The sequence below is a fragment of the Pinus tabuliformis genome, chromosome 8, assembly GCF_031772625.1.
Source record: "Pinus tabuliformis cultivar Carrire ecotype Pingquan chromosome 8, CPIR1, whole genome shotgun sequence".
NCBI lineage: Eukaryota > Viridiplantae > Streptophyta > Pinopsida > Pinales > Pinaceae > Pinus > Pinus tabuliformis.
The window spans coordinates 941802291-941946469 of record NC_142294.1 but is presented as its reverse complement, the minus strand read 5'-3'; the positions used below and the strand labels follow the sequence as shown (position 1 = coordinate 941946469).

Sequence of the window (144179 nt, the reverse complement as noted above, 5' to 3'; positions counted from 1 at the left end):
CCCCTCCTTCAGAAAACTTTGTCCCGAAGTTAGAGTGAAAAAGATACAAGGAGTTCGAAAGAAGTTGGTCAATAAGGCATAACAAAAATAGAGAGAGAGTTATCGTAGTAAATTTAAGTAAGTCATACAATGATACCACTTCCCATCAAGAGTCTCCAACTAATCTATATCCACGTATCCTTCCTAACCTACTTCCACTCCCACTCGATCCATCCTTTGTTGCTCTATACTATTGCATCGGCTATCCCAATCTAACCACTGATAAAACCAATATGGAGGAAGTGTCGACTATATTGACCTAACTTCCCCAACATGCCACTGGAAATCATCATCACACGTCTAGGGGAGCGTGTCCATCACTACCCTCCCATGTTTCTAGGTTTGGAGGTTACACGGTGGGAAATACCTCCACCCCTCCTCACAACTAGGGTCAACACCCTAATATGGAACACACTACAACACTGGTTGGATACTTGTCATCGAATAATTCAGTCAGGTGGTCTTGTCACCTGCCATTTACATTTTACCCAGGTTATAAGAGTGCATATCAAGTAGATACAAAATGTAATAGAACAATGTACATCATACATTTCCTCATTAGATGTATCGACCTTCCCCAATGGAAGAGTATATCTTGGTTATCATATAGTTCTTTCCAATCTGCAGGTTAGTTCTCATTCATATATATATATATATAAGTGATATTAAACATCATGTTATTAAGTCTAATATCCACGTGTCAATTTTGTAGTTCATGCTGGAAATAAATCTTATATTAGATAAATCATAATTTCACTAAGTCATTCATTAGATAAATCATATCCACTTAAGCCATACATGAAACAACAATAACTCTCATAAGTCATGCACTAGATAAATCATAACCAAGTAAGTCATACATTAGGTCATACATTAAACATTCAATCATCAATACCTAATCCATCTAATGATTTATATAAGTTGATTCACCTGCCCAACTAAATGCATCAATATTACATAGCGTTCATAAATAAATAACATGGAACTGCAATAGAGCCTTAGCATAGGTAGCTATCTAAGTCAAAATGGGCATCACAGATGCTCAAAAAGTGAGGGATAGTCACGACGTATAGTCTCTGCATCCTCCCATGTAGAAGATCCTGGGCTATACTTGTCCCACTGGACCTTAACCTGGTCCACCATGTGACGTCTGAGCTGTCGAACCCTACGATCCAATATGCATAATGGTTCGACCATTATGGTTCCCATGTCTGAGACCTGCAATTCTCTCCAAACTAGTTTGTGAGATTCATTAGAAACATAATTTCATAAAATAGATACATGAAAAACATCATGAGTTTTATGCAAATGGGGTGGCAGTACAAGACGATAGGCAATTAGTCCAATCTTCCCCTTGATCCTAAAAGGTCCTATAAACCGAGGTGATAACTTCGTCCCTTTCCCAAACCGAATGGTGCTTTTGTTGGGTCAGATACGAATAAAAACTTGGTCTTCTACTTCATAACTTCGATAAGTCCGATGTGAATCAATATAACTCTTCTGTCTATCTTGTGCTTCCTTTAACCTTTATTGAATATACCTTACCTGTTCCTCCATTTCTTGAACTAATTCTGGCCTAACTATTACTCAGTCCTCCAACTTTTCCCAACTCAATGGCATCCTACATGGCCTCCCATATAAATCTTGATAAGGAGGCATCCCGATTAAGCTGTGGTAACTGTTAAACTCTACCAATGGTAAGTACCTTTCCCACTAAGTATGATTATCCATGACGTACATTTTAAGCATGTCTTCCATGACCTGATTTACTCTTTCAGTTTTCCCATCTGTTTCTAGATGATATGCAGTGCTCAGGTTTAACTGAGTCCCTAGTGTTGACTACAAACTTGTCCAAAACCTAGATGTAAATCGAGAGTCTCCATCAGAAATGATCTTTTTGGGTAACCCATGTAGTAGAATAACTTCACATATGAAAACTTGTGCCACATCAGTAACATCGTAAGTGTCTCTTATTGTGATGAAATGGGCACTTTTGGTCAATTTATCAACTATAACCAATATAGCATTGTGCCTCTATGACGTGAGTGGAAAACCCACAACAAAATCCATAGAAATTATCTCCCATTTAGACATAGGGATGTCATGTGGTTGTAGGAATTCTGCTGGATGGAGATGATCAGCCTTTACTCATTGACATTCAAGACATTTGGCGACAAACTAGACTATGTCGTGCTTAATGCCTGCCCAAAACAAGAGTATATTCGTGTCTGCATACTTCTTCTTCACTCCAAGATGTGCACAATAGAGTGCTCTATGTGACTCGTTGAGGATGGTCCTTCTTATACCCCCTTCCTTAGGTATGTACATTCTCCATTGAAATCTCAATAGTCCATATGGTTTAAGGACATATCCCTCAAACTTTGGTTCTATCTGCTTCCCACTCTAGAGTGCTGATATAACCTTTAGATACCAACTATGTTCAAAGAGTTTCTCCAGCACACGTTCCTTGAAATTGACCCTCAAGGCTATTAGGGAGAAGGTTTGTGGCCTCCTGCTTAGTGCAATGGCCACCACATTCTCATTTCCCTTAATGTGTGAGATCTCAAAATCATACTCTCATGAATTTACTCCACCACCTTTGTCTAGCATTCAAATCCTTTTGAGTGAAGAGGTGCTTCAGGATTTGATGATCTATTATTAACTCAAATCTTCTCCCAACGAGGTAGTGTCTCCACAATTTCAAAGCTAACATCACTGCTGCTAACTCTAAGTCATGGGTAGCATACAACTCTTCATGTTTCTTCAATTTTCTAGATGCGTAAGTTATTACTCCACCTTCTTGCATCAATATCACTCCCATTCCTTGCTTCGAAGCATCGGTGCAGGCAATGAAGTATTTTTCCATGTCCGATACTCGAAGGATCAGTGCACTAGCTAATAACCTCTTTAGTTCAGTGAATGTAGCATCACATTCACATGTCCATTCATATATGACCCCTTTTCACTGTAATGTGGTGATGGGTTTTGCAATCCTTGAAAACCCTTCCACAAACCTGTGATGATAACCTTATATCACCATAAAACTACGCACCTCATGAGAATTTTTCGGTATTGGCCAATCCATTATGGCCTTTACCTTTTCCAGGTCAACTGAAATCCCTTCTCCTGAAATGATGTGCCCAAGATAATGAACTTTCTTCTGAAAGAAGGAACATTTTGACAATTTTCCATATAATTGATTTTCCCTTAAGCAAGTCAATACAACCCTTAGGTGATTTTCATGCTCTTTTTCATTCTTGGAATACACAAGAATGTCGTCCATAAAGACTTACACAAATTGGTCCAAATACTTCTTGAACACACCATTCATGAGGCTCATGAATACTGCTGGTGCATTGGTCAAACCAAATGGAACAACTACGAACTCGTAGTGCCCAAACCGAGTTTGAAATGCAGTTTTTGAGATGTCACCTTCCTTAATCCTCAATTGGTGGTATTCAGATCGTAGATCGATCTTTGAGAAAACTGATGCTCCCTTCATTTGATCAAATAAGTCATCTATTCTAGGTATCGAGTACCTATTATTTATTTTGGCTCTATTCAAGTCCCTATAATCTATGCATAGCCTTAAGGAACCATCCTTCTTCTTGACAAAAATCACTCATGCACCCCAAGGTGAAATACTAGGTCTGATAAATCCCAAGTCTAAAAGCTCTTTTAACTGCATCTGCAACTCACAAAGTTTTGGAGTTGTCATCATATAGGGTATTTTAGATATTGGTTCTGCACCAAGTTTTAGGTCGATTGTGAAATCAATCTCCCTTACAGGAGGTAATCCAGGCAATTCCTTAGGAAAAACATCCTTGAATTATGACAAAATTGGGTGTTGATTTAGGGAGGGTCCTTTCTGGTCACCTACAACCTCGACCACATATAGTTTGCAATCTTGTCGGAGACAACGTTTTACCTTCATCATGGGTATGAATCCTAGTGACACTCCTCTCTTGATTCCACAAATCTCAATTGACCTACCTTCATAATCTAAACAAATCACCTTCTTCTTGAAACAATCTACCAAAGCTTGATGAGAATCTAGCCAGTCCATTCCAATAATTACATCGTATGTCTCCAATATTGTGACGTATGCCTTCAACTTAGTTATACACACCTCGAGGTTTACCTGACATTGGTCGACACTAGGTCCTACTACGTGTTTTATCCCAGAAGCCATCTCAACTTGCTTAAAGTCATCATGCTCATAGGCTGCCAACCCACATTTTCAATGCAACTGGTGAAATGAAACTATCTGTAGCACCTGAATCAAACAAAATTTTAATTTTTACTTTGTTTATCATACCTGAGGTTTCTACCACGACAGATTGGTGTTCAGCTTGTTGGTTATCAATTGCTGCATAGATTCGATGGTGGCTACTTGCTCCTCCCATTGGTGCTTTTCCTTCTCTACAGTTTTTACTAGTCTGTAACTCAGGACAGTCACGCTAGTAATGAGGTCCCCCGCATCCCCAACAAGTGCATGGTAGACTTTGAATAGAATTTTGTGGAGTTCTTTTGGAAGAGTTCCTTCCCTTTGGACCCTTGCCCCTACTTGCTATTCCTCGTGTATGACCTTGATTTGCATGAATCCTTGAAGCTACGGGTGAAGCTGCACTAGTAACCATTGAAATCTCCACTGTCGGTGCTCTGGGTACAACCTTGTTTCCATATGGTGGTGGCCTCAAACTCCCCCCTGGAGAAGGTATGAGGGACCTTCCCCATAAACCTTGGTTGTTGTGGAAAAATGGTTTTGTTTCCACCCTTTAAGTCTAAGTTCTCTTCAACATAACGAGCATGTTCCACAGCTTCTGCAACTGAGGATGGTTTCCACATCCGCACCATTGCCCTAATCTTAGGGTTCAATCCATAAATGAAATGATCTGCTTGGCACTGATCAATATCCATGTAGGAGACATACTTGACCAATTCCATGAATCTAATCTCATATTCTTCTATTGTACGATTTCCCTGTACCAAAGCATGGAAGGCTCCTACCTGTTGTTCTTCATAATATGCTGGTAGGTACTTTTTCCTGAATCTCTCCTCAAATAACTCCCAAGTTACTGTGTCTGGAGTGAGGCATAGTTGACGCTCTAAGTTACACCACAAATTCAAAGCACTATCTCTGAGTTGGAATATCGCTATTTTAGCTTTTGAATTGGAAGTATAATCTCTTAGTGCGAAGCACCTTCTCATTCCTTCTAACCAGGCTTCTGCATGTTCGCTGGCACGACCTCCAGCAAACTCTGGGAGCTTAATCTTTTGGAGCTCCCTAGTAATGTCCTCGATTGGAGGTCCTCTATCAAAGTCTCTTGATCCCTCAAGATTTCCCAACCTTGATGGAGGGTGCTCTACTTCCACTTCAATTTTTTGGTGCCCTCTTAAAGTCTCATTAATTGCTTCTAGGGAACGCAAGATGAGAGCCAACTCCAGTGAAGGTAATGGGTTATTTGTAGGAGGTCCTTGTGATGACCCTCCTTGACCTTGATTTCTTCGCATCCTCACCATTTTGAATTGTTCAAATATCTGTATGATACGCAAGACTTATTAGCACAACTTAGGGCCTTGTCAATTCTTACTTGGCTCACACATGTTTTGCATAATGATAGGTGTAAGTTTTCCTTTTGTTATGCTTGTAAATGAGTATTTCTAATATTGAGAAGATAACCGTGGATCTACCAAATCCTCTCCCATTGCTATCTAAGAAAGTGCTACGACACACTGCTAGTCACCCTCAAATATCTTTAGATATCCCTAAACAATCATCCTAAATCCATCTTATATATTTTGAGCATTCACATAAACATTAACTTACCATTTTTAATCACATTATTATAACTAGGTGTCCTCTTGAAATTCCATCAATAATGCTAGATTGTCATTTTTATTATATTTATATATATATATATATATATATATATATATATATATATATATATATTATCCTTGTGTTTTCAAAGTAGGTGTCTAATGGCCTCAATCAACTCAACACTGACATTATTGTTAGGTATTTACTATCCCAATGATATATATAGAATGGCTAGTGCTACATGTTTTAATATTTCAATATTATATATTGTCTTAAAGGAGGTTCTAATGTGCTAATCAATTGGTGTTCACCTTTGACACTTTGATCTGAATATGTTGGATTTCCATTTTGTAAACATATGCATATTAATACTATGACAATATCTAATATAACTCTATTGTGTCTCTAAAATTTTCAAGAAGTTGCATCAAAAAAAAGTTAAGAATTATGCATGGCATCAAGCATAATGTGAGCAACTTGCAAAAATTTCACTTAAGTTCATTTATATTATTGAATATTATTAATAAATAAACAACTTGTTTTAATGCAACTTAAAAGGTCAACATTCTCACTAAATCTTGTCATTATATGAATTAATATGGTTGTAAGAAAATATATTTTCTGCAAAATAATATTTCTTTGTATTAATGTTAATCTCAATTTTTAAGAAATAATCTTGATTTTATTAAAGGGACTTAACTCTATAGGAAATTACAACCTTCTTGTATACATAGATAGGTTATCCTTGTTTACTAAGTTTAATCATTGTAAAGCTATGAGAACAGTCTATGAGTATGAAGAGCCCTAAATTTATAATTTACATCAAACATTTCATATAAGACATAAAAGATACACAAATTTCCAATTGTGTATGGTCCCTTTTCTGAGCCTGCTCTCTCTCTTTTATGCATTATCTACAACATATCTCAAAGCGTAATACTTTTATGCCATGGATGCATATAAGTTAATAAGAAGGGTTCCGAGAGGTAGGACTTGGAGAGTCTTTAGATGAAATTGAATTACATAAAAAGTAGCCTTATGACAACAATGATGAAATTGAAAGGTATTCTCAAGAAAACTCTGAATTTCAAGAAGAAACTTAAGAAGATTTGTTTCCAATTGGTGATGATGATGCTACTGCTATTGGTAAAGAATGTAGTCGAAAAGTTGAGAAGGACAATTCCACTCATTTAAAGATTGCAAAATTTGGAGGAGTTTTTAAGGTAAAACCAGTTAATAGGTTGTGAAATTTAACCAGTTTTTAAAGGTAATAAATGCCGATTTGTTTTCAATAGTCAGTAAAATGGTTGGCTTTTGAACCTTCTTAGTGAAGATCGACTCTAAAAAGAAAGAAAAAAAAACAATTTTCCCTTTTTACAAAAGTCATTTATTGTTTTCTTTCAATATTTTCTTTGATAATGTTTCAAATAGACTAGTGTTGTGGACCAGCCATATTCCCTAAGTTATTAAGAATCCAAGACAAGGAAAGAAAATTGAGGCTATTCAGACTGATGATAAATCTATTCCTCTGAAAGAAGGCCTGCTATCAAAGTTTTAAACAGGACAACACTGATGACTAAATGAATGTAACCATCATTGAAATAAATCTAGAATTGGATAAAAGATTTGAAGGGCGTGAAAATATTCTACCACTGAATCCAAGGGCTTATATGATGTACTTCAAGGGCATTCCTATTGAAGATTATAAAATATTCATACACCTATGTTCTAGTAATGATATTATACATGAAAATTAGTCCAAGGAACATTTGTGTATAGAATTTGAGCAAGATGGTGTTGCCACCAAAAGTGAATATTCTAGTGAGAATGTTAGCTTGGAAAATGAGCAGTGTGTTCCAGAATCAGATCTTATTTATAGATTACATGTGAATAGATTATATGTAAAGCACAACTACATTTTGTGCCCTAAGAATGGTGTCACCAATATACAATATGGTGATAAATTTAAAATTTCCTTTATACCTGAAAATAAAAGTGAACAGAATGAAGTGGATGGCATTTCTTACCACCCAAATTTATGCACAGAATTTAAACAAGGTGTTAATATTGATCACTGGGATGAAATTTCACTAAAGAAAGAAAGTTACAAGAATTGGACACGTGGAGGATGATTTTCATCATGATTTGGTCAATCTCAGAGGAACAGGCCTAGTTAAGCAGGCAAATTTGCAACTTGTTGAAGGGACAACCTTAGAAACAAAATGTGCGACTCACAGCCCCACAAAATGGATGTATGGTAATACATGGTCTCATCAAATGACATCAAACTTGAATTGATGCATAGGTCAGAAGATGTTGGTTTTGAAAATTGTATATTAAATGTTAAAGCTGCAAAATCTGAAGACATATCTTTTTTTTTTAAGCATGTGATGAACAGATAGGAAAATTAAGACAGGGATGAGGGAACTTGTGATATTGACGGTTGTACAGTGCATATTTTAGTAGCAATAGGAAAACAAAATTTTCAAATCCTATAGGATATATATGAGTTGGAATCTAATACTCATTCCCATGATTTTCCTTTATTATAGGAAATTAATAACTGATATCTTTTGTGCACTAAATATATATACATTTTCTTTTGTAAGAAAATAAACATGGAATTTTATAAAAATAAAACGTAAGAAAATATGTGAAAATGGGTACCAGTCTGAATAGCCCTTGTAGTAATCCAAATTCTACTTCAGATCGTAACACATACTCTTTGATGAGTTTCCAGTGGAGTTCTACTACTTCCGAGAAACTTTTTCTGTTGTCTATTGGTGATCACTTTGTGCCCAGAAATTGTGCTCTGGATGAGGACCAAGTCCTAGATGTGAAGAGGAGAGGAGAGAAAACCAAAGCTTTATTCATTTAATTCTTATGCTCGGACCTGTAATTTCCACAGAGCTTTCACCTTCTAGGCCTACACTTGTAGTGACCTTTTGAGACTACACTTCGTTATTTCATGTAACGAAGTTTGTTGCCTAAAAAAGGATGCCCTAATGAAGTTTCGCACCGCAGGTCTTGTACACAGTAAACCTTAGACTTTAATGCTCAGATTTGGAGAAACGAAAACCAATTTTAATGGATCTTTTGGAACGGAAGTAAACCTCACCAGAACAATTCAATGTAAAAAGGTCTACTATTGATCCGAGCTTGTAGTAATTTGCTCAGCAAAGGTGTTCTATATTAAGATCGGGAGTCTACAATGAAGAGTCTGTACCTGTGATTAAAAATACCCAGACGAACCCCATAACTCAAAGAAAAGAAAGTAACCCTCGCTGCTTCAGAGGTAACGGTCTCAATGTGTGCTCAATCACAAATAACCCTCTCTTTCAAGATGCTTAACTCTTCTGTTTTCCTTGTAAGAGAGGCGCCGAGATACAAACTACATTCCCAGGAAACTGACAGTTTCAAGGGGAAAAAGAAGAAGAGGGGAAAAATCATATATTATGAATATTACGAAGAGAGGAAAGGGATAGATACATCCTTTTTAATTAATACGGTTTTTTTTAAATATATGTGGAAACTATTTACGAGATACTACTAGTTTTTAGGATAACTAGTATGATAATTTATATACGAAACAAAATATAAATCCGATGGCTCGAATTCCAATTCCACTTCCAACATAGAAAGGACACAGGTTCAATACGCTTGGTAAACCATAGGCAATTCTTCATAGTCTTAGTGTACAGTTGCTAGCACCAATTCGAAATGGTCGTTCTTTCTTTCTTTTTATTTATTTATTTATTTTTTTAATTTTTTTTTTTTTTTACCTTCTACATTCTTAATTATATTTATTTATTTATGTGTTTTTATTTATTTATTTATATATAATTTTTAGTTATTTATTTATTTAATTTTAAATTATAATTAATTTCTCGTTCTAATATATAGTTATTCTAACTAACTATTATCTTAAAATTACCTTATATATAATTATATAATAAAAGTAAGGTCTTCCATACAACTAAATCCCATTTAAATTACTATTTTTATTATTAAATGATACCTTTTTAACTAACTATTAACTTAAACACCAATTAAAATTATTTTATTTATATATTTATATATATTTTAAGGTATGGTCACCGATTGTAACTAACTTCCTTTAAATGATCAAAATGACTTTTTGACTCTGGTCTCTATGTCAAAATTAGTCGTTGGAGGCTCTGCTCAGACTATTTAACATGCAAAGCTGGATCTGTTTCTTCAACTTGTTCTGACGATGAACCACACTCGTTGGTTCGAAACGCGTCGACAAAGGTCTTTCTATATGTGATTTACGCCAAAGTTCTTCTTATAATTTTACTACTAATTATACATTTTCCTTGTTTTTCGCCAACGATTGCCCAAACTCGGGACATACATTGCAACATTTTCATAACTACCACAATCTCAAAGATCAACCGTAAATTTTGTGATGGGTCCAGCCCACGTGGTCACCACTCGTCCCTGCTTAGGTGGTCTAACGCTATTGGACTGGTTCGGATGTTATGTTGTTTGTAAAGCGATTTTGGAATTATTTTATTAATCAACTTGCTGTACCTTCATTGGTTCTCCTCTATACACCTGTCCTCCTCGATTCTTTCAAACCCTACTCCGCCTTTTGGTCACCCGGTTCGCGCCTCTTGGTTCATTCTTGCTCTTTGTGTTTAGTAGCTGCGGTCTCTGTGCGATTTTCGTTCTGCTCTGTCTCTGAGTTACTTTGGTCCGCAATGGAACCTCTGTGGTTCTCCGCCGGTTCTGTGGTGCTGTGAGGTCGTTCAGCGTTGTCTTGTTCCCTCTGTGTGGGTCTATTCGGCTTCTGGCTCTATGAATAAACTGGTAAGGTTACACTGTGCAGTCTTTTCATTCTCGGGCCTGTAGATATGTCTCTGTCATGTTTTATGGTTACTGTTGGTCTGGTTCTCCTGGCAAATTTGTGAATGATGACTGTGTTAAAAGGTGGCTCCGTTCGCCCAGTTCGTTGGTAGCACAGCTCAATGGAAACTCCAGCTTCCTTCTCCTCCGGCGCTCGCTCTCTGGACCAGGTATGCTGTTGTTCTTTGATATATGTTCTGTTCCTCTGTTTGCACCGTCGCTAATGGCTTGCAGCCCCTCTGTGGACAGGGGTCTTGGTTTCTGGGTTCGACTGTGTTGTTACTCCGGCTTCGCTACTCAGGTAAGCTCGTTTCTCTTTGTTTACACTTTCACAGGTTAATTGTTGCAAACTTCTGGTGCCAATTTCCCATGCGAGGGTTTGGTGGGTATGAAACCCTAACCTCTTGCTTCCTCTTTGCTGTATACAGGTGTGGCCGGTTCCTGTATTGGCACAAAGGATTCCGTCGCTCTCCTCCGGGTAGTCTTATTCACGCTTAGCTTCTTTGTAGTGGCTCTAGGTCTCGGTCTTGATAGCGGTCGTTTGCTGTGTGGTTTCTCTGTCTTTTTATTGAGTTTGGGCTTGTTGTGTTCGAAAAACCCTTGGCCGCAACTTGGAAGGGTTTTTGGGTCGATGTTAGTCCTGTTGCTTACTCGTCGCACAGTTCTTGTAATTTTTAAACAGAAACAAACATTGTAATATTCTACTAGAAGTTAGACTTGTCCGTTGGAAACTTTAATTGCTTACCCGGTTGTGTATGTCTGGTGCGTCCCTCTGAGGATGCTGGTCCTTTCCGCTGTTTGGTCACTTCTTTGACTGCTAACACGTAGCTGTTTGGATACTGTAAATACTTTTTGTTATGAAAGAATGACAACGTTTCTAATATACTGTATATGCAAGTTTTATAACTGAGGACTTTTATCAATGAACAATTTGTTTATTCGTGCACAGAATAAGATGAAGTAGAAACATGTATTTTATTATTCTCGTATGAATGCTCCGTCTCGTGAACCCCTCTGGGTTATGTCATTTGTCTTTTTATACAAAGTTGTTGTTTAGGCAGTTAGTTAACTGCTGACAGTTATACAATGACAGTTTGGATTACAGTTAACATAGACATTCTTTTCTTGGCTTCTAATTAAGTTACGTTGTCTGCCTCTTCATCATAGGGTTTCGCTGTCAAGCACCCACTGACCCTATCCTACCATAATCATCTTTAACTAGAATCTATTACAATATTTGAACATAATTAACAGAAATGCAAAATAACAGAAAGTTGATAGATAAGTTGACCATGGAAGAAAATAAAATAAAAACATAAAAGTTTGACAGACTTGCTGTCCGTTCAGATAACTGTGTCTCACTTGCAATCTTCTTCTGAAACTCTGTTCGCCCTCTCTCTCCTCACCCTGTCGACCAGATGCTCCTGCATCATTTTGGAACTCTATTCTAATTAACTTTATGTATATATATATATATAGATATATATAAAGTTAATTAGAATAGAGTTCCAATTATATATATATATATATATGTTTTGGTAACGTGATATTCAGTAAATTTAATTTTATCACACAACTGAGCTAACTGTAATTTCATAAGGTGAGTAAATTATATCTATATATCTATATATATAGATATTAGTTTTTTATTTTTTAATTCTTTTTATGCAGAAGTCATGGTTTGCACAGTACATGTTTTGAATCTAAGGTGACTTTTAGAAGAGAGATCTCGGAGGCAATACAAACGCAGAAATTTGTAGAGATAATTAGAAGTGGACCTTTGGTTCCTAGAGTTTGTAACCCTACTCTGATACCACGTGTGAGGATCCCTCCTACGGTCCTATAACTAAAAATACTAAATTTATTTATTCAATTTAAACACAATAAGAAGGGAAATAACTTATTTATAAATCAACATTTATTTGATGATAATATACAATTAAAATTTATTTACAACATATTAAACAAGTAAAAATTTCATTGCAACCATTTACATAAGTAATCAATAAACAGAAGAATACATGTTCCAATAGCTTGGTTAAGATGCTCCTGACTCTGTTGGGATGCTCCTCTCGACTACTCGACTGAATTTACCTCCCAGCCAACTAGGAATGATTTCCTAGCCCAAGGAACCTCCACAGGTTCCCTAGCCCTCTGAGCCCAAGTCCAACCAGGTGTAGTGTGTCCAAGTTAAACAAACACTCTCCAGATCCAAGTTTGTATTCTCTCATTTATCTCTCCATTCTCTCCCTTCTCTTTCTCCACATCCCTCCCCCAAAACAAAATCCTCCAAACCAAAACCAAGACCAAGGATCTCTCCCTCTCCTCTCATCATCCTTCCCCTTTAATGTCTTTTCCTCCCAACCACCTCAACCACCTATCATTAATGTCATGACTACCCCTTCATCCTTTCATTTAGTATCCTTGACTTTTCTTACCATATCTTATTCAAAGTAGATTTGAGAAGACATTTTGGGAATAAAATATGGATATTAAATTTAGAATTAAATTGGAGAAGACCATATCTTCTCCCAAGTAGATTTGAGAAGACACCTTGGGATATGGATATTTAATTTGGAATTTAATTGGAGAATACCATATCTTCTCAAAACTAGATTTGAAAAGACACCTTGGGATATGGATATTTAATTTGGAATAAATTGGAGGAGACCATATCCTATCCAAAATTAAAGCTGAGAAGACAAGTTGGGAATTAAATAATAACAATAATAAAATTTATATCAGTAAAATAAAATTACAGTTTCACAGTGTAGGTATATACCAATATTTCTTGATAATTATAAGTCAATATTTTCAAGTCAATTAAACACTAATAAAAATTAGCATGATAAGATTAAGTACGGCATTACAGATCTGTCTCGGAAAGAACCTGTTTTTTTTTGGCTTTAACTATATTTGTCATGATATTGTTGTCATTCTAAACTTTCTTTGAAAAAAATAATTGAAATGTCTTATTTATTAGTTATAATCTTGAAATACTGATTCCTAATTACTGCAAGAATCAAACTTCTCAAATTGTGGTTGTCATAAGATATGTTCATTGGCCATTGGTGTTTGACTATGATTTGTAAAATATGGACTTGCCAATTGACACCAAATCTGCTCTAGTTTTCCTAGATGACCCAATTTTTTTTAAAGATGTCATCTGCCAACTACAAGGTTTGTGAACATGGCTAATGACATGTATGATATTTGATCTTTGGTTTGACATTTATCATCAAGCAAGGTCATTGAATATCATGGACCAATATATTTATCAATAAATTCATGAATGAACTGATTTGATTTCTTATTCAATATTGTGTTCACACATGCCTGTGCATGCTTTTGCAATTGGCTTGCTTGGTTTCAACATATACAATTTGGTTTGATGTATGTATGGCTTGAACTTACGTGATTTTATTGGTATACATCTAGTTTTTGGTATGGTTTCATGTGGTACAAAACGTGTTTTAAAAATCCTTTTTATAAATTGGCCACTTACTCAACACCTAGAAGTGATATGATTTTTTTGAACTTTGTAAATTTATAAAATGTATATGGATCATATGGGCGATACTTTCTAAGTGGCAATGTAACTCCTACTTGCCAAAGTAGTTCCATAGACATGAGGGAAGGAATAAACCGTTGATGATTTGTTTGTATGTTTTTAAAAGCAAAGTTGTATTTGTAAATTAATATAAGATTTTTTTTTGAATTCAAGGCCAAAGATTAATTTGACAATAGCATAAGCTAACATTTTCACTTCCAATTTCCCATCATTTAGATATCTAAAATTTTTAATTCTTCATTTAAAACTTCACATGATAAAGGAAAGATAGAGATCCCAATTATAAAAGATTACCCTAGTGGAAACACCATTAAGATTTGTCTTTTGCTCAAATTAAGCTACATTTAGATCACATAAAATATCACATCACTCTTCATCTATGCTCTTTTTTGATATACTACTGACTTACGGCCCTTTGCAAAATTTGGTGCGATTGCTAGTTATAACATATCAAATATATAAAAAACTTGTTTACCTGCCAAATGTATTGTAGAGCAATTTGTTTATTAAGTTGAACTTTGAATTTCTTGTGTTTTGTATTACTTTACACGTCTACTATACTTATAATACTCAGTATCAATCTAATTGTTTCCTCTTGTTTAATTTACATTAGATTTCAATAAATAATATCTTCATAACTATCATATTTTAACATTTTAAATAAAATCGATTAAAATCACATCACTTATACATATGTATTCCATAAATTATAAAATTAAATCAATTACTACCTTGATAGGTGTGTCTATTTTGGAATAGGGTTTCCAAATTTTACTTTAATTATAAATAAGTAATATATGGATGGTGGGTATTTAACGATATTTAACATTTACAAAATATCCACAAAATATTTATGTCGATATCCATGTGTATTTTAGAATGGGGCTTCTAGAATTTTTATTTAATTGTCAATAATTATTAATTGGAAGGTAGGGATTTAATCTCCATAAAATATTCTAGAATATTATTAATAGTATACACAAATAAAAAATTAAGATTTATTTCTAAAACACTTATGCATTTTTTCCCTTTTAATGACATTAATTAGTTAAAATGGTGTCATTTAAAAAAGTATCATATGAAATGAGTTATGGTTTTTTAGATATATAATATTGACAAATCATGGTGTTGGCCATGATATTATAACAAATCCTATTTACAGATTAAGAATATTTATGATAAAGTGGGGTGAATCCCCATGGTTAAGAAACTTGTTACATGTTTTTAAAACATGTATAAATGTGTTTAAGTTATATATTAGTACTATTAATATTATTATTTTAAGCAAAGTTATAATTTAGTCTTTTTTATGATTTTCTTAATTTTAGCAACTTGAGATGTATGATGAAGTAAGCTTTTTATGCTTATTATATATTGATGCATATCTTCATATACCAACCATTTATTTATAAATTAGTTATGTCATTTTTTCTTTTCAGTCCCACGATCAGATCCAAATTATGTCCTCATTAAGCATCCTGATCTCCTTTGAGTTTGACCTTGTACTTCCTCATCTGATGTCCTTAGACCCATGCCCTAAGGTTTGCCTGTCCATACATTTGTGTCAACAACCAGTCCCCATGTTGCTGTTATTTCTGCAATGCCAGATTTGTTGAGAGCCTAAAGACTCCACAATTGCTTTTTATCTTTTTTGCATTTCCATTTTGTTTGAGTAATATCAGTGAAGCACCATTTGTTGAATCAATTTTGGTGGTATTTACAAACTCCATGTTTGTTAATTCCATCCATTTACTAACCGATCCTCTCAATCTTCTAGATTGTGAACTATGCCCATGTTCAAGGCTAAGATTACTATCCTCATTTTCTTAGTCTTTCATGTTAGAAGGATATCCATCATATAGAGACCCGATAATGTTTTATATCAAATTAAAAGTAGAAGATGAAGTGGAAGTTGCGTTGAAGGCTTCAAGTGAACCTAGAGAACCTCGGGAAAGTATATAAGGCTCATAAGGGGACTTCCCTAAACTAATGCATCCATAGATAGAGTTTATAGATGTTTTTACTATATTCACCTTGTCAAAATAATATGTTAAACTTTGACATATTTGATAATTACAGATATCATCACTTTGAATATGAAGGAACAAGGAACATACTTCACAAAAGATGTTTTACAAATAAGTGAGGCTATATGTACTTTTTGCAATAGAACACCAATATTTCTTTCAGTAATAGCCTAAGGGAAATTACCTACAAAAATGTCTTAAAAGAAATAATTAAATCACATTAGAAAAATGGTGCTTGTATATTTTCTTTTATGATAACAAGTTATTCAACCTAGAAGAAGACATTTCATAGAAAACAATGATAATAAGCTCGATAATGTTGATCTATTATGACATTGGAAAATTGTACTTTACCAAAAGAAAAGCCTCAAACATCTTTGGACCTTGACTAAACATAGCCCCCTTTTCAGAATATGATCTCCATTTTCTTTAAGGCAATGCATGTTCTTTGCTTTGAGGATATGATGTAGGAATAAAGAAGCTTTCTCTTGAATTGCTACGGGGAGCCTGAGTCTTGCAATAAAACAACAAAATTGTCTCTTTATACCCTTCTTCGATATTCTTTGAGCCCACTCATCTTTGATAATGCCAAGTGTTTTGATACATAGCTTTAAGAAAAAAATATGTTGTGATATGTTGAATGGGAGTGATATTTCTAAGTCTTATGTAAATCGCTGAAAATTCATTTCCGTTGTGGGAGTGCATCTTATGTACAATTGTTAAATGATCATTGAGATGTTGTTTCAAACTGTAGATCATGGATAACTATTCTATTCTCTTATGGAAATACATGCTTTTAGATGGGACATTTCTTGCATCCTATCCATTGATCTTGTTGCATGAATACCAGAGGCCCTATACACCACTTGATTTGCTTCCTGCACATGCCTTGCCATTTCTAGTTTGAGAAGAATCTTTAGCAGTGATGAAAGTGTCGAGCAAATCCCTTGCTGATTTTAGCTGCAAATTTGCCATACGCCCACTCCTAACTTCTTTGTAGTGCCTACCTTTGATAATCTCTAAGAGGTTAGTGGTGCATCGAAAATTAGGGAAATGGTATACAACAATACCAATTAGTCCATGAGTATCTCTCACCCTCGATGAGGGATGAAGTCATATGATGACCACCTTTATGGCAGCATGAAAAAAAAAAGAAAAAGGAAAATAAAGTATAAACACATCATGGAATCTCAAATTCAAGATAAAGATCGGGTCGTTAAAGTTTGTTCACACTGCCACCTTTTCAAACTCTACTCTATGGAGGGATTTTGGTCCTCGGGCGAAGGTCTATGTGCACATTGGTAGTGCCAATGGGAATAGTAGTCCATTTGTGACCCTAGAAGCCGAAAACCAAAGCAAACATGAAGCATATTCCTATATGCTTTGGAAAGATGATGAAAGTCCCTAAAGAAACTTCCCCTTAGAAACAATCTTTGGTGTAACTAACATACACCTATGCAAGGGAAGGGAATGCTAAAGAAATTAAATTTTAAACTTAGACGATTGTTAAATTTCCTAATCAATAACCGTTTTACATTTTTTTTATAAATTTTAAACACATGATTATATACAAATGTATTGAATGTATATTTTATTACGTTATTATACACTCATTTCAAAAAATTACATTTAAAATTTTTTAAGAGTAGAAAATAATAATTGGCCATGTTTTAGGGTATAATTAATGCTAAACAAATTTAGATTTGGATTTTCTTAGCTAACCCTCAACCATGCTCTAGGTTTATCGACTTACTATCAACCATACTCTTGATTCTCTTGCATCACACTCTCAAGGAACAATAACACTCTACATGAATCCTTGTTCATATCTTCCATGTCTGTCACAATCTTCATCACATCACACCAGGTGGTATCAAATTACCACAAACCTACACCTACAAAGTGGTTTTAAGATTACCATGACCTATATGAGGGTACACATGCCTCATCAAGCTTACATCATGATTGACTCAGGTACATACAATAACAAACTCCACTCATGTAGATATGAGGTACATACATTATGAAGGACCACTACATCAAACCAAACATGACACTATAGAATTGCTACAATGTGTCTCACATTACAATACAGTCATTAGTTTTTTATTATTTTACAAGCACACACTTTATTTTACTTTTGTTTGTCGAGCCTCATCTAACCTCTAATGTTTCTCCAACCATTATCCTTTGTTGTCTTTGTCACAAACATTGTCACATGCTCTCCAAAGATATTTTGGTTGTATTTAGGATCTTTGTGTCCTCCCTGCTACAAATTTTCATTCCTCTCTAAAAATTTAGCTTGCAACCAATCTTTGTTTCTCAAGCAAGAACTATGAAACTTGCTACTACCACAAAAAGTTCCCATGCTCCTCCCTTCGTATGATGACTTGTCATCACATATTAGATGGAAACCAAAGTACCATTGATACTTCAGATCAACATGGAACCTATTGTATTCCAAGGCCTAACATATATCTAACCATGAATATTGATTCATTAAATGTCCTATGGACCTAATTCCATATGTCGAGATACATGGGTTCCATTCGTTGTCCTCACCGGTTGTTTAGGTAAGTAGTATGGATATAGGATGTATTCATCTTGGCCTTACATTTTTTTACACCTATGAATAAGGGATTTATAGCGCACTAATAAAAAAATGGCTCAAAGAGAAAAAACTCATAGCTAGAACACCCTTCCAACTACAACACTTCTTACATATATAATAACTAATGATATTTACATCACAAAAAACAATGTAAACTTTGAAACGGGAACTGATATTGTTACCCGTTTCGTAGAGATAGCAAAAAAGTGACCTGATTTTGAAAATGGGTGATGCAGAACACACATGTTTTTTTTAGAGCATAGTTTTTGGCACTTTAATTTTTTTTATGTACATTACGTTTTAGAATGGTAGTGATTTTCATGTTGATTTTAAAAAGTGAGTATTCTGCATCACACCCTTTTTTTAAAAGACCTATTTTTTGACTTTAAATTTTTTAATGTATGAAATGTAAATAATTATTTTCTAAATTTGATAGTTTTTGAAGTGGTTGTTTTCTTCATATTTTCTTGTTTTTAATTTTTTTTTTTTTTTTTTTTGTAGTGAGGTTTTTATTGTTTTGCATTTTTAAATTAGAAAGTTGATATTTTGAATTTTCGATAATCTATATATTTATACATCCTTAATTAATTTTTCAATCCATATGAAATAATTGTTTCTAAAAAACAATATTTTTTAACAATGGACATAAAAATAACCATTTTTAACATAAATATAACAAAAAAACTACACGTTTTGATAATTTTTTACTAGAATTGACATGTCAAAATCACAATTTTTATACGAAAATTTTAACTAAAAATGGTTAAATAATAGTTTTTTGTATGAATTTCATGTCAAAAAAATAATAATAATCAATTTTTTTTCAAAAAATAATGATTAACTTAAAAATCAATATGAAAATCACATATTACAAATATTGAACGCATAACAACCTTAATTGATTGATTATTCTTCGCATAAAATGTCCAAGTCAAAACATTGCAAATCTTGATTTCCAAGCATAACTTAAATTTAATCAACAATGTCACGTAATCCAAACTATTCGTCCTCTAGAGTTTCATCATTGCCTTCTTCCACAATATTTTCTGCTTCCTTTTGCTCATTTTCCTCTTCTAATGGATCTTTGATGTCTGCGAATCTCCCAATGTATGTCTTTCCAAACATTCCATGTAATGGTGGTTGGGGTTCCTTTGCCTTTTTTTGCCACACATGATTCACTAAATTCCCTTTCTTCAACCCAATTTCTTGCATTGCATCTGGAAGAAATTGAAGAGCATTAATTCTTTGCTGAATGAAATTGCACTATAATGGATCTTTCTCAATTGTAATGCAATTTCTTTCTTTTCGAAGGTAGCATGCTAGTGTTGTACCTAATTATCAAGCACAAAAGAAATAATTAAGTAAATTAGTACAATGCCATATTAATTAAAAAAATAACATATTGAAATTCAATTCCATATAATAAAACTTAACTGAGCTAGAAAATAAATCCAGAACCCAATCTCCTTCATTTGAACATATGTCTATAAGATAGTTAATCAATAATTGTGGTTTTTGATAAATGTTAACTATCTCTCCTTTTGTTTCTTTGTCTTCATATGTTTGTTTTCTCACAACAACATCATAAGTCAGTATTTGGCTATGACTCTTTCCGTCCACCCGATTAAAAATCATAGACATATGGCTATCATCTTTTGCCCAACTATCAATATGAATGAACTCATAGTCATTTATAAATTGTTGATCTTCATTGTTAAGAAGATTTGAATTTTGTCTGTAACATGAAATAGTAAAAGCTCAATTAACTTGTACATAAATGAATTTTTCAACATTAATCAAATATACATTTTAAACGTCTTACCGTGTAAGCTGCATCCTTGAATTTGTTTTCCCCTTGAAGCTTGACAATATCATTGCCAATTGTGTGTCTGAATGAAATGCCACAAATCTCCATAATGGTGATGACGTCACTTCTACAAATCTCGCAACCACTTTATTAAAAGCTTGATAAGTATAAGGGTCACTATTATAGTAAATGTTTGGAATATTGAAACCATGGGGAATATCTGCAATAACTAGTGCATAATCCCCTTTTGGTATGAGTTTAGCAATGTCTTCACAGTCGCCTTGTATTACTTGATATTGAATAGTGTCTAGCCCATTCCAAATGAAATTATTAAGAGTTGGATCAAGTTCAACATTCTTAATACATTGCTTCCTCAGTCTTTTGATCTTTATTTTTTCAATAAAAGTCTTGAAACTGTCTGGTGCTCCATTATCTTCCTTCCTCATCTTTTATAAAATAAACAAATATATGTGTAAGTTATAAATTAAAAATAGTACACAGATGAATAAAAATGAATGTATAAATCAAGATACCTTTTTAAATGCAAGATAAAAATCTTTTAATGTTGATGTAAAACTTGAATCTGGATATTTGCGTACAACATCATCCCAACTATCTTCATTCAACAATCTAACCATTTGTTCTTGAATTTTCATGTAAACTTTGTGACTTCATAGATAAAGTAAGAAAAAGTTAATATAATGATATGTATAACAAATACTACCAAGAACAACATGTTTTATTTAAAAGATAACTATAATCTAGAAATAAATAAAAATAATTCAGCAAACTTACTTTTGGAATTCTTCAGACATTTCCTCCAATGATATTTCCCCTGACCTCACACAAGATAATATTGTTTTGACAATTTTTTCATCTTTCACTCCTTGCATCACCCTTCAAGGCGTGATAGTCATATTGTCTGGAAGTTGTTTCAGTTCAGGATCTGATTTACTGTTGCTACATATCAATGGCTTAGACTTTTTGACCCTCTGGTTCGCACATGCTAAAAATCTCATTAATCAACTTCCAAACATCTACAGTTCTAAATGCCAATTGGAAAACGTTATCAACACCTCTAAATAAATCACTATTTTTGTTGTCTTTTCCACCTTTTGAATTGGTTTTCTCTTCAATTTGATAGCCTATTTCCATACAACATTCCTTTCATAAATCTACAATAACATTTATCCTATCCCCACCACATTTTTCTTGAAATTCACTATGAATAAATCTAACCCTTTGGATGAAAGTCATAGACATCCTATATTCATTATTTAAATTATGATCCCATGCCACTAACTTTACTTCTGTTGCATTTAAACCAACATAAATGATACATTTCATTGTTTCAAAACGTGGGTTATTAGTATATTCCTCCATCAATTGTCTTTGAGCTTCTATAGAATGGCTCCCCCCAAGCACATAATAATTGTATTCAAAACATTTTGACTTATCAAATGCTTCTTTGTTGGGAACTTGAAGTGGATCAACAAGAAGCACATAACTAACCACATGAGCATATGGATTGTACCTCATCAATGTCTTCAAGTTGTGAACATGCAGATGATGTGGCTTTCTGACTTGATATTGACATTGTCCTTCACTTACCTTATAGGTTTGTCTGACATTAAGCTGAAATGTACAACCACCATCAATTAAGTTTCTCTTTGTCAAATTCTATCGAATGGCATTTTGTTTTGTTTTGATAATGCCATAATCTAAATCATCTCTTGGTGCAATGATTTCTCTGCTTTCTTTTGAAGTTTCACTAGGTTCTTGACTGCTGGTAATGACTACTTCAAAATCTTCAACTTTACTTTTCTTCGTCATAACATTCTCAACAAATTTATTCTTTGGCATTGTTACTTTTAGTCTTTTACGACTTTTCTCAGTTCCAATGTCATCTTCAGTAATAGCAACATATGCTTCACTGTCAGTTTCAACTTCATCATCCTCAAAAGTAACTTGTTTACCCTTGCTAGATTTATCCACTAGAGGCCTTTTTTTTTTTTTTTTTTTTTCTGATTCTTTGGATGTAGTTTTCTAGCATCATCAATTACTACATTTTGCTTGTTTTCCATATCTTCTTCTGACACTGAGTAAAAACTGCTGACAACTTTGATGATATCATGCTCTATGAAATGAATGCCTCCCAACCTAATTGAACAACTTTCAACAAAATTCTGCCAAACAAAATATCATATGTCAATAAAAACAAAGTTAAAAAAATATAGCGAGACACTTTAAAGAACGCAAAATACAAATATAAATAACAATACTTACGATGTTTTGTGTCATCTCATTTACGATTTGCTTACACAACTTTGTAGATACCTCTCTCATGTCATACAATGAATATGATAGTCGGTATTTAATCCTTTCATATGACTTGGGAGCTTTTGTAAGTATGTAAACAATTTCAGTGTTCGGTACCGAACACATATCTATGACTCTTCCCATCACCTCAAGATTTCCATTATCATTCGGTATATCAATATATAGATACATATTCATATTTGTGCTTTCTTTTTCTTTCACATACCAAACTCTTGATGGAAATTTCACTTCTTTTGAATTCTTCCAGTTTGAAATTATCTTCTTATCACTTGAGGCACTGAAAGATTTGTAGCCATAAGCTCAGGTGGAGTTCGTTCACCAATGTTTTATGAAGCTACACCTTTAAGAGTCTTTGGTCCAGAAAGATTCACAGAAATTTTCTTTGATGCCATTTTCCTAAAAAATAGAAACACATAAATCAGTAAATAACAAAAACATATTAACTTAAATTAACACTGAAAATATATCATAAATTTTTTATTTGTATAATTAGAATCGCCTAGCCACCCCTAACAGGCGGGCGGGCGGGTGGGAGGTCGGGTGAGGGACAGCGGGGCGGGGTGGACAGCTGGGCGGGTGAGGGCAGGTGGGGTCGGCGGGTGGGCCGGGTGGGTGTGGGTGAGAGGGGTGCGCGGGTGTGGGTGGGGGTGAGCATGTGGGGGCGCCGCACCCGGCCCCCTTCCACCCCCATGCGCCCACGCCGACCCTCTTCCCTCACACCCACCTGCCTCTCCCCCATCCCTCTCGCCCCCCCTCACTCGCACGCCCTCCTCGCCACCCTCTCCACCCACGTGCCCCCACCTCCCCCCAAACGTGCAGTCCCCTCACCCACCCCCTCGTGCCCTGCCCCTCCCTCTCACCCTCCGCCCCCCACCCACTCCCACCACTACGCCCTCCTCCCCCTCTCCACCGACACCCTCCCCCTACCCCCCCAAATAGTTCCCCCTCTCCCCCCCAACCAAACACTCTCGAGCCCCTCCCCCCCCCAACGACCCTTCCCCTCCCCCGACGCCACCCCACACACTCTCCACCCCGACGCCCCCCTCGCCCACGACCCTTCCCCTCCCCCCACGCCCCCCCCTCACACTCCCCACCCACACCCTACCCCCCCTACGACCACTCCCCACCTCCACCCCCACCCCCCCTCACACTCCCCACCCCGACCCCCCCTCTTACCCACGACCCTTACTCTTCCCCTACCCCCCACCCCCCTACCCCGAAACACTGCCCCATGCGCCCCCCCCCTTACACTCCCCACCCACACCCTATTCCCGCCCACGACCCCTGCCCACCCCTTACCCCCCCAAATAGTCCCCCCTCTCCCCCCCCAACCAAACACTCCCGGCCCCCTCTTCCCCCCCCCCACAACGACCCTTCCCCTCCCCCCACGCCACCCCTCACACTCCCCACCCGACCCTCCTCACCCACGACCCTTCCCCTCCCCCCACGCCCCCCCCTCACACTCCCCAACCACACCCTACCCCCCCGTCAACGACCACTCCCCGCCTCCACCCCCACCCCCCCTCACACTCCCCACCCCGATCCCCCCTCTTACCCACGACCCTTCCCTTTCCCCTACCCCCCTCCCCCCCCACCCAGAAACACTGCCCCACAGGCCCCCCCCGAAACACTGCCCACCCACACCCTATTCCTGCCCACGACCCCTGCCCACCCCTACCCCCCCCCTCACACCCCCCACCCCGACCCCCCCAAACACTCCCCCCTCCCTCTCCCTCCCCCCCCTCCCACAAAACATTCCCCCCTCCCGCCCACAACCCTTCCCCTCCCCCCACGTGCCCCTCGCCCCCACTCACATTCCCCACCTACACCCTACCCCCGCCCACGATCCCTTCCCCCCCCCCCCCCCCCCCCCCCCAACACTACCCACCCCAACCCCCCCCTCGCCCACGACCCTTCCCCTCCCCCTACCCCCCCCACACTCCCCACCCCCTCTCCCCCCTCCACCCACACCCTCCCCTCGTCCACAACCCCTCCCCACCCGCCGCACCACCCCCTCACCCCTCCCTCTCCCTCCCCCCCCTCCCACAAAACATTCCCCCCTCCTGCCCACAACCCTTCCCCTCCCCCCACGTGCCCCCCGCCCCCACTCACATTCCCCACCCACACCCTACCCCCGCCCACGATCCCTCCCGACCTGCTAACTCCCCCCCCCCCCCACTCACATTCCCCACCCACACCCTACCCCCGCCCACGATCCCTCCCGACCCGCTAAGCCACCCCCCCCCCCCCGCCCCCCCCCAACACTACCCACCCCAACCCCCCCCTCGCCCACGACCCTTCCCCTCCCCCTACCCCCCCCACACTCCCCACCCCTTCTCCCCCCTCCACCCACACCCTCCCCTCGTCCACGACCCCTCCCCACCCGCCGCACCACCCCCCCCCCCCCCCCCCCCCCTCACACTCCCCTCTCCCCTCTCCCCTCCCTGCCCTCCCTCACACTCCACACCCCCTACCCCCCCTCACTGCCCACCCTGACCCCCCCCTCGCCCATGACACTTCCCCTCCCCCCCCCACACTCCCCACACCCTCTCCCCCCTCCACCCACACTCTCCCCCCGCCCACGACCCCTTCCCACCCCCTACCCCCCTCTCCCTGCCCCCCTCACACTCCCCCTCCCTTGCCTCGCCCCACTCCCCACCCCTCTCCCCCCTCCGCTCCTCTCCCCTCCCTCCCCTCCCATGGCCTCCCCTACCCCTCCCCACCCCCTCTCCCTCCCACCCCCGGCTCCTCCCCCCCCTCCCCCCCTCCCCCGCTGCCCACGGCCCCTACCCTCCCCCTCTTCGCGCCCCCCCCCACGGCCTCCCCCGCCCTCGCCGGCAACCCGCCCCCCCTGACCGCTGGTGGCTGGGCGGGGTGCGGGCTGCCGACGAGGGCGAGGGAGGCCGTGGGAGGGGCAAGGGAGGCCGTGGGAGGGGAGGGGGGCGGAGAGGGAGTGGGGAGGGGTCGGGGAGGGGTGGAGAGGGGGTGGGAGGGGAGGGGAGGGGAGGGAGGGAAGGGAGGCGCTGTGGGTGGCGGGGGGAGTGAGGGGGGGGGGAGGCCGTGGGAGGGGAGAGGGTGGAGGGGAGGGGAGCGGTGGGGGAGAGGGGGTAGGGAGGGAGGCGAGGGAGGGGGAGGAGTGTGAGGGGAGCCCGGGGGGAAAGTGTGAGGGGGGGCGGGCGAGGGGGGAGGGAGTGTGACGGGGGTGTAGGGGGTAGGGGGAGGGAGTGTGTGGGCGGCGGGGGGGAGGGGTTTGGCGGGGTAGGCACAGGGGGGGTCATGGACGGGTGGGGGGGACAGTGGAGGGGGGAGAGGTGGTGGGCAGGGGAGGTAGTGTGGGGGGTTGTGGGCGGGGGGGGGGGGGAGGGTAGGGGGAGAGTGTGGGTGGAGAGGGGGAGGGTAGGGGTCGTGGGCGGGGGGTAGGGTAGGGGGAAGGTGTGGGTGGAGAGGGGAGGGAGGGGGGCCCAGCAGGGAGGGGTGTGGGGAGGCTGTGGGAGGGGGTAAGGAGCGGGCTGGGAGTGGTGGAGGGTAGGTGTGGGGGAAGGGGTGGGGTGAGGAGAGCGGGGAGGGGGGGGGGGTTGGGGGGGAGTGGGAGGGCGGGTGAGGTGGGTGGGAGGGCGAGTGTGAGGGGGTGGATGATGGGGAGGGCGTGTGGGTGAGGGGGCAGGTGCGGGTAGGGATGGGAGTGTTGACGAGTCATGTGGGGATGTGGAGGGGGGTAAGGAGGCAGGGGCACAGGGTGTGGTTGAAGGGGGTCAGAGTGTCGAGAGTGGGGGGTTGGTGATAGGGGGCGAGTCGGGTTGCGGCATCCACCCCGGCAGCTTGCCCGCCCACCACGGGGGTTGGGCGATTCTGAGAATCACCCAACCCCCGCGACAGGCGGGCGAGCCACCGAGGTGGGCACCGCAGCCCTCACACCCCACCCCCCCACTCCCTCACACCCTACCTGACCTCCCCGCCCACCGCGCGACACCACGGCGGCCCACCCACGGTTATTGGGTGATTGAGTTTGATCAAGCCCACCATGCTCACGACGGACGTAATTGTTATTTTGGTTCAGAAAAATTATTAATTTAAAATAAAAATAAAAATCTTCTTTATTAAATTAATTTAATATGAAAATTTTCAAGGAAAAAAGCTTAACTTACCTTTCAATTGCGAGAATTCTTCGTTGAATATATTGTTGATAACAATATAGTTGCTCCACAAATTCACGAGTCTTTCAATGAACTTCAGAAAACCTGGATGTGATGTGAGTAATAGTGATAATGAAATTTAATATATAAGTGAAATTACGGAGATGTTTTACTGTACGGTTAATGTGGGATAATTTGTTTTAAAATATTATAAAACGAATATTGTAGAATTGTTTTACAAAAGGTTGAATGTGGGATTAATTTGTTTTAGAATATATTATAAAAAAAAAAATTAGTTGTTTAGTAAATATTATATACTTTAACTATTAAAATAATTAATGTAGAAGTTGTAGTTTACAATTTTAATTTTAGTGATTTATTTCATAAAAAAAATTAGTTTACATTTTTCAATAAATTGTAGAATAAAATAATGAAGGTAAATAAATCTAACAAACTTTTTGGAGGGAAATATTTTCGCGAAAATTTTTGGAGGGAAATATTTTCGCAAAAATTTTTGGAGGGAAATATTTTCGCGAAACTTTTTGGAGGGAATAATTTTGGAGGAAAATTTTCATTCTTTAAGCTATATAATATCCTTAGGAGACTCTCCATTTGTATCATTAAACATCTTCTATTTGAAAGGGATGGATTGTTCTGGTAGTGAAGTTTCGATTTATACACCATCAACATCTTCATCGCGTAACAACTCTATTCATATTGATGAATATAGAGGGAGTTCTTCCACTATGAATAGAAAGTCAATTCTTCCACTTAGTCCTGATTCTAAGGACTATGAGAGCAGCACTGATGAAAGAGGGGATGGAGAATTTCAAATAAATAAAGAGTCACATATTCCACTTAGTCCTAATTCTAAGGACTATGAAAGCAGCGGTGATGAAGAGCTTGATGGTGAAGTTCAAAAGAATGGAGTGTCATGATGTCCACTTAGTCCTAATTCTGAGGACTATGAGAGTAGTAGTTTTGAAGAGCATGATGATGAAATTTAAAAGAATGGAGAGTCACAGTGTCCACTTAGTCCTAATTCTGAGGACTATGAGAGCAGCAGTTTTGAAGAACATGATGGCGAATTTCAAAAGAATGGAGTGTCATGGTGTCCACTTAGTCCTAATTCTAAGGACTATGAGAACAACAGTGATGAAGAGCGTGATAACGAATTTCAAAAGAATGGAGTGTCAAAGTGTCCACTTAGTCCTAATTCTAAGGACTATGAGAGTAGCAGTGATGAAGAGCATGATGATGAATTTCAAAAATATGGAGTGTCACGATGTCTAGTTAGTCCTAATTCTAAGGACTATGAGAGCAACAGTGATGAAGAGCAGGATGATGAATTTCAAAAGATTGGAGTGTCACGGTGTCCACTTAGTCCTAATTCTAAGGACTATGAGAGCAACAATTATGAAGAGCGTGATGATGAATTTCAAAAGAATGGAGTGTCACAGTGTCCTCTTAGTCCTAATTCTAAGGACTATGAGAGCAGCAGTGATGAAGGACAGGATGATGCACTTAGTTCTAATTCTAATGAGTATAAAGGTAGCAATGACAAAGGACAGGATGTAGCATCTTCAATAAGTAAACAGTGACATTTTCGACGTAGTCCTAATTCTATGGACTATGAGAGTAGCACTGACAATGCACATGAGGAAGAATATCCATTAAAAATCGAGTCAAATTTTCCATTCAGTCTAAATTCTAAGGACTATGATGATGAAAATCCTTATACAAATGATGATCCAATGATGGAGATGTTGCCAAGAAATATTGTATCGACGAGTAGGAGCAGACCTTTTCATATCAAGGCAAGCTGTCTAGTTATACAAGGGGTAGAGCAGAATATCTGACGAGAAGAAGTTCTATCAGCGCTCTCATTTCAAGTGAATGTTGCCAAAAAAATTGCTTGAAACATATGGATTTCACATTTGCATTAGAAAGCAGGAAGAGATATTTGTCAATGAATAAAAGCATGCAAAATTCATATTTAGTTGGGTGCATGCAATCTACATTGTCAGGTTATGATTATCATATTAGGAATTTATTTATGTGTAGAAAAGCTTTCAAAATGTTTCATTCGATTGGGAATTTTCGTCTCTTGAGAATTCAAGAAAATTTGGAAAAGGATCCCACATTTTATTCAGAAGTACATCATAAAAGACAGTTTGGGCCATTATCAAATACTGCAATGTCATGGATGAAAGATTTCTTTTCAAAGCATGGAGAGTGTATGCCAAATAGAGAGACAATACATATTCCAGATAATTTTTCAAGACGAGAAATCTACAACTTATACAAAGAATATGCAGAAGGTGTTGAGGGACATGGCCGGTATGTTACATATCAATATTTTGTGAAGGTATGGAAGAAAGAATTCAACAATGTCCATATTCCTAAGAAGACAAGGATGGGGATTTGCAGTACATGTGCTTCTCTTAAATAAAAAAGGGACAAATGTGAAGGCTCAGAAAGAGGTAAGCATTCATAAATTTAACTTTTAAAATTGTATAGTCATCAACTATGGAAACATATTTCTTAATGAATTTCTTTTATGTTGTGTAGATTTAATTGTCAAAGAACTTCAGGAGCATCGCGAACAACAAATAAATGAAAGGAAGAAGTTGTACAAGCATCGAAAGAAGTGTTATGATAATCTGAATAAATATTTGGGTTTGATAATTGATGGTATGGACTAGAAGAAAACACTTTTACCACATTTTGTTCGCACACCCAAAAATTTACAGGAGGAAAATTTTATTCAATTTCATTTGGTCAATTGTATGGTCTTCAATGGGAAAATGTTGCCAAGGGTGTACTTCACAGCTCCAAATATTCATAATGATGCAAATCTAACCATAACCATAATTCATGATGTGATTTCTCATTGGTTTGGTAATCTTCCTGAAGTTTTGTATCTACAATTGGACAACACTTGCCGTGAAAACAAAAATCAGGTTGTTTTTGGATATCTAAACATGCTTGTTGAATTGAGAATTTTTCAAAAGGTAAAGGTTGGTTTCCTTCTTGTTGGGCACACTCATGACCATATTGATCAGATGTTCAGTAGTTTTTCAGTCACGTTGAGGAGGAAGGAAGTCGGGAGCTTGCCATCACTAATTGAATGTATTAAGAAATCATACATGCCAGAGCCTACTTTTGATGTGTTGGAAGAAATTGTTGACATGCGAAAGTTTATTCTGGGATCATATGGTGAGGGGAAATGCATTTAACAACTTAATGACATTAGCTTCCAACATCAATTTCGTATCAAAAAAATTGATGGGAAAACACTAATATGGGGCAAGAAGTATTCAACTACTTCAGAATGGGCACCATCATCAGGTTTGCAATTTTTGAAGTTCATTCTAGATCATCCAATATTTGCATCGAAAATATTGTTATTACAATCAATTGGTGAAGTTTAGAATGCACGTAGACAGAATAGAGATATAAATTATTTTGATTGCCTGGAAGAAATTAAAAAATGTATTAGATATACATATGAGTACTTTGACATTGCTGATTCAGTTTGGTGGGAGTCATTTTTCAATAATCAAAGTGATATCATTTCAACAACAACAAATGAAGATATACCTTTGAAAAATCCATTTATTTGGCTACAAAATGTGTCGAATGAACATGAGGAAGTAAACATTGTTGAACATCAACAATCTCAAGGTATTATTAATTCTTCATAGGCAGCGGAAAGAGAGATGTATATTGGTTCCAAAAGATCTCGTGCACAATGTGAAGCCATGGAAAACCTTTATAGGGGTTCAGTACAGGATATTAAGGAGGGTTGCATGATTGCAGTGCTAGCAGATGGAGATCCCAATGGCTATCCATTTTGGGTTGCTAAAGTTATAAAGGTCTTTACAGAAAATGAGGATGTTACAAGTGTTGAAGTACATTGGTATGCCACAAATACACACCCATTCAATGGTGTGTATAAGCCAAAGATGGTAGTTGACAAAAAAATGGCGAAAAGAGAAAAATAAAGGGTACAAATATAAATCGCCGCCGCACAGACATATTAAAATTGGAGGATGTTGACATACTTGTTTATGAATTCAATTTAACAAAGAGAGGAACTCTTCGCTTCAAGATGATAGAGATTTTGAAAAGGTTGTTACCAGAAGGAACAATGTTGACATGGGAGTTTGCTGAAACCAGTCGTAGATCTAGAAGAATTTTGAAACCTGAAATGTTGGGCATGCATGTGGACTCAGATGGGGCACTAGCTGATGAAAGAGAAGAATATGGAACATCTTCATTAGCATCTAGTCACTCATCTAAAGATGTGAATTCTGATGGTGTGCAAGAAAATATGAGTGATTTTGAATAATTGTTTAAGACAATTTATATAACTAATGTATGCATCGTATCTTCAAATAAAATTAATGTTTTCCATATGGTGTTAAATGAGACGTTATGAGGCATTTTTATGTTGTTGGATTATATGTCTTAATTATGATAAATTTTATTGTTTAAAATATCTACAATGCAATATTAAATTATAGATATAATGTATGTTTTATTCAATATACAAATAATGACTTTTGAATTCATTTAGTGATGTAATTTGTTCATAATGTCATGGTTTTTTAATTTTATAGTTGAAAAAATTTCAATTTCTTTTGTATCTAGCATGTTATGGTTGAAAACATGTTGAATTCATACTTAGGAAAGAAAAATGATATTCTACCAAAAACATTAGTGTGTTTTTTCCCCATAAACAACTTTGTTTGACACATAAAAATTTGGTTTTACTAGTATTTTTTTAAAATTTTAAAAGTTGACCCTAAAAAAAAAATCATTGTTCCAGTATTATCACTTTTGTTTTGAAGCTATATTTTGCACGAAAATTTCATAGTAAATTTCGCAGTCACTGCCATTTTTAAAACATGTTCAAAATTGACGCCTAAAAAATAAAAACATCGTTCCAGTATACACACTTTTCGTTTTTAGCACTGTTTTTGATGTTTTTTTGGAGTTTTTTGGCCAGAGTTCCCGTTTCAAAGTTTACATTGTTAAAATATTACAACACTATGAAACACTGGAAAAAAATACATAAAAATCTTGATGAAACTTCCTAATTGGTCCATGATCCACTTATTCCTCACATCCTCTTTCAATGACCTACACTTCAATGTGATCATCTACCACAAAGCATCTTCTATCTTCTATTATTTTCATGGTTCAAGTTTTGTCTTGAATTTCCATACTTAAGTGTAATTTGTGAGAGTATCCAATTCTAAAAATCCACTACACTTTGTACTGAGTTGGATGGAATCAATAAAATGGTTAATTTTGTTAAGTTCCAAGGCTTTTTTCAATAAAAATATATTTTAAACCTTAATAATAGTCACCAGGACCCAGTCATATAATCAACCTAAGAATTTTATAAAATAACACAACATTACCTGTAACAACTTCCATTTTTTAAACAATCATAGCCTTTGTATATTGTCACATGGTGACCCATGCTCCAAGAGACCAACTAGTACAATATGCATTTTTTCAAGAGATGCTAGTTTCAATAACTATAATAACCTCGAATTAAGTTTCCATGTAAATAAAAGGACATTATAAAAGAAAAAATAAAACCAAGGTCATGGGACACCTATTCCAATTTGGATAGGGGGAAAAGATTACGTTGGGATCCACTTGTGGTTAATTATTTATTTTTGACTATGAAAATTGGTATTGGCATTGGCAAGAGGCAAAAGGAAATAAAAGGAAAATTATTTATTATAGGCTAGCAAGGAACATGTGGCAAGGATGCAAAAGAAATAAAGGAAAAAGAAATAAGTTCCATGTAAGGGAAAATGAGAAATATGCATGCAAGGGAAAATCAAGGAAAAAGGAAAAGAAAAGAAAAATAAATGGGACATACATTCATTGATTCACTTTTTGGGAAAAAGAATGAGAGAACACTATAGCAAGAAGAGATGAGAAGAGAACTTGGACACTAGCAAGAGACAATTAAGGAAAGAAAGGAGCATAAGAGGAATTTGATTTCATCTAGAAGAAGATTTGGACCACACCAAGAAAGGGAAGAAAAATAATTGAGGATTTGCAGGTAACAATATGCATGTTGATTATCTTAATAAGATTATGGTTTATGCATTGGTTTATTGGTAATTTTTGTTGGCATTGGTATGGGATTTTCCTGGATTTACAATCATGTATAACCTTTCCATTTTCCATTTCTTGGATATCCATGATGTAGCGGATTCCTTGATTGGTTGAGCTTCTGATTTCTGGTAGATTAATTTTGATCCTATTGAGTAGGTCTTAGGAAAATCCCAAGGTTTGAGGGTGGAGATGGTTTTCTTCGGGAAACTCTTGACAAGTGGGTGGAGACAGGAAAATTTCTCTGGGTATGGCAAAGAAATTCTGAGGCATCCAAGCTTGTATTAGTTTGGTGATTTCTAGATTGTTTTAGGTGAAATCATTGTGGGCTGAGGGTGGAGGTGGTTTTACTCCATATTCCTATTTGGTTATGTTTTGGTTTCTCCCATCTGATCACACATTCATGCTTAGAATATGGCATGGGGGTGATTGGCTGAAAGAAAGATTCGATTCATCCCAATCTATGGTCGGGTGGTACATGGAATTACATGACTTGGTTGAAACTATGCATATGTTATTGTGTTCTTCTTTAATGAGATTAATGAGCACAAATTTTGGCTTATTGTGTGATTATATGATTTGTTTGTTATTGGTTCATTTTGGATAAATGTTGCTTACATGCATGATATATCTCTTAAGATATGATGTGCTCTTATTATTAATATTTCTCATGGTTTTTATATGTATGTATGGGCTAACATGTGTTTATGCAGCTAGTATGAGAGGGTAGTGGACCTTCTTGATGATCTTTTGATGAAACTAATGAAACAATAAATGAACTAAGTATTCAAACCTACATGCACCTTGGTCTCAAAGTGTTTGAAAATATGATTCACATGTGATAGAAACGTTTGAGAAAGAAAAAATCTTGGAAACAAAGTATGAGGACGAAAGAAGCTCGTTGGGAAAGTTTTGGGAATTTGGCATGTTGGATAGCCCTAAAATTTCAGAGGAAAGTCTGTGATCGTACTATCTTAACAGGAAATTTTTGGCCACAACCACATGGAGGTTGTGTTCTGCGTGTGGCTGAAGCCCTCTGGCTAAACTGACTATCCTTCATGCATGCGGGTAGGTTGTGAGCTAGGTCATAATGTGGTTCTAGCTCAGGGAAAAGGTTAACAGTGGTAATGGTTTGATATTTGGGTGATCATGTGTCTCTGAGTGTTGCATTAAGTTTGGAAATGTGGATCACATTTCCATCACTGAATCTTGGAAGTTGGGTCATGCATAGTAACTCTCAGCTCATGTTTTCTTTGGTAAGCTTGTAAAAGTGGGTAAATGTGGGGTGGGGTGTTACAATGTGGTATCAGAGTAGGTTCATTATGCTAGACCTTGGGGTAAATGCAGATTGTTATGAATGCATGTCAGTTATCTATATGTATATCTGGCATGTAGGTTAGTTACTCTATTGTTATTGTTATGTACATGATGTGGTTATAGTTTTATTCATGTATGAACTGATATGCTTGTGATATTATTATTATTAGGTATCGTGCTAATATGGATTGACCTATGCAGATGTAATAGCCTCACTAGAAGTAAATTGAGGTAATTCTTTTGATTATGTCCTTTATTTTATCTAACAAGGGTAAGTTGTAGGAAATAGAAGGCCAAAGATGAAGAGAATAATGGTTGAGTATAGATCATATGGCTCCCCGTATAGGCCATAAGAGAAATTAATAGGATGGGAGAAATTAGTTGGGCAAAAGGGAGAGGGAGAATCTCTTGATCTGGTGGATACATTAAGAAGTATGAGGGAAGAGATCATAAGTTGTAAAGAATATAATGAGAATTTGATTGAAGCACATGAAATTCTTGTGAAAGCTCAAGAAAAGTAAGTTGAGGTTAATCCATTGATTCTTTAAAGTTTTCTAGATTTATAGAAGCAAAGAAAGCTGGGGGGCTGTCATGGAGACAGACATGAAGAAAGGACTAATGATGCAGATGGAAGCCACTCTTAGTAAAGGTACATGATGGACATGGACTATATAGTAAAGAGTGGAAAATCCTTGGATTTACCAAGAGGAGAGCTAGTACACATGGATTTTATTCTACCTCTACTTCTAGGAGACATTATCACAATCACTGCCAATATAATAGGAGGAGTGAGAAGGGGTATTTTCCAGAGGAATTCAAGAAAGCTGAGCCTCCTACTTTTGATGGTGATATTACCAAACCAGATGATGAATAAGTATGACTGCTTGGAATGAGGAAATTTTTCGGACTTCATGACTACTTAGAGAATATGAAGGCCAAGATAAATACCTTTAGCTTTAAAGAAAAGGCAAATATCTGGTTGGAAGATGTCAATCATGTCAAGGGCATCAAGGAAGAAAAGCTGACTTGGGAATAATTTGAAAGACTCTTTAGAAATAAGTACTTGTCTGCAAGGTATTATGATGGAAAGGCTAAGGAATTTTATGAGCCCAAGGTGGGTTCCATGTCAAATGAAGAATACATAACCAAATTTCTAGAGCTATTGAGATATGTCCTCTATCTCGAGGATGAGAAAGAAAAAATACAAAGGTTTATCAATGGATTTCAATTATCATTCAAAGTCTGGATTGAGTTTGATGACCCTTAGTCATTGAAGGAAGCCATTAGGGAAGCATTTCTATTAACAACTAAAGTCCAATCCTGAGTTCAAGCATGACTAGAAGGATATCAATAATATGAAATGAAAATGGCTCAATAAGTGAGGGGGATCTCAAGATATAGGTGAGAAGGAAAATATGGATCTTCATAAGAAGTCCAATGCAACAGAGAAAGGACATGGGTCTCAGCCTGTAGAGGTGCAGTATAAAGGCAATGGTAGAGAACCATTGAAGTGTTGGATTTGTGCATATATAATCACAAGAAGGTTTGTATATTGCATTTGGGAGGTAGACCTCAGATCTACAATGCTTAAGAGGCACAAAAAATTGGGAATGTAGGTTAGAGAATTCGTTAAATTTATGTAGCATTTGATAACATGCAGACATATGACCAGGCATCCATTATCGAGATGGAAGGTAATATTTGTGATCAAGTTGTTTCTATTTTTATTGATATAAGATCTAATTATAACTATATTAGTCCTAAATTGGTGGATCAATGCTATTTGGATAAGGAACTGCATGCAAAATATTGGTTGGTGCAGTTGGCTACAGGGACCAAGAGAAGAGTTCATCATTGGGTGAAATCTTGTGCATTTGAGCTTAATGGCATGCCTACATCAACAAACCTGAATTTTCTTCCTTTGGGTGCATATTGTATGCTTTTGAGAATCGATTAGTTGTTTATTCATAGGACCAAGGTAGATTTCTATGAGAAGGCCATTAAGTGCCTAGATGATGATGAAGAAAATAGATTCTTGCAACGAAAGAAGAAGCCTACATCAATGAGGATGGTTACAACCATGCAAGCTAAGCACATCCACAAGAAATGTTGTTTATTATTTGCAGTTCATATTTCCAGTGACAAAGGATTAGATGATGAGGATGTCAAAGTCCTGAGGATGTATCCTATCTTGCAGCAGTTTCAAGATGTGTTTCCTGTAGAGATTCCAGAGCGACTTCCTCAAAAAGAGGTGGACTTTTATATTCAATTGATGCAAGGAGAAACACCAACATCTAAGGAACCTTACAAGATAAGCACTCCCAAGTTGGTGGAATTGAAGTTACATCTTAAAAAGATGTTTGATAAGGGGTACATAAGGCTAAGTGAATATCCTTGGGGTGCACCATTTTTGTTTGTAAAGAAGAAGGATAGTACTTTTAGATTGTGGATTGATTATAGGAAGTGGAAAAAGGTGAATATCAAGATCAGGTACCCATTTCCCCAGATTGACGAATTGTTTGATAAGATGAAGGGATCTATAGTATTTTCAAATATTTATCCGAGATAAGGATATCATCAGGTGTGCATAAAAGAAGAAGACATCTGTAAGATTGCATTTCACATATGGTATGTGCACTATGAGTTTGTGGTGGTTCCTTTTGGTCCTACCAATGCTCTAGCCACCTTCATGTGTATGATGAAAAATGTGTTGCACCCTTACCTGGATAAGTTGTGATAGTCTTTATTGATGATATATTGGTTTATTCAAAGAACAAGGAAGAGCATGTAGTGGATTCAGAAAATATTAAGCCTATCTTGGAGTGGTTGGATCCAAAGAATGTGAATAATGCCAAATCATTCATGGGATTAGCAGGCTATTACCATAGGTTTACCCAAAATTTCTCTAATATTGGCTATTCTATCACATCTTTGCAGAGGAAAAGAAATATTTTTGAATTTACTATGGAGTGTGTAGCTAGCTTTGATCAGTTGAAGTAATTTCTTACCAAAGCTTATGTTTTGAGGATTGTGGATCCTAATAAGGACTTTATGGTTTGTACATATGCCTGCAAGGAATGCCTTGGTGGATTCCCAATGTAGAAAGGGCATGTGGTTTTCTATGAATCAAGGAAGTTGAATGAGCATGAGAAAAGTTATGTGACTCATGATCTTGAGTTGGAAGCTATCATTCATGCATTGAAGATGTGGGGACATTATCTCCTTAGCACGAAATTCATTTTGATGAGTGATTATAGTGGAATGAGATATTTGTTTGACCAACCAAATTTGAATGCAAGGCAATATAGATGGTTAACTACTTTCAGTGAGTTTGACTTTGAAATTTGGTACATCAAGGGAAAGGAGAATCGAGTTGTGAATGCTCTCTGTAGAAGAGTATATGTGAATCACATTTCAGCTATGAGCTCTTATGGGACAGATTTGCAAAAGAAAATATTACATGCAGGGAAGCATGATGAGAGGTATAAACAACTGAAGTAGAGATTGCAACAACAAGTTGAGGGTGATAAGGATGAGGAGTATCACCTCACAACATATGTCTTGGTCAATTTTAGGACTATGATCTATGTGCCTGATAATAATGAATTGAAGAAGCTTATTTTGAGAGAGTTTCATGTCAAGCCATATTCAAGACACCTATGATACTAGAAGACTTTGACAACTGTTATGAAGCTCTACTATTGGCCTAATTTGAATAATGAGGTGTTTGAGTTTGTTGCTAAGTGCTTGGATTATCAACAGGTGAAAGCTGAATGCAAGAATCTAGCTAGTCTACTACAACCTATTCTGATTCTAGAATGGAAATGGAAGGTCATTTCCATGTATTTAATTATAGGATTGCCAAGGAAATCAAGGTAGCATGATTCCATCATGGTTGTGGTTAATAGGTTGAGAAAGATACCTCATTTTGTTGTAGTAAAGTATACTAATTCAACTAGTGAAGTGGCTCAAATATTCATTAAGGATATAGTGAGGTTTCAAGGAGTTCCCAAGAGGATTATATGAGATAGAGATTCCAAGTTCACTTCAAGGTTTTGGAATAATTTTTTTACAGGCTTGGGGAAAGAGTTAGCATTCAATACAACTAATCATCCGTACACAGATGGGTAGAGAGAAAGAGTTAACAATATCCTTGAGGATATGTTGAGGATGTATGTCATGCATCAACAAAGGAAGTGGGAGGAGTATCTTCCACTAATGGAGTTTTCTTATAATAATGGGTATCAAGAATCCTTGAAGATGAGTCCATTTGAGGTTGTCTATGGGAGGAGTTGTAATACTCCTATTAGTTGGAGTGATCCAGTGAGAAAGGTGTTGATTGGAACAGATATGTTGAAAGAGATAGAGCAAGAGATACATGTTATCAAGAAGAATTTGAATTGATCACAGGACATGAAAAAGACTATGTGGATAAACATAGAGTATTTAAGGAGTTTTAGGTTGGAGAGCATGTGTACTTTTGTATCAAGCCCAAGAAGATCTCCTTGAAGATTGGGTCATGTGACAAGTTGGAACCTCGGTATTGTGGCCTTTTGAGATCCTTGAGAGGATTGGATCAATGGCCTACAAAATTTCTTTGCCTCCATAAATTAAAGTCAATGATGTTTTTCATGTTTATCTCGTTAAAATATATATACGAGATGTTGATCATGTGATTTATTGGTCTGTATTTCATGTGGAATGAGAAGGATATTTCCAGCTAGAACCTCAATGCATCCTACAGTGGAAGAAGCACATGTTCTCGAACCTAAAAATAGAGCAAGTTAAAGTGCAATGGAAGCACTTTGGGCTCGATGAAGCTAAATGGGAGATGGCTAATCAGATGCAGGAATCATATCCTTCTTTATTTTTTATTTGACACAATTGTTCTTATATATATATATATATATATATATATATAGATGTCATTGTAAATATTGATTCGAGCCGTGTTTATAAATCTCCAATAAAAAATATGTTTGTTATGTTTCCATCAATTTTATTTTGTCATAAGTGTCAAGAACATTGAGGATGGTGTCCCCCCAAGTGGGAGGTGTTTGTAACAACCCTGGGTTAAGTTTCCATGTAAATAAAAGGAAAATATAAAAGCCAAAATAAAACTAAGGTCATTAGGCACATATTCCAAGCTGAATGAAGGGGAAAACATTACATTGTGAACTGCTTGTGGTTAATTATTTATTATTGGCTATGGAAATTGTCATTGGCATTGGCAAGAGGAAAAAGGAAATAAAAGGAAAATTATTTATTACAGGCTAGCAAGGAACATGTGGCAAGGATGCAAAAGAAATAAAGGAAAATGAAATAAATTCCATGGAAGAGAAAATGAATAATATGAATGTAAGGGAAAATTATGGAAAAAGGAAAAGAAAAGAAAAAGAAATGAGAGAGACATTCATCCATTCCCTTTTTGGGAAAAAGAAAGAGAGAACACTACAACAAGAAGAGAGGATAAGAGCACTTGGACACAAGCAAGAGACAAGCAAGGAAAGTAAGGAGCGCAAGAGGAATTCAAAGGCAACCAGGAGAAGACTTGGATAGAAACAAGTAAGGGAAAAAAATAGTTGAGGATTTGCAGGAAAAAAATATGCATGTTGATTATCTTACTAGGATTATGATGCATGGTTTTTGCATTGTTTTATTGGTCATTTCTGATGTCCTTAACATGGGATTTTCCTGGGTTGACAATCATGTACAACCTTTCCATTTTCCATTTCATGGATATCCATGATGTAGTGGGTATTTTGTTTGGTTGAGATTTAGATTGCCGATAGATTTGATATCCTATTGAGGTGGTCTCAGGAAAATCCCAAGTGTTGAGGGTGGAGATGGTTTTCTCAGGGAAGCTCTTGATAGGTGGGTAGAGACAAGAAAATTCCTCTAGGTATGGTGAAGAAATTTTGAGGCATCCAATCTTGTATTGGTTTGTTGATTTATGGACAGGTGAAATCATTGTCACTTGAGGGTGGAGGTGGATTTCCTCCAAATTCCTTGTTTGGTTATGGTTTTCTTTCTCCCATGATATCCCACATTCATGCTTGGAATATGGAATGAGGGTGATTAGATGAAAGACAGATTTGGTTTAGCCTAATATATGGTCAGGTGGTACGTGGAAGTCCCTAACTTGGTTGGAACCATGCATACGTTATTATGTGTTATTCCTATTGAGAAATGGCAACAAGAAATTCCAGTTTATTTTTTCCTTGAATTAAACTGTGAATTAAAATATAATTTTTTTCTCATAGCAATTTGAAAATAATTAATTAAGTTTAATTAACTTAATTAATTTAGCAAATTCAAATTAGAAGTCTTTTAGAAGACATGTATATGTTCTCCCTAACTTATAGGAGTTAAAGATGAGTTATGAATGAGTTGTAATTAGTTAACTCAATTTATTGAGTTAAGTCCAGTTAAATTAGTTCCAATTAGTTTGAGGAACTAATAGTTAGTAAATAGTCAGTTGGGACACTAGTGACCTAATTAGTGCTACTCTAGTTAACTAAAGATTCCACCATGAGAAACTCATGCATGTTGATTCTAAGAAATACCAAGTTGATACTAGAGTGTAGGAACATTGTACTATTTGTTTTATATTTTTCTGAGTTGCATTTATAGCGCATGCATTCAGGAACTGATACTTGAGGGATTGTGCTATTTTTAGAGGCTTTATTTCCCTTTAAATACAAGCTATCCTTCATAGGAATTACACATTGGAATAGAGACTTGGAGAGCTTGTGAATTGGCTAAGATTTGGCCTTGATATTTCTTATGAGTTGGAGATTGAATTTGCTGAGTGCTGGGATTGTTCTAGAGAGAACAATCATTGTAATTTCATCTTGATTTTCTAGATTAATACAAAATAGTTAGTGGGGTTTTGAGTTGTGGCTTTCCCCAGATATTTATTGTGTTATGTGCTTTTGATTCTCTTCCTCTATTGATTATTGTTTTCTCGATGTTTATGGGCTTCCATTGTAAAGAGTAGAAGTAGATTCTTGTCTCTTGCTTTAGTAGATTACATGAGCTTGTGAATATACAGGTTTTTCTACATGGTATCAGAGCAAGATTATTTTTTGGGCTGAGAGTTTGCAGAGAAGTTCTGAGAATTTCTATGCAAAATTTTTAGAAACAAATTGCATATTTGGATTCCTTGGGAAAAGATACCCAAATTCAAAAAAATAATCGGCTGAATGGGAGTTCGGATGAGGGAGATATCGCTGATTTAAAATCATCTCTCTAGAGGAGATTTCGAAGTTTTCAGTTTTTGGGTTACAGGTGAAAGTCAAATTTACATACATACTTCAGGATCAGCAGATGACGTTCCATGGGTTGAGGCTTGAGTATGCCTTTGAAGGCAGCTTGAATTTTATAGCCTGGAGGGACATGATGGAGGTTGTGCTAGAAGATAATGGCTTGAAGGAATTCATTGATTAAGAAGTCCCCAAGCCAACAACTATAGATGCACAGAACTTGGCTGAATGGAAGAAGTGTGTGGCAAAGGCAAGGTGGATAATCCTCGAGGGAGTTCGAAACCACATTGTCTCGAGTCTCCATGAAAAGGAAACTTTGCATGCTATGTGGAAAAAATTGATGGACTTGTATTAGAATAGCAATGATTAAAGGAAGTTGGCACTGAAGGATAAACTTCGTAAAATCAAGATGGAGAAAGGTGAGACGATTCCAAAGTACTTGACCAAGTTCACTCAATGTTAGGATGAACTTGGAAGTGTTGGAATCACAATTTCCGTGGAGGATATAGTGAGCCTTTCTCTTCTTTGACTCCCAAAGAGTTGGCATAGTTATCAAGACTTTGTCAATGGTCGGGAGAAGCTGCCAGATTGGGAATGACTATGGTCAGATTTGATGCAAGATGAGATCAGGAGGAACACCAAGGATGGCTCTTAATCAAAGACTGGTGATAAAGAGAATTGTGCCTTAGCAATTAATTCAAGGAAGGGGAAAGGTAAAATTTCTCATTCCAAATCAGATTCTTATCATGGAGCTAAGAAGAAGGACATGATGAAAGTTAAATGTTTTCAATGTCACAAGATGGGTCACTTTGCTACAAATGGTCCATTGAAGAAGTCCAAGGAGAAATCCTTAGGAGGAGTGGAGGGTGAGGCTTTGGCATCCCAATTCGAATTATGCTTTTCCCTCATTGCATGCATGGTGTCTTCAATGATGTAAAGTGTCCGGTACTTAAACAGTGGAGCTTCCTTCCACATGACTGGCGACAAAGAGTTATTTAGTGAACTGCAGGAGAAACATCTCAAGATGCATATCAATATGGTTGATGATGGTAAGTATAGTGTTATTGTGGGCACTATTACTTTTCAGAGGGAGCATACAGCTCCACTCACCTCGAAGAATGTTATGAATGTACCCAGACTGATGAAGAACTTGGTATTTGTTGCCATGCTTGAGGATAGAGGCTATCATGTGATATTTTCAAAAGGAAAGGTGTTCCTTCGACACATAGGCACGGGTCAAGTAAAGAAGATAAGGATTCAAGTTCAAAATATCTATAAGATAGAGGTAGAGGATTGTGCTGCTTTGAGTTCAAAAGTGGAAAAGATGTTGAGCCGAGACGTTGGTGAGTTGTGGCACAGGTGATTGGGCCACTTACATCATGGGGCTTTGAAGATATTGCAACAAATATCTACCGGTATTCCCAAAGGTACGCTTGAGAAAGTTGATACATGCAAGGGTTGTATTTTAGGAAAATGCACCAAGTCTTCCTTTGGAGATAGAGACAGTCGAGCAGAGTCTATTCTGGAGAGAGTCCATTCAGATGTGTGTGGACCATTCTCGACAGTATCCACCACCAAACAAAGGTATTATGTTATATTTTTAGATGACTATTCTCGTAAATGTTGGATATTTTTCATGCTGAGAATGGATTAGACATTCACAAAGTTTTTTGAATTAAAAGAATTGGTCAAGAAAGAGTTAGGAAAGAAGGTTAAAGCTTTACAGAGAGATAACGGTGGAGAATATGTCTCCAATGAGTTTAAGAAATTCTGTGTAGCGGAAGGGATTAAACGAGAGTTGATGGCACCTCATAACCCTTAATAGAATGGGGTTGCCAAGAGGAAGAACAGGAGCATAGTAGGGGAAACAAGGGAGACGTTGCATGATCAGGGCCTACCACTACACTTGTGGGCTGAGGCATGCAACATAGCGTTTATTTCCAGAACCGTAGCCCACATCAGATACTTGAGAGTAAAACACTAGAGGAAGATTATTTCAGTAAGAGGCCAGATGTTGGTCACTTCAGGATTTTGGGTCAGCAGTTTATTTCCATGTGACCAAAGATGCACGAAAGAAGATTGAGCCAACAAAAAAGTTGGGGATCTTTGTGGGGTACATTGATACTCCCCACAATTATCGGGTGTACATGCAAACTAGTCGAATGACAGTGGTTCACAGGGATGTCAAGTTTGATGAGGAGAAGGCCATGCGAGTATCCCTTGAGAGGGAGCTTGAGCTACATGCGGAGGAGGAACTTTTAGTTCCTAAGGTTGAGGAGCCTCAGATTGATGTGGAGCAGCCACATGTAGAGGTTTCGGGAGTGGAGACATCCACTCAAGTAGAGTCTTCCAGAGAGGGAAGAAAGTGCACTAGAGAGGCTGACAGATTGTTGGATGATGCATGGGAGAATGTGGGAGCACCCTCTTCTCAGCGCAGACAGAGGAGGTCACCAGAGAGGTACACTGGATACATGGCACTTATGGGTGCATGTGTTGTGACAGAGCCATCTTCCTTTCAGGAAGTAGTGCAACAACCAGTTTGGGTTGATGTGATGGTGGAGTATGAATCCATAGTTCGAAATAATGTTTGGGATGTGGTCCCGAGACTAGAGGACAAGTTAGTTGTGAGCTCCTGTTGGCTTTACAAGGTAAAGAAAGTTGCAGATGGTAGTGTGGAGAAGCATAAGGCTAGATTTGTGGCCCATGGCTTTTCATAGGTAGAGGGGATTGATTATGATGAGACCTTTACTTCTGTTGCAAGGTACTCATCTATCAGACCTATTTTGGCACTATTTGCACAGATGGGTTGGAGTACCCATTAGATGGATGTGAAGACTACGTTCCTCAATGGCATGATTGAGGAAGAGGTGTACATAGATCAGCCAAAAGGTTTTGAAACCTTGGACCGTGAGTTGCATGTGTGCCGACTCAAGAGAGCGTTGTATGGGTTGAAGCAAGAACCCTGTGCTTGGTACACCAAGATAGATAGATACTTCATTGTGTTGGGCTTCACAAAGAGTGAAGGAGATGCGAACCTATATTAGATAGTGGTGGAAGGTAAGATTTTGATCATTGTACTTTAAGTAGATGATCTCATACTTACAGGTGATGAGAAGCTCATCAAATCTTGTAAGGAGGACCTTGCAAGAGAGTTTGAGATGAAGGCCATGGGGCTTATGCATTACTTTCTTGGCATGGAGGTATGGCAGGGAGATGGGGAGTTGTTTGTTTCTCCAGGAAAGTATGCCAATGAGATACTCAGAAGATTCTGCATGGATAACAGTAAACCCATGGAGATTCCTCTAGCTAGTAACTAGAGGAAGGAGGATGATACTTCAGGGGAAGTACTGGAAGCTACTGTTTACAAGAAGCTTGTGGGTTCACTCATGTACTTAGTGAACACACGACCAGATATGTGTTATGCATTTAACCAGCTTAGTCAAATGATGGTTAGGCCTACCAAGCTGTATTGGAAGGCGATAAAGCATGTATTGAGATACCTCAGAGGCACTACTTAGTTTGGGTTGTGGTATAGACGAGCAGAGGGAGTGAAGCTTCAAGGATTCACCGATGCAGATTGGGCGAGGATTCCATCCGAAAGGAAGAGCACATTAGGAGGGATATTTAGTATTGGCTCAGCTGTAGTTTCTTGGTACAACGAGAAACAGAGATTGGTTGCACTCTGTTCGGCAGAGGTAGAGTACATGGCTGCAAGTCAGGTAGCATGTGAGGCTATTTGGATGAGGAAGATCCTGGTTGGTTTGTTTGGTCAGCAGATGGATCCGACATTGATTTATTGTGATAATAAGAGTCATATCAAACTCTCTGAAAATCCAGTTTTTGATGATCGGTCCAAGAGTATAGATATCTGATATCATCATCTCAGAGATTTTGTATTGAGGAGGATCATGTTGTTATATTAAACTCCCATGGACGAGAAAGATGTTGACATCTTGACAAAGGCATTGCCAAGATGTAAATTCGAGTTTCACAGAGACAAGATCGAGGTAGTGGATAATCCATTTCTTGTTGAGAGGGAGTGTTGAGAAATGGCAACAAGAAATTCTAGTTTAATTTATCCTTGAATTAAACTGTGAATTAAAATAGAATTATTTTCTCAAAGCAATTTGAAAATAATTAATTAATTTTAATTAACTTAATTAATGTAGGAAATTCTAAGTGGAAGTCTTTTAGCAGACATGTATATGTTCTCCCTAACTTATAGGATTTAAGGATGAGTTATGAATGAGTTGTAATTAGTTAACTCAATTTATTGAGTTAAGTTAAATTAGTTCCAATCCATTTCAGGAACTAATAGTGAGTAAACAGTCAGTCGGGACACTAGTGACCTAATTAATGCTACTCTAGTTAACTGAAGATTCCACCATCAGAAACTCATGCATGTTGATTCTAAGAAAGACCTAGTTGAGACTAGAGTGCAAGGATAGTGTACTATTTATTTAGAATTTTCTGAGTTGCATTGATAGTGAATGCATTCAAGAACTTATACTTGAGGGATTGCTCTATTTTTAGAGGCTTTATTCCCCTTTAAATACAATATGTCCTTCATAGGAATTACACATTGGAATAGAGATTTGGAGAGCTTGTGAATTGGCTAAGATTTGGCCTTGAGCTTTCTTATGAGTTGGAGATTGAATTTGCTGAGTGTTGGGATTATTCTAGAGAGAACAAGCATTGTAATTTCATCTTGATTTTCCAGATTAATACAAAACAAATAGTGGGTTTTTGAGTTGTGTCTTTCCTCGAATATTTATTGTGTTATGCGCCTTTAATTCTCTTCCTCTATTGATTATTGTTTTCTCGATGTTTATGGGCTTCCACTGTAAAGAGTAGAAGTAGATTCTTGTCTCTTGTTTTAGTGGATTACATGAGCTTGTGAATCTACATGTTTTTCTATAATTCCTTAATGAGATTAATCAACACAAGTTTTGGCTTATTATGTGATTATATGACTAGTTTTTCATGGCTTCATTCTTGTTAAATGTTGGTCACATGCATGATATATCTCATGATATGATGTGCTCTTGTTATTGATCTTGCTCATGGTTTGAAAATTTATTGAATAGTTTATATGTATGTATGTCACTACAAGGAAAAAACCCTCTAGTGGAGGTTTTCGTGCAAGCCCCTATAAAAATAGCCCAGAAATATGTTGTAGCGGAGGTGGGTGGGCAAACGTTTTTTTAACGATGCATCTATAATATAAACATGCACCGATGCTTTACTATACATATAATCGTCGATCCCTAATACAACATGGTGCATCATGGTATATTTATTTAAAAAAAAACGTTTTGCTAGATAACAACAAGCACCGATGCGTATGCTACTTGATAGCATGGGAAAAGGCTCAAATTTAAAAAAATCTCAGTCCTAAAATTCATTTTTCCCAGTCCCATGCTATACTGTGAAAACTAACCAGTGCTAAACTTGTATTATAACTCCCCGATGCATACACGACATACCACACACCGATGCTTACACTAATCGATAACATTGGATAAAGGTCAAGTTTAAAAAAAAAAAATTTGGTGCTCAATGCAACTGCATCACCAGTTCCCTTCTTGAAGTAAAATGCCCCATTACATACTTAGAAAGAGAACCACTATAGGTTTTTAATTTTCAAAATAATGTGGTATTATATTCCAATGAAGCACCAATGTTGTTCATGTATTAAAACGCTTTGGTTCATCTTAGAAAGAGCCCGCTAGGTTTTTTTTTTAAATAAGGTGTTATACTACCACTGAGCATTGGTGTTGCTAATTATTTAAAATGACCAGGTGCGCCTTAATAAGAGCACTGCTATAGGGTTTTTCATTTTTTTAAAAATGTAGTGCTATCTTATTATGAAGCACCAATGTTTTTCATGTATTTAAACGCCCTGGTGTGTATGCAAAATAACATAGTTAGGGTTTTTTTTTTAAATGCAGTGTTATAGTCTGACAAAGCACCGATATGGTAAATTTATTTGAATGCCTCGGTGCTTCTTAACAAGAACATCGATATAGGGATTTTAATTTAAAAATAAAAACAATGTTCTTGGATATTTTATGCACCAGTGTGGTTATAATAATGTACTGAAACATGTTTAAATTAAAAAAACCTACCAGCCATAAATTTCATTTTTACCATCTACAGTGCTATATAGATCTGAAGCATTGGTGCCACTCTTGCCTCACACAAGTGCCCTACCGTCAATTCTTCACTTGTTCACCATCCTTCCGTACCATGCTCAGTATGTGGCTTTCCAATTTCTCACCCGGTGGTGATTTCTTTTTTCTCAATTACGTGTCAATAATGCCTCCTTGATAACCAAATATCCACGTAATGTTTATGTTTCTCTCTAATTTAATTTTTTTGTGGATTATAATTGCGAAATAGGTCATAAAATCCATAGTTTTTGAAAAAAAAATTCTTGCGTGGTATGTTCAACAGCTTTGGCTTGCACTTATAGCGGTGCACCTTGAAATTTACAGGGTGCACTGCAGTTCGATGTGTGAAGCTAACACAACATTTTTTACGACATGTTTTGTAAATAAAAATGAATCAGGAAAAACTATAAATTGTATGTTGGTGCATACTTTTTTAGGTTACGCTTAGTGCATTTATGTTTACCAAATATAGCGCACACATAATATTAAAAAATATTTCTCAGTGCGTTTGATAACCTAAATGTTTTGTACCAGTGCGAAAAGGTTATAGGTGTGCACTAGTGCATAAGTGTGTTTAGAAGCACTATGATGAAAACTTATGTATGTGAACCAATAGTAGTGTTTCATACATATGTACGCAATGTTTCTAGTGCTGATGTGTTTGATACTGCACCAGAGTTGATGCATTACTATTTTTTTGGTACACCGGGGAATTTTCTTTTCTTTTTAATTGAAAGTTATGTTTTCATATTTATAAATACATTTTTCATTTAATAAAAAAAATTATGTTTTATGTATGTGGCTAATGTATTTTATATGTCAATCATATAGCATAGATGTCAACAGTGGGAGCAACACCAGGGGCATGAGCAAATGGGAGACCAACATTATGTGTTCTGACCATGGGAGGCCCGAGAGAGGGACATGGATCTATACCCTCGCCCGATTAGCACAATGACCCAAGCGCTCTTGAGGAATGTAGGCATCCTTAAGTACTATGAGGAGGCTATATCCCTGAAGGCGCACTCAATCTTGTTGGCACATCTGATCCATAAGTGGAGTGTCAAGGAGCAAGCTTTTCATCTTAGTCCTAAGACATGGTATAGGCCCTTTAAGAAGGACATATATTTTATCACTAGCCTATATAGGAGAGGGGAATTTCCTGAGTTCCCTAATGTCCCTTGTTGTAACTTATTTTTACCCTAATTATTTTTTTTTACTTTTTCCTTATGTTGAAAAAAAGAAAAATAAAAAATAAGAAAAGGAAATAAATAAATAAAAAATTATCAATAGAAAAGAATGAAAAAGGGGATATATATATATATATATATATATGGACAGAGAGAGAGAGAGAGAGAGAGAGAGAGAGAGAGAATGAATCCCAAAGTATGCAAGCAAGTTCAAATGCCACATTATTTTTGTTTTATTATAATTTTAATCCTTTGTATATTTTTCCAAAGGGTTATTTTATTGCAAATACAAGTTTGATATGAAAGTTTTTCACTTTGCAATAAAGCGTGATTTCCAACCAATGGATGGGATCATCCCCGCTCGGATCAACGATGGAGGATGAGTTCGCGACCCCCCACACCTTCAGAGGTTAACAAGGGAGGGGGGGGGTCTGAAAAGTAGATTTTAATAAACCACCCGCTCATACGTGGCACCTCCACAATAATTTTGGGACCCCCTCTCCAATACTAGAAACCACCTAGACCCCCTCTGAAATATTCTTTATCCTCCCCACTCCATTGCTGCACCCGTTCACACCTCGCCACTTGTCCCCTCCTTATTTTCTCCAATTATGTAACCATTTAAACATTTAATTCCTCCCACAAAATGTTCATATAACTGTTTTATCATTAATCCTTTGCACCAACGTCTAAATTCATTAATAAGACGTGCCTAAAAATGGTTACACATTCGAAGTCCCTCTTTTAAAACCATGCATTACCCTACATCCTCTTCTTGCACCATTTCAACTCCCTGTAGCACTAGGTGCAGTTCTAAATTCCACAATCATGCAACCATTGTTCATACGCCAATGATCATCATTTGTCTAGAAATTTGCCACCTTAGCCTATAATTTCCTGTTCACAATATATTCTCATAAGGGCAAGTCGAAATTAGTATAATACGTGATTTATTTGCGTCAACTATTTGACCCATTGGTGCTCATCAATAGTTATGTAATTTTTTCACTGGAATTTTGTCAAATAGTCAATAGTTATGTAATCATCGAATATTCAAGTGTACAAATGTCAATTAACCAACACATAAAAGGAAATAATGGTCATTAAAAAACTGACGCTGATAAGTCAGTTTTGAATGTTAAAAATCTTCGGATATTCGACGAGCCAAACATCGCATATCTGACAAGTCTCGCGCCAGTTCGTAGTCAAATATTTGACACATAGGTCATTTTTTCCAATAGGAAAAATTGACGTTTAGGCATCGAGTAATCAATGATATAGGTAAAATTTGCGACAAAAGTGTTGTTGCTCAGACGCTTGCAGGTTGATAGTTAAGCATCGAATATGTAACGGATGAGATTTCTTCTTGAAGGGAGTGTTAAAATACCGACGCTACCATCTGTCGATTCTAGTGTCAATTACCTGACATGTTCTATGACCAAGAAGTGTCAAATATGCGATGATCTGCAATTGTCATCGAATATTCGATAGAGCCTTGCATTTAAAAAATAATATATATATATATATATATATATATATATATATATATATATATATATATAAGAAATGACATTAGTCACCATAAGACCACCTTCTAAGCATAAGTATACTAGAAATTGCACCAAGAGGTTCAAAAGAATGCCAATAGAAATTCATAACTCGATATTTCCAAATTTGGCCTTTGATCACACATGTTGAGTACAAAAAGGAAGTGACAATGAGTTGTGGCTCATAATAATTGAAATATATCTTACTTTTGTCAATTATATCAACAGATATATGAGAAAGAAGATGAGATAAGTCCCAATAATAAATATGTTATTGGGACTTACATTGTAATCATCATACATAGTGCACCAACCCCAATTAGTGAATTGCAACTTTTATGAGGAAGACAATTAACATATGAAAACCCCATGTGAATGAATTCTCTAAATCATTCTTTTCCCATAACATAACATCTATCAAAATTCCTCTCCCTCCTATAGAATTTTGATATTACAAGATAATGGACACTACAAAATTGGGTACTACAGGGTCATTTCCAGCACTAACACCAATACACCTCATATCATGAAACCACATTATAAGTTAGTTTGGTCATCTATCAATAAGTTGTTGAATTGCTCACAACTCATGTTCCTTGACTATATTTCATTTTTGTGGTTGCACTACATTTATGCATATTTCTCTATAGGAGGGTGTATAAATGTTTACATATAGAGAAAGGAGAATTCACCACAATTTTTTAGGAAACATACAATGCAATAGGGAAGTTATGTACTCATTTCTTGTTAACCATTCCAATAGAACACTCCTCTCAACTGAATAGAATATTCTAATGAATCTCTTTGATCCCCTACTATCAAAACTGGTCTTGGTTTTTATGAAACTGTTGAAGGTGAATCTAGCTCACAGGGTGAGGGAAGGAATTCTAATGCAAAATCGCAAATGATCAAAAAGGAGATAAGTGGTCAACCCCAACAACAACCAAGGAAAGAAATTCTTCAAAGAAAATCTTTTGCTCCTAACTGTGGAAGTGATAGACAGTTATTTCCTCCGATGAGTAATCTTGAATGTTATGAATGTCATAATCTTGGACATGCTACTGCCAGATGTAGAAGTAGAATGGTTCAATACCATCACACAAAAAGATCATCACGTTCCAGGTACTTTAAGGGATATTGTTTTGCTTGCAATATATTTGGTCACAAAGCTATTGATTGCAATAAAAGGAATATGAAACATGTAAGATGTTATGCATGTAAAAAGTTTGGACATAAAGTAAAGGAATGCAGGAGCAAAATTTAGACACCAAACCAAAAGGAGCATACATCATCTCAATCTCAGGAGACAAAATTAGTGTCAGAAACTCAGTTAACAGACATAACAGACCCAGGGGAAGCTAAAAGTGTAAACCCTCAGTATTCCATCTTGTATACGTAGATATTATGAAGCGAAGCCGTGTATATATGCGAGTTAGAGGCTGCAGAATCACGTATATGGAGCTCTGAGGAAAATGCAGCAGAATAGATTCAGGAAAAGAAGTCTAATATGGTTCATGTAGGTTGACACAGGTTTAGGGGGAGCATATGCTTCGAATAATGCATTGTTGGCATTATGGTTAGAAGTCTTTGGTGATGATGCTTATGATACATCTTGCTACTGATTGTTGGTTGGCCAAGAGAATGGTATTGCAGGTTACAGGTCTGGATGCTGGTGACAGATGCTTATGGTGCAGATCATACATGGTGTATGATAGTTGTTGATAACTATCATGGTCTTGTTTAGATATTTGGTCTCTGTTATAAATGACATGTATATCATTTGATGTAAAGGTCATGAAAAGACCTAATTTGTAACCCCACTTTGCATGGGAAGGATGATGTAATAATGTTTATTTCAGTCATGTATAAACATTTGGTATATCCCCACTTGGTTGGGTGGATAAGTCAAAATTGTGTATCCCCACTTGGTTGGTAGATTGATGTATGTTAGTGTTTGGCGATAGGAAGGTCATTGGCAATGAATGTATAGAGTCATGTTATTCTTTTGCAGACCTTGCATGTGCTCAGGGGGAGCATGGACGGATTGGTACATCTCAGCATGTACAAAGGGGGAGTTCAATCAAAGAATTCAAAATGTGCTAAGGGGGAGCATGGACGAATTGATACATCTTAGCATGTACAAAGGGAGAGCTCAATCAGAAATTTCAACATGTACTTAAGGGGAGTATGGACAGTAGAATGTATATCAAGGAAGAGAATATCTTGGTCCGCCCTTTGCCCTTGATGTCAAAGGGGGAGAGTGACTTGGTGTGATTGTTGCCATCAAGTCCAAAGGGGGAGATTATTGGCATTATGATATAGGTATGATACAGGCGTTTTCCTTGATGGCAACTCACTCAGATGATAGTTCAGGATCTCAGAATGAAGAAAAAGAGGTATACGTAGGTTCCCCATTGATCAAGCCGCGTATACACACGGGTTCGCAGACCAAAAGGTACATATGCGTATACACGCACTTTCACATAAGGAAAGGCGCGTAAATGTTGGAAAACTAAGTTTTGGTCTGTGGTATTTGGTCCATGGTATTTTGGTCCTAAGTGGTATTCGTCCATGGTATTTGGTCCGAAGTATTGACCCCAGGTATTGGGTCCAAGGTATTAGTCCTATGTGCTTTTGGACCATGGTATTGAGAGAGGCCTAAACCTATATAAGGAGAAGGAGATCATTAGGCCAAAGTGCAAGTGTGCAAGTGATGAATATTTGATGAAGTGTGAGATCTAGTATGCTGGTTATGGGTTTGTGATGCTTTGCTTGATCTGAACCAAGGATGCACCTATGTGGTTGATGAAGGTTGATGGACCGGGATCATGAAGACTAAAATGGATTAAAATTATATGGTATGATCATGAATAGTTCAGATCTAAATACTGACGCATGTCTTATCCTTTATATCTAATGATCTAGGTATATCTGAAGTAGAAAATTGTAGCGAAGGTATAAGTAATTATTTTCATATATGTATGCTAGTTCCCTTTGGTGAAAGGGCGTATAGACGCTGGTTAGACACAGCCAAGTAGCATATACATTATGAGATTTGATATTTGAGGTTTCTGTTGGTTCTAGTGGTTGTTGCAGATTTCTGGGTTCTGCTCTGTGTTCTAGTGACTATGTTTTGATGATATGGTTTCAGTAATTCAGTTGTTGGGTGATTCAGAGATTGATGATGTAGATTTAGTTGATGGTTGTATTGCAGTGGTGACTGTTTTGTATTGATGGATCTAGTCTGAAAATTTATGAAATGTCGTCCCTGGAAGAAAAGAGAAGGGCGTAGCCTTCTGTAGGCTGGCGCCTACGTGCTAGTAATATATATTGGCTAGTACAAGAGCTAGGGGGTTGTAGCTCCCTTATAGTAGAATCTGGAGAATGAGAGAATGTTGTAGCCTTCTGCAGGTGGGTGCCTGCGTATTGGTATGAGTCTGCGCCAATACAAAATATTGTAAAAAGAAGTTTCTTATTAAAAGAAAGATAAAAAGACGATTGCAGCAGGTGGTTTTCACCCACATTGGGTTTCCACCTTATATCTTGTGTTCATGCGTGTGACTGTCTATTTTGGTTTTACTGATCCTGGTTATTTTTATGTGGTTTTGATGCACAGATTAAGGATCAACATATGAAGAATTAATTAAATTATAAGTTTACAGGGTATACATTGGTTGCCTTATATACAGTTGCATATACATGCAAGTTTCATTAACTGAAATAGCGTATATGAATCAGAATATGGAAATGAAATATTATTGACTTGATAATACTGATTCACCCCCCCCTCTCAATATTATTTCCAACAATTGGTATCAGAGCGAGAGCAGGCCCTTCAGAAGAAGATTGATTGCTTGAAGGAAGATCCATCAGGATGAGTAATCAAGAAAGAGATGGATCCATCAGACCACCAATCTTCATTGGAAGAAATTTTGTTTACTGGAAGATAAGAACCACAACCTATGTACAATCGCTTGGAATGGATATTTGGGGAATCGTGGAAGGAGAATATACACATCCATCAACAATTCCTACATATATGGCAGATAGAAAGCAATATGAATTCAATGCAAAAGCTATTACTATCTTATTGGGAAGTTTTTCAAATTCAGAGTTTGTCAAGGTCATGTAGCTCAAATCAGCCAAATAAATATGGGACAAAATCATTATAAGCTATGAAGGAGACACTCAGGTAAAACGTGCTAAGCTTCAAACTCTCAGAATTCAGTATGAAACTCTTAAGATGCATAGTGGTGAAAGCATAGCTCATTACTTCCTACGTATAGATGAGATTGTCAATTGTATGAAGAATCTGGGTGAAGAAATTAAGGGAGTTGTCTTAGTTGAGAAGGTTTTGAGATCCTTGTCTGCTAAATTTGAATCCAAGGTGTCTTCCATAGAAGAAAAGGAGGATATGCAGAATATCACTATGACACAGCTTCACGGAATCTTAATTGCTTTTGAAATGAGAAAAGGAGGACCATTATATATGAGAGAAGCCGCATTTAATATCAACAAAGGGAAAAGAAAAACTCAGTGAATCAGGATACATTTCATAAGAAGAATATGAGGTAAATTTTGTCAAGAATCTTCAACGGGGATCTAGAAGGTTCAAAGGTAAGCTACCTTTCAAATGTTTTTCTTGTGGTAGAGTTGGCCATTACGCTGCTAGATGCCCTCATAACAAAGGAAAGATGTCTAAAGAAGGTAATAGAAGTTATTATACTCATGATAATAGTAATGACTGATCCAATAGTGATGAAGATATTAGACTTCTCATGGCATATGAAAATAATGACGTAGAAAAAGAAGAAGTTACCAGATTAAAAGTTTAGCTGGAAATTGTAACCAGGGTAAGGAAGCGGCTACAGGATGTAGTAAAAGATCAGAACATAACAATCCAGAGATTTGAAGCTAAGATCCTCTCTCTAAAAGAAGATCTTGAAGAATCAAAGAAGCAGAATGAAGAAGCTCTTGAAGAACAAGAACATGAAGTGCTTGAAATAAGGCAACAAGTGGAAGAAGGAAGAAAAGCTGAAGAAAACATAAAGAAGCAATATCTGGAAAAGGAAGAACAACATCAGGTTGAGGTAAATATCTTAAAAGGTAAATTAGAATAAAATGATAAACTGTTACGACTTCAAGACAGTACTAAGATTTTGGATGATATTCTTAGTAGTCAAAGATCCCCTGCTATCAAAACTGGTCTTGGTTTTTATGAAACTATTGAAGGTGAAACTAGCTCACAGGGTGAGGGAAGGAATTCTAATGCAAAATCTCAAATGATCAAAAAGGAGATAAGTGGTCAACCCCAACAACAACCAAGGAAAGAAATTCTTCAAGGAAAATCTTTTGCTCCTAACTGTGGAAGTGATACATGGTTATTTCCTCCGATGAGTAATCTTGAATGTTATGAATGTCATAATCTTGGACATACTGCTGCCAGATGTAGAAGTAGAATGGTTCAAGACCATCACACAAAAAGATCATCACGTTCCAAGTACTTTAAAGGATATTGTTTTGTTTGCAACATGTTTGGTCACAAAGCTATTGATTGCAATAAAAGGAATATGAAACATGTAAGATGTTATGCATGTAACAAGTTTGGACATAAAGTAAAGGAATGCAGGAGCAAAATTTAGACACCAAACCAAAAGGAGAATACATCATCTGAATCTCAGGAGACAAAAGTAGTGTCAGAAACTCAGTTAGCAGACATAACAGACCCAGGGGAAGCTGAAAGTGTAAACCTTCAGTATTCCATCTTGCATACGTAGATATTATGAAGCGAAGTCGTGTATATACGCGAGTTAGAGGCTGCAGAATCACGTATATGGAGCTCTGAGGAAAATGCAGCAGAATAGATTCAGGAAAAGAAGTCTGATATGGTTCATGTAGGTTGACACAGGTTCAGGGGGAGCATATGCTTCAAATAATGCATTGTTGGCATTATGGTTAGAAGTCTTTGGTGATGATGCTTATGATACATCTTGCTATTGATTGTTGGTTGGCCAGAGAATGGTATTGCAGGTTACAGGTCTGGATGCAGATAACAAATGCTTATGGTGCAGATCATACATGGTGTATTATAGTTGTTGATAACTGTCATGGTCTTGTTTAGATATTTGGCCTCTGTTATAAATAACATGTATACATTTGATGTAAAGGTCATGAAAAGACCTAATTTGTAACCCCACTTTGCATGGGAAGGATGATGTAATAATGTCTATTTCAGTTATGTATAAAAATTTGGTATATCCCCACTTGGTTGGGTGGATAAGTCAAAATGGTGTATCCCCACTTAGTTGGGAGATTGATGTATGTATGAGTCTTTGGTGATAGGAAGGTCATTGGCAATGAATGTATAGAGTCATGTTATTCTTTTGCAGACCTTGCATGTGCTCAGGGGAGCATGGACGGATTGGTACATCTCAGCATGTACAAAGGGGGACTTCAATCAAAAAATTCAAAATGTGCTAAGGGGGAGCATGGATGGATTGATACATCTTAGCATGTACAAAGGGAGAGCTCAATCAGAAATTTCAGCATGTACTTAGGGGGAGTATGGACAGCAGAATGTATATCAAGGAAGAAAATTTCTTGGTCTGCCCTTTGCCCTTGATGTCAAAGGGGGAGAGTGACTTGGTGTGATTGTTGCCATCAAGTCCAAAGTGGGAGATTGTTGGCATTATGATACAGGCGTTGTCCTTGATGGCAACTCACTTAATTGATAGTTCAGGCTCTCAGAATGAAGAAAAAGAAGTATACGTAGGTTCCCCATTGATCAAGCCACGTATACATGCGGGTTCGCAAACCAAAAGGCGCATATGCGTATACATGCACTTTCACATAAGAAAAGGCGCGTACATGTTGGAAAACTAAGTTTTGGTCTGTGGTATTTGGTCCATGGTATTTTGGTCCTAAGTGGTATTGGTCCATGGTATTTGGTCCGAAGTATTGACCCCAGGTATTGGGTCCAAGGTATTGGTCCTATGTGGTTTTGGACCATGGTATTGAGAGAGGCCTAAACCTATATAAGGAGAAGGAGATCATTAGGCCAAAGTGCAAGTGTGCAAGTGATGAATATTTGATGAAGTGTGAGATCTAGTATGTTGGTTAGGGTTTGTGATGCTTTGCTTGATCTGAACCAAGGATGCACCTATGCAGTTGATGAAGGTTGATGGACTGGGATCACGAAGACTAAAATGCATTAAAATTATATGGTATGATCATGAATAGTTTAGATCTGAATACTGACGCCTGTCTTATCCTTTATATCTAATGATCTAGGTATATCTGAAGTAGAAAATTGCAACGAAGGTATAAGTAATTATTTTCAGATATGTACGTTGGTTCCCTTTGGTGAAAGGGCGTATACACGCTGGTTAGACATAGCCAAGTAGCATATACATTATGAGATTTGATATTTGAGGTTTCTGTTGGTTCTAGTGGTTGTTGCAAAGTTTTGGGTTCTGCTCTGTGTTCTGGTGACTATGTTTTGATGATATGGTTTCAGTAATTCAGTTTTTGGGTGATTCAGAGACTGATGATGCAAATTTAGCTGATGGTTGTATTGTAGTGGTGATTGTTTTGTATTTATGGATCCAGTCTGAAAATTTATGAAACATGGTCCCTAGAAGAAAAGAGAAGTTCGTAGCCTTCTGTAGGCTGGCGCCTACATACTAGTAATATATATTGGCTATTACAAGAGCTAGGGGATTGTAGCTCCCTTCTAGTAGAAGCTGGAGAATGAGAGAAGGTTGTAGCCTTCTACAGGTGGGTGCCTGCGTACTGGTATGAGTTTGCGCCAATACAAAGTATTGAAAAAGAAGTTTCTTATTAAAAGAAAGATAAAGAGGATTGCAACAGGTGGTTTTCACCCACATTGGGTTTCCACCTTATATCTTGTGTTCATGTGTGTGACTGTCTATTTTGGTTTTACTGATCTTGGTTACTGTTTATATGGTTTTGATGCACAGATTAAAGATCAACATATGAAGAATTAATTAAATTATAAGTTTACAGGGTATACGCTTGTTGCCTTATATACAGTTGCGTATACACGCAAGTTTCATTAACTGAAGTAGCGTATATGAATCAGAATATGGAAATGAAATATTATTGACTTGATAATATTGATTCACCCCCTCCCCCCTCTCAGTATTATTTCCAACAATTGGTATCAGAGCGAGAGCAGGCCCTTCAGAAGAAGATTGATCACTTGAAGGAAGATCCATCATGATGAGTAATCAAGAAAGAGAGGGATCCATCAGACCACCAATCTTCATTGGAAGAAATCTTGTTTACTGGAAGATAAGAACCACAACCTATCTACAATCACTTGGAACGGATATTTGGGGAATCGTGGAAGGAGGATATACATATCCATTAGCAATTCCTACAGACATGGCAGATAGAAAGAAATATGAACTCAATGCAAAAGCTATTACTATCTTATTGGGGAGTTTGTCAAAATCAGAGTTTGTCAAGGTCATGCAGCTCAAATCAGCCAAATAAATATGGGACAAAATCATTCTAAGCTAGGAGACACTCAGGTAAAACGTGCTAAGCTTCAAACTCTCAGAATTCAGTATGAAACTCTTATGATGCATAGTGGTGAAAGCATAGCTCATTACTTCATACGTATAGATGAGATTGTCAATTAGATGAATAATCTGGGTGAAGAAATTAAGGGATTTGTCTTAGTTGAGAAGGTTTTGAGATCCTTGTTTGCTAAATTTGAATCCAAGGTGTCTTCCATAGAAGAAAAGGAGGATCTGCAGAATATCACTATGACATAGCTTCACGGAATCTTAACTACTTTTGAAATGAGAAAAGGAGGACCATTAGATATGAGAGAAGCCGCATTTAAAGTATCAGCAAAGGGAAAAGAAAAACTCAGTGAATAAGGATACATTTCATAAGAAGAATATGAGGTAAATTTTGTCAAGAATCTTCAATGGGTATCTATAAGGTTCAAAGGTAAGCTACCTTTCAAATGTTTTTCTTGTGGTAGAGTTGGTCATTACGCTGCTAGATGCCCTCATAACAAAGGAAAGATGTCTAAAGAAGGTAATAGAAGTTATTATACTCATGATAATAGTATTGACTCATCCAATTGTGATGAAGATATTAGACTTCTCATGGCATATGAAAATAATGACGTAGAAAAAGAAGAAGTTACCAGATTAAAAGTTTAGCTGGAAACAATAACTAGAGTAAGGGAGAAGTTTTAGGACGTAGTAAAAGATCAGAACATAACAATCCAGAGACTTGAAGCTAAGATCCTCTCTCTAAAAGAATATCTTGAAGAATCAAAGAAGTAGAATGAAGAAGCTCTTGAAGAACAAGACCATGAAGTGCTTGAAATAAGGCAACAAGGGGAAGAAGGAAGAAACTCTGAAGAAAACATAAAGAAGCAATATCTGGAAAAGGAAGAACAACATCAGGTTGAGGTAAATATCTTAAAATTTAAATTAGAATAAAAGGATAAACTGCTACGATTTCAAGACAGTACTAAGATTTTGGATGATATTCTTAGTAGTCAAAGATCCCCTGCTATCAAAACTGGTCTCGGTTTTTATGAAACTGTTGAAGGTGAATCTAGCTCACAGGGTGAGGGAAGGAATTCTAATGCAAAATCTCAAATGATCAACAAGGAGATAAGTGGTCAACCCCAACAACAACCAAGGAAAGAAATTCTTCAAAGAAATTCTTTTGCTCCTAACTGTGGAAGTGATAGACGGTTATTTCCTCCGATGAGTAATCTTGAATGTTATGAATGTCATAATCTTGGACATGCTGCTGCCAGATGTAGAAGTAGAATGGTTCAAGACCATCACACAAAAAGATCATCACGTTCCAAGTACTTTAAGGGATATTGTTTTGCTTGCAATATGTTTTGTCACAAAGCTATTGATTGCAATAAAAGGAATATGAAACATGTAAGATGTTATGCATGTAACAAGTTTGGACATAAAGTAAAGGAATGCAGGAGAAAAATTTAGACACCAAACCAAAAGGAGAATACATCATCTCAATCTCAGGAGACAAAATTAGTGTCAGAAACTCAGTTAGCAGACATAACAGACCCAGGGGAAGCTGAAAGTGTAAACCTTCAGTATTCCATCTTGCATACATAGATATTATGAAGCGAAGTCGTGTATATACGCGAGTTAAAGGCTGTAGAATCACGTATATGGAGCTCTGTGGAAAATGCAGGAGAATAGATTCAGGAAAAGAAGTCTGATATGGTTCATGTAGGTTGACACAGGTTCAGGGGGAGCATATGCTTCGGATAATGCATTGTTGGCATTATGGTTAGAAGTCTTTGGTGATGATGCTTATGATACATCTTGCTACTGATTGTTGGTTGGCCAAGAGAATGGTATTGTAGGTTACAGGTTTGGATGTTGATAACAGATGCTTATGGTGCAGATCATACATGGGGTATGATAGTTGTTGATAACGGTCATGGTCTTGTTTAGATATTTGGCCTCTGTTATAAATAACATGTATATCATTTGATGTAAAGGTCATGAAAAGACCTAATTTGTAACCCCACTTTGCATGGGAAGGATGATGTAATAATGTCTATTTCAGTCATGTATAAACATTTGGTATATCCCCACTTGGTTGGGTGGATGAGTCAAAATGGTGTATCCCCACTTGGTTGGGAGATTGATGTATGTATGAGTCTTTGGTGATAGGAAGGTCATTGGCAATGAATGTATAGAGTCATGTTATTCTTTACAGACCTTGCATGTGCTCAGGGGGAGCATGGATGGATTGGTACATCTTAGCATGTACAAAGGGGGATTTCAATCAAAGAATTCAAAATGTGCTAAGGGGGAGCATGGATGGATTGATACATCTTAGCATGTACAAAGGGAGAGCTCAATCAGAAATTTTAGCATGTACTTAGGGGGAGTATGGACAAAAAAATGTATATCAAGGAAGAGAATATCTTGGTCCGCCCTTTTCCCTTGATGTCAAAGGGGGAGAGTGACTTGGAGTGATTGTTGCCATCAAGTCCAAAGGGGGAGATTGTTGGAATTATGATACAGGCATTGTCCTTGATGGAAACTCACTCAGATGACAGTTCAGGCTCTCAAAATGAAGAAAAAGAGGTATACGTAGGTTCCCCATCGATCAAGTCACGTATACACGTAGGTTAGCAGACCAAAAGGCGCATATGCGTATACACGCACTTTCACATAAGGAAAGGCGCGTACATGTTGGAAAACTAAGTTTTGGTCTGTGGTATTTGGTCCATGGTATTTTGGTCCTAAGTGGTATTGGTCCATGGTATTTGGTCCGAAGTATTGACCCTAGGTATTGGGTCCAAGGTATTGGTCATATGTGGTTTTGGACCATGGTATTGAGAGAGGCCTAAACCTATATAAGGAGAAGGAGATCATTAGGCCAAAGTGCAAGTGTGCAAGTGATGAATATTTGATGAAGTGTGAGATCTGGTATGCTGGTTATGGGTTTGTGATGCTTTTCTTGATCTGAACCAAGGATGTACCTATGCGGTTGATGAAGGTTGATGGACCAGGATCATGAAGACTAAAATGCATTAACATTATATGGTATGATCATGAATAGTTCAGATCTGAATACTGACGCATGTCTTATCCTTTATATCTAATGATCTGGGTATATATGAAGTAGAAAGTTGTAGCGAAGGTATAAGTAATTATTTTCAGATCTGTATGTTGGTTCCCTTTGGTGAAATGGAATATACACGTTGGTAAGACACAACCAAGTAGCGTATACATTATGAGATTTGATATTTGAGGTTATTGTTGGTTCTAGCGGTTGTTGTAGAGTTCTAGGTTCTTCTCTGTGTTCTGGTGACTATGTTTTGATGACAGGGTTTCAGTAATTCAATTGTTGGGTGATTCAGAGATTGATGATGCAAATTTAGTTGATGGTTGTATTGTGGTGGTGATTGTTTTGTATTTATGGATCCAGTCTGAAAATTTATGAAACATAGTCCCAGGAAGAAAAGAGAAGGTCATAACCTTCTATAGGCTAGTGCCTATGTACTAGTAAATATATATTGGCTAGTATAAGAGCTAGGGGGTTATAGCTCCCTTCTAGTAGAAGCTGGAGATCGAGAGAAGGTTGTAGCATTTTGCAGGTGGGTTCCTGTGTACTGGTATGAGTATGCACCAGTACAAAATACTGTAAAAAGAATTTTCTTATTAAAAGAAAGATAGAGACGATTGCAGTAGGTGGTTTTCACCCACATTGGTTGTCCACCTTATATCTTGTGTTCATGTGTGTGACTGTCTGTTTTGGTTTTACTGCTCCTGGTTATTGTTTATATGGTTCTGATGCATAGATTAAAGATCAACATATGAAGAATTAACTAAATTATAAGTTTACAGGGTATACGTTGGTTGCCTTATATACAGTTGCGTATACATGCAAGTTTCATTAACTGAAGTAGCGTATATGAATCGAAATATGGAAATGAAATATTATTGACTTGCTAATACTGATTTACCCCCCACCCCCACCCTCAATATTATTTCCAACAGTTACAACTTCAAAAATCAACCAAATATATGATAAAGATATTGAATACTCAAACTCAACCTCAATATTAGGCTTGAGCATCCCCGACCAAGACTGACATTCTGTCAAACACTTAGCATCAATGCAACCTATGGGTCTAGGATATGAGACAAATCATAAATGACTGAAAGAAATTATTAAACATAACCAGAAGCATCACCTCCTTCTCCATTGAAATATTATATCATAACTTAGGTCTTGCACCCATCCATTTAACAATACAAGTAAGTACATGGCATGAACCATTCATTTAACCATACTTATAACCAACATAAAACCATATAAATATCAGAGATATGATAGCCATCAAATCCACATATAAACCAATGAAAAAATAAGAGAACTTAGCTTTTATTAATCATAGGAAAATCCGACCAGGTTCGAGACTTCCACATGCCACATGACCATAGACATGGCTTAACCAAATCTCTCTTTCAGCCAGTGACCCCCGTTCCATATTCCAAGCATGAATTTGGGATCTCATAGAACAACCAATCCAAAAACACCCAATGGAATCCGGAGGTTAAAACACCTCCATCCTCATTAAACCGTGATCACACCAAAACCAGTGCTTCGATCACAACTGAACCGAACTTGGAGTTCCATCCAAAATCCATCACTATCCCTGAGGAATTTTCCATCTCCCTTGTCTCTTTGGCTTTACCACAATCTAATCCTAGATCATTAGGCTATAAACCAAGACTAGTCTCTGAGGCTTTACCGCAATCCAAATCCGAATCACTATGTTATGCAACCAACTCACAAAATAGAAGAAGAGATAGATCAATGACTTCAAAATAAGCCTCTTCGAGGGGGAAACGTCCTTTACATTACACAAATGAATAATTCTTGGATGATACAAATGACAAGACCTCCTTTCTATATATAGGAGTCTAAGGGGTCACAATATAATCAGAGCCTACATAAAAATAATATTGTAGGGGCACAAAAATAACAATAGCAGACTTTTATGGGGCAAAATAATAACAATATGGGGTCTACATGGGCACAACAATACAATAAGGGGGTTTCACTAATAAAAATAAGGGGCCACACTAGTAGTATATGGACCTAACATGCCCCTCTCGTTCAAAAAAGTGTTGTCCTCAACGCTTGAGTAGTTATGTATGCTTCTATATAAAATTATCATCCTCCCATATGGAATCTTCAGTGGTTAAGTTCTTCCACTTGATGAGATACTTTGAAATTTATCGATTTCGTAGCTTTCAGGATATTACTTCCATGACTGCTTTAGGTTCCAATATGATTTTTCCTTCCTCGTCAAGTTTCGACAATATTGTTTGAACTGGGAGATTATCACCTATAACTTTCTTTAAGCATGAAACAAGGAAAATTGGGTGCACTCAGGAAGATACATGAAACTCCAATTTGTATGCTCCAATACCAAATGTTATAGTACCAATATTTTGCAACACCTTGTAAGGACCATAGTACTTTGGTGATAATTTATTATCCTTCTTAGCTTGCTTGAGGGACATTCGTTTATATGGTTGTAGCTGTAAATATGATGAGTCACCTACATCAAAACTTCTTTCGTTGTGATGTTGATCTTCATGTTGTTTCATTTGATTATGTGCCAAAGTAAGTTTATCCTTTAAGAGTTGGAGAACTTGTTGTTGATACTTGATGTGATATTCCACTGCTTGAACCTTAGAATTTTCTCTTAAAGATGATGTGATGGATGGTGGATGATATCAATAAAGTGCCATAAATGGGTCATTTTTGTTGAAGTGTTATACCACCATTTAACCAAAGTTAACCACTTGACCCATTATGTTTTTATTAGATACGAAGAAATGAAGATATCCTTCCAAACATTTGTTCGCTATCTTCTTTTTTCCATCTATATTGAGAGTTTGAGGAGTGGTATTCTTGCCAATGCTTTACAAGATATGGTCATATTCATTTCTTCTTTCTCTAGGACTATTTCTTGGTGTATATCCTCTTTTTTTGACATTTCTTGATCCTTTTCTTCCTCCTCTTCAAAATCTATGTAAATTAATTTATTCCCAACACACTTATGACCTTTAGTGTATTTGTTATCACAACTGTAACAAAGCCCTTTTGCAAATTTTTCTTCCAATTGTTGTCGTGTCAACCTAGTAGGTTATGAAAGGCTAGGAGAAACAAAACTTCCCTATTTATAGTTATGAGTGGTAGGATTCATTGTTGCCATAATTTTGCTTTCAATTTTTCTTGCAAACCTGAATGTCTTCTCCAATGAATCAAGTTCCCAAAGGCGAACCTCATGTTGGATGTTATCCTTTAAAGTCCCTATGAAGACATCAAGCATATGCTCCTCTAGAATATCATTTACCCTTATATTCAATTTTTGGAAGTCCTCAATGTGCTCCACCATTGAACCCTTTTGTTTGAGATTTATCAATTGGCTAAAGAATGTGTTTCTCTTTATATCCTCATAATGTGCTATCATTTCCTCCATGAAAATTAACCCGGTGACAAGTGGTTTACGAGAAAAAATCCCTCTATACCATACAAACTGATTTGGTTCTAAATATAAAGATGCAATACATACCTGTTGAAAATGCAACAAGATGATGGAGCTTAGTGAAAAGGAGTCGCCTTCACTAAGTGGGCCCACAGGCAAATTTTGGTGCAAAGTCTATTTTTAGACTATGTCTATTTTTAGACATATGGATCATGGTCCATGAGTTGCAGGATGCTGTTTATGGATGATTGGTCATGTTGGGAAAAATAGATGGACTTCTATTTTTGGTTCACATCAGAGTGATCAAAGTCTATTTTTACACTGCCAGGGTAAAAATAGAAACAGTCAAATATTATTAGCCCTTAGTAATATTTGGACTCTAAACATTATCTTATTCTCTTGGAGCACTTCAGTTTGAGCTACGGATGTGGCACATGCAGCTGACAGAAGGAATCACGTGGTTTCTTATGTGTTAGTTGAGCTATTGCATGGAGGACTTCAGTTAGAACTCATGCATGTGAGTTTGGTGGAGTTGGATGTGGAGTTGATGGAGTTGTGTTCAGTTTGACTTAGTTGAACTAGTTGTATTTAGTATAACTAAAGCATACACTATTGATGAGTTGTGTGAATTGATTGTTAATTAATTCACTAATTATTAACTCATAAAGAAACTAAAGAATACATCAGTTAACTCAGTGCATGGACAGTTCAACAGAGACAGGTGTTAGAGGTAAGTGAAAGGGTGAGTTGTGACTATCAGTTGTGCATGAGATTTTGCACATGCATGGGATTGAGTAATGCCAATGAAGACTACGCAGTGTGGGCCAATATCAAGGCAATTATAGCTTGTGCTCACGTGATTTTGGATCAGCCAAGGTAAATAGGAGTTTGGATTAGCCATTCATCATTCATTCTCTTGCAAGATTGTGCAGTGGAGGCAGGCAAAGCAGCAAAGGAGATTTGAACTTGTGACTTCTTCGGATTTGAGCTAGTTTTGTGTGTAATAGGTGGAGATAGTACTGAGTAATTGTGAGGAGTATTGTACTATGTATTGTTACATGTTCTCTATCATTATAATATACAGATAGTGTGGGGTTTTCAGCTGTATGCTTTCCTCGGGTTACATACTGTGTTAATGTGTGCATGCAATTGATGTTTCATTGTTTTTAATGCTGCTAAATTGATGATCAACGTAGAGGAGGTTATGTATTGTGCATGTATTCCGCAATAGTGCATAATCGGGATAATCTCTGTGAATAAGTGTTTATTATTCAAAATTTCTACATGGTATCAGAGCTGGTTGATTTGTAGAAAAAGTTCTACAGGATATCAAAACGAGGATTGATCATCAGATCTATTATTCAGTAAGTGTTTACATTTTATTTCTTCAGGCAGAGTCTGTAATCGGGCCAGGTAGCCTCTAGATTCATCCTTCTTTTGGAAGGTGAGATATCCGGTGAATGCCCATACAGTCGATCTCTGTACAAGAAATACTTTGTTCTCACGAATTTTAGATCAGAAGCGGTTGAGTTTTGAGCTGGTGGAATGGCGCTCAAGGATAAACTCAGAAACATTAAGTGTGAGAATGGAGACAGTATGCCTAGGTATCTCACGAAGTTCACCCAATGCCGGGATGAGTTGGGAAGTGTGGGGGTGACTGTCGATGATGAGGACTTGGTGAGCTTGGCTCTCCTTGGTCTTCCGAAGAGTTGGCATTCCTATCAGGACTCTGTCAATGGTTGGGAGAAATTGCCAGGATGGGAGAGACTTTGGCCGGATCTTGTGCAAGAGGTGATCAGGCGGAATACCAGGGACAGATCTTCATCAAAGGCATCCGATGAAGAAAATTGTGCTTTGGCTACCAAAGTAAAGAAGGGGAAGGAGAAGGGTTCTCTTTCCGAATCCAGTTCTTCCAATGATGGGAAGAAGGTTGACAAGTCGAAGGTGAGATGCTTTCGTTGTCATGAGTTGGGCCATTATGCTACTAATTACCCAAAGAAGAAATCCAAGAAGGGATCCGGGGAAGGATCTGAAGGTGAGGCACTTGCTTCACAGTTTGAGTTGGATTTCACACTCTTTGCATGCATGGTTTCATCCATGGTGGGAAGTGGTTGGTTTCTTGACAGTGGAGCTTCTTTCCACATGATTGGTAACAAGAGTTTGTTCAGTACTTTGGAGGAGAAAGATCTCCAGATACTCATAGGGATGAGTAATGATGAGAAGTATAGTGTCTCAGGTGTAGGCACGGTTATTTTTCAAAGGGAGGATGGAGCTCGCCTTACCTTGATCGATGTCAAGTATGTACCAGGACTGAAGAGAAACTTGGTGTCGATCGCAATGTTGGAAGACAGCGGCTATGATGTAGTCTTCAGTAAGGGAAAGGTTTTCCTTAGACACATCATCACTAGACAGGTGAACCAGATTGGTTCACAAGTCAAGAACCTGTATGCTCTTGAGGGTCAAGACGCATGCAAAGCCTTGAGCAGCGAGGCAACTGATGGATACTTGGTGGTTGAGAGGGAGCGTATATTACCTCTCAACATGAAGAGCCAGAAGAAGTCTCAGACGATTGTGGAGGAGCCACGATTGGTTCAACAGCTTCCGGAGGTTGTGGAGAAGCCACAAAAAAGGGAAGCTGAGAGGAGATCGAGTAGAGATATCTACTCATGCAGAGCCCTCTAGTAGGGGGAAACTTCGAGCTAGGTGGGCTGAGGGATCACATCCAGCCATACCTCCAGGTAGGAGGTGGGGTGATGTGGATTGATCGTCCCAAGGAGGGGGGGCATGATCCTTGAGGTACCCAACCTCTTGGATGAGACCTTGCTACGGGAGCCCCGATGTGGAGTAGCAGGAACTGATTGATTGGGTAGAGACAGATGCGGATGGAGCGGCAAAGAGAGCGAAAGTGTAGGGAATCCCAGGACAGCGCATAGCTAGTAGGCTGCAGCAATGCGAGAGGCACAAATGTTTTGCACAGTGCTAGGTGGCACAGAGAGGTGTGCAATGGTGTGAGATGCATGGAGATGTTGCGGTAGCGTAGATGTCAGAGAGAGAGCACTTGTTAGCAGCAGGTAGAGCTTCAGCATCAGAGTATGTTCCTAGCTCAACAGAATGGTCAGTTGGGGGTGTTTTGTTCCAAGTGTTGTTGGAGCAAGTGGACTGGGCAAATGTGTTGCATGCAGAACATTCTAGAATTGCAGGATAGGGGTTGTAGATAATCCATATCTTGTTGAGAGGGAGTGTTGAAAATGCAACAAGATGATGGAGCTTAGTGAAAAGGAGTCGCCTTCACTAAGTGGGCCTGTAGGCAAATTTTGGCGCAAAGTCTATTTTTAGACTATGTCTATTTTTAGACATATGGATCATGGTCTATGAGTTGCAGGATGCTATTTATGGATGATTGGTCATGTTGGGAAAAATAGATGGACTTCTATTTTTGGTTCACAACGGAGTGATCAGAGTCTACTTTTAGACTGCCAGGCTAAAAATAGAAACAATCAAATATTATTAGCCCTTAGTAATATTTGGACTCTAAACATTATCTTATTCTCTTGGAGCACTTCAGTTCGAGCTATGGATGTGGCACATGCAGATGACATAAGGAATCACGTGGTTTCTTATGTGTTAGTTGAGCTATTGCATGGAGGAATTCAGTTAGAACTCATGCATGTGAGTTTGGTGGAGTTGGATGTGGAGTTGATGGAGTTGTGTTCAGTTTGACTTAGTTGAACTAGTTGTATTTAGTCTAACTAAAGAATACACTATTGATGAGTTGTGTGAATTGATTGTTAATTAATTCACTAATTATTAACTCATAAAGAAACTAAAGAATACATCAGTTAACTCAGTGCATGGACAGTTCAACAGAGACAGGTGTTAGAGGTAAGTGAAAGGGTGAGTTGTGACTATCAGTTGTGCATGAGATTTTGCACATGCATGGGATTGAGTAATGCCAATGAAGACTACGCAATGTGGGCCAATATCAAGGCAATTATAGATTGTCCTCACGTGATTTTGGATCAGCCAAGGTAAATAGGAGTTTGGATTAGCCATTCATCATTCATTCTCTTGCAAGATTGTGCAGTGGAGGTAGGCAAAGCAGCGAAGGAGATTTGAACTTGTGACTTGTTCGGATCTGAGCTAGTTTTGTGTGTAATAGGTGGAGATAGTACTGAGTACTTGTGAGGAGTATTGTACTATGTATTGTTACATGTTCTCTATCATTATAATATACAGATAGTGTGGGGTTTTCAGCTGTATGCTTTCCTCGGGTTACATACTGTGTTAATGTGTGCATGCAATTGATGTTTCATTGTTTTTAATGCTGCTAAATTGATGATCAACGTAGAGGAGGTTATGTATTGTGCATGTATTCCGCAATAGTGCATAATCGGGATAATCTCTGTGAATAAGTGTTTATTATTCAAAATTTCTACACGGTATCAGAGCTGGTTGATTTGTAGAAAAAGTTCTACAGGATATCAAAGTGAGGATTGATCATCAGATCTATTATTCAGTAAGTGTTTACATTTTATTTCTTCAGGCAGAGTATGTAATCGGGTCAGGTAGCCTCTAGATTCATCCTTCTTTTGGAAGGTGATATATCCGGTGAATGCCCATATAGTCGATCTCTGTACAAGAAATACTTTGTTCTCACGAATTTTAGATCAGAAGCGGTTGAGTTTTGAGCTGGTGGAATGGCGCTCAAGGATAAACTCAGAAACATTAAGTGTGAGAATGGAGACAGTATGCCTAGGTATCTCACGAAGTTCACCCAATTCCGGGATGAGCTGGGAAGTGTGGGGGTGACTGTCGATGATGAGGACTTGGTGAGCTTGGCTCTCCTTGGTCTTCCGAAGAGTTGGCATTCCTATCAGGACTCTGTCAATTGTCGGGAGAAATTGCCAGGATGGGAGAGACTTTGGTTGGATCTTGTGCAAGAGGTGATAAGGCGGAATACGAGGGACGGATCTTCATCAAAGGCATCTGATGAAGAAAATTGTGCTTTGGCTACCAAAGAAAAGGAGGGGAAGGAGAAGGGTTCTCTTTCCGAATCCAGTTCTTCCAATGATGGGAAGAAGGTTGACAAGTCGAAGGTGAGATGCTTTTGTTGTCATGAGTTGAGCCATTATGCTACTAATTACGCAAAGAAGAAATCCAAGAAGGGATCCAGGGAAGGATCTGAAGGTGAGGCACTTGCTTCACAGTTTGAGTTGGATTTCACACTCTTCGCATGCATGGTTTCATCCATGGTGGGAAGTGGTTGGTTTCTTGACAGTGGGGCTTCTTTACACATGATTGGTAACAAGAGTTTGTTCAGTACTTTGGAGGAGAAAGATCTCCAGATACTCATAGGGATGGGTAATGATGAGAAGTATAGTGTCTCAGGTGTAGGCACAGTTATTTTTCAAAGGGAGCATGGAGCTCGCCTTACCTTGACCGATGTCAAGTATGTACCAGGACTGAAGAGAAACTTGGTGTCGATCGCAATGCTGGAAGACATCGGCTATGATGTAGTCTTCAGTAAGGGAAAGGTTTTCCTTAGACACATCATCACTAGACAGGTGAACCAGATTGGTTCATGAGTCAAGAACCTGTATGCTCTCGAGGGTCAAGACGCATGCAAAGCCTTGAGCAGCGAGGAAACTGATGGATACTTGGTGGTTGAGAGGGAGCATATATTACCTCTCAACATGTAGAGCCAGAAGAAGTCTCAGATGATTGTGGAGGAGCCACGATTGGTGCAGCAGCTTCAGGAGGTTGTGGAGCAGCCACAAAAAAGGGAAGCTGAGAGGAGATCGAGTAGAGACATCCACTCATGCAGTGACCTCTAGTAGGGGGAAAATTCGAGCCAGGTGGGCTGAGGGATCACATCCAGCCATACCTCCAGGTAGGAGGTGGGGTGATGTGGATTGATCGTCCCAAGGAGGGGGGGCATGATCCTTGAGGTACCCAACCTCTTGGATGAGACCTTGCTACGGGAGCTCCGATGTGGAGTAGCAGGAACTGGTTGATTGGGTAGAGACAGATGCAGATGGAGCGACAGAGAGAGCGACAATGTAGGGAATGCTAGGACAACGCATAGCTAGTAGGCTGCAACAATGAGAGAGGCACAAGTGTTTTGCACAGTGCTAGGTGGCACAGAGAGGTGTGCAATGGTGTGAGATGCATGGAGATGTTGCGGTAGCGCAGATGTCAGAGAGGGAGCACTTGTCAGCAGCAGGTAGAGCTTGAGCATCAGAGTATGTTCCTAGCTCAACAGAATGGTCAGTTGGGGGTGTTTTGTTCCAAGTGTTGTTGGAGCAAGTGGACTGGGCAAATGTGTTGCATGCAGAACATTCTAGAATTGCAGGATAGTGGTTGCAGATAATCCATATCTTGTTGAGAGGGAGTGCTGAAAATGCAACAAGATGATGGAGCTTAGTGAAAAGGAGTCGCCTTCACTAAGTGGGCCCGCAGGCAAATTTTGGCGCAAAGTCTATTTTTAGACTATGTCTATTTTTAGACATATGGATCATGGTCTATGAGTTGCAGGATGCTATTTATGGATGATTGGTCATGTTGGGAAAAATAGATGGACTTCTATTTTTGGTTCACAGCGGAGTGATCAGAGTCTATTTTTAGACTGCCAGGCTAAAAATAGAAACAATCAAATTATTATTAGCCCTTAGTAATATTTGGACTCTAAACATTATCTTATTCTCTTGGAGCACTTTAGTTCGAGCTACGGATGTGGCACATGCAGTTGACAGAAGGAATCATGTGGTTTCTTATGTGTTAGTTGAGATGTTGCATGAGGAATTCAGTTAGAACTCATGCATGTGAGTTTGGTGGAGTTGGATGTGGAGTTGATGGAGTTGTGTTCAGTTTGACTTAGTTGAACTAGTTGTATTTAGTCTAACTAAAGAATACACTAGTGATGAGTTGTGTGAATTGATTGTTAATTAATTCACTAATTATTAACTCATAAAGAAACTAAAGAATACATCAGTTAACTCAGTGCATGGACAGTTCAACAGAGACAGGTGTTAGAGGTAAGTGAAAGGGTGAGTTGTGACTATCAGTTGTGCATGAGATTTTGCACATGCATGGGATTGAGTAATGCCAATGAAGACTGCGCAGTATGGGCCAATATCAAGGCATTTATAGCTTGCGCTCACGTGATTTTGGATCAGCCAAGGTAAATAGGAGTTTGGATTAGCCATTCATCATTCATTCTCTTGCAGGATTGTGTAGTGGAGGTAGGCAAAGCAGCGGAGGAGATTTGAACTTGTGACTTGTTCAGATCTGAGCTAGTTTTTTGTATAACAGGTGGAGATAGTACTGAGTACTTGTGAGGAGTATTGTACTATGTATTGTTACATGTTCTCTATCATTATAATATACAGATAGTGTGGGGTTTTCAGCTGTATGCTTTCCCCGGGTTACATACTGTGTTAATGTGTGCATGCGATTGATGTTTCATTGTTTTTAATGCTTCTAAATTGATGATCAACGTAGAGGAGATTATGTATTGTGCATGTATTCTGCAATAGTGCATAATCGGGATAATCTATGTGAATAAGTGTTTATTATTCAAAATTTCTACAACCTTTTGTGTGATTTTCACATCATGTAGATCAAAATATTGCTCCATTTGTAGTATCCAAGTTACTAGATCCTTGCCATTGAAATTGCTCATATCTATCTTTGGAATATTAAATCCAAGCCTCTTTGTCCACTCTTCCTTCAAGCCTTCCCTCTCTTTCTTCAAATATTCCATGTTACCTTTTAATTCATATTCTATAACATTGATATTAGCTTCCATGGCATAGATAAAACTATTTATCTTAGCTTCGATCACATTCTTCAAACCATCCATCCAATTTTGCTTACTAGGTGTTTCTATTTTCTTGATTCAAGTCATTCCTTTTATTTATTTTAGGAGCTCGATATCTAAATGATTGTAACTCTGTACTTTACTATCTCCAAGTTATGAAATTTCAGCCTATGGTATCCCTTTGAGTTCTATTTCCAACCCCACAAGTCTGATCGAGATTGGATTCTCCAAGAAATAGTGATGCCCAATCTCCCACGATGGCCTAATTATAGACTAGTTCAGTAGAGAGAAATTGTATGACATGCCACACATCACTGTTTCGACCTTCGGCCCTAAAAAATATATCCAACAAACTATAGGTTTTCCTCTTTCTGCCACCTTTTATGAAATTTCAATCTGATGTCTAGAGAGAAAGTTATGATGAATTTCCCTATGTCACGTGTTTGAGATGGAATTCTAGAGCCTACAAAACCCCTAACTTCCTCAGCTCATATCTCTGAAAATATAAGGAGAAGTGATATGAAATTAGGAAACGAAGTGCATCCAGATTTTGAATCAAATGGGTTTTAATGTCAGCTTCTAAAGCTTCATAGAAATAAATTTATATCAAAAATTCCATGATAACTTGTTTGAAGCAGCGAAACCCTAGAATCCAAAGCTCTAATACAAAATGTTATGCAACCAACTCTCAAAATAAAAGAAGAGATAGATCAACGACTTCAAAATAAGCCTATTCGACGGGGAAACATCCTTTACATTATACAAAAGAACAATTCCTGGATGATACAAATTGCAAGACCTCCTTTCTATATGTAGGAGTCTAAGGGGTCACAATATAATCAGAGCCTACATAATAATAGTATTCTAGGGGCACAAAAATAACAATAGTGGGCTTCTATGGGGAACAATAATAACAATATGGGGGCTACATGGCACAAAAATACAATAAGGAGGTTTCACTAATAACAATAAGGGGCTATACTAGTAGTATAGGGACCTAACATAATAGGCCCTAAACCGAGACCTCTACCTCAGGCTTTATAGTGTATCCTGCCAAAACTGGTCAAGGGATTCCTAGGCCTTTGGGAATGAAACTTGAGACCACCTCTTCCCTGGATTCTGAAATCCATCCGAAAAACCAAACCTCGAAAACAAAAATAAACATCCTAGCATACCATGGCATCTGGAAAAAGGCAAGGTTAGGCTGAAAACTATTGTCCACTAGTAGAAAATGAGAAATTAGTGACTAAGTGACTAAAAAAGTTAGTCACCACAACTTTTCCAAGTGAAATACTACCAAAAATGAGAAATCTTAATTGACCGAACTAAAAAGGACTAACATATATCACTAATTTAGTTGTGTGTTAAAATATGTGACTAGCTAATAAGTAATACAACAAAAAATGACTAACATGAATGACTAATTTAGTCTAAGAACAATAATACAACTACCTAACAAGTACTACAATAATATGGATCAAATTTTTATGTTAGTCATCTTAATTATGTCAAGCAATCTAAACTTACAAGTGATAGGAGATTGAAAGGCTCTTAAATATTGGTTGAAAGGTTATCCTTCCCTAAACACTTCTTCATCCTCACATGGTGTATAGGTGAGCCAACTTTGCATTATTTATCTCTAATAATTTGTAATCTTAAAAATATATATTTTTAATAAAAAAATATTTTACGTATTTAAAAAAAATCTATTCATTGAATTTAATTGGATCTAGTTCCAATTTGAAATTAATTTTAAGTGCAATTTTAATTTTTAAGACTATAATATCAAATAAAAACTACTTTAATTTCATATTAACCGACTTAGATCCATCTTAACCCCAGATCTATCAAGCGCCAAGAGGGATCCAATCTCTCGAGGTGCAAACTTTCTTTTCTAGTGCAAAACTTGAGGAAATGTTTGCACCTCGAGAGATTTGATCCCTCTCAGCACTTGATAGTTATAGGGTTAATATTGATTTAGGTTGGTCATATAATACTATATAATATGTATATTTGTATTTGTGTCTCTTTGTTATTCCCTATCTCTATCTCTACCCCTAAACATACACACACTCTCTCTCCCTCTCTTCCCCTTCTTGTCTATCTCTCTCTTCCCCTTCTCTCCCTCTCTATCTATATCCTTCTCTCTATTCCCTCCCGCTCTCCTCTCTCACTCCACTCTCTCTCCATGAATCCCTTGTCACCCCCTCTCTCTCCACCTTTCTCCCTCTATGTTTTTCTTGTTCCCTCCCTCTCTTGCCTCCTCCAATTCCATCTCTCTCTCCTCATCTCTATCTTCCTTCCTCTCTATCCCTTATCTCCCACCTCCCTTTATCTCTCCCCACAATTCACTCTCTCTCTCTCTCTCTCTCTCTCTCTCTCTCTCTCTCATCCAAACTATCTCCCCCCCCTTGTCCTTCTCCATCTTTATGTCTCCATATCTCTCCCTTCCCGTTTTCTCCCTATCTCTATCCTCTGCTCTTCTTTCTCTTCCCTTCTCTCCTCTCTCCCTCACTCTCTCTCCATCTCTCCCTTCTCACTCCTCTCTCTCTCCACCTCTATCTCTCTATTTCTTTGTTTTATCCTCCCTCTCTCTCCCACTGCAACTCTCTCTCTCTCTCTCTCTCTCTCTCTCTCTCGCTTCCACCTCACTCTCTCTCCCTCCCATCAATCTCTCTTTCTCTCTCTCCACCCTCCAATTTTTTGACTATCTCCCTCCCTCTCTCCACCCCCTCCCCAACTATCTCTTAAATTTGATCTCATTGTATTGTGTTTAAGAAATTATCTAAATTGAAAAAAACTTAATTGGTTGTAAAATATTAAACCTATATTTTGGATCAATCATGTCAAAGAAAATAAAATAATGAAAAACTTTAAAAAATCATGCACTATATTTAATCTATCCCTTGGATCCTTAGCTAAGATGGATCTATGCAGGTTCTATATATATATATATATATATATATATATATATATATATATATATATATATAGAACCAGAATAAACCCATCTTAGCTTATTTTTATTAAAACCTTAATTTAATTTCTATGGGAATATTTTTAGTAGTAGTGAGGATAGAGGGTTTAGATATATCTCAAATTGTAACATTTTCCCTTTTAGATTCAATTAAAAAAATGTTGTAAAATTAAATTAAAGGTTTTTTGGCATGTGGTATTGATAAGCTATGGTATTGGCCAATGGTATTGTAACAAAGCCGATTTACAAGTTAATATCCATGGTAAAGTGAGGGTGAATATCCATGGCTAACAATCTTTCCATATTGTTATAAAATGTTTTGATTGTGAAATAAGTTATGTTTTTTGGGCATGTGGTATTGATAATCCATGGTATTGACCCATGTTATTGTAACAAAGGCTATTTTTTACAAGTTATCATAATGTGGGGATGAATTTCCACGGTTAAGCCATGGTATTGCCCCATGGTATTATAACAAAGCCTATTCACAAGTTAATAACAAAATCAAAATATAACAAATTGAATTTTATTATTTTTATTAATTTAACTTTTTATTATTGATTGAGACCATATTTAAATGTTTACACTCATCCCAATATCATTTTAATTTCTTCTTCTTTCTAAATTAGTGTCTTTGTTATGAAACTAGCTCACAAAAAGATAGAAAAAAGAGATCCACGCCTTAGAATTCAGCCTCTTCGAGGGGGAAACCTCCTTTACATTACATAAATGAGCAATTCTTGGATGATACAAATGAAAAAACCTCCTTTCTATATATAGGAGTCTAAGGAGTCACAATATAACCCAGCCGACCTAACAATAATAATATAAAGCCACAAAAATAACAATATGGGGGCAATAGGGGCACAACAATATTAATAATGGATAGAACTACAATAGTAATGGGGTAATCACTAGTATTATAGGGACCCAACATGCCCCTCTCCTTCAAAAAGGTGTTGTCCTCAATGCTTCAGTAGTTTTGGATGCTTCTGTATAAAATTCTCATCCTCCCATGTGGAATCTTCAGCGGATAAGTTCTTCCACTTGATAAGATACTCCGAAATTGATCGATTTCGTAACTGTCGAGTTCTTGTTTCTGTAACTGCTTCTGGTTCCAATATAGTTTTTCCTTCCTCGTCAAGTTCTAGCAATATTGTTTGAACTGGGAGCTTGTCGCTTATAACCTTCTTTAAACATGAAACATGGAAAACTGGGTGCAATCGAGAAGCTGCAGGAAGCTCCAATTTGTATGCCATAGTACCAATCTTTTGCAACACCTTGTATGGACCATAATACTTTGGTGATAATTTATTATCCTTCTTAGCTTGCTTGAGGGACATTTGCTTATATGGTTGTAGCCGTAGGAATACCCAATCACCTACATCAAAACTTCTTTCACTGCGATGTTGATCTGCCTGTTGTTTCATTCTATTCTGTGCCAACACGAGGTTATCCTTTAAGAGTTGGAGGACATGTTGTTGATGTTCGATGTGATGTTCCACTGCTTGAACCTTAGAATTTTCTCTTAAATATGATGTGATGGATGGTGGCTGATATCCATAAAGTGCCATAAATGGGGTCATTTTTGTTGCTGTATGGAAGGAAGTGTTATAGCACCATTCAGCCAAAGGCAACCATTTGACCCATTGTGTCTGTTTATCAGATATAAAGCAACGAAGATATCCTTCCAAACATTTGTTTACTATCTCAGTTTACCCATCAGATTGAGGATGATAAGATGAGTTATGAGCTAACTGAGTACCAAGACAAGAAAATAATTATGTCCAAAAATTTCCAGTGAAAATGGGATCTTTGTCACTTACAATAATCTTTGGGTTTCCATGTAGCTTTTGAATTGTTTCCATAAATGCAGTAGAAACTGTATTGGCTTTAAATGGATGTGATAATGCACAAAAGTGTGCATAGTTGGTAAGTCTGTCAACTACCACCATGATGACACTCTTTCCCTCAGACTTGGGTAAACCTATGATAAAATCCATTAAAACCTCCTCCCAACGTTGGCTTGGAATGGATAAAGGTTGTAATAGACCCGGTGTCTTAATTGTTTCAACTTTATTTTGTTGGCAAACCAAACATTCCGCCACAAACTTTTGAATATCTGATTTAAGGCCCTCCCAAAAAAATTCCTTCTTAACCTTGTGGTAAGTTTTTAAAAATCCTGAGTTCCCTCCTAAGGGAGAAGTGTGCAATTCCATAAGAATCTTTTGTTTTAGCAGGGATTTCATACAGAGGTATAAGCTATCTTTGTACCATAACGAATCATTTTGCCAGCTAAATGTATCAGACGTATTGGAGTCTTTTTGTAACTTTCGAATAAGTGCCCACACTTCTTCGTCATTCTTCCATTCCTCCCTTGCTTCGTTTATCCAATCTGGTTGGATAATAGAAATGGCGCACGACAATGCTTCCACATCCTCATCCTTTCTTGAGAGTGCATCTGTCACCACATTTTGCTTCCCTTTTTTGTAGATGATTTCAAAGTCATAACCCAACATCTTTGTGACCCACTTTTGTTGCTCTTCAGAGGACAATCTTTGTTCTAAAAAGTATTTAAGGCTATCATGATCCGTTTTTACCTTGAAGTGTCTTCCCATTAGGTAGGGTCGCCATTTCTTAAGTGCATGGAGTATTGCCAACATTTCCTTCTCATAGATAGCTTTGTGTAAAAACTTTCCCTTGATTGGATGACTTTCGAAAGCAATGGGTCTTTCATCTTGCATTAAAACAACACCAATTCCATTTCCTGAAGAATCACATTCCACAATAAAGGTTTTTGTGAAGTCTGGTGTAGCTAAGACCAATGCTTGGCACATTCCCTCTTTAAGATGCTCGAAGGCCTTTGTTGCTTCTGTAGTCCATGAAAATGCATCTTTCTTCAATAATGTTGTTAGAGGTGCTGCTATTCTCCCATAATTCTTAACAAACTTGCGATAATACCCTGTCAACTCGAGAAATCCTCGTAGATGCTTTATGGATGTGGGGTTTTCCCATTCCTTAATGGCTTTAATTTTGCTAGGGTCTACCTTAACTCCTTCATGAGATACAATATGACCCAGATATTCCACCTCTTATACTCCAAAGAAACATTTGGATCTTTTTGCATATAATTGTTTCTCCTCCAATAATGGTAGCACCCTGTCAACATGTTCAACATGATCCTTCCAAGACTTGCTATAGATTAGTATATCATCAAAAAATACTAACACAAATTTCCTAAGGAATGGTTTGAAAATGGAATTCATCAAACCTTGAAATGTCGAAGGTGCATTGGTAAGGCCAAAAGGCATGACCAAAAATTCATAATGACCCTCATGAGTTCTAAATGTTGTTTTCGGAATGTCTTCAGTCTTCATTCTGATTTGATGATATCCTGAATGAAGATCCAACATGGTGAAGTAAATTGATCCATGCAATTCATCCAGTAATTCATCAATGACTGGAATGGGAAACTTATCTTTAATAGTGAGCTTGTTGAGCTCCCTATAATCTGGACACATGCGCCATGATCCATCCTTATTGTGCACCAATACTACTGGAGCAGAGAAAGAACTTTGACTCGGTTGAATTATACCAGTCTCTAGCATTTCTACAACCATACGTTCAATTTCACTCTTTTGGGCATAGGGATATCTGTACGGCCTGATGTTTGGAGGAACACTTCCTAGAATCAAATGAATAGCATGATCATGATCACGAATAGGTGGGAGACCTTTGGGAGTCTCAAATACCTTGGAATGATTGTCCAATACATTTTGGAGATCTGGAGAAATAGATGATTCCAATGTGGAAACATCGAGCGAACATAATTGTGCAATTACACCTCTTTTTTCCTTTTTTAGAAGCTTTGTCATACCGTTAGAGCTGATTATCTTTCCTGATTTCCCTATAATACCCCTTAATTCAACTTCCTTTCCTTCCACAGAAAATTTCATGAAAAGTTCTTGAAATTTAAAAGCTATTGTACCCAAGGATTGTAGCCATTGGACTCCTAGTACAACATCATCACCTCCCATTGGAATGGAAAGCATTGGGCTAGTCAATACATATTCTCCCATGGATAGCTTGATATTATGGCACTTTCTAGGGCAATTTATTGTTCTTCCATTTGCAATCATCACTTGACACTCTGGTGCTGGATATAAGAAGCAATTCAATTATTTTGCTACCTTACAATGGATAAAATTGTGGGTACTTCCAGAATCAATCAACACTATTACCTTTTTCTTCTTGATTTGTCCTTCTATCTTGATTGTTTGAGGAGTGGTAATTCCTGCTAATGCATTACAAGATATGGTCGGATTCATTTCTTCTTTATCTAGGCTTTGTTCCTGGAGTATATCCTCTTCTTTTGAACTTTCTTGCTCCTTTTCTTCTTCCTCTTCACAATCTATGTAGAATAATTTCTTCTTAGCACACTTATGACCTTTAGTGTATTTGCTATCACAACTGTAACAAAGCCCTTTTTGCTATTTTTTCTTCCAATTGTTGTGGTGTCAACCTTATAGGTTGTGGAAGACTAGGGCAACAACACTTCCATCTTTATAGTTGTGAGTGGTATGCTTCCTGGTTGCCATAATTTTTCTTTCCATTTTTCTTGCTAACCTGAATGCCTTCTCTAATGAATCAGGTTCCCAAAGGAAAACATCATGTTGGATATTATCCTTTAAAGTCCCTATGAACACATCAATTCTATGCTCCTCTGGAATATTTTTTACCCTTATGTTCAATTTTTGGAACTCCTCAATGTGCTCCATTATTGAACCCTTTTGTTTGAGACTTATCAATTGGCTAAAAAAAGTGTTGCTTTTTGTATCCTCATAATGTGCTGTCAATTCTTCCGTAAAAATTGCCCAAGTGATAATTTGTTTACGAGAGAAAAGCCATTGATACCATACAAACTGATTTGGTTCCAAATATAAAGTTTCAATACATACCTTTTGTGTGTTTTCACATTATTGAGATCGAAAAATTGCTCCATCTGTAATATCCATGTTACGGGATCCTTGCCATCAAACTTCCTCATATCGACTTTTGGAATATGGTGGGTCTTCGATCCAACATTAGAGTCTATGGAATCATGATTAACATTTCTTTTGTTCTCATCATGAGTTTCCTTTACTACCCTTTCACCATTAGTGACCATTTCTTGTAGCAACTTATTCATATTTATCTTCAATTCTTCCATCTTATCATCCATGCCATCAATTTTAGCATCCATGCCATTCATCTTAGCTTCCATGCCATCCATCTTAGCTTCTACTCCTTTCTTTAAACAATCCATCTTAGCTTCTACACCTTTCTTTAAACCATCCATCTTAGCTTCTACATCTTTCCTTAAACCATCCATCTTAGATTCTGTTGCTTTTTGTGCAAGTGACACTTGTTGCACTTGGTCTCGTAATTTTGATATATCATGTTGTATTTATTCCTCTTCTTCATAAGTCATGCTAGAGCTTTTAGGTTTCTTACTAGATGTTTTCATTTTCTTTCCTAGGGGCATCAATTACCGATTCAAACTAATTTTTCAAACCTATCTTATGCAAAAGTTAAAAAAAACTACACACCTTTTTTCACTTTGTAGAAGCTTGATATTGAATTTGATGTATCTCTGCAATTTCAGATCATCCAGTTCTGAAATTGTGATTTGTAGTAGCCCTCTGTGTCCTCTTTCGAACGCCACCAGTCTGATCCAAGTTGGATTCTCCAAGGAAGAGTTATGCACAATCTCCCAAGATGACCTCATTCTAGACTAGTTCAGTAGAGCGAACTTGTACGACGTGCCACGAGTCACTGTTTCGACCTTTGGATCTGAAAAAGATATACAAGAAACTACAGTCCATCCTCTTTCTGTACCTTCTTACAAAATTTCAGTCCGATGCTCAGAGAGAAAGTTATGACGATTTTACCCAGGTCATCTGTTTGGAATGTAATTCAGGAGTTTGCAAAAAGACCAACTTCCTCAGATCATATCTCCGCAAATATAGCGCGAAAAGCTCTGAAATTCGGATCTGAGATTCAGCGTGATTTTTTCTCAAATGTTTTTTTTTCAGCTTCTGAAACATCGCAGAAAAAAAGTTATAGCGAAAATTCCACGATGACCTGTTTGGAGCAGCGAAACCCTAGAATCCAAAGCTCTGATACCAAATGTTATGAAACCAGCTCACAAAAAGATAGAAAAGATAGATCCACGCATTAGAATTCAGCCTCTTCGAGGGGGCAACCTCCTTTACATTACATAAATAAGCAATTCTTGGATGATACAAATGACAAAACCTCCTTTCTATATATAGGAGTCTAAGGAGTCACAATATAACCCAGCCGACCTAACAATAATAATATAAAGCCACAAAAATAACAATAGAGGGATTCTATGGGGCACAACAATAACAATATGGGGGAAATAGGGGCACAACAATATTAATAAGGATACAATAGTCTTACACAAAAATAAAAAATTCTTATTAAAAATAAATCATTTAACCCAATTGCAATCTATATATTTTATTTTATATTATAAATATTTTATTTTTTATTTTTTCCATTATAAATATTTATTTTATTTTTCATTTCCATTTTAGTGCTAGGTTCAAATAAAATATTCACAGATTACAACATCACATTGTAGCACTGCATTTTTCTCTGCCTTGTTGATATTTGCGTGGAAATTCCAAAAGAAGGAAGACCATCAACGTGATCTATGGATTTCATGGGATTCGAACCCCGATGGAGTTTGCATGGGAAACACCTTAGGAGAGCATCAACAATTAGATCTATGGATTTCATGGGATTTGAACCCCAATGGAGTTTGCATGGGAAACACCTTAGGAGAGCATCAATGATTAGATGGAGGAAGGGCAAGGTCATTGGGTGTGGAGATTTTGGCCATTTGTACATGGGTATGAATTTGGACTCTGGAGAGTTCTTCCTTTTTACTAAAGATGATTTTTGTTCTTATGGGTAAACAATTTCGAGGGTTTATATGATCAAAGCATAAATTTCATCTAGAGTTGAGGGTTTAATGATTATGATAATGCATATCTTGATTGCGGCCAACAATCCATGAAAAGACAATGCACAAGTAAGTAGTTTGCATGTCCTTATTGTAAAAAGGGTTTAATGATTATGATAGTTGATATCTTGATTGCCACCAACAATTCATCAAAATAAAATGGACAAGTAAGCATTTTTCATGTCCTTATTGTACATATCAGTTCACTCCTCCCTAACGTTTCTAGGGTCAGAATGCATGAAATTTTATTTTTTCTTTTCACCTTTTTTTTAGTGGTTGATTGTTTGTGTAATGGACTCTACCATGCCCAAATTCAAAGGGCTCGAGTGATGCAAACAAATTTTCTAGTAGGATGCAAATACTAGACCTTCCTCAAACTTTGTTACATGAAATTAAAATTTCTTGTAATCATGAACATAAAATCTTTTTTGTTTCATCCTTAGATTCTAATATCAATGCCTACAATTTTAAACCATGTTACTATATTTTAAGTAGAATATATTTAGATCCATTAAACCTTACAACTCTCTAAATCTTAGGTTAATTTCAGCTAAAAAGAAGGAACCTGAATGGCTTTTGCAATTTAGACTCAATGCTTACAGACAATGATTAAAAATGGAAGAACCCAAATGGTTTGATAACTTTTACCCACCCATCAATTTCCAAGACCTTTTGATCCAAACTTAAAAAAGAATGCAACAAATTACATATATACTCATACACACAAAGATGCAACAGAAAAACACTTCATTTCATTAATAGAAAATATTGAATTATGCTTACAAACAGAATGGAAATAAGATAGCTAGGGCGATGGTAGCTTATCTATGAGAAGAGATGTGGCAGCTACATGCCTCTGAACTGAGTTATAATGAGGCTCAAGGGCATTTTTATTATTGAACAATAAGAGAAAACCCTAAACAACCAAAACCCTAACCCGAGGAGATGTAACACCAAGAGTTTATGGGCCCTATTGGGGTTAGTTGGGCAGCCAACTTCCCGGGGTCGTAACTTGGTCAGATTATCTCTGTTTGACGCTTATGATACCTCGTTGGAAAGATCTCTCCAAGGAATACAAATACCGATGTGATTACCTCCATAATTGCTAGAGGAATTTCTCCAAAACAACGTCGTTTAGGGCCTCAAAACGGCTCCGGAATTTCAGGACCCGAAAAACTGCCAAAAGTAAAACTGAAAGAAACAATGGTGAGGGTCCAAGTGGAATAGGCGGGTGGCCACCAATATCCACCTGGATCAGTCCTCCCCCCTTAGGAGCAATGGTCCCCATTCCATTGAGTTCCTCCATGAGATGAGGAAAATTTTGCTGAACTTGTCCCTAGTGAGCCATTTGCCTTGGTGAAGGAGTTGGCCTACTTTGACAACTCGATATAGATCTATCCTCTGTTGCCGAGTTTTCTTAATCTATGTGTCCATGATCTGATCAGTACGCAGTCGGGGTTGAGATCTGGTTGTGTGTGTTTTCTGCAATGTCAGATGTGTCGAACAATGGTGGAAAGTATGGCTAAAGGCGATCTACATTGAACATTGGGTGTAGACCAAGGAACGATGGGATGCTAAACTTGAAAGAATTGTTGCCGATGACCTTGGTGATGGTGTATGGCCCGTATTGAAGCGGGCGAATCTTGCGGTGGGGTCTAGCAAGGTGCTCCTTCTGCAAATGTTGCCAAACTTTGTCGCCCACTTGGAATTTGTGCGGAACTTGATGTTGATCATGGCGCTGCTTGTACTTAGAATTGGATATATCCAATATATCATGGACCTATTGGCAGATGTGTTGAATGCGCTCAATGAAGTTGTTATCCCTTTTAGCTTAAGAATGCATGTGAGCTGAATCTACCTGAGTGGCTGCAAATGGTATGACCACATCAATGGGGCATAATGGTTGAAATACTAGCCCTACCTAAAAGGGGTTGTGTCCTGTTGAGCTATGGAGAGCTCTGTTGTAACTGTGTTGGACATAGGGGAGACTTTCATCCCATGTGCATGGATGTTTCGAGTTGTACATGTGTAGAATGTGTACGATCATCCTATTGACAACCTCTGTTTGGCCTTCAGTTTGGGGATGGAAAGTCGTGGACTTAGTGAGTTTTGTATCTAGCATTGACCAGAGACTTTACCAAAATGCACTTAAGAATCTTTTGTCGTTGATTTGAGATAATGGACCGTGGGATCCCAAAGTGTACCCACACTCATTCAAACAAGAGCTTAGCAGTGGCCTCTGTTGTGATACTCTTCTTGCAGGCCACCACGATGTCCATCTTAAAGAATCTATCGACGACCACGAAAACGCAACCGTTTTCGTGCTTAGTAGAAGGAAGGCCCGACATATAATCCATGGAGACAAATTCCCAAGGTTGACTAGGTATAGGTAGATGAGTATACAAGCCTTGCTTCTTGATGGTTGGCTTGGCAATGGCGTAGGCAGTGTAAGATCTAATGTACTTCCCAAGATCCTGATGAAGTTTCGGCCAATAAAAATACTTTTGCAATACCGCCATGGTTTTCTCTACTTTGAAATGTATAGCAACCTGACTATAGTGCACCTCCTAAATCATCTTGGCACACTCACTTGAAGGAACACATGTGTCCCAAGTGGCATAGCACTGCGTCCTGAAGGTGAAAATTTGGAACTTTCTTCCCTTCCAGGAGTGTTTGGTATATGCTGTCGAATTCTGGATTTCTATTGTAAAGATGCAGCCACCCCGATGTCTCGTGTCCACAGGAGTCGAGCACAGTGATTAGTGCCATGACCGATGGTCGGTTGAGGCAATCAATGACATTATTGGTGCTACCCTTATTATACTTAATGTTCAAATGGAACTGTTGCATATAGATGGACCATTACTGATGACGATCGTTCTACAACTTCCTTTGTGTCTGTATGAACTGTAGAGGACGGTGGTCTGTGTGGATGATCGTTTGCTTCTCTAGAATGTAATGCTTCCATTGACAACAGACTTGCACAATGGAATACATTTCTTTGTCTAAGTGGGATACTTTCGGACTGTGTCTGAAAGTGTCTCACTGTGGTAAGCCACTAGATTCCCATGTTGAGTAAGAACTGCACCAATAACATAGTGGAAGGCATCTGTCTCAATCTCAAATGGCTGTTGCAGGTTTGGTAATGTGAGAACTTGTGCAGAATAGAGGCTATTCTTCAAATCGTAGAATGTTCACTGCTGGGTTTCCGATCAAAAGAACTTAGCTTTCGCTCTGCCCTTGGTGACTTGACTTCAAGGCCAAGTGATATGAGAGAACCCCAACACGAACCTACGGTAGAAATTGGCAAGACCCAAAAAGTTGTGAAGCTCTATTAGAGTGGTTGGGGCTGGCCAATCGCGAATGACTTGTATCTTGGATGCGTCCACATGTACACCCTAATCATTAATGATGTACCCCATACATAGAACCTGGGTCAGGCTAAAGGTACATTTCTCCAAGTTAGCACACAACTTGTGTTGTCGAAGGGTTTGAAGGACCTATCGAATATGGTGGAGGCTCTCTTCCCAACTTTGGATGAAGATTAAGATGTCATCTAAATATACCATCACGAATACATTGGTGAAGGGGCGCAAGTTGTCATCCATCAGTCTCATGAAGGTTGCAAGGGCGTTCGTTAATTCGAACGACATGACCAACCATTCAAAATTCCCTACTTGGATTTGAAGGCAGTATTCCACACATTGGAGGGTTTGATAGGCACCTGGTGATAACCTGATTTCAAGTCAATCTTGCTGAAATATTTGGCTCCCTTGATCTAGTCCAGAAGGTCATCAATCTGTGGGATTGGGTACCTATTACAAACAGTGATCTTGTTCAGCGCCTGAGAGTCAATACAGAGCCTCCAGGTCCCATCCCTTTTCTATACCAATACAATCAGGCTCCCACGGGGTGATAAGCTTAGCCCAATGTGCCCTTTCTGTAGTAGTTCCTGAATCTGCTTCTTGATCTCATCATTCTCCAAAATAGAGCGTCAATAGATCAGTCCATTAGGTAGCAGCGCACCTAGGGTCAGATCGATGGAGTGCTTGACCTGATAGTGCAGAGGTACCCCTGTGGTTGAGGCGAAAATGTCATTGTACTCCTTCATGACCTTGTCCATCTATCATTGTTGTGTAGAGGAGAACTGCCTAGAAGTCGTGGTCACAACCTTCTTCTTGCCTTGGGGACGAATCAAAAGGAAAAATAATTTCCTAGTCTGGGAAATGATCTTACTGCATTGCTTTGCAGTGACCAAAGAGATGGTGGTAGGTGGGGCTACCTCTGGTATCCTGTATAACTTATTAGCCAAAGTAATAATCACAGAGCGAGGTATAGACTCATATACAACATGTCTCTTCCACAAGTATGGTTGTCCTAATAATACATCAGAAACTTCAAGAGGAGAAACATCACACAATACCTCATCTGTGAAGGGCTTGATGCTATAGGGAAGGTGACATTGTTGGCTGATGCGAAGATCTCGTCCTTGGTGAAGCCACCTGATGGTGTACGACTGTGGATGTGTTGTAGTCTTTAGGCCCAACCACTTCACGACTTCTGTTGAAATGAGGTTCTTTTGGCTCCCACTGTCAACAATGAACTGCAGTGGAGAACCCTTCACCCACATCTGTGAGTGGAAGAGGCATTCCCCCTCCTCTGGATCTTTAGGCTCAATTTTCTGGATCTTTGTGGTGGCCACAGTGGCACTAGGCTCCACATCAATGATCTGCTTCCCTTTGTCAGTCCCCTTATCAGGTTCTGATTTAGAGTTGGAACTTGCCTCTAATTCGGAAGCCTTTAGCTCGGTCACTGGTGACTGCTGGCTTGAAACTCACTTGTATTCTGAGTGGAGCTCTTATGGAATTCACACCATTTTACCGTATCCTTCTTCGTCTTCGTTGTGTTGTTCTATAATTGTGGCTTCGGCGGGTTTTCTTGGGTAGCCCACCTTGGCTTGGTCCCTTGTTCTGTGGTTTGGGGGTGCCTTTTCCTTGCTTTGGATTTGTAGATCCAAAGTCCTACCTGTTTTGTTTAAACTTCTACTCAATCTTTACAGCGTACCGGTACGTCATGCTAAGCGAGGAAATGTCTAGGAACTCCATCTCGTCATGTATGTACTTATGTAGATAGCCGCAGTACTTGAGAACCAAATGCTTCTCAGTATCCTTGATACCCAGCTTCGTGCGAAGGGTGTGGAAAGTATTTATGAACTCTGACACATCTTGGTCCCTTCCCTTCTGTAGCGTGGTTCACTTTATGTATCTATCTTCATAGCTATCGACAGGGTAATATTGTTCCTTGATGGCATCTCGGAAAGAATTCTAAGTGGGTGCAACTGAAAATAGTGATGGTTCACTCTCGTCCTTTTGTTCACGGTAGGTTTCCCACCAGTCCTTGACATGTGGGGCTACTTTGAGAAGTGAAAACGTAATCTTTTCCTAATTGGAAAAGTCATGAACTAAAAAATATCCTTCCAATAGATTTAACCATTTATCTATGACATCTCCATCTATGAGGCCTTTGAATATGGGAATATCGAAGTTAACTTGTACCTTAAAAGGAGTGGCACCTGTAGAGTGGATGTTGGATGAAGATGCATCGCCTATGGGTAGCCTTCGAAGGATCTGGCAAAGTTATCCATCATCGCGTCCCTCTGTTGCTTGAGGGCTTCTTCAAGAACCATTTTGAAAGGATCTCCTGCCCCCTCATCTTTATTTTCTTCCGCCACGGGAGGTTGTTGGGTTTGTGAGGCTGATCCTGCAATGGTTCAACTAGATCGAGCCCTAACTCCTTATACCCTGACCTCGTTGGGGACATGCAAAGAGAAACAAAGAAAGAATAGACCGCTCTAATACCATTGGTTCGAACTTAAACAGGTATGCAACAACTTACATATATACTCATAAACATAGATATGCAGCAGAAAAACACTTCATTTCATTAATAGAAAATATTGAACTATGCTTACAAACAGAATGGAAATAAGATAGCTCGGGCGATGGTAGCTTATCTCTAAGAAGAGATGTGGTAGCTACATGCCTCTGAACTGAGTTATAATGAGGCTCAAGGGCCTTTTTATTATTGAACAATAAGAGAAAACCCTCAACAACCAAAACCCTAACCCGAGGAGATGTAACACCAAGAGTTTATGGGCCTCGTTGGGGTTAGTGGGGTAGCCAACTTCCCAGGGTCGTAACTTGGTCATATTATCTCCGTTTGACATGTATGATACCTCATTTGAAAGATCTCTCCAAGGATTACAACTACCAACATGATTACTTATGAAATCATTGGATGAATGTTGACAAAAAAATGTCTTTTAGGGCCTCAAAACGGCTCCAGAAGTTCAAGACCCAAAAAACTGCCAAAAATAGTGAACTGTGCTACAATTAAGGAAACTAAAAAACTGAAAGCAACAATGGTGAGGGTCCAAGTGGAATAGTCAGGTGGCCACCAATATCCACCTGGATCACATTTTTTATTACTTTGAACCTAAACAGATGGAATAGAAGAAGAGGAGGATCCTAGATGAGGTGGACCCTGACATGCTTGATACTTTTCAAAAGTTGGGCATGCCCTTGACTAGAAGAAGAGATTAACTAACATTGTTTTAGATGTTGTTTTTGACAGTGTTTTCATTGCTACCATGCATAGGTAGACTATATAGGAATTTGAGGTTATCTTTTGTTCATTATAAGAGGTAATTCGAGATTATCTTGATCTAGTTAGGAAGTAGCTTGGTAGGTTTATTCCTCCTGCTGATAACTATTATGTTGCATTATATATATCTATATATATATATATATATATATATATATATATATATATATATATATATATATATATGATAACTCCTATTAAATCCCCAAGCACACTTTGTCACCCATGGAAATATCCACTTATTTCAAGATGAATGAGATGGAGACCAGGCAGTTTGAGAGGAATCTTATTGTTGTAGATGAGAGGAGCTATGTGAGGTGAGAGTAGTTACGTGAATATATTGAAGGATGCACTGCACCATTTTATGACACCAATCATCTCCATGCCACAATAGTGGATCTCTATTGCACCGAGGGAGAAATGATAAAGTATTCCACTGTAAAGAATTGGTATGTCGGGGACGAGGAATGCAGACATGGGATTTATAATTTTATTATGAAAAGAGGTTTGTGCGATGGAGACAAATCAAGGATTTCATGGACCTGAGTATCGACTAGTTCAATAATCACCTGGAAATACTCAAACATTGTTTTGAAAGGTGATGATGCAATTGGAGAGTTATATTATGTTGCCTTAAAAAATAACTATCAATAGGGGGGGACAAAGATGATCCATATAGGGAAGAATTTCAGGAGTAAGATTGTTTCTAAAATTATATCTATAGGTAAATCAAGGAACTACTACAGAGGATTAGTGCAGGTGCAAACAAATTCTCATAATGCAAGGAATTTTTCATAGTGTGATTCGATGTTCATCGATGACCAAGCAGCTACAAATACTTATTGTTACATTCAAGTACAATTTAAGTTTCATTCTAAAGTCTCTAATTTCATTTATTAATAGTCCTTCTTGTGTCCTTGTCTCTCTTAAATTAATTGTGGTACGATTGGAATGGGTTAAAAAATCAAGCATATCATTGAGTAAAATAGACACCCACATGTCACTACATTTCATTGTGCATACTCTTTGTTTTTCATACAATTAGAAGTGAACAATATGATGTGTGCACAACTAAAAATCCTAGCAGGCATGATGAATCCAACCTTAGCATGGAAATCGAAACGAAGAATCATAAAATATCAATAAATTTGTTTCATGGAGTAAAAAACACAATAAAATATTCTATGCCAACATTGTCTATTTAGTGAAAGATACTACTAGTATTTCATAATTTTCAGTGATGGTGGATGTCACGAAGATGCCATCAAGCAAATTTACTGACTTGAAGATAAGATGGTTAGTGCAACTATTTACTTTAAATAGGCTAAATTTAGGTAATTAAAACAAGTTTGAAAATCACTAGAAACACCACCCGCACATCATTTTATTTCCAGTTGTACAAGATAATATTGAATAAAATTATGAGCACTTCCATTTAAATTGATTGTCCATAAAATAACAAACAAGGTTGATGCTTTTAAAAGCTATATCCATCATTAAATATAGGATATGACAAGGATGGCTCATAATTTTAAAGGCTATATCCATCACCAACTATAAGGTAACAGTTACTGAGATGAGAAAATTTTTGTCTTGATATAACATGTAAATGTCATATTACTTATAACCCATGCATATTGTATCTTATTGGGCATATGTTAACTATATAACTTCAATCTGGGTAATTTTTTACATTGAAATTGTCAAATATGTAGAAGTTACATTACACTAGCTTAAATCCACACACAAATAAAATATTAGAAATATGGCAGGGGAATGAGTAAGCACTTTCACACTGGTTTAAAATTTCCTCTTTGTTGGTGAAGAACCAATTCAATTCTATTTTTGGTGGAGTATTAAGTTGTTAACCGAAGATAAAAAAATGTTAGTCTTAAGTTACATTTCACGTACCTATATCTACCCTAACATAACTATAATATTCCAACTCCATTTTTTTAATATAGAAGTTACATTTCATGTAGCTATAGAAGTTACATTTTACATAGCTATATCTACCGTGACATAACTATAATATTCCAACTCCATTTTTTCACACTTTTCAACATTTTAAAGATTTGTCTATTTTAGTGTGATTATGCAATTAAATAGTTGATATTGTTTAAGACATCTCCTATTTGCAACATTTTGAATTCTTAAGTGGGATCTTGGGTAGGTTTTTGTTACTACCATATATCATGTTTTAAGTAGATGGTGTTTTATAATTCACCCAAGAGACTTTAGGAGCAACCTTGAATTGCATGCTTGTTTCCATTATACATCTAATATTTGCAACCTTTTCCATGTGAAGAACCCAATAGCCCATGTTGAACATGAAGCAAGTACCTCAAAAATTGGGGAATATCAGTTATTCTATTTCCAAAAGGGGATAGATCTAGAGAAGGAAACGAAAACTATCATAAATGGATTTTGTCAGTTTGTATTTAAGGAAATCCCACTAGAATTTACTACTAAAGTAAATCAATTGATGAATTTTAAGCTTGAAGGTAGTGTTTAATAGGTGTTGCATGTTATCTCTATAACACTATATATCTACTTGATTCTAATTCCATGATATTGTGTCTCAATAACACTATTGTCTAGTGACGGGTGCCAGATGTAGATATCTTTCTCATGTCCTACAGGTAAATCGTATCATTATATTTCTATGAAATCTCGGAATGTGTTCAAAGTTTGTCTCAGATAAGGAAATATGTGTGTAAGATTTATTAACTACATGAAATTTTTTATTTGTTAGAGCCCGACTTATTAGGATTATGAAGAGTCCTCTTTCATGAAAATATTTATGAATTCTCTATTCTTGCTCAAAGAATTACATATTATCGAAAGGTGGAAAATAAATGAGATGCAAATGAATGGTTTCTGTTTTAAAATGTGTGGAGGGAGTATAAAATCATTTTTAGTTGTGTTCAAATATTTTGGAGCACCCACTAAAGTGCTTCATTTTCCTCCTAGTTAATTCCATTTGTACTATCCCAATGCTTCTAGAAGTTCGTCTCCAAAGTGATCTCTTAACTATCTTGGATGGAAATTGATTACTTGATTGGAACCCACAGATTACAATTTGATTAGGAGAAAAGGATGATAAAGCTTCATATTCTTCAATATATTCCACAAGTTAAAATCATATTGAATGATTTCCTTTCTGTTTAATTGATATGATAATCATTCAAGCATTTGTTAGTATTTTAAGACCTTTTTCAATGAACTTTTTTCTCTGAAAGTTATGTTCTCAATTAAAGAAATTAAAGAAAAGGTGAAAATGATGCAATGGAATGATTTTCTATTTTAGTGCCTAAGAATGCCTTGCTAATGTGAAGGGCTTGGTATTTTCTTGACTCAAGATTAGTCGCATTTGACTTCCTAGCATTTTAATTTCATTTTTTTGTGTGTTTATATTGCTTTCCTTGAAGTTGGTGATCTATTGTGTAATACGAAGAATTAACTACTAATCACTCTCAAAGGTGATATTGATGGATGACTAATTTTAAATGTCCCTACTTGACACTTTAGTATTACATGATCATGCAAATAAATTATTAATCAATATTAAAGGGAAGATGATTAACGTGCAATGTTTCTTGGCTTGTCATATAATTACTACATTCCCCCCCCGCCACCCGCAATAACATATTTGAGGCTACTTTTTGGTTGTTACTTGTGGAGCTTCCCTTTGGCTCAAAAAAACATCTAGGATAAATCTCCATTGCACTGGCATTGTACATCATCAAAAAGGAATTCACCAAAAGAAGTAGAGGATATGGGATCAATTGGTACAATGAAAGGATAATCATTAGAGTAACATCGAGGCACCATAATTTCTTGTGTATTTAGATTCATTCGAAATTAACTAGTCACAAAAAGTACATTTTTCCCTGAATATTTTCATGTATACAAAAATACTAAAAATGCAATTTTAGACTAATTATTCAAACTAATAATGATATGATAGTCATAATTTATAATTAAATAGTATAATATGATTAATATTATAGGACACAACTATAGGGTCTGATTGTGAGGGTAATTGTGACAATATATGTACACTTCTCATTGTATTAGAAAATCATCTCTCAGAGTGTGATATCCATCCAACGAAATGTACTCCTAGAGGCCATTGTGGGTTTGAAATTTTTTCTTTCAGTGGACAAATGGTGATATATTTTCTTAGGCCTTAGTGTTCTGCTTCCCTAAGTTTTTAACACTGCTCACAACTAGCACCTTCATTCAACCTAGTTAGGTACTCATATTGGAAAGTTGAACCATTTTGTCTCTACAATCCAATATGACGTTGGATCAATCTCATGATCCTAAAAGCATAGGTCATAATAGAGAGAAACTTTTATTGTGGGAAAAAGAATATCCAAATTTAAGAAACATGACTCTTTTAGAATAAGCAATAAGGATATTTTTTACACTCATCTTTTTTTTTCCATTTATTTCACAAGTTACCTATTGCCTGATATTTTTAACATGTAGCTTAGTTGGTATGATTGTGCATAAGGTTTTTTGAAGGTTGAATACTAAGTTCCTAAGGTGTTATTTTCTATGGTGACATTTTTTTGCTTTGTTTATATAGGTCATCTAGCCACTTAGTGGCCACTATCGAATGCTGAGGTATATGTTGTATAAATCTTTTATAGTCTACTTTATTTTATATTCAAGTATTTATCATCTTTCATGTCTTATACTATGCATTGTATCTTCTTTCATTTTCAGGAGAGGAACTCAATATTGATGGTAAGAAGCAACAATTGAAGAAAGAGGAGAACAATAACACTGGAGTGACAAATGCAAAATGAGAGAGAGAAGAGAATATTTCTAGTGATACCCTTAGAGCCAATATCTTGCATAAGACACACTCATAGAGATTGATGGTCAAGCCTTTAGAGTTGGTGAATTCACTTGCAATGCTTTGTCAACACAGTGATAATGTTTTGAAACGATGAAACAATATTTCATGTGTAAATTGTAGTCTAACCGATATTAAGTTGGAAACTCATATTGTAATACTTGATATTTTATATAATAAAATTTATATGGTTGAAATTATTTTTATTTTCACTTGATATTATTTAGTCTTGTAATTAACATATGTAACTTTGCGTTATCATATTAGATAAACATGCACATTGTATGGCATTTTTTTAAAATTTAGTTGCAAAATCATACTAATTAATTTATGTTGATTAATAATGAACACATAAAATCAATCTAAAACTACTAAATTAGTAGTTTATATTAATTAATGATGAACATGAATAAAATGAATATATGACTAAATTAGTTGTTTATAATGATTATGAATGAAATTAAATGAAATGAATAGAAACTACTAAATCAGTTGTTTATATAATGAATATGAAAATACCAAAAAAAGATAAATGACTACTGCAAATGATAAATTTTTGATTAAAATGATAACTAAATTTTGCATATATACGACTATTAGTAGCTAATTTACAATATCTTATAACATGACTAAAATTTAGTCATATTTCTTTGGTCATTAATTGGTTTCAAATGATAATTAAAATTTGCATATAGATGACTATTAGTAGCTAATCTACAGTATCTTATAACACAACCAACATTTTGGTCATATTTCTTTGGTCATTAATTGGTTTCTCGAGGATTCATATAGTAGTATAGTTTTTGGTATATTTGGTCATTAATTGCGACAATTAATGACTAAACCTGTGAAAAATTAATGACCAAATTTATGACTAAATATACTACTAAATAGTAAAATTGAGGAAACCAATTAATGGTTAAGCTAAAAATGACTAAAAGTTGGTTGCGTTATAAGATACTGTAAATTAGCTACTATTGGTCACCGACTGAAAAATGGTCATTTATATGCAAATTTTAGTTTTTTTTTTAATAATTAATTAGTCATTTTGCACTAGTGCATGTGCTAGAGGCTACATAAATTTCTGTTGGTGGGCAGGTTGATGTAGGATGTATTGAGAAGGAGCCTTAGGCCCTACAATAAGTGCTTTGGATGCCATGTAGGACAACAAAAGTAGAAACATGATTGGACAAGGGAATATAGTGATGGTAGTTGTGCTTTTGAGTGTTGTAGCAGTGTGACTTCAACCCTAACTAGAATTCTAGAAGCACAAATCCCAAGGACAAGAGGTGACAAACAATGTGTTGGAGTTTGTGCCCTCTTGTTTATGTTGATTTGCTAGAGGATGTGGGTCCAGGTTAGAGTACTTGTGTAATATTATTAGCAGCCAAGCAGAAGGGTATTCCTAGTAGTTGGATGCCCTAACAAGAATCACATGCGTTAGTTCCCCGTAGAAATTTACTTACAAAATCCAATGAACTTACAACTTGTAGTACCATACAAAAGTCCTAAACATATATGAAGATAATATTTGTAACATCGCCTCCTGCTAGGTCCACCCAAGCAGCCAACCAGGCGGGAAAACATGTGATGGGAGAGGTTACTATAAGGGATTCAATCCATGGAAAATTTTAGGGGCGAATGTTCGCCCTTTGGCGAAATTAAGGGGTTTTAAATTTTTAGTGGGTGAATATTTTGTATCATAGTAGATTTTTATAAATCGCCTCAAATAGCCCACCTTGTTTTAAGGGAGAGGGTAAAAAACATAAATTTAACCCTTGAAATTAGGAGTTACAACCTTCCATTCACCCTAACTTTCAAGAATAGGTTTTATTTGAGTGAATCTTATGGGCCAAATACCATATTTATAAAAGAGTTATGGTAAATTAATAAAAATATAAATAAATGAGAGGTATGGTAAATAAATAAAACATTTTTTATATTTACTCCATAAGTCACCTTGTATACATGCAAGGGTGTAAACAAATAAAAATATAAATAAATGAGAGGTATGGTAAACAAATAAAACATTTTTTTTTATTTACTCCATAAGTCACCTTATATTTACAAACACTCAAAAAATGCGCTATATTTAGGTGAAATCTATGGGCAAAATACTATGGACCAAATACCATGGGCTAGATTATTATTAATACGATGCAAAAAAACATTATTAACCCTAATATTAGTATTAATAAAAATAAAAATGGCACATGGTATTGACCCATGGTATTCACGTGGAATGTAGCCTATTCAAATGGGGGAATTAAACCAACATAGATCCATCTTTACTCTGGATCTACTAAGCCCCGAGGGGTATCAAATATCGTGATATGCAAACTAGCATAGAGTGAAAAAATATTTGATCCCTCTCGGGGCGTGGTGGATCAAAAGTAAAAATGGATGTTGTAATTTAATGTATGTTAAACATTTTAACTTGGTTAAAATAAAAAATAAAATAAAAATCAATTATTAATTTTATTAATTTTTATAAATTACTAATAGTAATTTTTAAGCTCCAGGTTTATGATAACCCATGGTATTGACCCATTGTAATACCATGGTATTCATGTGAGCATAGACTATTTAAAGGGGAAATTCTATCAACTTAGATCCATCTTAATTCCGGGTCTACCAAGTGCTCATAGGGATAAATAGATTTCATCCCTCTAAGAGTGGTAGATGTGGAGTTAAGATGGATATAGGTTGGTTTTTATGATAATGAAGATATTAAATAGACTTAGGAAATTATATTGTAAAAATATCTTAAGGTGAATGGTTAAAGCTACATTTAGTCACTTCACAAAATTTAGTAAAAAATACCAATATCTCCATTAATATTGGGTTTTAACTTTTTCTGATTTAACAAAAAAAAATTCAAAACAATGAAACCTTATCACTCTTTCCACATCACCCTCACAAAAGTTTTCTCACCATTTTTCAAACATTCTCAATTTGATATCTTCATGAAAAAGTTTAGGTACTGATGTTGGATTAGTTGTTTGAAAAATAAGTTGGTTTTGTACAACCTTTCATCTTCTGTGCTATTCTTAGTTTGTCCTAATGATCTGTAGCGGTTGGAGCCACTGCACCATATTTTCCTAAAAGGTGGAGATTGTTCACCAAAAAGGAAATTAATCTACATGTTACAACGCTATTAAAAAATGCGAGACCTATGAGGGTAGTGAATTATGCTAATAAGAAATTTAGATTGGGAGAGGCGTAATTAACTTTTATTATTTAATTGAAGATTTGCAATTAAAATAATAATAAATCTACATTTATATATTCATATATTGATTGGAAGGATTCTCACAATGGTCACTTCTTTCAATTAGATCCCCTTCAAGCCCTTGGGATACCTAATACTTTCTTATATAATATAGTTGGGGCTTGCTACTTGTTGGTGTGTTGGGGTAAACAAACTTGATGTATTTTTTTTTTTATCTCGCAGTTGGAGTCTATGGAATAAGAAATAAATTTGATAACTTGAAAAAAGTGGTAGCTTGACGAAAGTTGTAGAGAAAATATTAATCTCTCCTACCTTGACAGAACTCGTTGTCAATATCAACACCTACCAGAACTTTGTTGTGGAATATTATCAAAACTAATAGAAAGATATGAAAGAGTGTATTGTAAGAACCTTGACAGACACGGCCACTGAAACTTGGAACATTGTTTGTAGGAAGAGAAAATTATGTTTCTTTTTCCAAACATGTATGTTAGTGTATTACAGTTTAATGAATATGTTTTCTTATTATCATATATGGTTCCATACTTTAACGAAACATTCGGCAAGACTTCACAATGTTTTATTATTTAGTAAAAGATTTGCCAAGATCTTACAAGATTTTATAATTCAGTGAAAGATTCTCCATCACTATACAAGATAATATAATCTGGTGAGAGATTCGCCAAAAAAATTATATATACATATTATATTATTAATAAAATAGCCTCCCATTTTTCCTATGTATCATGGGGATTAGCCCATTTATTATACATATAAATTTAGGGTGGTTCTTAAAATTTTCCCTAATTCAATCTCCTTGGTCACCTTAAGGAAATGCAATCAACATAACTCATCAACAAACCCACTCACATCAACAATTACACCCCCAGGAGACATGTCAGCCACTCAGACATCCTGTCCCTAGGTCCCATTGATGTTTTAAGTCTCTTAACCCCAAGTCACTCTCATACTATAGGCAATATAGCGACCAGAAACACAAAGTCACTCTCATAGACCTTTGTGCCAACGACTATAGACTTTTCTTAGAAAACCTATGCTAACAACCCCGAGATTTGAGCCACTTTTCTAGCCTAGAACCCCAACCTCTACCCATAACTTGTTACAAGTTCCAGAATCAATCAAAGACATGATAAAAATACTGAATAATCAAACTCAACCTTAGGATTAGGTCTGAGCATCCCCAACCGGGATTGACATTCTGTCAAACACTAGGCATCAATACAACTTACAGGTCTAGGATACAGGACACAGCATAAATGACTGAAAGAATTTATGAAACATAACCAAAAGGATCACCACCTTCTCCATTGAACTATTATATCATCAATTAGGTCTTGCATCCATCCATTTAACAATTACAAGTAAAAACATGAAATAACCATGACATGAACCATTTATTTAACCATACCTATAACCAACATAAAACCATATAAATATCAGAGATATGACAACCATTAAATCCACAAAAAAACCAGTGCAAAAGTAAGAGAATTTAGCTTTTGTTAATCATAGGAAAATCTGACCAGGTTTGGGACTTCCACGTACCACCCAACCATAGACATGGTTGAACCAAATCTATCTTTCAGTCAATCAACCCCGTGCCATATTCCAAGCATGAATGTGGGATCTCATAGAACAACCAATCCAAAAACAACCAAGGGAATCCAGAGGTTAAACCACCTCCACCCTCATCAAACCGTTATCACACCAAAAACGGTGCTCCGATCACAACCAAACCGAAATTTGAATGCCATCCGAAATCCATCACTATCCTTGAGGAATTTTTCATCTCCTTTGTCTCTCAGGCTTTACTACAATCCAATCCTGGATCATTAGGCCCTAAACCGAGACTAGTCTCACAGGCTTTACTGCAATCCAAATCTAAATCACTATGTTATGCAACCAACTCACAAAATATAAGAAGAGATAGATCAACGACTTCAAAATAAACCTATTCGAGGGGGAAACCTCCTTTACAATATTACACAAATGAAAAATTGTTGGATGATACAAATGACAAGACCTCCTTTCTATATATAGGAGTCTAAGAGGTCATAATATATTCAGATCCTACATAACAATAATATTGTAGGGTCATAACAATAACAATAGTGGGCTTCTATGGGGCACAATAATAACAATTTGGGGACTACATGGGCACAACAACATAATAATGGGGTTGAACTAATAACAATAAGGGACCACGCTAATAGCATAGGGACCTAACATGCCCCTCTCCTTCAAAAAAGTGTTGTCCTCAATGCTTGATTAGTTATGGATGCTTCTATATAAAATTCCCATCCTCCCATACAGAATATTTAGTGGTTAAGTTCTTCCACTTGATGAGATACTCCGAAATTGATCTATTTCATAGTTGTCGGGTTAACTGGGTGCACTTGAAAAGAAGCAAGAAGCTCAAATTTGTATGCTTTGATACAAAATGTTATAGTACCAATATTTTGCAACACCTTGTAAGGACCATCGTGCTTTGGTGATAATTTATTATGCTTCTTAGCTTGCTTGGGGAACATTTGTTTGTAAGGTTGTAGCCATAAAAACACCCGGTCGTCTACATCAAAACTTATTTCGTTGTGATGTTGATATTCTTGTTGTTTCATTTGATTACGTGCCAAAGTGAGGTTATCCTTTAAGAGTTGGATAACTTCTTGTTGATGCTTAACCTGATCTTACACTACTTGAAGCTTATAATTTTCTATTAAATATGATGTGATGGATGGTGGATGATATCCATAAATTTCCATAAATGGGGTCATTTTTGTTGAAGCGTTATACCACCATTCAACCAAAGGTAACCACTTGACCCATTATGTTTGTTTATTAGATATGAAGCAACGAATATATCCTTCCAAACATTTTTTCACTATCTTTGTTTGTCTATCTATCTTGAGAATTTGAGGAGTGGTATTCATGCCAATGCATTACAAGATATGGTCAATGTTGGGATGGGGTTCCCTTGGTCATTTTTGGGGCAAAAACCCAAGTTTTGATGTAAAAAGATGTAAAGTCTCCGCAAATTGTGGTCGCAGAGCACGTAGCTAGTTAAGTGTCAAAAAGGGTTTTGTCCTTATTTTATGTAACTTGAGTCGGCTTTTAAAGATATACCCATGGTCTCTGACCATGGGATTGTATAAATAGGTGTGTCTTAGTTATGTCTAAGGCAAGGAAGAATTTGTCTATGGGTACGAGTGAAGAAGTATAGTGCAGAAGTAGAAGTATTAGAGGAGGTAAAGGCTCTGCAGCTGAGTGCACAGAGGCCTAGAGTAGTGTCCTTAGCTGAGTGTGTGGACCCTTGCAGCTGAGTGCGTAGGAAAGTCTTGAGTCTGTAAGTTTAAATGAATATCAATAAGAAATATTGTTGCATAAATTCTAGTGTTTTATCTATTAACTTCTGTTATGTATGAATGTGCTTTATGTTGTGATGAATAATGGGTTTATGAAATAATGATGTATTGATGCACGAATTTACTTGATCTACATTGTTATCTAAACGCAATTAATGTTAAGTGATTATGCCAAGATTATAATGATTTCTGTTAAAGTTAACAAACACTTAAGTAAATCTGAGCAAATAATGATCTAAGGGTAATCTAAAATGTGCGTAAGTAGCTAATTAACTTGTTTAGGGTCCGCAAAAGCCAATCGTAGACCTTCGCGGAGGTCTAGAGGCTGATTGGAGGAAGTTACAACAATAGGTTGGAGGAGCATAGAGGTCTGTGTGAAGGCAGATCTAGGTCGCCAAAATGACATCAAAATAATCTCTGGGTGCAGAAACTTGGTTCCATCATCCCCCCATATTGCTTTAGGTAAGACTTCGGTCTGCACACCACGGATTGATGCTAAAAGGGCCAGTAGTGTAGGGATTTGTTTGGTGCAACTAAATTTGAACCTAGGTCAAGACCCCCTAAGCCAACACATGGTTTCGTTGCCAAGACCGGGAAATTCATAAAGAGATGTGTGATGTCGCATCACTGGAATCCAACCAAGAAGGAAATTGAGAAGTGGTTGGATAGAAATATCCAAGAATTCGCAGCGCAAGAAAACAAAAATCTATGCTTGACGAAAGAATAGTGGTTGGACATATATTTGTACACCAAAATACATGAAATATTCTTCTGCACCTTCCCGATCGAACTATATGAGTCGATCGCTAAATTGGCAGACAGTTAAGGATAGTGGAGGCTTGACGGTTTGATAGTGTGGACCGCAAAGCTCGTGCAGAGGTTGGAAGCCTCTGAAGATAAGATCGCACGCGCATTTTATCACTGGCTTGATTGAGTCATCAAAGGATTTGTTACAAAGTTCGTAGTTAATACCTCAGTCAATTACAGAAAAGGAGAGTGACGCTTCTTTAGGGGACCACGAGGTAAGTATTTGAGATCCTTGAATACTTGGATTAAGATGATCTTGTGTGAAAAGTGGGTTATGCCATTACCTTGATGTTTGGATCTACGCAAAGTGGATGAAGCTTTAGAAATCAAGGAAAAATAGGTCCTGAATATAGTCCACTGATTGGACCTCCTTCAAGTGATGACGAGGGAGCAGCACAGGCTTCACCGCAGAGCATTATCCAATTGATAGGTAGGGTTTTCCATAGATACCTCATCCTTCCACACCACCTGCACCTTCACCTCCACAACATACACCTTCACCCACACCACTACTGGTCAACATGTCAAATATGATGAAGTTAATGGTTTTCAAGGGCTTAGGGAGTGAGGATCTAGATCAGTTTTTGTTTGTTGTGAAGGTCGTGTGGACAACACAACAAATTACGAATGAAAATATAAAGAAGGCGCAATTAGTCAACACTTTTCTGGACCACGCGCTGACATGGTATGTGAATTATTTCACTGATAATCCATTGGTGTCATTGGTAGATACTCATACTGTTTTGAACAAGGAATTCGGTAAGCCTAAATCTGAATCGCAGTCGGTAATTGGATTTAGGGAAATCATGATGAGGCCTGGTGAAATGCCATGGGAGCAAGATCAATCACTGAAGTGTGGGATCCACAAAGCTAATATGAACCTCACAGATAGCCAACACCGCGATTAGTTTATAGTTGCGCTCCTGCCCACTTAAGGATTGCTTTATCACAACAAAAGATAGGAACTCGGATGGAATACCTAGAAATTGCGATGAGATTGCATGAGTCACCTATCCAAGACGCTTCTTTGGGATTTCAACAGATTCATGTAGAGTTTCAGAACTTATGCTTGGAGTTGCAAAGCTTAAAAAAGGAAAAAGAGGCTTGGTTGGAGATGCGCGAAGAAGTTTTGTGTCTCAAGTGTAAAAACCAAGGGCATGATAAAGATCACTGCCCTGTCTTCGTGAATTACATCACAAGAGGGGGGCCTATGCCCCTAAGGCAAGAAGCTCTAGCAGGACCAAGTGCAGGGCCTATGCTATGGTGCGTTATTTGTCAAGTAGTCGGAAAACATGTAACATACAATTGCCATTTGCTGTAAAAGTTTGTACAGACACCACAACAATTGTTCTGCGATTTCTGCAAATCAGTGGGCCACGATGAGTGCCACTATCGGAGCTATGAATTAATGTTGTAGAGAAAACCTATGTATCGAATGCAAGCAGAAAATCGACCTCTGGATCAGGGCACTGGGGGAACACACTGAGGATATCAGGGGCGCGGGTGAGGCCGAGGAGGAGGAGGACCTGGTAGGGGTCGGGGGAAGGTCATTTGTTACAATTGTGGAACACTAGGACACTACGCGCAGGAGTGTATGAATTAGATGCACTCGTCATGTAAATACTACACTCAATTTGACCACACAATCGAAGAATGTCTTGTGCTGATGGCCAAGATGTAGGAGAAGAAGGCGCAGCCTCAACATCTGACCCAGAACTTACAGATGATGAGGGCCGAGCCCCGCGAAGAGGACCTGAATGTGAATATCATACTGCGAAGTTGGATTGCGACTAATGACGATAAGGGAAAGAAACCTAAAGAAGGTGTATGGGTCTGCAAGGCTCTTGAAAAGGAGGTTGGGTTTGATCTAGAGTGTACGAAGGAAATTTTCATGGAAGCAAAGAAAAGCTTTAGTGAGGCCTCTACCTGAGGAAGTCAAGACAAACTACTTGTGTAGGTTGACCCCTCTGTGCTTAACACTTTCTTGGAGACTTGTATGAAATTATTATGTGATAGAAAAGCTGTGAAAGGGCTACAGGAGTTGTTAAACCAATGTGCCAGTAAGGATAATACTTCTGGACCCCGCGTAGTTAGAAATATCGGTAACCATAAGACAAGAACAGGGTGAGAGATGAGGCTTACCACACAAATAGGAGACTATGAGATGGACTAGGTTATTATGGGTTTGGGGTCTGACACGAATGTATTTCCTAAACAAACCTGGGAGAGAATGGGGAGACCTACGTTGTAGTGTCTTTGATTCAACTGGGTATGGCAAACCAGCAGAAGATTATCCCTATGGGATGATTACAGGGAGTTACCGTAGATATATAAGGTGCGAAAGCACTGGCTGAATTTAAAGTAATAGAGTTTGTTGACGATAACAATCCATACCTTGTGCTATTGGGAATTGATTGGGCTATCAACATGAATGGGGTCATCAATTTGAAGAAGTGGACAATGTCGTTTTAATGGAAATCATTTTGTGTTGTAGTACCATTTTACCCTGCAGAAGGACCACACTATACTGAACCAGTCCACGACTATGAGGAGAGTGATGATTATTTGGATCTGAACTATAAAATCATAGCATGAGACCAAGATTGGGTTAATCTAACAACTGATGGACAAATTTCATGGGACCACAGAATTTCCTATACCTCATATTCAAACGAAGAATTGGAACATTGGAAAAACAGGCTACATGAAGTATCCACACTGCGCTGCAACACAAAATCGTTGTGCTGTGTGTCGTCAGAGGTAAGAAATTTTCCTTATTACGATGGTTTACCTGGCGTAGATAAATTTTTGGATGCTTTTGAAAGAGAAGTTCCAGAGGATTACGCTTTCAGGCATTGCATTGGGCACTGTGCGCTATGCCCTTGCGGTGGTGGGGTATGCAAAAAGACAGCTTTGATGAATGGCATGATTACAAAAGGATGATGAGGACGCGAGTTGGTCATCCTAAAGTATGGATAACTAAGAAGTATGATGGGAGGAATGATCCACGCGATCATTTCGCCAAATGGACTAAGGTATATGGAACAAAGCTGCAGCCAAAATGGGTGCATTTATTCTGTCACACTTTCGACATAATCCCTATGAATTGGTATTTGGAAATGGAGCTCCACCATGGCACCGCGGAGTGGGATGTCTTAAGAGAAGGGTTCGTGAGGAAATTTAGCTTTGAAGACGAGTTTGAAAGCATTGATGAGGCACTGCAGGAGGTTAAGGTAGTGATCTTCCGAATCCCATGGGATCCTTTAGAATTGATTCACTAGATTGGAGCATCCAGCTGTGCCATGCGCTGGAATGCTCTAATATGACTGTTGAAGCGGAGGATGAGGATCCAATGAATATCAATATCCCATAGGCAGAAGGCCACTGCGAGGTTGAGGGACCACAGATAGAGAATCTAGACATCACCACGCCATTGAAAACTAGGCAAGTAGACATTGGCACAGAGGCGGAGCCAAAGTTTGCAAAGATTGGGGATTACTGGGATGATGCTACAGTAGATAAAGCCACTGAATTTTTTTGTGAATATCAGTATTTATTCCCTATAAATTTTTCGGACATGAAAGGCATCATAGGTGATTTGGGAGTGAAGAAAATAACTCTGAAACCAGACACGAATCCTATTAAGTAGAGGCCATATCGCCTTAATCCAAAATACAAGGAAAAGGACCACTTGGAGTTGGACAAGATGCTTGAAGTGGGTATTATTGAACCAGTGGAGGAATCTGATTGGGTGAGCCCAATGGTAGTTCAGGAAAAGAAGCAGAAGGACAAAATAAGGATTTGTGTAGATCTAAGAAAGCTTAACGATGCTTGTGTCCATGATCCTTTCCTGACATTGTTTACTGACGAGGTCCTGGACAATGTTGGAGGACAGGAGGCCTATTCATTTACTGATGGGTTCTTTGGATACCATCAGATCAAGATCACACCAGAAGACAGGAGTAAAACAACCTTCGTGACAGAATGGGGTTGTTTTCAATATACAGTGATGCCCTTCGGACTCAAGAATGCGTTGGTAATATTCTCTCGCGTAGTCATCGCAGTGTTCAAAGAGTTTATTCACAAATTTTTGGAGGTCTATTTCAATGACTAGATAGTGTTTGGGCTAGTCAAGTGCCATGTAGACAATCTGTGCTTAATGTTGGATATGTGCCGAAGGTATTAGATTGCGTTGAACCTAAAGAAGTGCTTGTTTTGTGTCCCCTTTGGGATTTTTCTAGGTCATGTGGTATGCAGGCAAGGACTCATGGTGGAATAGGAAGCCCCAAGGAGTGTTAAACAACTGTGCGCAACACTAGGCCATATCGGGTATTATCGAAAGTTCATCAAGGCTTATGCTTAGATTACTGCGCCCATGGAAAAGTTGCTAAAGAAGGATGCTACATTCTATTGGAATGAAGAATGTCAGCATAGTTTGGATGTCTTGAAGGAGAATATGGTTACGCATCGATCTTGGTCTTCCCAGATTGGAAGAAAGAATTCCATGTGCACATTGATGCCTCTTGTATTGCGTGGGGAGCAATGCTAACACAAGCTGGTGAAGGAGAACTAGATCACCCTATACCATTTGCAAGCATAAAATTGTCAAAGGTCGGGAAGAATTAATCCACAACAAAGTGCAAGGGATTGGCTATGGTGTACGCACTCCAAAATTTCAGGCACTATCTATCGAGTGGACATTTCAAGATGTACACAGACCACTCTGCCTTGAAGTACCTAGTCAATAAGCCTATGTTGGGGTGGGGGGAATATGCTTTTGTTGTTGTTATTCCAAGAATATGATTTTGAGGTAATTGTGAAACCGGGAAGGTTGAATGCAAGACCTAACCATTTGTCATGCATTAAGACAAGGGAGGAGCCTACTAATCTGGAGGAAGGGTTGCCCGAAGCACAACTCTTTGCAGTGCGTGTAGCGAAAAACCACTTTGCAAATATCATCCATTTTTTTACCACAGGAACAGCTCCAGAAGGCTACACCAGCCAGCAGAAGAAAGAGTTGGTGGTACGCGCGATCGATTTCTCAATAATTGTAGACCATTTGTATAAGATGGGATCAGACTGTTAGAGCCTAGATTTGTCTCAAGCTGAAAAGACAAGGTTCTAGCTCCACATCAAACCACGCTTAGCCTCGTAGCTAGCCCTACGAGGGCAGGAGAGGGCTCTCTCCGGGTTAGTCTCAACAAAAGGTAATCAATGAGGCTCGAGACGACTAAATTTGCAACTGATTTTAGGCTAGGTATTAAGTGCAAGGATTTGATTTGGTTTTTGGTAATTTTTGTTGAAAAAATGGGAAAGGCAAATTGGGCTCGGGGATGAGGCACAGTTTCTGCAGAGTTCTGATTGGGGCAAGGAAGGCAATCGCTTTGATGCTTTAAAGTGAGTGAATGGATAGATCAAACCGGTGAGGAGCTAAGGAGAGCGAGAGAGTCTCAAGAATTCTCCTTAAACAGATGAAAACATGGAAATTTAAACAAATTCAAAGGCAGAGCATAACAGTTAATGGATTCCACCTTAATCACTCATTTGTTCAAATTAAGAAGAAAAGAGAGGAAAAAATGATACACATAACACTAATAACTTACAATTACTTAGAGAAGAACACCATCAAAACATAAAGCCACATGGATCCCAAACAGTGCTGCAAAACCTTGGTCTTTCCTTAGCCAAAAATGTAGAGATAGAATGTACAATGATATGCCAAAGCAATCCCAAGTGTCCAACCCCGAAAATGACTTAGAAAGTACATAATATAGAAAATCCAAACCTATTCCCTTGCCTCTAGGGTTCGAGCTCATCATTCTAGGAGCTGTTTCAACCAATTCTAAACAAAGCACTAAAATCTAGGCAATCAAAACAACTTGCCTCTATAAGGTAGGAAACTGATTCATTCATTAAATTTTCACTTTTTAGTGAATGAATCCTCTAGAAAAAGTAAATAAGTGCCCAAATTACATCATGTTTATCCAATTACATCAAGATAGATCAAATATTACATCACAAAGCAAAACTAGTCAAACTGACCGAATTTCTGAGCTGGAAGGTGAAAAATTGGGCAAAAAACCTCTGTGCGCCACGCCAATTTATGTATGCGTCGTGCTACTTTGATGCTGATTTTGAGGCACTTTCTGAAGTCCAAGTTGAGCCCAAGTGTTCTTTTTGGAAATCCCTACCTATCTACTTTCCAACCCAAGTGGAATTTCTGAATTTGGTGCCCATTTGACCCTCCAAAACCTCAATCTCCCAAGACTGCTTTCTGTGTGTCAAAATAGGGGCAGAGAGGTCATTTTTAGGGTGTTTTTGACCTCCTGAGGACTCAAAACTTGCCCAAACTTCTTGGCCATGCACCAACAGTCATGATTTTTCATGAAAAATCCAAAACTATAAACTTTTTTGCATTTGGATCCTCCTGTCATAAGCACGTGCCACGTGGCGCGACGCACAGGGAGAAGAACCCTGTTTTTTGTACAAAAATTTCCAAAAATACCAAAAATGCCCCAAATTTCTTGAAATTTGGGCTGGAGCTTCTTCATTAAGTGTTATGCTGGGCTAAAGAGGCTTCAGCCAATATTTGAAGACGATCGAGCTCCCTTTGCCTCTTTTGCTTCCTTATTGCCTTCCTCAATTTTGCCTTCAAATTCTTGATTCGAGCCTTGCACACTTTGTTTCGTGACATGTAGTGGAAAGCCATGTGTCTCAGAAATGCATGGTCTTTGTCAGCCTTGTCCAACAGCCTCTCTAAGTGCATGTTAACTCTCTCGAGATTGGCCTCCCGATCCTCATTAATCTCTTGCTCCAATGACGTGAGCTCAACTCTTCTCCTTTGTGCAGCTTGGCGATTCTCGCGGATGTTCTGTAGCTCCATGATTGCCTGCTGATCTTCAAGCTATTTGTTCCTCTGCTCCAAGTATTTCATGGTCCACTTAGCCCTCTCCAAGTCAAGGGATAAGGCTTCGATCTCTGTTTGCTGCTCCTGGATGATCTCTCTAAGTTTGGCGCTTTGTGGACCCGTATCTATATCATCATCATGAAGGAGAATGAAGTCGGTCTCTCGTTCACATGATGGCTCATCTGAAGGCCCCTCATCCTGCATTGTCCTCTTGCCTTTGTCCTGTACCTGTGATGCTGATGGAGGAAGGAGGCCCCTTCCACCCTGGGTGGAGATAACACTCACTTTGCCGTTGCAAACAAATGTCTGGTGCCTCTCTGATATGTGATGAATACCGACACCCTAGAAGTCTCATGGCACTCATACTAATGAGAAGGTTCACCTTCATGCTTAGCCTCTGATAATCTACGTGAAGCTCAGAAGAAGTCACGAGAGATGAAATCATCCCAAGTGATGCCTTGCAATCCAAGCTGATGAACCACCAAAATCTTAATAAGAGCAAAATGATAAACACTGTTAAGTCGTTGCTGAGGGGTTTTATGGTGTATAAAGGTGGTCATCCTCTCTATGTTCTGGAAAATGAAATACGAAATGTTCATCATCCATACCCTGGTGAAATGCATGAGCAACCTGATGTGATAAGCATAAAGACGAGAGAACCATCCCTCACAGCTGAAATATTTCATGATCAATCTCATTAGTGGAGCATATTCATCTTTCAGATATCAGAACGGGAACACTCTCTTGAGCTGCCTCAAGAAACTGGTTTTGATGTATGGCTCATAATGCTGCCGGTCAATCTTCTGTTTCTTGTGCCATGGTTCACCAATGTTCGGTATACCGGTTGCTAATGAGACAGATTCTGGTGTAAGTGTGAAGGTGACACCAGCCAAGATAGCTTGATATCTGTGCAAGTGCAGCACAAAAAGACGAGCCAACTCATGATGAAATTGGACACTAGCCACCTTTTGACAAAACTCATAGCATGATTGATACTGAAAACACTGCATAGCAAGAGGGCATGCCTGCAATTCTGTAAGGGTAGCTGGTTCTTCCCTAACATGTCTGCCACCTTTATGAGGCCTCTGGGGTGCCTGTTCTTCCAAGGGTGAGTCACTTTGAGTTTCGACCTCATAGTCCGATGAATGCTCAGATGCCATGAATTCTATACAAAATACCTTGAAGAAAAGATGTTGCTGTATATGAAAACTGTTTTGACTGCACTTTAGGGTGCAAAGTCTGCCACCAAAGGGAAAAAACAAATGCAACAGGGACTGTTAGGAACGGGAAACAATAGTGAGGAATGGGAATTATTGGGAGAAATTTAATAGGGAAATATGGGAGAGGGTTTGAGGGATTTGATGTATGGGAATAGGGTTTAGGGTTTGGGATTATTGTATAGGTTTTGAGGTGTGAGGTTGGAGGATTTGGGATAGAGCATGTAGGAGAAGGGAATAATGAATTTAGGTGATAGGGAATTAGGGATTGGTGAAGACAAGGGAACAATGGGAAGGAGAAATAATCTTGGTGGAAAAACAGTGAGTTCTAAAACCCTGATAGCAAGTTGGCTTATGTTTATAAAAAGAGGGCTTGATATATGTGTTCACCCATTGTTACCCATAAACCACCATCATTGATTACAAAATTTGATGCAACATCAAGAAGAAGGCCCTACCTGGCAAATTCACGCAAGGTATGAGCAAATTGGTGAAATTTCAAGCAATTTCGGGCTTTGGACTGTATGCGCCGCGCCAAGAACCCAGTGCACCGCTGCTCCCAGTGCACCGCGCCCGTTCAAAATAACACTAGGCAGAAACTCCCAATGCACCGCGCCACCTGTTCTGTGCGCCGCGCCGGCTAGTTGTAAACAATTTCTCTCCAAAACACGCACTGCTCACCCAATTTGATTTGAAATGCTTTTCTCCAACCTTGGCATGCATAATGACATTCATCTTCATATCAAAACCTTTATAAATACATTGATTTGATTTTTGGTTCCTCAAAACCCATTTTTGTAATGTTTTGAAATTGGCACTTTTTCATAATTAATACAACTCTGACTTTTTGTTTCCTCCTTGATTTTTGGTTGAAATGATGAAATTCTTGGCAAATTTTTGCAGGAATAGCAGAATAGCTGACATGTGATTTGGCAAAGGAGACCAAGGCTGTGCCTGAAGAATTCAAGAACTGCAAATTTTGGAAAATTATTACAAAAAATGAAATGTCGACTTGTCTTCAAAACAGAGTTTTGAAGAAAAGTCATAATCCATCCATATGATGATAAAAATCTTTGAAATAACAACTTATCAAGAGCATCCCTTTCGGCTGCTGGCTTTATTAGACCTTGGGAAGACACAACTTGACTAACCCTAGACCTAATGACTAAAAAGACTGTAATGACCTAGAAACTGAAACCGGACTGCAAATGACTCTAAAACTTGATTTTGATGAACAGACCTGAGCCAGCAGTGCAAAGCATGAGGGGTAGTGAATGACAAAATCCTTTCGTCAGATTTATGGCATGCTCCTAACGGAATGCAACTGCTCGAGCGAGATGGGACACCTAAACATGAAATGCAAAAAGAGTTTTGATCTCTGATAGAGGGATGACCAGACCGAGTCTAACACAGACGAGATACTTCAACAATATGTGCTCGAATTTGAACAAGATAGTATCCTCGCTAAAGCTCATGGAGGAGATGTGGGAGGAGATTATGCAGGGAAAGCAACATCATGGATTTGAGACTTCTGCGATTTGCATTCTGTGTGGTTGTATCTTCCGGATTCATCGCATCTATTGTTTTTGTGCATCGACGTTTCGAACCAACCTATGTGGTTCATCATCAGGATTTGATTCCAATCCTGATGATGAACCACAGAGGTTGGTTCGAAACGTCGATGCACAAAAACAACAGATGCGATGAATTCGGAAGATACAGCCACACAGAAAGCAACATCGCAGAAGATTTTGTGTGTTGGGTTGTGGTGGCCGACACTACATAAAGATTCTAAAGCATATTGTAAGGCATGCGATGCATGTCAAAGAACGGGAAGGTTGTCATGAAGGGATGAGCTGCCACTGAATCCAAAGGTGTCATTGTAGCCATTTGGGAAATGGGAAATTGATTTTGTAGGATCGATTCAGCCCCCAGGTAAGAAAACAAGTGCACACTACATCATCACCATGACAGAATATTTGACCAGATGGGTGGAGGCACAACCTATGAAGGACTGTACAGGGGCAACAATGATAAATTTTTTGTTTGAATATGTGTTAACCAGGCTTGGTTGCCCGAAGGTATTAATGAGCGACCATGGTACACATTTTCTCAATGAAATGATCAACACACTGACATAAGAGTTTTAGGTTTACAATCATAAAAGTACACCATATCATCCTTAGGCCAATGGAATAATTGAGTCTTTCAATATGATATTGGAGAATGCCCTGACGAAGATTTGTAAGGCGCAGTGGAATGATTGGGACGTAAGCCTACTAATGGTGTTATGGGCATACAAAACTACTTGCAAAAATCTAATAGGTCAAATGCCTTTCCTATTAATTTATGGTGTAGAGGCTGTAATGTCGATGGAATATATCATACCAACTCCACACATAGTGGCTTTCACAGGAATGGCGGAGCCTTAGAAGAACGGCTCGCACATCTAATGGAGCTCGAAGAAGATAGGTATTTGGTCGGATTCCATCAACAGGTTCAGAAGGAATGTGAAAGAGCTTGGCATGATTGGCACATCAAATTGCGCACCTTCAAGGTAAATGACTTGGTTTTATTATATAATAGCAAGTTCGGTAAGTTTCCAAGAAAGTTTCAGATGCACTAGCTGGGGCCACATGTCGTCAAAGAAATTACGGATGGTGGCACAGTTTAGCTCGCAAAGTTGAATGGAGAACCATTTACGGGAAGGGTAAATGGAAGCTGGTTGAAGCCATATATAAGGGATCCGACTCAATGAGTACATGACAACAGGATAGTCTTAGCACTCCAAGCAACTGCATGGGAGCACGAGACTATAAACTACACTACTCGATTGGTGGAATTACGCAATAGAGGTGCTGCGTGGAAAAGGGTAGTGTCACAGTATCAGAAGGCATGCGAAGGGAGCTGCGCTATGAGGGTAGACACTACGCAGCACAACCAAAAACTAACTGTTATAGTCACTGTTCATGATTTAACAACCAAGAGACGGTTAAGAGGAGCGGGGGGGGGGGGGGGGGGCAGCATTTAAGTCTAAAATATATGAAGATCTACCACCAAATCATCATTTATTAATGGATTTTGGGAGGAACAGTCGAATTTGAATTCAAATTTGCCTATAAATTACCTGTGGTTGTCCAGAAGAGAACACTTTTCATGCTTAGAATTTTTTATTTGTGTTATTCGTCATTTATGAATCCTCAATTTTTCGCAGATTTAGTCGCAAGCTTTGTGTTTGATACGTTACCTAAGGATACCCAGAAGATTATTCTCAGCACTATGTCTGGACCATGTGAGACTGCAAGTACTAGAGGAACTATTGCCTCTGAAGGAGTGGCTTTAGAAGTTGTTAGCATGGAGGCTCCAGCTCCTGTACCTATGATGCCGAGGTCACCTAGGCCGAAGCCTACACCAGTGCGTGAAAATCCCAAACCAAACAAAGATAAGCAGAAGAGGCCAATGTCGGTGTGTGAGTCACCAAGGAAGAACTCTTCTACCTAGGCCCAGAAAAAAGATAAACATCCAGTGAAGGATAAGTAGAAAGTTGTAGATTTGGAGGCCGAAGAGGGCATGAAGGATATAGATGCCGAGGGTGTGGAGCCCATCTCCAAATTGCCAGATTACATCCCTCTGCGTAAGGGAAAGGTGAAGGTCACTAAGGATCAAGATGCAGAAAAATTCCTCATAAATATGCCCCTGCTACCAAAAAGTATCACCTTTGAAGGCCCGTGCCTGGCATGGATTCCCCATTTGAAAATCGAAGACTGGGATTTGGTGGACCATAAGAGGTTCCCCCACCTTGCGACGAAGAACTACATGAAGCTGGTGTACTATAAATAATCTGGTGCCATCGCGTTTGAGCCAGTCGAGTGGATTCGTAGAGTGAATCAGTTGAGGCTACTGAACCTGTTGTGGGTGCCCCACTACCACTGCTCCAACATCAATATCATCTTTATCAAGAAATTGTTGACCCTGGTACATGATGGATGTTTGTGGCTGAGCACACCAATCCTAATTACAGACATGTTGATCCATCATATCACGCTCCTCCCACATTCACGTTTGAATCTAGCGAAGGAGTTTGGCGGAAAAACTAGTGAGCGCAACTTGGCAGAAAAAATGAAGGAGAAGTTCAAGCTAGTTAATAAGCCACGTGGTTACTCCATCACATCTATCACCAACCCCGTGGTGCAAATTTCTACACAAATCCTCACTGGTAAGGTCATGAGGAAATGCTTCATGGACAAGGTTTCGGCACCAGTAATCTCGTTAGCTACACAGTGCACGGAAGGCATGCAGTTTAACTGGTCGCGCTACCTCTGCAGCAAGTTCCTTGCAAATTGTCACGAGGCTTAGGATGAGAGAAAAACCTTCCACTACGCATGGTTGTTTCTCTCCATCGTGCTAGTAGCTTGGGAGCTACTGAAGGACAACCTGTTTCCTCCCTTAGAGAAAGGATTATCGGAGGTTGCACAGTGTGCCTCCCTTTGGGCCACAAAGGACTCTGCGCGGGTCATGGAGACAAAAAAATTTTAAGTATTGATGGAGGCGAACATTCGCATGGCCATCAAACAGAAACCACGGTTGTTCCCAACTGTGTTTTAGCAGTTATCACAGTATGCAGAGTTTAAGGCAGACTTCCACTATGTGTATATCAGGGCATGGAAGGATCCGCAGCAAAAGTGGTTTGATCTACCTTATCTTGCCACAGATGATGCCATTTAGGAGGTTATCAAGTGTTGGCCAACATATTGGAATTCTCCATTTGATCTGGCTGCGGGCACTAGCAAAGGTACAGGGAGTTCCATGGAGAAAAAGAAGAAGGAGGCAGCAAAGCAGGCGGTCCAGCAGTTGGCCGAGAAGTGGAGGAAAGAGGTTGAGGAGAAGGCCCGATTGGAAAAGGAGCGTGCTGCGAAGAAACAGGTTGAACATGAACTGTGTGACTCTTAGCGGAGTGGTAAATCCCCTTTGACTCAGACCAAGGAAGAGGAGCAGTAAGAGCAGGGCTATGGCAGAGATGAAGAACAAAGCACTCCATTCCGGGTGAAGAGGTATAGGGAACAACAAAAGGATGGGTCCAAAAGAAGTCGAAAGTGACGAAGCCACTGCTGGATCCCATCATGCTCATAGAAGGTGATCTCAATGAGATCATAGATAAAGTGCACGACACCACAACGGAACTATTGCAGAAGTTCGAACAGAAGCACCTATAGTCGCTAGGCACTCTTCAAAAGGATCTACACGAGGTGAAGATCCAAACCAATAGGATCCAGGTGGGCATAGGGCAGGTGAGCACTGCACAGATGAGCTTGGTACTAGGGACCAGTCAGGCTATAGATATGGTCAGATCAGTTGATCTCCAAGCAATCGCACTAAGAGTCGTTGAGCGTAGAATCGTCCGATGACAAGGTCATCGTAAGTACTTTTAAGAATATTGTCCTCAACCTTACAGCACTCCCCAACGACTATCTTCACACGCTGCAGACATGTGTGACAACAGATTTACGAGTGCAGGAGCAACACGCTCTCAGCCTAATCAGTGAATATCGGGTGAAAAATGAGCAAATGTTCGCCAAGAAGACAAAGGGATTGAATGCAAAGGATACAATCCACCTGCAGAGTGCCCAGCTCGTGGCCGCGGTTGCAGAAGCATGGAGGATAGTTCCAGAGTTTCACATTCTGGAGGAGGCGCCACTTGAGGCCAAGATTAGGAAACTTGTAGCTGGTGTCGATGATGCTAAGATAGAGGTGGCCCAAGTTTAGTTCGAGATCAACTTGAAAATCACAAAACTAGAGCTCAGGTCACAGCCTTCAACCCCACCAGAAGTTAGGGAAAAAACTGAAGTAGTTGTTAAATATGGAATAGCTACTATCGATGCCGTGGTGGTGGAATGTACAACATTTTTTGAGCAGGCCATGGAAGTAGTGATGGCCTTGCAGGAAGATCCCAACCTACAGAGAATAAAGACAGAGACCTGCGAGCTTCAACAATAGTATGATGAAGTGCGGGTGACAACGCGCACAGTGGCTACAACGCAGTGCCTCACCAAGTTGCAGGAGGGGAAGCAACTCCTTGCATAAGTGGAAGTCACACAGAAAAAAGAGGCAATCCTTAAGGCATAGTTGGATCCTTAGTTGGAAGAAGCCTACCAAGTCTCCACCAACATATAGGAAAAGATGGTGAACCTGCAGCTTACATAGCAGAAGATCAAGTAGGAAAATGAAGGACGAGCCACAAAACACCTCGTCGAACAGGTGAAGTAGCCAGCCACGCAAAGCACGGATGAAATAGTAGTGGTGCAAGTGGAGCTGGGGCATCTTTGCAGTAAGATCTCCATGCCAGCTGAGTGACTCAAGGGTGAGTCACGATCTTTGTGTTGGGGGCATGTTGGGATCGGATCCCCTGGGTCAGTTTTGGGGCAGTAGCCCAAGTTTTAGGGCAAAACCCTAAGTTTTGATGTAGAAAGATGCCAAGTCTCCACAAATTGTGGTTGTAGAGCGCGTAGCTAGTTAAGAGTCAAAAAAGGTTTTACCCTTCTTTTATGTAACTTTAGTCGGCTTTTGAAGATCTAACCATTGTCCACAAACCATGGGATTGTATAAATAGGTGTGTGTTAGGGATGTCGAAGGCAAGGAAGAAGTTGTCTATGGGTATGAGTGAAGAAGTCTAGCATGGAAGTAGAAGTCTTAGAGGAGGGAAAGGCTCTGTAGCTGAGTGCGAGATGGCCTAGAGTAGTGTTCGTAGCTGAGTGTGCAGACCCCTGCAGCTGAGTGTGCAGGAAAGTCTTGAATCTGTAAGCTTAACTGAATATCAATAAGAAATGTTGTTGCATAAATTCCTATGTTTTTTTTATTAACTTATGTTATGTATGAATACACTTTATGCTGTGATGAATAATGGGTTTTTGAAATAACAATGTATTGATGTGCGACTTTACTTGATCTACATTGTTATCTGAATGCAATTAACATTAAGTGATTATGCGGAGATTATAATGCTTTCTGTTAAATTTTTCAAACACTCAAGTAGATTTAAGCAAATAATGGTCTAAGGGTAATCTAAAATGCATGTAAGTAGCTAATTGACATGTTCAGGGTCTGCAAAAGCCAATCGTAGGCCTTCGCGAAGGTCTAGAGGCCGATTGGAGGAAGTTACAGCAATAGGCTGCAAGAGCATAGAGGCCTGCACGAAGGTAGATCTAGGTCGCCAAAAGGACATCACACTGATCTCTAGGCGTGGAAACTTGGTTCTGGCATCCCCCCATACTACTTCAGGTGAGACTTTAGTCCGATCACCATATATTAATGCCAAAAGGGCCAGTAGTGTAGGGATTTGTTTGGCACAACTAACTCTGAACTTGGGTCAGGACCACCTAAGCCAACTGTCAAATTCATTTCTTCTTTCTCTGGGTTATTTCTTGGTGTATATCCTATTCTTTTGACGTTTCCTGATCCTTTTCTTCCTCCTCTTCACAATCTATGTAAAATGATTTATTCTCATCACACTGATCACCTTTAGTGTATTTGTTATCCCAACTATAACAAATCCCTTTTTCTCTTTTTTCTTCCAATTGTTGTGGTGTCAACCTTGTAGGTTATGGAAAGCTAGGAGCAAAAACATTTCCATCTTTATAGTTATGACCGGTAGGCTTCCTTGTTGCCATAATTTTGCTGTCAATTTTTCTTGCTAACCTGAATGCCTTCTCCAATGAATCAGGTTCCCAAATGCGAACCTCATGTTGGATTTTATCCTTTAAAGTACCTATGAAGACATCAATCCTATGCTCCTCTGGAATATCATTTACCCTTATATTCAATTTTTGGAAGTCCTAAATGTGCTCCACCATTAAACCCTTTTATTTGATATTTATCAATTGGCTAAAGAAGGTGTTGCTCTTTGTATCCTCATAATGTGTTATCATTTCCTCCGTGAAAATTGACCAAGTGACAAGTGGTTTATGAGAAAAAATCCCTCTATACCATACAAACTGATTCAGTTCTAAATATAAAGATGCAATATGTACCTTTTGTGTGTTTTTCACATCATGTAGATCAAAATATTGCTCCATCTGTAGTATCCAAGATACTGAATCCTTGCCATCAAAATTTCTCATATCTATCTTTGGAATATGGTGGGTCTTCAATCCAACATTGAATTCTATGAAATCATGATTAACATTTCTTTTGTTCTCATCATGAGTTTCCTCTACTACTTTTTCTTCATTAGGAAGCCTTTCTTGTAGCAACTTTTTCCACCCTTCCTTCAATCCCTCCCTCTCTTTCTTAAAATATTCCATGTTTCCTTTCAATTCTTCTTCTATACCATTGATATTAGCTTCCATGGCATAGATAAAACTATTTATCTTAGCTTTGATCACATTCTTCAAATCGTCCTTCCAATTTTTCTTACTAGGTGTTTCTATTTTCTTGTTTTGAGTCATTACTTTTAGGAGATCGATATTTAAATGACTATAACACTATAATTTAGGATCTCCAAGTTATAAAATTTTGGCCCATGGTATCCCTCTGAGTTCTATTTCCAACCCCACAAGTTTGATCGAGATTGGATTCTACAAGAAAGAATTATGCCCAATCTCGCACGATGACCTGATTATAGATGAATTTAGTAGAGCAAAATTGTACAATGTGTGATGTGTCATTTTTTTACCTTCCTCCCTGAAAATGATATCCAACAAACTAAATTCTGTCCTATTTCTATTTATTTTTACGAAATTTAAATTTGATGCTCAGAGAGAAAGTTATGACTATCTTCCCTAGGTCACATGTTTGAGATGGAATTCTGGAGCCTGCAAAAGCCCTAACTTTCTCAGCTCGTATATTTGAAAACATAGCGAGAAAAGATGTGAAATTCGAACACAAGGTTCATCAAAATTTCAGGTCAAGTGGTTTTTAATATCATATTCTGAAGCTTCATAGAAACAAATTTATAGCTTAAATTCCACAATGTCCTATTTGAAGCAACGAGACCCTAGAATTAAAATCTCTTATACCAAATGTTATGCAACAAACTCACAAAATAGAAGAATATATAGATCAACAACTTCAAAATAAGCCTCTTCGAGGGTGGAACCTCCTTTAAATTACACAAATGAACAATTCCTAGATGATACAAATGACATGACCTCCTTTCTATATATAGAAGTCTAAGGGGTCACAATATAATCATAGCCTACATAACAATAATATTGTAGGGGCACAACAATAACAATAGTGGGTACTCTGGGGCACAATAATAACAATATGGAGACTACATGGGCACAAAAATACAATAATGGGGTTGTACTAATAACAATAAGGGGATACACTAGTAGTATAGGGACGTAACACACTAAGCCCTAAACCGAGACTTCTCCCTTAGGCTTTACCATTTATCTTGCCAAAACCAGTCTAGGGATTCCTAGGCCTTTGGGAATTAAACTTGAGACCACCTCCGCTCAGGATTCTGAAATCCTTCTGGCAAACCAAAGCTCAAAAAATGAAATAAACATCCCAACATAGGCTGAAAACCACTGTCATAACTCGACAAAGCCATGCCACCAACAATAAGAGAACCATACACCAACATAAAAATCCATGCATGTCCAAACCAACTAGGAAATCACACATGTAAAAGATAACCTGCAAGTATTCCTGCTAAAGATGCTTGATCCTGCTTTCCTTCCTTAATCCTTGCTTTCCTTCTTTTCCCTTTGCTTGCTTTTCCTTCCTTGATCCAAAGCTAGAGTGCTCCAAGAAAACTCTAAGTGACCAAGAGTGAGAGAGAGAGAGAGAGAATAATGAGAGAGCTCCAAACATGAATTGACAAAAGGTTACAAACTGATCCTCATAAGCCTTTTTATGAATGAGGTCTCTAATTTCTTCATTTTCCATTATTTTCCTTCAATTTCCTCCTCACATGCAACTTGTGACCTTTCACCTTAATTTTCTCCTAATTTCCTTTATTTTCATAAATAAATGTGCCAAAAATTCCTTTTTTCCTTTTAATGCCTTTGCCTTAGTCTTTTCCAATTTTCCTTAGCCAAAACACACATCTAGTGATGCCCACTAGGATATATTTGCCCAACATTCAACTTGGAATAAGTGTCCCTTAACCGTGGTCTTATTTTTTTTTAATTAACTTGTATTACATGAAATTTTCACCAGGGTTGTTACAAAACCCTCCCCCTTGGGGAACACCATCCTTGGTGTTAAACCACACCATGACCTCAGCGAAATTGTTGAAAAAAAAAATACTGCCCATGGAGCTTTATACTTACCTCATTGCAGTATTTACAATGGAAGACCTGCTCAAAAAAAAACATCATGACAATATGACAATATAATAACCATACCGCTTATTGGAGCTTTAAAACTCAGCTCATGGCAGTATTTACATCCATATAAATATACATACATAACAAAACATATGCCAAACATATACCAACATCAACCGAAACTGCTTTGCCTCAACCGACAAACAATGAAGGATACAGGGCCCACATCTTATCCACCATCTCCCATATAGCTTCTTCAAACCCAAAGTGCTTCCACTACACTTTAACTTGCTCTATGGCTCTATTCCTAAGCATGAGATGCTTCTGCTGCAATATGCACTGAGACTCCAGCTAGAACTGTCCTTTTTTCTCCACCTACAATACTAACCAATCTATAACATGATCAACATCCTTTATATACTTCTTAAGCAATGAAATATGGAACACATCATGGACTTTCATTGTTGGAGGCAGTGCAAGTCAATATGCCACTGGTCCAATCCTCTCAAGGATCTCAAAAGGCACATGAACCAATCCTGAAAGATATTTTCTTGGGCTTGATGCGCAAATACACATGCTCCCCAACCTGAAAATCCTTGAATACCCTATGTTGATCTGCATAATTCTTCTGTCTATCATATGTTGCCTTTATATTCTTCTTTATAACCTACATTTCATGCTCCATGTCTAGTCCAATAAGTACCCAGTTCATTGGATCACTCCAGGTGATGGGAGTGTTACAACTTCGTCCATACAATGCCTTGAAATGACTCATCCTCAAAGACTCCTGATAACCATTATTGTATGTGATCTCAACCAATGAAAGATACTCCTCCTATTTCCTCTGTTGATGCATCACATACATCCTCCACATACTTTCCAAGATCCTGTTGACCCTCTCTATCTGTCCATCTGTCTGCGGATGTGTTACATAGTATTTTGTCACATTCCCAACTTTGTACCTGAAGTGTCATCCTTTGTGCCACTACCATCACAAATGTCGTAAAGAGACAAAAGCTTTGTAAACTCATTCACCATGAATTATATGCTCAACACATCCCTGAAGAGATGGAGAACTAATGTCTTGAAGTAATTTGTTAGGTCCCTATAATACTAGTGATTACCCCATTACTATTGCAGTTGTATCCCTTATTAATATGTTGTGCCCCTATTGTCCCCATATTTTTATTATTGTGCCCCATAGAATCCCTCTATTGTTATTTTTGTGGCTTTATAGTATTATTGTTAGGTCAGCTGGGTTATATTTGACTCCTTAGACTGCTATATATAGAAAGGAGGTTTTGTCATTTGAATCATCCAAGAATTGCTCATTTGTGTAATGTAAAGGAGGTTTCCCCCTCGAAGAGGGTGAATTCTAAGGCGTTGATCTCTCTTTTTTATCCTTTTGTGAGCTGGTTTCATAACATTTGGTATCAGAGCTTTGGATTCTAGGGTTTCGCTGCTCCAAAAAGGTCATCATGGAATTTTCACTATAACTTTTTTTCTGTGATGTTTCAGAAGCAAAAAAAAAACCCATTTTATATGAAATCGTACTGAAGCTCGGGTCCAAATTTCAAAACTTTTCACGCTATATTTCCGGAGATATGATCTAAGGAAGTTGGTCTTTTTGCAGACTCCTGAATTACAGTCCAAACAAGTGACCTAGGGAAAATCGTCATAACTTTCTCTCTGAGCATCAGATTCACATTTTGTAAGAAGGTAAAGAAAGAGGATGGACTGTAGTTTCTTTTATATATTTTTCAGAGCCAAAGGTTGAAACAGTGACACGTGGAACTTCATACAAGTTCGCTCTTCTGGAAAGGCCTATAATGAGGTCATCTTGGGAGATTGTGCATAACTCTTCCTTGGAGAATCCAATTTGGATCAGACTGGTGGCATTGGAAAGAGGACACAGAGGGCTACTACAGATCGCAATTTCAGAACTGGATGATCCAAATTTGCAAAGATACATCAACTTCAATATCAAGCTTCTACAAAGTGAAAAAAAGTGTGTAGTTTTTTTTTTTAATTTTTTCATAAGCTTGGCTTGAAAAATTAGTTTGAAGGAATTCAAAGGGCATAGTAAAGCATTATTATCAGTAATTGATGCCCCAAGGAAAGAAAATGCAAACAACTAGTAAGCAAACTGAAAGCTCTAGAATGACTCATGAAGAAGAGGAAGAAATGCAACATGATATATCAAAATTACGAGACCAAGTGCAACAAGTGTCACTTGCACAAAAATCAACAGAATCTAAGATGGATGGTTTAAGGAAAGATGTAGAAGCTAATATGGATGGTTTAAAGAAAGGTTTAGAAGCTAAGATTGATTGTTTAAAGAAAGACGTAGAAGCTAAGATGGATGGCATGGAAGCTAAGATGAATGGCATGGACGCTAAAATTGATGGCATGGATGATAAGATGGAAGAATTGAAGATAAATATGAATAAGTTGCTACAAGAAATGGTCACTAATGGTGAAAGGGTAGTAAAAGAAACTCATGATGAGAACAAAAGAAATGTTAATCATGATTCCATAGACTCTAATGTTGTATCGAAGACCCACAATATTCCAAAAATCGATATGAGGAAGTTTGATGGCAAGGATCTCGCAACATGGATATTAAAGATGGAGCAATTTTTCGATCTCAATAATGTGCAAAACACACAAAAGGTACGTATTGCAACTTTATATTTGGAACCAAATCAGTTTGTATGGTATCAATGGCTTTTCTCTCGTAAACAAATTATCACTTGGGCAATTTTTACGGAAGAATTGACAGCACATTATGAAGATACAAAAAGCAACACTTTTTTTAGCCAATTGATAAGTCTCAAACAAAAGGTTCAATAATGGATCACATTGAGGAGTTCCAAAAATTGTACATAAGGGTAAAAAATATTCTAGAGGAGCATAGTATTGAAGTGTTCATAGGGACTTTAAAGGATAATATCCAACATAATGTTTGCCTTTGGGAACCTGATTCATTAGAGAAGGCATTCAGGTTAGCAAGAAAAATGGAAAGAAAAATTATGGCAACCACAAAGCATACCAGTCACAACTATAAATATGGAAGTGTTGTTACCCCTAGCCTTCCACAACCTATAAGGTTGACACCACAACAATTGGAAGAGAAAAGAGCAAAAGGGCTTTTTTATAGTTGTGATAGCAAATACACTAAAGGTCATAAGTGTGCTGAGAAGAAATTATTCTACATAGATTGTGAAGAGGAAGAAGAAAAGGAGCAAGAAAGGTCAAAAGAAGAGGATATACTCCAAGAACAAATCCTAGATAAATAAGAAATGAATCCGACCATATCCTGTAATGCATTGGTTGGAACTACCACTTCTCAAACCATCAAGATAGAAGGACAAATCAAGATGAAAAAGGCAATAGTGTTGATTGATTCAGGAAGCACCCACAATTTTGTTCATTGTAAGGTAGCAAAAGAATTGAATTGCTTCCTATATCTAGCACCAGAGTGTCAAGTGATGGTTGCAAATGGAGGAATGATAAATTGCTTTGGAAAGTTCCATAATATCAAGCTATCCATGGGGGAATATGTATTGACTAGCCCAATGCTTTCCATTCCAATGGGAGGTGCTGATGTTGTACTAGGAGTCCAATGGCTACAATCCTTGGGTACAATAACTTTTAATTTTCAAGAACTTTTCATGAAATTTTCTGCAGAAGGAAAGGAAGTTGAATTAACGGGTATTGCAGGGAAACCAAGAAAGATAATCATCTCTAACAGTATGACAAATCTTCTAAAAAAGGAACAAAGAGGTGTAATTGCACAATTATGTTCGCTAGATGTTTCCACATCAGAATCATCTATTTCTCCAGATCTCCAAAAAGTCTTGGACAATCATTCCAAATTATTTGAGACTCCCAAAGGTCTCCCACCTATTCGTGATCATGATCATGCTATTCATCTGATTCCAGGAAGTGTTCCTCCAAACATCAGGCCGTACAGATATCCCTACGCCCAAAAGAGTAAAATTGAACGTATGGTTGCAGAAATGCTAGAGGCTGGTATAATTCAACCTAGTCAAAATTCTTTCTATGCTCCAGTAGTATTGATACACAAGAAGGATGGATCATGGCGCATGTGTCCAGATTATAGGGAGCTCAACAAGCTCACTATTAAAGATAAGTTTCCCATTCCTGTCATTGATGAATTACTGGATGAATTGCATGGATCAATTTACTTCACCAAGTTGGATCTTCGTTCAAGGTATCATCAAATCAAAATGAAGACTGAAGACATTCCAAAAACAACATTTAGAACTCATGAGGGTCATTGTGAATTTTTGGTCATGCCTTTTGGCCTTACCAATGCACCTTCTACATTTCAAGGTTTGATGAATTCCATTTCAAACCATTCCCTAGAAAATTTGTGTTAGTATTTTTTGATGATATACTAATCTACAACAAGTCTTGGAAGGATCATGTTGAACATGTTGACAGGGTGTTACAACTATTGGAGGAGAAACAATTATATGCAAAAAGATCCAAATGTTTCTTTGGAGTACAAGAGGTGGAATATCTGGGTCATATTTTATCTCATGAAGGAGTTAAGGTAGACCCTAGCAAAATTAAAGCCATTAAGGAATGGAAAATCCCCACATCCATAAAGCATTTGCAAGGATTTCTCGGGTTGACAGGGTATTATCACAAGTTTGTTAAGAATTATGGGAGAATAACAGCACCTCTAACAACATTATTGAAGAAAGATGCATTTTCATGGACTCCAGAAGCAACAAAGGCCTTCGAACATCTTAAAGAGGCAATGTACCAAGCACCGGTCTTAGCTACACCGGACTTCAAAAAAAACCTTTATTGTGGAATGTGATGCTTTAGGAAATGGAATTGGCGCCGTTTTAATGCAAGATGAAAGGCCCATCGCTTTTGAAATTCGTCCAATCAAGGGAAAGTTTTTACACAAAGCTATTTAAGAGAAGGAAATGTTGGCAATACTACATGCACTTAAGAAGTGGCGACCCTGCCTAATGGGAAGACACTTCAAGGTAAAAACGGATCATGATAGCCTTAAATACTTTTTAGAACAAATATTATCCTCTGAAGAGCAACAAAAGTGGGTCACAAAGATGTTGGGTTATGACTTTGAAATCATCTACAAAAAGGGAAGCAAAATGTGGTGGCAGATGCACTCTCAAGAAAGGATGAGGATGTGGAAGCATTGTTGTGCGCCATTTCTATTATCCAACCAGATTGGATAAACGAAGCAAGGGAGGAATATAAGAATGATGAAAAAGTGTGGACACCTATTCAAAAGTTACAACAAGATTTCAGTACATCTGATACATTTAGCTGGAAAAATGATTCATTATGGTACAAAGATTGCTTATACCTCTGTAAGAATTCGCAACTCAAACAAAAGATTATTATGGAACTGCACACTTCTCCCTTAGGTGGGCACTCAGGATTTTTAAAAACTTACCACAGGGTTAAGAAGGAATCTTTTTGGGATGGCCTTAAATCGGATATTCAAAAGTTTGTGGCGGAATGTTTGGTTTGCCAACAAAATAAAGTTGAAACAATTAAGACCCCAGGTCTATTACAACCTTTATCCATTCCAAGCCAACGTTGGGAGGAGGTTTCAATGGATTTTATCACAGGTTTACCCAAGTCTAAGGGAAAGAGTGTCATCATGGTGGTAGTTGATAGACTTACCAAGTATGCACACTTTTGTGCATTATCACATCCATTTAAAGCCAGTACAGTTTCTACTGCATTTATGGAAACAATTCAAAAGCTACATGGAAACCCAAAGATTATTGTAAGTGACAGAGATCCCATTTTCACTGGAAATTTTTGGACAGAATTATTTTCTTGTCTTGGTACTCAGTTAGCTCACAGCTCATCTTATCATCCTCAATATGATGGGCAAAATGAGATAGTAAACAAATGTTTGGAAGGATATCTTCGTTGCTTTGTATTTGATAAACAGACACAATGGGTCAAATGGTTGCCTCTGGCTGAATGGTGGTATAACACTTCCTTCCATACAACAACAAAAATGACCCCATTTATGGCACTTTATGGATATCAGCCACCATCCATCACATCATATTTAAGACAAAATTCTAAGGTTCAAGCAGTGGAACATCACATAGAACATCAGCAACAAGTCCTCCAACTTTTAAAGGATAACCTCGTGTTGGCACAGAATAGAATGAAACAACAGGCAGATCAACATCGCAGTGAAAGAAGTTTTGATGTAGGTGATTGGGTATTCCTATGGCTACAACCATATAAACAAATGTCCCTCAAGCAAGCTAAGAAGGATAATAAATTATCACCAAAGTATTATGGTCCGTACAAGGTGATGCAAAAGATTGGTACAATGGCATACAAATTGGAGCTTCCTACAACATCTCAAGTGCATCCAGTTTTCCATGTTTCATGTTTAAAGAAGGTTATAGGTGACAAGCTCCCAATTCAAACAATATTTCCAGAACTTGATGAGGAAGGAAAAATTATATTGGAACCGGAAGCAGTCACAGAAACAAGAACTCGACAGCTACATAATCGATCAATTTCGGAGTATCTCATCAAGTGGAAGAACTTATCTGCTGAAGATTCCACATGGGAGGATAAGAATTTTATACAGAAGCATCTAGAACTACTCAAGCGTTGAGGACAACACTTTTTTGAAGGAGAGGGGCATGTTAGGTCCCTATAATACTAGTGATTACCCCATTACTATTGTAGTTGTATCCCTTATTAATATTGGTGTGCCCCTATTGTCCCCATATTTTTATTATTGTGCCCCATAAAATCCCTATATTGTTATTTTTGTAGCTTTATATTATTATTGTTAGGCCGGCTAGGTTATATTGTGACTCCTTAGACTCCTATATATAGAAAGGAGGTTTTGTCATTTGAATCATCCAAGAATTGCTCATTTGTGTAATGTAAAGGAGGTTGCCCCCTCGAAGAGGCTGAATTCTAAGGCGTTGATCTCTCTTTTCTATCTTTTTGTGAGATGGTTTCATAACATAATTCTAGAAAAACTTGTGAAAAACCCTAAGTTGCAAGACCGACACTAATTTTATTACGAAATTCTGTACTGGTAATCTTTTGTCTAACTAGTGACTAGTGCTGGTAGCACGAATTTTGATAGTAAAATCCATGTTGATCCTCTTCAGGCAGTCTCTCCAAAAATGGAGCTAAAACTTATCTTATTAGAAGTCTCGAGAACGATGAGCTAGTAGGTTTTGGACGAAGATATGGTCAAGTACTCCCTTTTGGAGCCCTTGATCCTACCTTTAGGGATATTACTTTTGGGATAAGGACCTTCTTCCCCCTTTGGTGGATCTCTAACTTCCTCTCCCTCACTATAAATCTATTCTTCGCTTTCCTCAATGGGTTGGTAATTTTTGGTTGTCATTCCTCTACTCAATTGTGCTTAGATGCTGCCATTTTGGTGAGAGAGGAAAGGAGAGATTGTTAACTTTGGCTTGGACTTGGAACCATCCTGAAGGACGCCTTCAACATCAAGACATTGTTGTATGCTTCCCTCTTTTATTTAATCATTAATACAAAGCATGTTTTACTTCTTATAAGTTTTTCTATGATGTTTTTCTTAGTACAATACTCCTTGATCTGTTCTATATATTATATTGGAATGCATATGCTATGATCTCTCTTATTGTTGTCTTTTAATCTCTCTTGCAGGTATTCAGATGCAAGGAATAGCGAGGAGTGAGCTTGGGAGCTAAGGGATAGGGATCATCATCAAAGGTTGAGTGCACAGGAGAGAGGTAGGCCATATCCCTTTCTCATTTGTAATTTTGATTTAGGCTAGGGAAGTTTGCTTGTTTTGTCATGGTTGTTACTAGACCCACACATTCGGCTAAAGGGATTGCTTCTATCCGTAGAAGGGATTTCCTAGATAACAAATTGGTGACTCCACTGGGGAAGCCTACACCCTTTTTATCCTCCTTTCATTTTTTTCCTTCTCATTAAGTTTGGCCAACCGTTGAAAGACCCTATCTTTGGATTGATTTTCAGCCTGTACTTTGAATTGTTGGTGTCGTAGGGTATTAGGTCTAGAGTTTCTTCCTAATTCTTTTTTGTTTTTCTTAAAATATCCTTGCTCAGCACATGTTTTTCCCTATACAATCGCACTAAAAACCCTGTCTTCCACTGTTTACTTGTGCTAAAGAACAACACGAGTTTTTCTATGAAAAGTAGTTCTGCCAACACCAGTTTTGCTATAAAAAGTGGTGTTGATGACCCTGTCAACACAGGTTTTGCTATATAAAGTAGTGTTGGTCCTTGAATGTGAGAATTATAGGGTCTCTACTGAAAACTCTAGTGTGTCCTGGTCTCTGAGGTCTCTTCTTTGCTTTATCTACATCAGTCTCTGTCTGTATGCTTTTGATTTCTTTGTGGAATGCAAAAGATTGTCTCTTGCTTGAAGTGGTAAAAATCGGATTTTGATTGAGTTTTTCAAGCTTTGAGTCATTTGAGATCTTTGTTTGCTACTTGTGTGCTTGATAATATTATTTTTTCTATTAATTAAACAATGATTTCTCTTTTGCATTGATTAAAGGAATCAATTTTGCATTGAATTAGTTTTCATTTCGAAAAAAAATAATTTTCATTAAAATTGCATTAGATCACTTGCATGAAAAGTTTTTTTTTTGGAATTAATTATTGGAAATAGATCACTTTTTTCAATAATTGAAAACTAAATGGTGCATTAGTTGCATTAAATCATTTAAATAAAAAATAAAAGCGTAATTCATATAAGTGCATCTTAGGAAAAGTGAAAATCATTTTACTTTTTGGTATTGCATTTGGAAAGTGACAGTGAAAGATCTAGTTAGAAAATCTTTCTTTGTTGTGTTCTTCATTGTTGCATCATTGTTTGAATCTCTTCCCTTACTAGATTAGCCTTCTTCTAAATGGAAATAATCCTTTTCTCATGATAGTTGTCACATAGGAGTTCAGGTGACATTATTTTGAGCCTTAAAACTGAAACTTAATTGAAGATAAACTTAAAATTTACATCAATTAACCTAAGGATCATTTGTAACTTAACACAAACATTTAAAGGTCTAGTCTAGAGACGTGTTCCAATGTTGTTAAACGTAGGAGATGTTGGTATTTGCTAGTGTTGTATCCTGGGGATAAAATCTCGTTCCACATACGGAAGTGTATAGGACCGTTCTCCAGTACTTTCGGGTATATCGAAGGCACTCCACACATGATAAATATAAAGGAACGCTCCATCGAACAGTTACGCATTAGACAAAAGTACTATGGATTGCGCTCCCACGTACCATCGTGTATATATTGGGAGCCCCCTATAGGTTGTTATCCATCCATAGGTAACCGAGTCTGCCACCTTGCATACCGTGATACATCAAACACAACATTTGAGGAGATTGGTTGTTGTACGTTAAGTCCTTGGTTCGCCAAGGTGCATATTGCAGTTCACGGTTGCTTGGTAAACCTTTATGCCTAGTTACCCCTTCTTTATTTATTTGTTGTTAATTTCTAAAATTAATTGATTGCAAAATAACATCCTTCCTATGGAAATACTCCTTAGTAAATCTTAGGTTGAGACCAATGACAACACTTCCTAAGTACACAAATCAAGGAAACTCCCTTGACAGGAATCCTGGTTCTTTTCCTTATTTTGGAAATGTCGGTGCTCCTTATATGGAAACGTTGTCCCTTCCCGAGTTCACAATTGGTTTTTCAATTTGGTTATTTTCGACCCCTATGGTTCTGAATGTCCAAACTACTCCTCAACCAACCTCTCCTCCACCTGAACAATATCAACCTCTGATTGAGCCTAGAGTTGATTCTTTTCCTGCTTCACCTGTTCAATCTTCTTCCTCTTCATCTGGTGAAAGCCTGCAAGTCAGTAACTAGGTGGATAAGAAGAGGAAGAAAATGAAGATTAAGAAGAAGAAAGATAATCAAGGGAACAACCAAGTAAGGGTGACCACCTTCTTAAAGATTGTAAGGGTGACCACCTTCTTAAAGATTGTAAGGGTGACCACCTTCTTAGAGATTGTCCTGGTATTCCCAAGATATTAGAAGTGTGGTCCAAAGGTTCACATCAACCTTTGTAATTAGCTTTTGGAGATCATGCTATTGATAAACCTTCAACTAGTATAGTAAAACCCATGGGAAAAAGGGAAAGGTCAAATTTCATTGTAGGTTATATGAAGGGAATCATCCTATTCACCTTTGTCGTTATATGGATGAAGCCTATAAAGTATTGGATAAACTTTCAAATTCTCATCCTTGTATTGTGACTCGTTATTGAAAGCTTTCCCCTAATCCTCCACTAGTTCATCAAGTGATTGATTAGAGTTTATCCCTAGTCAATCCCACTCTCTATGAAAGTGAATCCCATTAGTCTATTCCCAACCAACCATTGGTTGAGAAAATGGTCGACTTGATTCCACCTTCAGTTGATCATGTCTATCATGTAGAGAGCGAAGTTCGTATCGCTCAAGTTCTTCTGGGTTCTTCAGATTCCAAAGAGTTAGGGGGCAATTATCATGTTCCCACGGTACAGGGGGGTTATACTCCTATTCCCATGATACAAGGGGGTGAACCTTCCATTCCTATAACACAAGATGGAAATTCTCCCACTCCGATGGCACCCTCTCCAAGTAGTTTATTCACTTTATTTGACTGGAGTTGACTAGAAGGATATCACCTTCCTTCTTACATGCATTTTTAGATCACAGTACAGGATTATAATATACCTGTACCTGGAACAATCATAGATGAAGGTGAATATGTTAGTATTCTATCTTCAACTACTTGACAAGATTTAGGTTCTCTACAACTTGTGCCCATTACTGAAAATTTGTTAGATTTTAACAAAGAAGCCAGTCAACCGTTAGGGATCTTTCCTAAGTTGCCTATTACTTTGGGAGGAAAAATCGTCTACCTCAACGTGATGGTTGTCTAAGGCCCTTTGGATTTTAGTTTACTCCTTGGCCGTGACTATGTTTATGTCATGGGATCTCTTGTATCTTCTCTCTTTTGTGTCGTATGTTTCCTGCATGAAGGAATAATTGTGGCCATTGATCGGCTTTCATTTATTGGTCCTTATATGGCTCCAAAAACCCTATTCCCTAAATGGTCCTTCTGTGCAAGTGGTACCATCTTTGTCATAGGTTAATTACATGGCTACCTATTCATTCACCACATCTACTGAATCTAGTCAGTGATATAATGCATCATGTACTGGGGGCATTGGAGCCTGATATTTCCATTAAATCCCTTAACATGTATACCTTCCAAAGTGTTGTTCTACCATCTGATGAGAACTTGTTGGAAGCTACGACCTCTTATAGGCCATGATCTAGGTTCCCGTGAGGATAGTTCTTTTACTATGTTAACCTTGTTAAAAACTGAAATAGGAGTCATGAGGATAGTTCTTTTACTATGTCAACCTCGTTCAAAAATGAAATATGTCCCTATGAGCATGGTTCCTTTACTTGTGTCAGCTCGCTAAAAAAAGAAACAAGGTGTAATGAGAATGGTGTCAAGCTCGTTAAAAAATAAAACAAATCCCCTTCCAATTAGAGTCTTTGTTTAGATCTAGTAAATTCTCAGTCGAGTCTTTCACTTGATCTCGTAAATGAACCTTAATTACATTCACCTGTTAGTAACCAATGGTCTACTTAGGTGAACGAAATGAAGCTTGGGGGGCATGTACCTTGAATTGAGTCATTATGATGGGGGCATGCCAACTTATCTCAAGCATAGTTTTTCTTTGTTTCAATCTTGTGTAAAAATGAAACCAAACCTAAGCATAGTTTGTTTCCATTTCAAGATTGTGTAAAAATGAAACCAAATCCAAGAATATTTTTTTTTGCCACGTTTCAAGCTTGTGAAAAAATGAAACCATATTCAACTATACTCAAGCATAGTTTCACATGTTTCAAGATTGTGTGAAAATGAAACCATTCCCATTTTACCTTTCATGATTGCCATTTTTATCAGCGTGTTTTGCCAAATGAGCCTTGGTTTTTTCATTCCATCGTCACCATCTCTTTGGCTGATCATATGATTTCACTTGATTGTTTTACCCTTACCTGAGGAACATCTGCGATGAGTGGTCTTATTAGCCAACATCTTGACATTTACATGTTTTGAGCAGTTCCATCATGAACGAAACCATTTTCTATCCTTTTATACCACTCATTCCTCCAGGAGGTGTCCTCTTTCAACACTTTTCAGACTCCAAAAATATGAAAAGATTGTCAAGAACTTGTCTTTTTGAACTTGTAAAAGTAAATGAAAATACGTCTACTCAGTATAAGTTTAACCCTTTTCCGAACTGAGATAGACTAAGTTATGAAAAATGAATACCTTAGTCACACATGACTAAGAGATTCTCTTGGATATCGTTTTCTACCTTTTCAAATTCAAGAGACTATTTACGAAAAGGGACTATTTAGAGTTTCCTTTTTGCCTCTTTTTCAAACTCTCTAAACATGAAAAATATGACGAGCTTCACCTCCGTCGTAAAACTTAAAAGGAGTAGGACTTGTCACCTTGACGAGAAAGAGTTACTCCTTCCTAAGACTCGTTAAACTTACTAGGATGGATTCATCCAAAGGGTGAACTTATATGATAAACATATGCTATCCTATTTAAGCTTGTTTACAAAAATAAATAGGTACTCGCTAAAAATAGCGGGGGGGGTGGGGGGGGAATGGAAGTAAAGTGTGTTTTTTACCATGAATAAAAGGCGACATGTCACTCTTGAACATGACACTCATTTGTATCTCATGTCAGGTTTGCGATATCCTCTCTTCACCACTTGCCTTCCTGGGTTTAGGGAATCCATTTGCCTCTGATTCAATTGCCCCTGCTGTCATCATGACTTTCGATCCCAATTTGAGTCAAATGCTGCTGAACTTCGAAGTCATGTTGCTCATATGTTCAAGAGAAGTCCTATCTGCAAAATTCAAACATCTTATACTTATGTGACCCTCTCTGCAATAGTCCTGAACCACTCCTATCATATTGAGATATCCTATGTATCGTGTCGATGATGTGGGAAACATTATAGCTCTCCTTCGATAGATCATTTCCTGTCAACTTCAACTCATTATCTAGGATGTTGATTTAGAAATGCCCTTTAAATACCTTGGAGCTTGCATGCCTCAATGGAAATTTCTTCGTGTTCGATGACATGCTTACATCATTGACCTTCAATTGAATGATTATTTAAGTGTTCGACTTCATCTCACCTATTCACACTTGAAGATTGTACTGGTGTACCTTGAGGGCCATCATCATTATTGGTGATTTCTCTCGTGCCTGTTAACGATTTACATTATTGACCAATAATCAGGTGGTTTCTACCATGTTCAACGTCAACACATCTATTCACATGGTTAGATTTGTAATTTGGTCAGGACAGAGATGAAGACCCTGGATCTCATATGTTAAAATCTAGGTTGTGAGGACTTATTGAGTATTCATGATTGTATACATGGTCCGTTTCATCGGATGGTTGCATCCATGTCGTGGATCCTTAGACATGATCCTTTTCATACAGATGGTTGTGTCCATGTCGTGGATCCATAGACATAATCCATTTAAGAAGTATGGTTGTGTCCATACCTTGGATCTATGTATTATATTTTGATTCCTACTCAGATGTATTATCAGGCATATGTATATACTAGAGAGGTCATATATTGCATCATGTTTGATTTGCAAGTATCCTAACGGTGGCCTTCCAAGTTCCTTGCCTTAACTGATAACTAACTTCAACCATCACTTCCTGTTCTACTTTCATGATTTAGGAGGCATCTGTTACACATTATTTTGTCACATTCTCAACTTTGTACTTGAAGTGTTGTCCTTTGTGTCACTTTCGTCACAAATGTCGTAAAGTGACAAAATTTGTGTAAACTCGTTCACCATGAATTATATGTGCAACATGTCCCTGAATAGATAGAGAACTAATGTCTTGAAGTAATTCTGGAAAAAACTTATGAAAAACCCTAATTTCCAAGGCCAACGCTACTTTTAGGGAAAATTTGTGCTAGTAACTTTTTGTCTAACTAGTGACTAGCATTGGTAGCACACCTTTTGATAGGAAAATCTACGTTGATCCTCTTCGGGCAATTTCTCCAAAAATGGAGCAGAAACGTCTCTTACTAGAAGCCTCGAGAACGACGAGATGGTAGTTGTTGGATGAAGATATGGCTGAGTACTCCCATTTAGAGCCCTTTATCCTACCTTTAGGATCTTACCTTTGGTATAAGGACCTTCTTCCCCTTTAGTGTATCTTTAACTCCCTCTCCCTTACTATATATCCGTTCTTCACTTCCCTGAATGGGTTGGTCATTGTTGGTTGCCATTCTTCTGCTCAATTATGCTTTGTATTGGGTTGTGTTGTATTCTTTCCACGACTAGCCTACCTAGTTAACTAGGGGGTTAGAGGGGGGCAGAGCCCCCCTTTCGTTGCACTGATTGTGCAGCGAGGGGGTCACAGGGGGTTTGAGGGGGGTGGGTAGCCCCCCTCTATGAGGTCCGGGGCAGTGCCTCGAGGGTTTTTTTTTTTGGACCCTATATTAGGTGGGGCGAACGTACCTATGGTTTTGTGCATGGTTTTTGCACATGGTTTTGGGCGCGATGGTTTTCGGTCCATGGTACTGGATGCTTTGGCATGTATATATATGTATTGTAACATTGAAAAGAACACAATGAAAAATCAATCTAGTAGTCCCAACTTTGGGATCCAGGGGAAAATATCTGTGTATATGTGTTTTATGTGTGATGCTCTCGCATTGTTTATTTTTTGTGTTTTAGAATTTGTATGAAGGTAATTTCTGTACGGGGTTAAAACCTACATTTGGTATCAGATTTGTTTTGGCTTCAAGGGGATGCCTTTGTTGCTGAGGGGTTTCACTTGGGCCTGTGGTAGACCATGTTCAGTGGGAGATCTGTGGGATCGATTATGGTGGTGAAACAAGATGGTGAGCAGTGGAAAGATAGAGATCAAGAAATTTAATGGTTAGAGTTTTGAGTTGTGGAAACTCGAGATGGAGGATCTGTTGGTGGATAAATATTAATGGATCGCGGTAGATCCGGGTACTAAACCAACGAGAGTGTCTGATGAAGAATGGAAGAATTTTGATCGGAAGGCAAAGAGCACAATCTAATTGTGTGTCTCAAATTCAGTATTGTTGAATGTATCATGGGAAGCTACGATGAAGGCTTTGTGGGACAAGTTAGGGACTTTGTACTAATCTAAGTCTCAAGTGAATAAACTATTCCTACTGAAAAATTTGTATAACCTGAGGATGAAATATGGAGACTAGGTGACAGAGAATCTGAACGCATTTAATTTTTTGGTAAGTCAGTTATTATTTATTGATATTAAAATTTCAGATGAAGATAAGTTCATCAGTTTGTTGTGTTCTCTACCAGATTTGTGGGATAGTCTGGTTATTTCAATAGGTAGCAAGGCAATTGCCTTCCAGTTTGATGAAATATTCTCATCCTTGCTGACGGAGGAGACGAGATGGAAAAATATGGAGAGCCAGAATGGTGATGCCTTGTCTGTATGAGGACGGTCCTAGAACAGAAACAAAAATAAGTCATCGAGTGGGAGATCTAAATCTAGAGGGAGATCTAAATCACCAGGAAAACCTGTAAAGGTGATTTGCTAGAAATGTAGAAAGGAAGGGTACTACAAAAGGGATTTTAAATCTAAAGCTCTTGACAAAGGAAAGGGATCTAATGATGCTCCTTCTGCAGAGGCAAAAATAACCTCAGATGAAGGTAGGGATGTGTACTTGGCTTCTTCAAGTACAGATGTAGGTCATGAGGCATGATTGATTGACTCAGGTGCATCCTTTCACTTCACTCCCCATAGAGAGTGGTTCTGCAAGTATGAGAAATATGATTGTGGTGATGTCTTATTGGGGGATGATAGGAAGGCTAGAATTGTTGGTCACAGAAAATTTAAGTTGAAGTTGCAAGGTGGAAGTATTAGAACACTTCTGGGTGTTCTGCATATTCCTGCATTAGCTAGAAATATAATTTTTGTAAGCAAGTTGGATGATGCAGGTGTAAAAACAGTGTTCAAGAAAGATACTTGCAAGATGGTTCGGGGAGCACTAGTATTGATTGGGGGAGTTCAGATTGGAACTATGTACAAGATGCAAGGTATCACTGTTATTGATGGGTTCAACAATTCTATGGTTCTTGAAAGTGGAGCAAAAAATCTAGTGGTCTTTGGAGAAAAGACCATGTTGTGGCATCAAAGCCTTAGACATATTGGAGAGAAGGGCCTTTGAATACTTCATGGTAAAGGTATGGTAGAAGGTATGAGTAATAGCTCTCTGGATTTGATTTCTGTGAAAATTGTGTATATGGGAAGCAGAATCGGGTGAGTTTCCCCTCTGGTGGTAAGAGGGCGAAACAGATATTAGAGCTTGTGCACAGTGATGTGTTTGGACTTGTGAAGGTTCCATCATTGGGTAAGTTTGTGTACTATGTATCATTTATAGATGACTTCTCAAGGAATACATGGATATATTTCCTCAAGAAGAAATATGAAGTCTTTGATAGGTTTAAAGAATTTAAGGCTCTGGTGGAAAACCAGACAGAGAAGAAGATAAAGGTGTTGAGGATAGATAACGATGTAGAGTTTTACAACAAGGAATTTGAAGAATTCTGTAAGAAGTGTGGTATAGCAGGATGGAATACTATTCCATACACACCTGAGAAAAATAGAGTTACAGAAAGAATGAACAAGACATTGATGGAAAGGGTAAGAAGCATGCTCAGTGGTTCTGGGTTAGGACAGGAATTCTGGGTAAAGGCAGTGGAGACATCATGTTACCTGGTCAACAGATCATCTTCATCAATGTTGGAGGATAAGACTCCACAAGAGGTATGGACTAGTAAGAAACCCTCTCTTTCACATCTAAGGGTATTTGGATGTGATGCATATGTACATGTTCCAAAGGAGAAAAGAACAAAGTTGGATAGTAAATCTAAAAAGTGCATCTTTATTGGGTATAAGGATGGTTTAAAGGGTTATAAGCTTTAGAACCTAGTAACAAGGAAGGTTATGTACAGCCGAGATGTGGTGTTCAAAGAGGTGAAAGATGTTATTAAACATGAAGTCCAACCAAAGGAACCTGAGAAGATAGAGTTTGAGCTGAAGGAGGAAGAATCAGACTCTACAGCAGAGGAGGAATCAGAAGATGAAGAGCCACAAACTCCGGCTCTGAGAAGATCAGTTCAAGAAAGAAGGCAGCCAAAAGGTATAATCCATCTGCTTTCTGTTCAAATTTTTCTTTGTTTGTTACTGATGATGATCCCAGAACTGTGAAGGAAGCAGTGGATTCAGAGGATGGAAAACTTTGGAAAGAGGCCATGGTTGATGAAATGGCCTCTTTGCACAAAAATGAGGCTTGGGATCTGGTGGAGTTGCCGGCTGGAAGGAAACCCATTGGCAGCAAATGGGTGTTCAAAAAGAAGACAAATGCGGAAGGAAAAGTGGATAAATACAAAGCTCAATTGGTAGCAAAAGGTTATTCCCAGGTGCCGGGAATTGATTTTGGTGATATTTTTTCTTCTATTGCCAAGGTAACTTCTATTAGATTACTTTTATCTGTTGCTGCTACTTTTGATTTTGAGGTAGAACAGATGGATGTGAAGACAACATTTCTTCACGGGGATCTAGAAGAGGAGATCTACATGAAGCAACCTGAAGGCTTTGTGGTGAAGGGTAAGAAAGAACTGGTATGTAAGTTAAAGAAGTCTCTATATGGGTTAAAACAGTCACCAAGGATGTGGTATCAGAAATTTGATACATTTATACAGGGACTTGGCTTCACTAGAAGAAAATCAGATCACTATGTGTATCTTAAATTAATTGGTGACCATGTTATTTATCTGGTCTTGTATGTGGATGACATGTTGCTAGTTGGAAATGACAAAGAAATTATCCAGGATTTGAAGACCCAATTGTCCTCCAAATTCGACATGAAAGATCTTCATGCTGCAAACTATATTTTGGGCATGGAAATTAAAAGAGACCAGGAAAAGAGGAATCTCTCGTTAAACCAGAGGAAGTATGTTGAGACTATTGTAGAGGTTTAATATATAGGATAGTAAACCGGTGAAGGTTCCTATTCCTATAGGTGTAAAATTATCTGTTGAACAGTGTCCCAAGACACAAGAAGAGGAAGAGGACATGTCCTGTGTTCCATATGCAAGTGCAGTCGGTAGCCTAATGTATGCGATTGTATGCACTAGACCAGACATTGCACATGTAGTGGGATTATTGAGTGGGTTTATGTCAAAACCAGGGAAGGAGCATTGGACAACAATGAAGCGGGTTTTCAGGTATTTGCGTGGAACTAGTGATTATGGTTTGTGCTACCAAGGAAGACCAGGATTGGATAGAGTTTTGGATATTTATGGCTTTGTTGATGCAGACTGGGATGGAGATCTGGATCATAGAAGATATACAAGTGGGTATGTGTTTAACCTATTTGGAGGTGCAGTCAGTTGGATGAGTAAGAAACAATTTGTAGTGGCACTATCAACTAAAGAGGCAGAATACATGGCAGTCACTCATGCAAGCAAGGAAGCATTTTGGTTGTAGAGATTGTGTTCAAGTATGGGGTTAATATAGGGAGCTATAAGGATAGGCTGTGACAGCCAAAGTGCAATTTTCTTGGCAAAGAACCCTGCTTATCATTCAAATACAAAGCACATTGATGTTCAGTACCACTTTGTGAGGGATATGATAGAAGACAAAAAGGTGTTGTTGGTAAAGGTGGACACTTTGAAGAATACTGCAGATGCATTGACAAAATTTGTGAGCTCTGAGAAGTTCTCTTGGTGTAAAGAAACAATGGTTGTTGCAGGGCTGGATAAATGACTAAGCTCTCCTGTGGCCCCCTGTGGAAAGAAAACAACAAGTGGGATAATGTTGGGTTGTGTTATATTCTTTCCACGACTAGCCCACCTAGTTAACTGGGGGGTTAGAGGGGGGGCAGAGCCCCCCCTTCGTTGCACCGATTGTGCAGTGGGGGTGTCACAGGGGGGGCGAGAACCCCCCCTATCCATGGGGTTGGAGGGGGGCGGGTAGGCCCCCTCTACGGGGTCCATGGCAGCACCCAAAGGATTTTTTTTTTATTTTTTTCTCTGGACCCTATATTAGGTGGGGCGAACCTACCTATGGTTTTGTTCATGGTTTTGGGCGCGATGGTTTTTGGTCCATGGTATTGGATGCTTCGGCATGTATATATATGTATTGTAACATTGAAAGGAACATAATGAAAAATCAATCTGGTAGTCTTGGTTTTGGGATCCAGGGGAAAATCTTTGTGTATATGTGTTTTATGTGTTATGCTCTCGCATTGTTTATTTTCTGTGTTATAGAATTCGTATGCAGGTAATTTCTATACAGGGTTAAAACCTACAATTAGATGTTGCCATTTTGGTGAGAGAGGAAAGGAGAGCTTGTTAAGTTTGACTTGGACTTGGAACCATCCTAAAGGAGGCCTTCAACATCAATGCACTTGTTGTATTCTTCCCTCTTTGATTTAATCATTAATACAAAGTATGGTTTACTTCCCATAAGCTTGTCTATGATGGTTTTCTTAGTACAATACTCCTTGATTTGTTGTATAGCTTATATTGGAATACATATGGTATGATCTCTCTTGTTGTTGTATTTTTATCTCTCTTGTAGGTATTTGGATGCAAGGAATAGCAAGGAGTGAGATTTGGAGCTAATGGATTGAGATCATGATCAAAGTTCGAGTGCACATGAGAGAGGTAGGCCATCTCCATTTCTCATTCTTCATTCTCATTTAGGTTAGGGAGTTTGCTTGTTTTGTCATGATTGTTACTAGACCCATACAATGGGCTAGAGGGATCACTTGTATCTATAGAAGGGATTTCCTAGATAACATGATGATAAGTTGTATTGAAGGCCAACTTTGTACCTAAGCCTGTAAATAGCTCTATCCAAAATCTAGAAGTGAACTTTGCATCCATGTATGACACAATATTCTTTGGAACATCATGCAGTTTTACTATCTATCTAATGAACACCTTTGCTACCTCACTAGCTGAATATGTAATCTTTACCAGAATGAAGTGAGCTACCTTACTTAACCTATCAACCATGACCATAATAGAATCATGTTGCTTCATTGTCATCAGAAGACCTATGATGAAATCCATGGAAATTATTTCCCATTTCCATTCTGGAATCACTATAGGCTATAGTAGACCACCTAGATGCTTGCATTCTGCCTTTACCTACTGATAATCTAAACACTCTAACCATGAATGGTGCCACCTCCTTCTTCATATTTGGCCAATAGTAGAACTATTGTCGACAATGTCTTTTGATATCTTGTATGACTTGAGTATAGCTTCACATGAAACTCCCTCAAGATAAGCTTCTTGAGCTCACTGTGATTCGTTACATAGATCCAGTCTCTAAATCTCACCAACCCATCTTCTGTGAGATGGTTGTCTACGTCCTAATCACTTGTACCTTCACCTTCACCTAAACCTATACCTGCACCTATACCTATACTCTATTGTAACCTATGCATGATCTCCAAGTATTTGTTATCCTTTTGTCCTGCCTGTAAAATCATATCCTGTAACTTTGTCCCATAAGAGCTCATAGCTATTATATGATTTACATGTACCTTCATTCTAAGAGCATATACAACCCGGTTCTCTTTCCCTTTGATGTATCTGATCTCAAAGTTTAACTCACTAAGGGTAGCCAACCATCTAGCTTACCTAACATTTAGATTCGGTTGGTCAAATAAATACCGCAAACACCAGTGATCACTCATCAATGTGAACCTCCTGCCAAGAAGATAATGTCTCCACATATTCAATGCATTTATAATTGTTGTTAGCTCAAGATCATGCACTAAATATTTATGCTCATGCTCATTTAGTTTCTGTGACTCATAACACACTACCTATCCTTCTTGCGTGAGAATTCCACCAAGTCCTCTCTTGCAGGTATCTATACGCACTACAAATGCCTTGTTCGGATCCGTAATCTTTAGCACTAGTGTATGTGTCCACAACTTCTTAAGCTTCTCAAATTAGCCTCACATTCTTCTGTCCATTCAAATTTCTTACCTTTTTGATGCAATGATGTGATGGATATGAAATGCATGAGAAGTTCATGATGAACCTCCTATGATAACCTGCCAATCCCATGAATGATCTCACCTCATCCACATTCTTAGGAGTTGCCCACTCCATGATAACCCTTATCTTTTTTGGATCTACTGCTATGCCATCCTTAAAGACAACATGCCCCAAGTAATGTACCTCAATCTAAAAGAAGTTTCATTTTATAAGTTTAGCATACAACTGATGCTATATTAGAAACCTCAACACTGGTGCTAAATGTTCGACATGTTCTTCCTCATTCTTAGAATATACCAGTATTTCATCAATGAATACAATAACAAAATTATCCAAATATGGACACAACACACTATTCATCAAACACGTGAATGTAGCTACAGAATTAGTCAAACAAAATGGAACAACAACAAACTCATAATTCCCATACCGGGTCCTAAACGCAGTCTTGCAAATATCATCTTCCTTGATGCGTACCTGATGGTATCCTGATCTCAATTCGATCTTAGAGAACACCGATGCTCCCTTTAACTGATCAAACAAATTAACAATCCTTGGCAAAGGGTGTCTTTTCCTGATCGTTACCTTTTTCAATTTTCTGTAGTCAATGCACAATCTAAGAGTATCATCTTTATTCCTTACGAACAACACTGGTGCACCCCAAGGTGATACACTGGGTCTGATGTATCCTTTGTCCAACATCTCCTTTAGCTACAACTTCAACTCTACCAAATCAGGTGTGCTCATCCTATAAGGTTCTTTCGATGCTAGAGTTGCCCTTGGCACCAACTCAATAGAAAATTCTACCTCCCTGTGAGGTGGAAACTCTGAAATGTCTTCAGAAAATACATCCTGAAACTACTGCAAAAAAAGGTACCTACTCAACACATATGCATCCTCAGCCTCCTTACCCTTGTCACTAGAAATGTGTACTACAAACATCACACAACCTTTTCTGCAACTACGCTTAGCCTACATAGCGGTAACCATCCTCACTGATGTAGGCTTCTTCTTTCCCTACAAACTCCTCTTTTCCCCATTATATCCACACACTCAATGGCCTTGTCGAACCAATCCTGTGAAGGTATAGCCAAACCATACCCAAAATCATACTATATGATCCCAATGGAAATATATTCAAATGTGTTACTGTAGGCATACCATTTAACTCAAATGCACAAGCTCTTACCCAATGGTGAATTCACTTCTTTGTACCTGTAGCCAACTGTACCAACCAAGATTCTGCATGCACTTCTTTTCTCAGACCACACTTATCCACCAGCTCAGGATTAATATCACTATCTTTAGATCCAATATCAATCAAAATAGAAACAACTTGATCACAAAGCTTACTGTCCATCTCAATTATCGATGCTTGATGATCCACCTACCTGTTGTCCAGAATTGCATATATATATCTGAGGAATGCAATGGCCAACATCACCAAGTGTATGCACCTCTTGAGCACCATGGATCTGAGGTCTACCACCACTCTGATACTATGGACAATCCCTCTTACGATGATCCTTACCACATATCCAACAATGTAATGGTTCCCTACCACCACCTCTAACCAGCTGCTCTCCATGTCCCTTCTCGGCTGAATTGAATCTCTTGTAAGGAATTGCATTTTATTTCTCACTTGCATCTTGAGGTCTTCCGCTCTTTGGTGGCCATTTTCCTTTAGATTTTTCATTTCTTTTTAAGTCATGCTTAGGCTCAACCTTTTGCTTTGAATGCTCATAACAATGCTTCAACTTTCTGATGGCTTCCTCCAACAATCTAGGTTCATCGAACTCAGTATGGTCTCTATGCAATTGGCAATCCACTGATGAATCTCTAAACCTTGGCCTTCTCCTCCCTGAGGTAAGGCACATATCTCAGTAGCTCCAA

At 38.1% G+C, this 144179-nt stretch overlaps 1 pseudogene; it reads left to right on the top strand.

The window, feature by feature from the left end:
* Positions 1 to 36762: 36762 nt before the first annotated feature.
* LOC149238600 (iron-sulfur cluster assembly SufBD family protein ycf24-like) lies at positions 36763 to 92919 on the top strand (annotated as a pseudogene).
* Positions 92920 to 144179: the final 51260 nt, after the last annotated feature.